Source organism: Myotis nattereri (genome assembly GCF_964212035.1).
Source record: "Myotis nattereri genome assembly, chromosome: 16".
NCBI lineage: Eukaryota > Metazoa > Chordata > Mammalia > Chiroptera > Vespertilionidae > Myotis > Myotis nattereri.
Genome location: NC_138091.1, coordinates 40,683,124 through 40,800,973, shown reverse-complemented (window position 1 = coordinate 40,800,973; position 117,850 = coordinate 40,683,124). Strand labels below are relative to the sequence as shown.

General features: G+C 51.9%; 7 protein-coding genes and 1 pseudogene across 10 annotated transcripts; 4 read left to right on the top strand and 4 right to left on the bottom strand.

Annotated features, from left to right (window-relative positions):
* Positions 1 to 1,697: 1,697 nt before the first annotated feature.
* Positions 1,698 to 23,071, bottom strand: ODAD4 (outer dynein arm docking complex subunit 4). 2 transcript variants are annotated; one of them, XM_081108889.1, is made up of 12 exons: positions 22,832 to 23,033; positions 21,962 to 22,093; positions 21,314 to 21,464; positions 20,557 to 20,618; positions 20,092 to 20,257; positions 18,386 to 18,610; positions 17,998 to 18,205; positions 12,728 to 12,814; positions 10,770 to 10,966; positions 8,111 to 8,211; positions 5,180 to 5,264; positions 1,698 to 2,385 (listed from the first exon to the last, which is right to left on the bottom strand). In XM_081108889.1, the coding sequence occupies exons 1-12, from the start codon at positions 22,943 to 22,945 to the stop codon at positions 1,853 to 1,855; spliced, it is 2,061 nt and encodes a 686-aa protein (XP_080965015.1). In that variant the 5' UTR covers positions 22,946 to 23,033; the 3' UTR covers positions 1,698 to 1,852. The 2 variants fall into 2 exon arrangements, with proteins under 2 accessions (XP_080965015.1, XP_080965016.1); XM_081108890.1 differs by lacking the exons at positions 20,092 to 20,257; positions 20,557 to 20,618 and having other exon boundaries at positions 22,832 to 23,071.
* A 4,081-nt stretch (positions 23,072 to 27,152) lies between these two features.
* On the bottom strand, positions 27,153 to 27,789 carry LOC308532882 (eukaryotic translation initiation factor 4E-like; annotated as a pseudogene). Its single transcript has one exon. The product of its transcript is annotated as a eukaryotic translation initiation factor 4E-like (transcript).
* A 3,702-nt stretch (positions 27,790 to 31,491) lies between these two features.
* ACLY (ATP citrate lyase) lies at positions 31,492 to 70,450 on the top strand. Of its 2 annotated transcripts, XM_081109254.1 has the most exons (29): positions 31,492 to 31,722; positions 35,807 to 35,988; positions 37,663 to 37,785; positions 39,715 to 39,777; positions 40,251 to 40,441; positions 40,871 to 40,950; positions 42,045 to 42,175; positions 42,979 to 43,097; positions 43,852 to 43,988; positions 44,683 to 44,744; positions 46,295 to 46,412; positions 48,238 to 48,392; positions 48,880 to 48,970; positions 50,044 to 50,073; positions 52,780 to 52,921; positions 53,209 to 53,377; positions 55,034 to 55,138; positions 56,194 to 56,390; positions 58,204 to 58,285; positions 58,861 to 58,971; positions 62,036 to 62,163; positions 62,729 to 62,822; positions 65,407 to 65,561; positions 66,665 to 66,815; positions 67,009 to 67,152; positions 67,954 to 68,067; positions 68,444 to 68,526; positions 69,031 to 69,107; positions 69,484 to 70,450. In XM_081109254.1, exons 2-29 carry the CDS (start codon positions 35,830 to 35,832, stop codon positions 69,576 to 69,578), a joined length of 3,306 nt encoding a protein of 1,101 aa, XP_080965380.1. In that variant the 5' UTR covers positions 31,492 to 31,722; positions 35,807 to 35,829; the 3' UTR covers positions 69,579 to 70,450. The 2 variants fall into 2 exon arrangements, with proteins under 2 accessions (XP_080965380.1, XP_080965381.1); XM_081109255.1 differs by lacking the exon at positions 50,044 to 50,073.
* A 1,374-nt stretch (positions 70,451 to 71,824) lies between these two features.
* Positions 71,825 to 83,108, top strand: KLHL11 (kelch like family member 11; the record flags this gene model as incomplete). Its single annotated transcript, XM_081110675.1, has 2 exons — positions 71,825 to 72,369; positions 77,620 to 83,108. The coding sequence occupies 2 exons, from the start codon at positions 71,825 to 71,827 to the stop codon at positions 79,199 to 79,201; spliced, it is 2,127 nt and encodes a 708-aa protein (XP_080966801.1). The 3' UTR covers positions 79,202 to 83,108.
* Positions 83,109 to 83,206: 98 nt separating this feature from the next.
* KLHL10 (kelch like family member 10) lies at positions 83,207 to 88,831 on the bottom strand (the record flags this gene model as incomplete). The annotated part of the gene is made up of 5 exons (XM_081110676.1): positions 83,207 to 83,695; positions 83,897 to 84,046; positions 84,655 to 85,272; positions 86,161 to 86,650; positions 88,638 to 88,831. The coding sequence occupies 5 exons, from the start codon at positions 88,829 to 88,831 to the stop codon at positions 83,321 to 83,323; spliced, it is 1,827 nt and encodes a 608-aa protein (XP_080966802.1). The 3' UTR covers positions 83,207 to 83,320.
* Positions 88,832 to 89,935: 1,104 nt separating this feature from the next.
* On the top strand, positions 89,936 to 99,664 carry NT5C3B (5'-nucleotidase, cytosolic IIIB). Its single transcript, XM_081110142.1, has 9 exons — positions 89,936 to 89,996; positions 90,177 to 90,275; positions 90,899 to 90,968; positions 91,055 to 91,101; positions 94,693 to 94,778; positions 95,739 to 95,828; positions 96,852 to 97,014; positions 98,072 to 98,272; positions 99,145 to 99,664. The coding sequence occupies exons 1-9, from the start codon at positions 89,985 to 89,987 to the stop codon at positions 99,277 to 99,279; spliced, it is 903 nt and encodes a 300-aa protein (XP_080966268.1). The 5' UTR covers positions 89,936 to 89,984; the 3' UTR covers positions 99,280 to 99,664.
* Positions 99,665 to 101,537: 1,873 nt separating this feature from the next.
* FKBP10 (FKBP prolyl isomerase 10) lies at positions 101,538 to 108,783 on the bottom strand. Its single transcript, XM_081108855.1, has 10 exons — positions 108,493 to 108,783; positions 105,935 to 106,080; positions 105,410 to 105,599; positions 105,154 to 105,299; positions 104,581 to 104,770; positions 104,287 to 104,432; positions 103,595 to 103,787; positions 103,146 to 103,288; positions 102,790 to 102,953; positions 101,538 to 102,544 (listed from the first exon to the last, which is right to left on the bottom strand). The coding sequence occupies exons 1-10, from the start codon at positions 108,738 to 108,740 to the stop codon at positions 102,359 to 102,361; spliced, it is 1,752 nt and encodes a 583-aa protein (XP_080964981.1). The 5' UTR covers positions 108,741 to 108,783; the 3' UTR covers positions 101,538 to 102,358.
* Positions 108,784 to 109,835: 1,052 nt separating this feature from the next.
* P3H4 (prolyl 3-hydroxylase family member 4 (inactive)) lies at positions 109,836 to 116,792 on the top strand. Its single transcript, XM_081110047.1, has 8 exons — positions 109,836 to 110,321; positions 110,513 to 110,665; positions 110,776 to 110,947; positions 111,646 to 111,774; positions 113,621 to 113,766; positions 114,410 to 114,493; positions 115,929 to 116,073; positions 116,385 to 116,792. The coding sequence occupies exons 1-8, from the start codon at positions 109,842 to 109,844 to the stop codon at positions 116,405 to 116,407; spliced, it is 1,332 nt and encodes a 443-aa protein (XP_080966173.1). The 5' UTR covers positions 109,836 to 109,841; the 3' UTR covers positions 116,408 to 116,792.
* Positions 116,793 to 117,850: the final 1,058 nt, after the last annotated feature.

Below are 117,850 nucleotides of genomic sequence, written 5' to 3'. Positions count from 1 at the left end.
GGCAGCCAATCAATGATTCTCTCATCATTGATGTTTCTATCTCTCCTTCTACCTTCCTCTCTGAAATCAATAAAGAAATTTGTATTAAAAAAAAAAGTGTTGGACAGAGGTTTGTCCAGCCTTTTTTTTCATTCATTCATTCATTTTTTATGGCCTCTTTTTTCTGGTAGGTGTTAATAATGAAGTCTTTAAAGAGGAAAGCAGTCACCCTTTCCCAGTCCCGCGCCAAGATAAGGATGAGGTGAGGAGCCGAACCCGGTTTGGCTCAGTGGATAGAGCGTCGGCCTGCGGACTGAAGGGTCCCGGGTTTGATTCCGGTCAAAGGCATGTACCTTGGTTGCGGGCATATCCCCAATGGGAGATGTGCAGGAGGCAGCTGATCGATGTTTCTCTCTCATCGATGTTTCTAACTCTATCTCTCTCCCTTCCTCTCTGTAAAAAATCAATAAAATATATTTAAAAAAAAAAAAAGGATGAGGGGAGGGAAGCAGGGTCTCGAAAGTGCCAGGTGGGATTCTGTCTTTATAGAAAAGGTGATATTTTACTCATCATGGGTTGTTGCATTATTTTTTTTACAATATTGCATTAAAATACTGTTTATCTTGCTTACTGAGTTTTTGGCACCCCGTGAAATGTTGCAGCTGAAATGCCTGCCTTGCTTCACCCTAGGCCAGGCCCTGTCCCAGTCTAAATTCACCCAACCCTGTGGGGAATTATTGGAGGCAGAACCAGGATGGCAGTAGCCAAAGGGACAGATGGATAACAGTCATGAAATTTAACTCATCCTCTGAGGCAGCTGCCCAGCCCCCACTTCCTCTGTGAAGAGACTGAAAGCTTGGGTAGATTTTGGAGAGCATCCTGTGTACCAGGTGCTGTGGGACCCACTCATACAATCCCACAGCAACCCCTGAGGCAGGTACCCATTCCACAGAGGAGGAAACAAAGGTACTTAGCACCTCCCCCCGCCCCCCCCCCCCCCAAAATCTTCGGACAGGGCCTGGGGGAGAGGACCAGGCTTCACACCTTGATCACACTCTGGCCCAGGCCTTTTTTGGGAGCCTGACTTACTTGACTGCCAGCGGAGGTAGCACAGGGGGACCAGCCCTTGCTCCTACGCCCAGGTTACTTCCTGTTCTTGGGTAGGAACTGTTTTTCTTCCTCTAGGCTCCTAGAGTGCAATGCCCCTATCAGTACCAGCATTCATTTCATTCTGCTTTCAGGGCTTAGGGGTTTACAAGAGGTCTCCCTCACTGAGTGATGGTTGAGGCTGTCCCATCATTATTTCTTCCCGAAAGCCTCCCACTGTGTGCTGCACAAAGTAGGTACTCAGCAAAATGAGCCAATGGACAGCCGCTGGGCAGACATGCTTCTACTCCCAGGCCTTTCTCCTTCCTCCTCCCTTTAAGCTGTCCTGATTCACAGAGCTCACCTGTTTCTTCACCCCGCTGACACCCTCCTCTTCGCACCTTTCTCTTTCTCCCGCACGGTCTTTGGACAGGCTCTGGGGGAGAGGACCACCCTTCACACCCTGATCACACTCCGGGTCAGGCCTTGTTTGGGGGCGTCTGTGTTTCTCACCCAGTCAAGGTAAGGTCAGAGTTCTGCTTGGGAAGTAGCACCCCACGTCCGGTCATTCATTCTCTAAGTCTGTTCTGAGAATGGGTGGGGGTATGGAGGCAATGAAAGACTCAGGGTTTGTAAGAACAAAAGATATCTATTTAAAGGGACAACAGTATCAGAAAAAGGCAGAGGGGACCTCTTTACAAATCTCCACTCCAAAGTCTAGTTTAATAAGGTCCCCATGACCCTGTGAATCCCAGCCTCCTGATCCTAATGCCTACTAACAGGGGCTTCATTCATCTTCCTTTTCATCTTTTTCCATTTTCTCAGCACTTTCTGTTTCCGTTTCTCCCAGTTCTATTTCCTCCAGGTCTTCCGACTCTCTCCTTTCGGCTTCTGAAAGGCTCTCCTCTTTGTCTTCGGACCTGCTTTTTATTAATTCTGAGGGTTTCTGGTCCAGATCTGAAGGCCTCCTGTAAATTTCTCTGGATTCACTTTTGCTCAATTCCTTGCCTGCTCTTCCTGAACTTTTGCCTGATTCTCCGGACCGTCTCTTCATAACCTCTCTCGAATCTTTCCTCATGGCTCCCAGTTCTCTTCTCAAGGAGATGTTTTTTTCTACTCCTGTCTTCCTATTTTCCTCCTGTCCGCTCGCGGTGAGGGTTGGACTTCCTCCATTAGACAGCTCATCGTCTGTGCCCTTCGCCATGTCATCCTGCTCTATTTCCCAATGCTTCATCATCTTCTCGGATTCGTCTCTCACTCTCCTCACTCTTTCCTTCCCCTTTGCCGCTACTTTTGCTTTATCCAGAGCAACAGCCTCTTCTGGAAAGGAAGAGAGAAAGGTAAGTGTGTGTCCTGCTGGGCCTGTCGTGGCCTGTGCTTTTAAGATAAGCACTCCTTTCCAAAGGGAGAGAAAGGAACTCGTCCATTGCTGAGGACCAGCTCTGTTCCAGGCATGGTGTGAGCCGCACACAGCACACCATTCACTTGTAAGTGCATAGTGTCATGACAGTGCATAATGTGTCATTGATTCGGGTTTGCAGTCAAGGGGCCTGGGATCGATAAAGAGGAATCACACACCATGGTCACCCTGCAAATGAACGGAGGGCCAGGATGTGAACTCGGGACAGCCTGCCCCCACAGCACATTCTCTTTCCCTACAAGAAACAGCGGAGGCGCTGGGAAAGGACGGAAGGGAAGGGGTCTTTTCTCCAGCACTCCCATCCCGCATTTCCCTGTCCCCGGGAAGCATATTTCATCGTTTGTTGGGAGGCTCCCTGTAAAAATAGGCGCAGACTGCTAGCAGCAAGTTCAGCTGGAGAGCTAGTTTACAACCAGAGGGATCCTAGCTCCGCTTTTAACCAGCTACAGAGAAAAGTCACCAGTTTCCTCCTGAGTCGCCCCCACATTCTCTTCCTGGGAGCCCCTCATAGGTGCCTAGTGGCTCTCCGGTCACAGCTGGGAAAAGGCTGCCATTTGGGGGTGAAGACATATGCAATGCTGCCACCTGCTGTTTTGGGAGGGAAATGCCCTGCCCGGCTGCGGCCACTGGCCTCAGGGCCTTCCCGGTGAGTTCCGGAGGACCCCTTCCCCAGCACGTGGCCTGCCAAGGTTGGCAAGGGCAGCGTGAGGGAGGCTGCGTGGAGCATCTGCCTTTTCCCAGTGTGTCCCTTCCCACCTATTGCTCCTGTGGCTCCTGAGAGCAGCTCCAAGGTCATGTAGGGAGGCAGAGCCTCTCTCTGTGGGGATCCAGCTACCACATGGCAGATGCTGAATGATAAAGGGCTGCTCAGGTGCCCGAAAACTCCACACCCAGATTCCCATCACCACGCTTCGGTCAGAGAGGGCTTCCGCCTTGGTGCCTGGAGGCGGCTCTGTCTTCTTGGCTGCACAGAGCTACTGTGATAAGGCGAGGGCACCACAGAAGGGCAGACAGGCTGTCCTGGCACCAGGAACAGTGCAGAACCGTGGTAAAAGCCTAGGTGCTAGAGCAGGGGTGGGCAAACTCTTTGACTCGAGGGCCACAATGGGTTCTTAACCTGGACCGGAGGGCCGGAACCAAAGCATGGATGGAGTGTTTGTGTGAACTAATATAAATTCAAAGTAAACATCATTACATAAAAGGGTACGGTCTTTTTTTTTTTTTTAGTTTTATTCATTTCAAACGGGCCGGATCCGGCCCGCGGGCCGTAGTTTGCCCACGGCTGGGCTAGAGCCAGGCTTCCCAAGACAGAAAACCACTGTGAACGGCAACCCCTCTGCCTCCGTGTCACCCATCAAATCAAGCAAATAGTAATGCTTATTTTATAGTGTTCCTGCAGGACCAGGGAGTCACATCGGAAGCACTGAATGGAGATCAATTTCCGTCCCCCATCCCCTCTGGGGTCCATCCCTAATGACTCAGGTGGGCCTGGGGGCCTGGAGTCCCAGCCACCTCCTCTTCCCTCACTTCCATCCCAGAGCCTCTTAGAGCCAGTAAAGGCCTCTTCACTCCCCGAGGCCTTGGGAGAAAGAATGTGATAAAGCGGGTCTGTCTGAGCATCTGCACCTCATCCTAACCTCTGACCCTACGCTCTGCCCCCTTCTCCCCCGTCTCCCCTCCATCCCCTTCCCTCCCCATGTTGGTCCCAAAAGCAGCTCCTCGATGCAGGGGACCGTGTGGCTCTGAGTCAGACTGCTGTGCCACCCAGGCGGCTCACTCAACTTCATTCCACCTCCATTGCCCCCCAGACAGTTACCTGCCTCCTGGGGTGGTGAGGACTGAATGCGAGGCGTCACCCAGTGCCTGGCACACAGGAAGAGCCCCGAAAGTGTAAGCAGCTGTCATTCTGCCTCTGTCTTTGCTCCTGCTGTTCCCACCAGAAATGCCCTCCCTCTCCCACCCACGCACGCACGCACGTGGAAAAGCCTCGGGCATCATTTGGAGCAATGGTTCTCAACCTTCCGGCCCTTTAAATACAGTTCCTCACGTTGTGACCCAACCATAAAATTATTTTCGTTGCTACTTTCTCACTGTCATGTTGCTACTGTTATGCATCATCATGTACATATCTGATATGCAGGATGGTCTTAGGCGACCCCTGTGAAAGGGTCGTTCGACCGCCAAAGGCGTCGTGACCCACAGGTTGAGAACTGCTGGTTTGGCGCCTGGAACAGACAATTCTTCCCCCTTGGAGACATCCCTGTCTCCCCAGGGAAGTCAGAGCGCTTGGCCGTTCCTCCAGATCATCACTGGCCTGCGGGAGTCCATTCAGGGACAACTCTAACTGGCTTTCCCACTGGGCCCCGGGCTCCTCCAGGGCCGGGCTGAGCCCGTCTCCCCAAATCTCACACCAAACTGGCGTGTGACCAGTGCTCAGCAGATACGTGATGAATTACTGAAGAAACACAGAAGTGGGCTCTCTGGGCAGACAGCGGGCTCAGACCCCGTCCACAGTGGGCTGAATCGCCTCCCTCTCCTGCCCCAGCAAAAGGCTGGGTGCTGGTGGCACTGACGTCAGGATGCCCGTAGACAGTGCTCAGCCCGGACCAGCTACTGAGCGTGCACTGGGGCTGACAGGAGCGAATGCAGGGGGTGGAATTCTGAAGCTGCTGCCTCGGGGCTCCAGGAACTCACCTTTCTCTTTCTTTTCTTTGAATATATCCCTGTAGTTCGTTTTCTTCAGCTCATCGATGATGCCCTTGTTGGCATCGTCCAAAGCCTGTGGGTGGTAGAGGAGCCAGTGAACTCTCATAACCCCTACTTGGCACCTACACTTCCCCTTTCACCCAAGTCCCAACCCCGGGAAGCAGGGCTCTGCACTAACCCTGCCCCCTGCTGTGCTCCCGGCTCCTCTGCCAGCTCCTGCCTGGAGGTTCGTGGATACTCAGGGACTTGGAAATACCCAGGCTACGTGGTACGAGAGACGTGACTCCAGGGCTTAGGCATGTATTTGGGAAGCGTGTGTATCTACCGGTTTCCACCTTTTTACAAGGATTCCTTTGGCTACAGCCAATGTAAAGACACAGTGCAAGTCCCTAAGCCTGCAGCAGGTCAGCAGGCCATGGAGGGAACTCCGACACACTGCGACGTGGGCCTGTGCACATCGTGAGGGCAGACTCTGCCTTCTTCCCCGTGACGTGCACGGGGGGCCGGGGGGAAGCACCAGCAGGCACTCAGAACATCTACTGACCGACCACCAGGCTAGACACTCATCTGCACCCCGGTGCGCCTTCCTGCCTGGAGATGCCAACCCAGGGGGGTCAAAGGTCAGGGGCCTGGTCCTATGCCACTGAGGGCCATGGGGCTGTTTGGCCCCACAGACACTTCTCTCTGCCTCTCAACCTTTCAAAACCCTGCTCAGTCCTCAAGGTGACCTCGAACCCTCCTTGATGGGAAAGCCCCCGCCCCGCCTCCCTGCTGGGCTCTCTCGCTCTGAATCTCCCGGTCCCTACGGCACTGTCACAAACAAGAGGGCTGTGTTTTAACTTTCCTGCTGATGCCAAGCTTCCTGAGGGCCGTGGCTGTCACCTTCGGGCTGAACACCCCAGGCCGACTCATGGTCAGCCAGCACTTCCTGGATTTAATTGCCATGCCACCTGTCTCCCACAACCTGCAGGGTGATCGCGTGGAAGAGGATTCACGGGGGAGGCCATGCGTGTGAGCTGAGGAGCATATGGCTGGGCCTCAGGGATGGGCAGCGCTCCACCTCTGGGGGCCAGGTTCGAAGGCGAGGTGCATGCTCAGTGGCGCGCCGAAGGTGCCCTGGGCCAGGAAGCAGGGCTCAGACTGGCACATGGTGGGGTCTGTTTGGGAGCGACTTCTCCACCGTGTCAGGGAAAATGTGGTTTCACCATGGTCCTCACAAGTTATGGCCTCACCCCCTAAAAATCCGAGTGGGTCAGTGGTTTCCTTGCGGTTCTTAGACCTTCAAGTCCAGGCTGGTTCTTTGCCCCGAATCCTGCTATTGTGGCCCAACTCCTGGATCCAGGCCGGGTGTCCTTTTCTGCCTCCCACAGATGGCTCAGCACCCACAGCCTGGCCACACCCTGCCATCCTGGTCCTTCAAAGCCACCAGGAGGCCCACCTCCAACTGCAGCATTTTAGGGTGTCACTTCCCGTGCCCCGCTCCCTTTCCTGAATCCTTGCTGCACCTCCCGTGTGGTTCCCGCTGCCCCGAGTTATGCAGACGGCCTCTTTCAACCACTGGGCAAGCTCCCCAGACCAGGGGCTGTTTAATTCACTCCAGCCGACGCCTCCTGGGGTCCAAGTACGTCAGTGGTTCTCAACCTTCTGGCCCTTTAAATACAGTTCCTCATATTGTGACCCAACCATAAGATTATTTTCGTTGCTACTTCATAACTGTAATGTTGCTACGGTTATGAATCGTCATGTAAATATCTGATATGCAGGATGGTCTTAGGCGACCCCTGTGAAAGGGTCATTCGACCGCCAAAGGGGTCGTGACCCACAGGTTGAGAACCGCTGAGCTATGTGCTGGTGGTGGCTCTGGAATTTCGCCCTGGGACAGCTGAGGGGCAGCAGTCTGCTCGGCAGCGGGAGGGAGGTGGCCAGCGGACTCAGGCTAAGCTGCCTGTGCATCTGTGAGGTTAGCTGCTGACCCTCCTAAGGTGGTCCACCTGCCTGGGTGGCCTCAGCTGTGTGTCTGCCTCCTGAAGCTGATGGGCCAGGCCAGCACCGCCCAGCAGACATGGCTGCGAGGATGGGACTGCTCGAGGCCTGCACTCTGTGGCCCTACAGCCACGGGCGGCTGTGCAGCATTGAAATGTGGCTAGTGTGACTGAGAAACGGAATTTGAAATGTAACTTTCCAGTCCTGTTCGCGTAAGTGGCCGCAGGTGGCCTGCGGCGGCCTCGGTGAGCAGCGCAGGTGGAGGCAAGCGAGGGAGGCAATCACACTATTTCTTGTGGTCTCCTGGAGGAGGAAGGGGTTTTGTTCTAAAACCAATTTAGGTCTCCACTAGCATTAAATAAAAGAAAATGGAAAATGAGCCCTGGCCGGTTTGGCTCAGTGGATAGAGCGTCGGCCCTCGGACTGAAGGGTCCCAGGTTCCATTCTGGTCAAAGGCACGTCCCTCGGTTGTGGGCTCCATGCTCAGCCCTGGTCAGAGCCCATGTGGGAGGCAGCTGATCAATGTGTGTCTCTCACATCGATGTTTCTCTCTCTGTCTCTCCCCCTCCCTTCCGCTCCCTCAAAAAATCAATGGGAAAATATCCTCGGGTGAGGATCAACAACAACAAAAAGAAAATGAAAAATAAATAGGATAAGAAATTTTAGCATCCAGAGTAAAGGTAAATATGTTTGTAAACCTGCCTTTCCGTTTTTTATTTATTTCAAAAAAAACTATGTGTATGGGTTGCTATAGAAACTGATGGCGGTGGCAGATGTTTGAAGGCAGCGCCCCACCCAGACTGTGCCCTGCAGTTGGTGGTCACCAGTCCTTGCGGGCTGGCCGGGGGAGGGCTGCGGGGCTGAGGCCCGCCCACCCCTGCCCAGGCGCCTGCCCCGCCCTCCCCCCTCCCCGCCCGCCGGTGGGGGGAGGCTCACGCTGATGATGGCGTGCTGCGCCTCGTTGTTGTGGACCAGCTTCGCTCTCTCCAGGGCCTTCTCGAAGTTGTTCACGGCCGACTCGAAGTTCCGCAGCTTCACTGGAGCACAGGGAGGCACAGCACAGGTGGGTGGTGACCTCGGTGCTGCAGGATGCAGCTGCCCTGCAGGGTGGCCCTCCCGCGGGCGCCCCGGCCTGGCGGGCCCCTCCCGGGGGAGCTGGAAGCTTGTGTGAGCTGGAAGCTTGTGTGAGCTGGAGGCAGCCCCAGAGCTGCCCGGGGCCACCCTTCCCCTGGCTTTCTGGGGCCATCTCCCCTCTAAGGACAGGACCTGGGACCCTGAGCCATGGGTCTCAGGCCGTTCGAAGGGGTCAGTGAGGGAAGGGGGCCTGTGCCCACACCATGTGTCTCCAGTACAGGGGCCAACAACGCCATCCTGTCCCATCGTCAGATGGTTCCAAAAAGGAAATCTTTATTTTAAAATAGTCACTCCATTTTGTCAAGAACTTTGCAGATCCCGGCCAGTGTGGCTCAGTGGTTGAGCCTTGACCTATGCACCAAGAGGTCATAGTTCAATCCCAGTCGGGGCACAGGCCCAGGTTGTGGGCTTGATCTCTAGTAGGGGACGTGCAGGAGGCAGCCGATCAATGATTCTCTCTCATCACTGATGTTTCTATCTCTTTCTCCCTCTCCCTTGCTCTCTACAATCAGTTTTTTAAAAATTTTAAAAAAAGGATGGAGACCTATACCTACATTTGTGTTGAGCCATAAATAGGTTTTTCCAAGGCCTGCCACTTTCTCATCACTGTTAGAGACACTTACGAGAAGTTAGTGAGCGGCAGGAAGGGAGAGATCAGTATTTACTGAGCGTTCTCGGTGCTTGCGTGCTTACGTATTCCTTTATCCTTTACGCCAGCCCTACAGGTGATACCATAATTACCCCCATTGACAGAGGCCGGAACGGCGGCACAGGGTGGCACCTGCCGCGCCCTGCCCCCTGGGCTGTGCTGCGTTTGGGGAAACTGAGACCAGCAGTGAGTGGCCTGGTTCTGCAGAGACCCTCGGGCCCAGCAAGTCCTCAAGAGCGGACTCGGGATGACGTCCAGCCTGAGGGGTACGTCCCGCCGCCCCTGCAGCTTACACAGTGCCCTCCTAAGAACAGGAAATGGCTCTAGGAAGAGCCACAGCAATCGTGTCGGCGATTTAGATTTAAAGCTTTCAGTGCTTTTCTCTATGCTTTTAGGAAAGAATCTACGATTCGTAACAAGGCCCATGAGGCCCTGTGGATCTGGCCGCTCACCAGCCTCCTTCCTCCAAGCCTCCCTGGCCCCGGGAGCCCCCACGTACACGGGTCTCCTCCGGCGTATAGGACCAGCGCAGCCCCTGCCCACTTCCTACTCGCTGCTCCTTTGGCGAACTGCTCTGTCCTCAGCTCTTACGGCAGCTGGTGCCTCTCATCCTTCAAGTGGCTGCTTAAAAGTTAACCTCCTCAGACAGGAGGGCAGGGCATTGTTAACGGTTTTGCTCCCTACTGCGCACCGAGAAGGCACCAAGTACGTTTCTGCAGCATGAATAAGTGAATGATTATGCCCCCTGGTCATAGCACTGGCCACATGGCCTCCCCCGCCGAGGTCAGCTATGTACCTGGGGCAGGAGCAGCTCAGCACAGCTTCGCAAAGCCCGGGCTGTGGAGTCAGACAGAACCGGGTTCTAGTCCCAGCTCCATGGCCTGTTAGCTTGTGACCTGGGGCCATTTCTTTTTTAATATTATATTATGAAATACTAGAGGCCCAGTGGCTCAGGGCTTCTGGCTGAGTGGTGCTCCCCGTGGGGCAGCGCACTGACCGCCAGGGGGCAGCTCCTGCGTTGAGCGTCTGCCCCCTGGTGGTCAGTGCGCGTCATAGCGACCGGTCGTTCTACTGTTTGGTCGATATGCATATTAGCCTTTTATTATATAGGATTTCAAATGTACACCACGGTAAAAAGAGTAGTATAACGAACCCCCATCGCGCATCACTCAGCGTCAACAATTACCAAAATATTGCCCGTCTTGTTTCATCTGTTTCTCCATTGCCCCTTCCCCTTGCTGGTTTTTTAAAAACAATTTCCCTGAGATGTAATTCACGTATCATAAAATGCACCCATGTCTAAATATACAGTTCAGTGATTTGTAGTAAATTTATAGAGTTGTGCAATGATCACCACAACCCAGTTTTAAAACATTTCCACTACTCCAAAAAGTTCCCTCGTGTGACCTGGCGCAATCTGCTGAAACAGTGCCTCAGTTTCCCCATCTATAAAATGAGGACAATGATGCCTCCATCACTGGCTTGCACGGTGATTACATCCAAGAATGCAGATGTAAAGAGCGCCAAGCAACACCAGGTGGCGCTGTTTTGATGAGGACACCGTGCTGTGCTGGTCTGCAGCTGAGCTCCAGGGCAGGGCAGCTATCAGGACGCCTAAGCCCTAACTGAACTTAGCCCACAGTAGGCACTAACCCTGGTCAAAAGGGAGGGGGTGGTCCCCACTCTCAGAATGAGAATTCATCTGGGCAGGGGCACGCTGGGATGTGAAGTTTGGCCCCCAGGACTCCCAGCCCAGGCGTGCAGCTCGGCCTGACTGCCGGGGAAGGTAGGGTGTCCTCTCCGAGTCCATACCTTGTGCCTGTGCCACCAGGACACTAGCGTTCAGCTGCCACTCGATGTCCCCCTCTTCCTCGGCGCACTGCTGGGACTTCTCGCCGTAACTCTGGGCCTGCGCGGCCTGGTCCAGCTCCAAGTAGCAGCGGCCAATCTCATGGAACAACCAGGTCTTCTCCAGAGTGGTTTTCGCCAGAGGGATCTTCTCTTCCCACCTGGGGAGGAAGAACCAGGTCAGCTCCTTCCACTCCAGCCCCGCCCTTGGCCACAGGGTGAGCACTGCCCTCCCACCACCCGTTCATTTCCGTAAGGAGTGGTGCTAATAAGCAGTAGCATTTTTTAAAGCTTCCAACACTATTTTGGAACATCTATGGGATCAAATTTGATCCAACAGTTGCAAATATGCTTACAAAATATCATTTGAAATAACATAAAAATAATGTTTAAGAATATTCTTGCCCGGCTGGCGTGGCTCAGCGTTTGAGTATGGACCTACGAACCAGGAGGTCACAGTTCGATTCCCAGTCAGGGCACATGCCAGGGTGTGGGCTCGATCCCCAGTGTGAGGTGTGCAGGAGGCAACGGATCAATGATTCTCATCACTGATGTTTCTGTCTCTCTCTCCCTCTACCTTCCTCTGAAATCAATAACAAATATATATATTTTTAAAAAAATTCTTAAATACATATAAGAAAAAATTCAACACAGAAAAAAACAAACCAGATAAATTTTAAAAAAGTTAAGAGAGGATTAGCAGCCCTAGCTGGGTAGCTCAGTTGGTTAGCGCGTTGTTCCAATATGCCAAGTTTGTGGGTTCGATTCCCATTCAGGGCACATACAAGAATCAACCAATGACTGCATAAATAAGTGGAACAAAAAAATTGATGTTTCTCTCCTTCCTTTCTCTCTCTCTCTCAAATCAATAAAATAAAGAGTAGGATTAGGATTAGATTTAGTACTTGTCTTTGGGTGGTGGGACTGGATAATTTTTTTTCTACTTTTCTGTATTTTCAAAATTAATATTTTAATAATAACCACATACTTTCTATAACACTTTTTATTATAAAAATATGTAAGTGAATTATCATACTCCTCTGTCTTTTGGCACATAGACACCCGGGGCCATTTAGGAAAGCAAATGACGGGTAGCAGAGGTGAACATGTCTATTTCAATCAAGCGACTAGGGCCTGAAGGACATTTCTCTCTGTGCTAAGTGAGTGGACTCACCCAGCCCAGGCTGGTCTCCAGGTCAGGCCCTCCCCCTAAGTTTCCCTGGGGCTGAGTCACCCCACTGGAGTAAGTCACTAGCCCCCAAGGTGGACATCAGAAGTCCAGCAGTTGGACCTCCTGGAGAGTTCAGACTCTGTTGCCATGAGTCACAGAATAGTGTCAGAAGAGGTGCTGGACTCAACTGGCCCATGATAAGGATCACGTGGAATGCTCATTAAAAACAGATCCCTGAGCCCTAGCTGGTTTGGCTCAGTGGATAGAGCATTGGCCTGTAGACTGAAGGGTCCTGGGTTCGATGCTGGTGTCCGGGTTATGGGCTTGATCCCCAGTAGGTGGCATGCAGGAGGCAGCCGATCAATGCTTCTCTCTCATCATTGATGTTTCTCTTCCTCTCCCTTCCTCTCTGAAATCAATATTTTAAGTTTTAATTAAATTTAAAAAAACACACACACAGATCTCTGAGCTCCAAAACTGAACCTGTAATTCACACCCCTAAAAAATACTCGAGGTGATTCTTGTCACTGGGACATTCTGAGAAAATGCTGATTCTAGTCTATTAATTAATTTAATGGATGAGCCCCTGCGTTTACAAAGTGGCTTTCCTGAGGCCGCCTAGCAGAGCCAGGGGCCAAGCTCAGGTCTTCTGATGCCTCCTTTCCTGGCATCCTGGCCCCAGGCAGGGAGTCTGGTGTGAGGGTGGGAGTCCTGGCCCCGAGGTGGGGAGGGGCAGTCCTTGGTCACTCACGTGTCGATGGCTTGCTGGAATTTCCCAACTCTGGCAAAAACCCTGCCAATGTTGTCAAGGGCTCTTGACTTGGCATCAGGAAGGTCACTGCGGGGAAGAATCATGAGAAGTTGTTCACTAGCAATCGGGCATTCGAGGCACGATGGAAACAGAAAGGAAGTCGGAGATGGGCCCTGGCCTCAGGGACACAGCGTCCAGTTTGAAGGACACGCCCAGGCTGGCAGGGCTGGCACGCACGGGGCCTCTCATACCCTGTAGCTGAGAATGAACATTATCGGGACCTTTCTGGGCGGCCACCAGTCAACAGCTAGCAAAGAGGTCCCTTTGATCTAGCAATTCCTCTCTCGGAACTTAGCTCAAGAAGGTAATGTAGCAAGAACGCTCATTAAGGCACTGTTTACAGTAATAAACACTGGATCCCTAGCTGGTTTGGCTCAGTGGATAGAGTGTCGGCCTATGGACGGAAAGGTCCCAGGTTCGATTCCGGTCAAGGGCACATGCCTGGGTTACGGGCTCCATCTCCAATAGGGGGCGTGCAGAGGCAGACAATCAGTGATTCTCTCTCATCACTGATGTTTCTCTCTCTCTCTCTCCCTTCCTCTCTGAAATCAATAAAAATATATTTAATAATAATAATAATAAACATGGGAAACAGTCCTAATGTTATCAGTGGCTTCGCACTGGCAATTTCTGTGTATGAAAAGTCGTCAGATTGGAGGAGTATATGCTATGTCTACCGCCCCCTCCTGGTTAAAAGTAAATATGCAGAGCTGAAGCACGATGCTGTGCTCCCGGCTTTGGCACTGGAGGAAGGGGCCGCGAGCCAAGGGGCCGGGTTCGCCCCCCAGCCTCTGGAGGGAGGGAGGCCCCACCAGCACCTTGACCTTTGCCCACACTGACTTACAACCCCCAGCACTGTCAGAGAAAACTGTTGTTTTAAACCACCAAAAAACTACTAACTAAACAAAAAGTGGGCCTTTCTTTAAAACGTAGAGAGAATATAAGTCTATTAGCAATGATTACCCAAGGGAAATGAGAGCAGGAGGGAAACCTTGAATGTACCCGTAGTATTTAAATGTTTACAGTATTCATGTGTCATCAGGAAAGAGTAAGACAGTTCCATAAAGAAAAAGACAACTGCACCCCCTACATCGATTGTTTACCGTTACCATAGAAACATTCCCATCTCTGTTCAAAACTGCCTCCTTCCTAACAAGTAAAACGGGAAAACCCTCCCCGGGTCCCAGGTCCCTCTCACTCTCTCCCTTCCCACTTCCTCCTCAAGCCCCTGCAACCCGCCTGGCTTCCATGTCTTCCATGAAGCTCTCCTCCTCAGACCCAGCCTCCCCACCATGGCCAGCCTGCCTTTCTCAAATGCAAACCTGGGTCCTGGTCAGTTGGTTCAAGCACCCTCCTGATACGCTAAGGTTGCGGGTTCAATCCCGGGTCAGGGCACATGCAAGAATCAACCCATGAATGCGTAAATGAGTAGAACAACAAAACAATGTTTCTCTCTCTCTCGCTTCCTCACTGTCTAAAATCAATAAATAAAGACATTCCTCTACCCTCAGAGGTACTCACACATATCTGAGGAGTTCCACTGTCGCAATTTTGTGATGGCCTAAGTGCCCACAGAGATGTAGTTCCACAAATGACTGTGCGGGCTGGAATACCATTCAAAGAATGACACCCTTCCCAAGACACATTATTTAAAAAAAAAAAAAATACAGAAGTGAGTTGCTTTGTTAAAAAAAATCCTATGTAATGCATAGACGTACATAAATATGTAGGTAAATACATTAAAAAGAGGCCGGAAGGACACATCTCAATTTGTTCCCAGTGAAGTGAGGAACATGTGGTGTTGGGGGAGGGGAGGGGAGTGAGGGAGAAGGCGGTCAGGGTCTGCTCTCAGCACCACACGGTTGTGCATCAAGAGCAACACTGCAGTCTTGCGTAAAATCAAACTCATGGTCCCTCCGTACCTTCAGGCTAGGGTCCTTCCTCCTCATTGTGGCATCCAGACCTCCCACTCCCCACAGGTCCTGGCCCCAGCCCTGCACACTACCCGCAGTTCCCCAAATCCTCCAACCCTGCCAGGTCCCTCTGTCTGGGGTGCCCTTCTCCCTCCTTCTTGTCTCCCCTTTTTGACACCCCTGTCCTCTCTGAGGCCTCCTTGGCTCCCAGCAGGGCTGCCACCTGCCTCTCTCCTTGGGACCTTGGCCACACTTTGCACCCGCTGCTCTCACAGCACCTCTGAGGTCAGCCTCCCCTTCTAAAGTGGGTGTTCTGTTGTGTGATGAATGAATGAATGAGTTGTAATAAGTCAATGTATTCGTAACAATCCTATATAATAAAAGGCTAATATGCAAATCGACCTAACAGCAGAACAACTGGTCGCTATGACATGTACTTACCACCAGGGGACGCCGCTCAGCCAGAAGCCGGGCTCATGGCTGGCGAGTGCAGTGGCGGCGGCAGGAGCCTCTCCTGCCTCCACGGCAGTCAGACATCCCCTAAGGGCTCCCGGACTGCGGGAGGGCGCAGGCTGAGCTGAGAGAACCCCGCCTGCCACCCCCTCCACTGCCCAGTGCACGATTTTCATGCACGGGGCCTTTAGTAATCTATAATACACTAACAGTAATAGTAATGAGAAAGCATGCAATCAAATCATCTATCGGTATTGGAAGAAAGAAATGAGGGCTGGGGTCACTAAGAAGCTACATAGGCAAGTTGGGATTTGAGCTGCCCCCGGAAGATTGATGGACTTGGGGGGCAGAGAGGGAGGGGCATGGCTGATTAGAGTGAGGGAGCACCTGGGCACACTGAGCTCACTTAAGACTGAACTAACTTTGTTTAAGGAACGCCCTGTTTGTGCAGCCATTTAGCATACACTTCCTGCCCGCCCATTGTGGCAGGTGCTGGGAAGAGACAGGAATGGAAGACAGTCCCAGCCCAGAGTCGCATTGTGCAGACAGGGCGCGGGGAGTGTGGAGAGAACGCAGAGGAGGGGTTACTAAGTCACCGCTGGGGCGCACGGAAGGCTTTCCAGGAGGAAGACTCTTGTTTACATGGTGAAGAGCGGGTAGGAGGGCGTTGATGAAGAAAGGGCTGGCAGAGGAGGAGGCCTGCCTAGGGACTTGCAGGAGGAAGGCTCAAGGTGTTGGCTGGGGAGAGCTGGGTCAGGAGAGACCAGGACGAGCCAGGTAAGGAAGGGCAGCAGAGCCGGGCACTTGAACTTGATCTGATTATTGGGTTTGTTTTGCACAGAAGGAAGGACCAGCTGGGCAGCAGGAAATCCAGGTCAGAGGAAACAGGCAAGAAGCAAGGAGGATCTGGCTGAGCCGTGGAGGGAAACGGAAGGAAAGAGGCAGCGTGGACAGGGCCTGGGCCGCTGAGCGTGAGCAGGGAGGTGTCCGGAGAGCAGCCTGGGCTCCGTCTTGGAAACTGAGTGGCCAAAGGTGACGTCGTCACGGGTAGGGAGCCCTGGAGCACGGGGCTTGGGGGATCAGAAGGGGCTCAGGTTGGGGCATGCTATTTGGGGTTCCTGTGGAAATGCCTTGGAATCCGATGGCTGTGCAGGTCTGGGGCTTGGGAGGGAGTCTGGCCAGAAGCAGAGATTGTGTGTGTCTTTAGGGCCTGGGATAGGGTTGGGTCCAAACGGCTTATTGTCAGTACCTATCATTTCATTCTCACAATCCCTGTGAGTTGGTATTATCAGGCCTTCACTAGAGATGAGGAAACTGAGGTGAGCAACGTAATCAAACCCACACAGCTTCTGCGTGCCAGAGCCAGGAGTTAGGGTCAGGCATGTCTCCAAAGCCGACCCCCCCCCCCCCACACACACACACACCTCTGTGATACGCCTGCTCAGCACGCGCAGGCAGGTGAGAGTGAATTGGGAATGGGCGGCATGCAGGCTCCAGCCAGTGAGGAGGGGAGGGCAGGAGGCGGAGTGAATGTTCAGGAAGTCCATTTGACCCACGTGGAGGACTGACATCAGAGGGCCTTGAGTACCAAGCAAAGGGGTGTGGTTTCTATCTGAGGCCAACGACGGACCAAGGCCTGTTTGTCAGCAAGGGAAGGAGGGCTGAGAGGTGAGAAGCAGAGTCGCTGGGGGCGATGTGTGGGAGCAGCTGGAGGCAGGGAGAGCCCAGGCCCAACCTGTGCGTAGAAACAGGATGATGGGAGGCAGAAAGGGACTCAGAATTGTGGGAGGAGAAAGTCACCAATGACGCCAAAGATTTAACCAGGTGCCCCGAAAGCCATGGTACCCCTGAGGGGCCATCAGGTGTGAAGAGCTGAAGAGCCGGTTACTTTCCCTGTGGCTCCACAGCCATGTCCTGAGGTCTCCGTGTGCGCTCCGCACCCGGCCCTCCCTCCCGCCCTCTCAGGTGGGGCTATTGCTACGTCCACCTGAGGCTGAGCGGTTAGGCGCCTTGTCCAAGGTCCCACAGCTGGGGACACAATGCCGAAGCTCGGGTCGGCCGCACTCCAGAGCCGGGAAACTTGGTCAGTACCATAGTCTGCGAGGCCCTGGTTGGCTCTGAATCCTGCCCCCTTGGTCCAGCCTCCTCTGGCCCACTCTTCCCCTGGCAATACCCTGTGCTCTCCGGCCTCAAGCGCCCGCCCACCTGCCTCAGTGCCTCCCCACAGGCCCCGTGAAGTGCTCCTGAAATACATGGCTCCTAGCACGGGGTCCTGGGCTTTTCCTTCCTCACACTTATCACCACGGTGGTTTGTTAGCGATGTCCCTCCCCGTTCACACCTCCCCTTTCACACCTCCCCTTCACACCTCCCCTTTCACACCTCCCCGTTCACACCTCCCCGTTCACACACCCCCCTTTCACACCTCCCCATTCACACCTCCCCGTTCACACCTCCCCTTTCACTCCCCTGTGTCTGGGCTTTGCTGTGTTCCCAGTGCTAGCAGCCTCTGCAGGCCTGGGGTGGAGGAATGCGTGCTGACGTGGTGTCAGAATGAAAACACCCCTAAGAGCCAGACAGACCACTGGGAGCTTTTTCGAGCTGTGGGCCAGTGCCCTCCCCTCTGTGGCGAAAAGCCAACAGCCTCCTTCGGCCCCTGACCCTCAGTGCTGGGCAGGGGGCTCCTCCCTCCGTGGGCTCCCCCCCACCCCCAAGGCAAGCAGGGCAGGAGATGGGAGTTCAGCCACCAGCAGCCCTAGCAAGAGGCCCAGCTACACAGGCCCAGCCCAGCTCCTCTACGGGCCCCTGGCCTCGGCCCCTGGTCTCCGGCCTCCCCAGGCACTCACTATTCCTTGGCAATCTCCAGGTCTCTTCTGTGGCTCTGCAGGGCTGCTACCATCTGCCCCAGCTCGATCTGGGCATTCCCTATGCAGCTGTACAAGTTCCCAACCAGCTCGTCCTTGTTGGGCACCTCTTCTTTGTTCCATTCCAGCACCTTCTTCAGCACTTTCTCGGCTTTCTGGAGGCTCCCTTCCGCACTGCCGCTGGTCAGCACTGGGAAGGACAGAGGGACGGAGGGTGGAGGCAGGTGGGGACCTCTTGGTGGCTGAGGGGAGAACCCCCCTCCCCCCACCCCCCACGCCGCCCACAGCCCACGGAGGCCAGGGGCGCAGGCGGCCCTGTTGCTCCCTTCCCACCGGACACAGTCCCCGTCCCCCTGAGAACATCACCCACGCATGTCAATGTCCTCCAGGCTCTTGAGGATGTATCGGGCCGTCTGCGAGGGCCGGCGTTTGCGGTTCCGCAGCCATTTCTCTTGCATCAGCTTCCGGTCGCGCTCCCTGGCGTAGATGGGCTTTTGTTGCCTCCAGAAGTTACTGCGGGAGTCCAGGTAGTTGATGCCCGTCATGATGAGGTCCTCCACGGTCTGGCCGTGCTTGGTGGTGCCTTTGATCAGGTCTGAGGAGAACCAACCAGAACAGGCACCTAAGGGAGTCGCCTCCCCTTGGCTCTGGGTCCCTGCTTCAGGGCCCTGTGGGGGGCTCTGCCTGGAGTTGCAGAAACAGTGAGCAAAGCCAGAGCACAGGGTGGCAGAGGGGGTCCCTCTGGGCCCAGATGAGGCCAGAGCCCTTCCCTTGCCGGCTTTCCCACGGTATAGCCTGAGTGCATAGGCCACTTATGGCAAGATAAACTTTCATGAGGAACTAACAGAAGGGGCGGCCGATGGATAGCCCCCGGCCTTCCGGGCTCCCCCATTCCAAGCAGAGGCCGTCTAAATGCACAGCCTGGCCCAGGTGGCCAGCGCCACGTGACTCCCCAGGTGCGAAGTGGGCCAGCGCCAGCTGGGAGCTGGAGGGGTGTGCCCAGGTCCTGCCAGCCACCGCCTGAGCAGAGGTTAGAGCTGGTGGCAGAGCTGCAAGGCCAACTGGAGTAGTCAGGCCCCCCCTCCCTCCACAGAAGCTCCTCTGGGGAGGGAAGCATTGGAGATGACGCCGCCCTGTGACAGGCCTGCAAGGATCCTGCGGCGGCCTTGGAGTCAACTCTGGAGAAAAGCCATTGATTCCAGGCTGATCCCTGCGCAGGCTCCTCAGCCACTGGCCAGACTCCCACCCGCATGTGTAAGTGAGGCATTCGTTTCAAGGCTCCATCCCTGTCCTGTCGCTGCCAGCACAGCGTGTTTGGAAGATCGGTGGACCAGAGGTGAGGAGGCTGGGCTCTGGCAGCAACTCCACCATTAACTTGCTTGTCAACCTGGACAAGTTACTCCCCACTCAGGGTCTCTCTTTCCTTATCTCTAAAAGGAAGGGCGTGGCTCAGTGATTGAGTGGCGACCCATGAACCAGGAGGTTCATAGGGCACATGCCTGGGTGGTGGGCTTGATCCCCAGTGGAGGTGTGCAGAAGGCAGCCGGTCAATAATTCTTTCTCATCATTGATGTTTCTATCTCTCTCCCTCTCCCTCCCTCTCTGAAATCAATAAAAATACATTTCAAAATAAATAAAAGGAAGGGCTGTACCAGATGAGGTGTGGGACATTCTAGTATTAGTGTCCTCAGATTCCCCTTCTGGCACCTCCCCGCTGGAATTCTTTGTCCTTTGTCCTTACTGAAGGCCACGGGGACACCCCCTTCAGGGACACGGTGGTAGAGGAGCCCAAATCTTCAGAGTCCCCTCCCAGGGTAGCACAGGGCTCCAGAGCACTGGTTCTGAAACTGAACTTCCTGGATTCAAATCTGAAAGCTCTGCACCTGCTGACCTAGGCATGACCTTAGGTGACTTGACCTTTCTGCGCCTCAGTTTCCTCATCTGTAAAATGAGCGTAAAACCTGTCCATAGGAACAAGTTGGCTGATATGATAGATTCTGCCTCTGCCTCGCGCATTCAGCATCCACTCCAGATTCCCTTTGCCCCGTTCCCTGTTGCAAACAAAGCGCCTGAGACCTTCATCCAGGAGGAGCTTCTCCAGATACTCCTTATCCACATAGAGCTCGCCCAGCAGCTGGCGGACAGTCTTCTTGCTCTTGACCGAGCCCCTCCGCTTGGACTCTGTCTTGGGGTAGTATGAGACCTGCCTCACGGGATGCGGCTTCTGCAGGGCTTTCATACTCTGGGAAGATAGAGCAGTGCCCGACAGAGCCTCAGCAAGGCGCACAGAGAATCCAGGGGCCCAGAATCTAGGATCCCAAACTCTTCCTCCGGGACCTCCCAGGGGACCGAAACCCATGGAGTGTTTCTGCCCCCAGGATAGCTGGACTATCAGGACCCTGTGGAGCTGGGGCAGACTCCCATGGCTGCTGTGACGGGTAGGAGCTAGTTCCCCGGCAACAGGGTCACCAAGACTTGTGCGCCTCAGGTACGCGTGGCCTCTTCCCTGGCAGGATTGTAGCATCAGAACCAGGGCCTTACCTCAGCCTGCTTGCTTAAGAAGGAGAGGTCTCCTTTGTTCTCCAGCTTAATTGAAGAAGGAGCTGCAAGGACAGAAGCTGGGGCTCAGGTCGACCAGACCCCCAGCATGACCTGTCCCATATTTTCATGTGGAAATGGCTGCCTCGGGCAGGGGGGTGGGGGATGTTGTTGCAAAGCTAGCTCTGAGCCAGCCTGGCAGGCAAATGGTGCATGGTGTTTCGTGCAATACTCTTGTAGGAGGCTAGGCAGCCCCTGCTAGCCCAGGGCCATGGCAGCCAGATTCCCAAACAAATGGATTCCCATGCCATCCATGTCCACACCCTGCCATCTACACTGGCAAGCTCTCACTCTCCTTCCCTCTCCCCCAACACAAGGCCAGCTCTTGGTGCCCAGGTGGTAAGGGAAGAAGCCAGAGACTAGGGAAGACGAGACTCGGGACTCCATGCAACCCTACGATACCAGGCCGAAAACAGGCATATTCATCTGACTTGCGGGAAAGAGCCCTTCTTCTCTGGCATTGAGGATAACCAGACATTGCAGTGCTCAGTATAGTGGGTCGGGGATTGGTCCTCCCGGTGAACGGTTCATGGAACGGTTCCTAATCTTCAACAAAATCAGCAGCAGCCAAATCCAAGCATGGGACTCCCTGTAGGCCTCCTGGTGCTCACCCCCCACCCCCAGGCCCTCAGGCCTTCCTCCAAACCTAAGAACCCTAAGAGCCTTCCTGGAGAAGGGCACAGGTCCCACAGCCACTCACTTCCCACCGAGTTATTGATGGCTTCTTGGGCTTTCTGAATTCCAACTTTGAATTCCCGATCAGGCCGTAGCTTATAGCCTCGATGATAGAACACCAAGGCAAACTCAAAGTCTCCCATGGTGTACAGGGTCTCCGCCTTTTGTAAAATGCCCTGAAATGAGAGGAAGTCAAATCAAGGTGGACAGACAAGGCATCACAGAATTCGGGTGTGGTGGAACAGGAGGGGCTTGGGTTGGGGTCAAGGCTGGGATACCGAGGCAGGGAGCTAGACAAGTGACCGATCAAGAAAGAGAAAATGGCATCAGACTCTAGGCCGGTGATGGCGAACCTATGACGCGTGTCAGAGGTGACTCGCGAACTCACTTTTTTGGTTGATTTTTCTTTGTTAAATGGCATTTGAATATATAAAATAAATATCAAAAATATAAGTCTTTGTTTTACTATGGTTGCAAATATCAAAAAATTTCTGTATGTGACACGGCAGCAGAGTTAAGTTAGGGTTTTTCAAAATGCTGACACACTGAGCTCAAAAGGTTCACCATCACTGCTCTAGGCAGTCTGACTGGTTCTCCTACCACTTCCAACCAGAGGGCACTGCAGACAATGGCAGTGGTGAAAGCAAGTTGGAGTTCTCCACCCCTCAGTCACCTTGCAGAAAGTCGGGTCACCCTGAAGTGAGGCCTCAGCATCCTTCAGGGACTTCTCTAACTCTCCCATCTTCAGGTAGCACCTGGAGCGGGCCACCAGGCAGTTCTTGTCTCCATCCTGAAGGTGAAGAGCCTGAGAAAGGAACCACACAGGCTGACAGGTACCAGGCAGGGCAAGGTAGAAGCCGGATGGGTAACGGCAGCCCAAATCAGGGTGCCTGCTAGCCTAAAACAGCACTCGATCCCCTAAGGGTGCGGTGGAGCAGTCTGTGCTAAGGTTATGTATGATACTGTTAGTTATTCACTGACCATTTTCCACAAGCAACTGAGACTGCACTTCTGCAAGAAGTCTCCCAGCCAATCACCCTGCCAATGACGGGGAATTGGGCCTGCTCTGTAGAAGGAGGCCAATCAATCACGAAACATTTGATTAAAAACGTAGAAGCCAGGCTGGTGTGGCTCAGTGGTTGAGCATCGACCTATGAACCAGGAGGTCATGGATTGATTCCTGGTCAGGGCACATGCCTGGGGTTATGGGCTCGATCCTCAATAGGGGATGTGCTGGAGATAGCCAATCAATGATTCTCTCTCATCATTGATCTCTCTCTCTCTCTCTCTCTCTCTCTCCTCTCTCCTTCCCCTCTGAAATCAATACAAATATTATTTTTTTTAAAAGTAGAAGAGGTCAGAATAGTTATTGAGAATCAGGTAGAACGCAGGTGGGAATTGGTGGAAAATGGCTTAGCAGGGGCTTATCTGTCACTGTGGTGCATCCATCAGGAACAAGTGACCAGAAACGACAGTGTTATCCAGGCATCATCGGGAATCCAGAGCGGGGATGGGCGATGGGTAGGTTCAGAGCGCGACTCACGTTGCTGAAGCTGAGGGCAGCTTTAGAGAACTCCCCGCAGAGGTACAGCCGCTCGCCCTCAGCCATGTAGGAGGGAAAGGTGCTTCGCAAGATGTCAATTTCTTGGTCCGACATGATGACCGAATTCTGAATTCGGGAAAGCTGAACTCGAGAAAGGGAGAAAAGAAGGCGTAGAACCTCTGTTTGGCTTGTGGAAACCCCGTCTCTTAGCAACCGGGATGCAGAGACCTACTTCCGGTCCCTCCCCCTGCTCCTGGGGGCCTCAGGCCCGGGGACCGCCCTGGCCGGAGAGCGCCGCGCCCGGCCCGCTGCGCACAGGCTGGAGGTGTGGCCCCCGCGTGTCCCGTGCGTGCACGGCGGCCCCGCTCGCGTGATCGCTGTGGCACGCTCCGCCGGTTCTCTCCGCGGTTGAATCGTGTCCAGAATTTGTAGCCAGAAAACTAGGGAGAGGATTGCGGCAGGATTCTAAATAGGGATCGGACTCGGGGCGAGGCTGTGTGCCCCGGGAGGGCGCCGTCGGGGAGGAGCTCGGAGTCGCGGCAGTCCTCGGGCAGGCAGGCTCCGTTCCCTAACTGCGTAACCTGCGGCTGCAGGTAAGGGGTCTGCACCTTTCCCCTTCCTGCTGCCTAATGAACGGGGAGATAGTACAACCTTCCAGATGAGAGGGTCTGCGCGAGACAGGGTGGAAAATAACGTTGGGTTCAACCTTCGGTTTAACACATGGATTGAACCCCTGCTAGTGGCAGGCTTGGATCAATGCCTTCCCTGATATTCTCCCTTCGCTCCCTCCGCCCCCCTCCCCCCAAAGTGGACTAGGTTCCAACAGACACCTGGTCTTGACTAGATTATTTTGAAAGGTCAACTCCCAATGCCAAGGAGTTCGTGGCCTATCATCTATCCTAAGGCCGCGTGCAGAAGTGAAGTCTCTGGCATACAGTTGCTTGTGGAAGGTGATCAGTAAATTACAATATCGTTCATCACCTGAGTATAGATTGCTCCTCCCACCCTAAGGGGATTGTTTTTTTTTTGGGACACCAGACATCCTGCTAAGCACAGTATAAGCCTATGGGGAAAGTACTGTTACTATTTGAGATAAGGAAACTGATAAAGCAGTTTGGAAGGGAGAGGGAAAGAGAGATAGAAACATCAATGATGAGAAAGACCCATTGATCAGCTGCCTCCTGCACGGCCCCTACTGGGGGTTGAGCCCACAACCTGGGCATGTGCCCTTGACCGGAATTGAACCCCGGGAACTTTCAGTCCACAGGCCAGGGCTGATAAAGTTGATAACATGTCCAAGATAATTGAACTAGCAAGTGTCAGAGGAAGGATTCAACAACCCCAGGCACTGACTCCAGTTCTGAGGTGCTAACTACAGATTGTACAAAGGCAGGGATCTTGTGTCAAACTTGTATTTCCAGAATTCAGCTGTCTGGCACATAGTAGAACCTAAATAAATAATTGTTAAAGTGCAAATAGTGCCCTAACCGGTTTGGCTCAGTGGATAGAGTGTTAGCCTGTGGACTGAAGGGTCCTGGGTTCAATTCCAATCAAGGGCACGTTCCTTGGTTGCAGGCTCAATCCAACCCCTGGCCCTATTCGGGCTTATGTGGGAGGCAACCAATTGATGTGTCTCTCTCACATAGATGTTTCTCTCTCTGTCTCTACCCCTCTCTCCGCTCTTTAAAAAAAAAAAAAGAAAAAGAAATTTAAAAAAATCATCCTGTCCTAGGTTGTTAAGATGTGCGCATATATGAGTTAAACACACTGCTGAAGTAATCAGCAGCTATTTGGGGGGGAAAAAACCTCCTGCAAAGAGGAAATCGATAGATTCAACACTATCCCAATAAAATCCCAGCAGACATTTTTTGTAGTAATTGACAAGCTGATTCTAAAATTTATGTGGGAATGCAAAGGACCTAGAATAGCCAAAGCAATTTTGAAAAAGGACCAAGAGAGCTTACACTCTCTGTTTTCAAGATTTATTCTAGTCTGGCCTGTGAAGCTGAGTGTCGACCTATGAACCACGGAGGTCATGGTTTCATTCCCTGTCAGGGCACATGCCTGGGTTGTGGGCTCAATCCCCAGTGTGGGGTGTGCAGGAGGCAGCTGATCAATGATTCTCTCTCATCGTTGATGTTTCTGTCTCTCGCTCCCTCTCCCTTGCCCCTCCCAAATCACAGCCCCATCCCTGCACCGCCGAGGCCTCCCCAGGTAACCACCACCCTCTCTCTGGATTACCACCCTGGTCTGAGCCCCCATTATCTCTCTCTTGAATTACTGCAATATCCTTCTAACTGTGTCTCTTCGTTCCACCCTCACCCCCTTCCTTCCCAACAGAGCAGTCAGAATATTCCTTTTGAAATGCCGGTCAGATCTGTTCAGAACCTTGCAGTGGTCCATTTCACTCAGAATAAAAGCTGCTCTCTCCATTATGGGCGCTCCAGCCACCTGGCCTCCTATTGTTCCTTGAAGAGAAAAACAGCAGGCTGCCCCTTTTCTAGGGCCTTTGCTCTGGGTGTTCTCTTAGCCCCAAACGGCCCATAATGGGCCTGGAATGCTCCCTCCCTGCCACTTAACTGACTCACTCCCTTCCTTCTTGATTTGCTCAAATCTCTCCTTTGCAATGAGGCTTACCCTGACCACTCTCTGTAATACTGCAACCCACTTGCCCTCCACCTCGATTTGGGAATTCCTGATGCCCTACTCTTGTTTTCCTTTTTCCATAACACCACTCCTTAATATACTAAATAACTTCTTTACGTATTTTATGGATTGTTTGTTACTGTTTCCCATGATAACATGTAAGCTATACAAGGGCAAGCACTTTTGCTTCCTTCATTCACCACTGTTGCCCCAGTGCCCAGAATAGTACCCGGCACGTTGCAGGACTCAGTAAGTATGCATTTGAATGAGCGAACCACTGTCCAGTTCTTTGAGATAATCATTTCCTTGCTTTTCTTGTAGTTTTAAAAAACGATTTAGGTTTGCTTGTTTTAATGAGGTAAAGGGAATCGTACTATATTCGTTCTTTTATGGCCCACTTTCTTTTTTTAAAAAATATATTTTATTGATTTTTTTACAGACAGGAAGGGAGACGGATAGAGAATTAGAAACATTGATGAGAGAGAAACATCGATCAGCTGCCTCCTGCACACTCCCTACTGGGAATGTGCCCGCAACCAAGGTACATGCCCTTGACCGGAATCGAACCTGGGACCCTTCAGTCCCCAGGCCGACGCTCTATCCAGTGAGCCAAACCAGCCAGGGTGATGTTACATTTTTTTATAATCCACAATTATGTTTAGGAAATCACACAAACATAGGTCACTGAGTTGAATAAAATGCATACATTTGTAGCAAAGCTTTGTAGTTACAAAAAAAACAAAAAAATACCAAAGGATGCCCCAAATTAATGTTTATTCCACCTTTGTGTCATATTCCTGGATCCTTCACCAATATTACATGAGGAAAAAACAAAACAAAAGCAAAACAAGTGAAAAAGTGAAATCAGAATCCCTAATGTCATCAAGTAGGGAAACCAATAAATTAAAATCTAGCAGCCACCAGCAAGAGTACAGCAAAGACAATGCTGTAAGAGGGAACAAGGAAAATTGCTAGAAAAAAATTGCTAGAAAACTGTATGCATCGTACTCCTTCAAACCAGCAAAATATGCTCCTGCATACAATGGAACATAAACAGAATTCTTCTCCTGTCAGTTATAGAATTGCAAGTTCTTATTTTAACATTGTGGATGGGTAAAATATGTTTGCAATAATAATTCTTCTAAGCTATTACAGAGTGGGCCAGAAACACATTAATGGATTCTGGGGATGATGTGTACTGTAATTCTTTGATTGAGTAAGTGGACGTTCTAGCCAAAAAAAAAACACAACAAAGATGAGCACAGAAGTACAAGACAAAAGCGAATGAGACTTCTCTTATATCTTTGCAACATTTAGATGGAAATCAAATTTATTTTATTTTATTTTTTTAAAAATATATTTTATTGATTTTTTACAGAGAGGAAGGGAGAGAGATAGAGAGTTAGAAACATCGATGAGAGAGAAACATCAATCAGCTGCCTCCTGCACTTCCCCCACTGGGGATATGCCCGCAACCCAGGCACATGCCCTTGACCGGAATCGAACCCGGGACCCTTCAGTCCGCAGGCCGACGCTCTATCCACTGAGCCAAACAGGTTTCGGCGGAAATCAAATTTAAATGTAGTCCACTCTGCTTTTGAAGAAGCTTTGGTTCAGCTCTCAAATCTCGATTGCTTGATGCACTCTCCTATGAGAATACTCAGAAGGTATCTTCTTAAACAACAAACCTATTTTTAGTGGTGGAGCCCCTCTTAGTAGCTGTGTCTGCATGGGACTGATAACCAATCACTATTTTTGGAGGAAGTCCTCACCTTTCCTTGTATACCCTCCCTATATGTGTAGCAGCATCCCTGTTTTCACATCCAGTAGTCCGTATTGCTATCTTATCACCCTTAGCTCAAACATTAACAACGGCTCCACATACGTCATCGCCGTAGTCATCAAAAGCTTCTCCAATCAGGCGCAGCAGTGTCTCTAGCCAAAAGCGATCGAGGTCACTTCGTCTCTGCTGTTTGTTCAGTGTAATTAGCCATCGTCCTCCTCGTTTGTTTTTCTCACCTTCCCACATAGGTTTCATACCATCCTTAAAGAGTGAGTGGCCACAGCCAGGCATTGAATTACTAGATAACTGGATATGGTTGTACGGAGCCCAAAAGTCTTCAACAGTATCAAACTCAGAGATCAGCCGAAGGTTTGCTTTTATCATTTAAAAAAAACCAGAGTGCCCACCTGTTCTGTAAAGGATGTTTACTATAGTGTTCTGGGTTAGCAACCTCCTGGTTAAATTTTGTTTTCTTTTCTGTAGGCGGGGGATTAGGAGTAGGGGTGGTTTCCGGTTCCACAGTCGCCATCTTAGATCCTCTGCAGTCTCTTTTGGGTCTGACATTCTATAAATCTGCGATCATGGAGCCCTGAATAAGCAGCACTTGGGGCTGTGTATTCTTTTTTAAAAAAATATATTTCATTGATTCTTTACAGAGAGGAAGGAAGAGGGACAGAGAGCCAGAAACATCAATGAGAGAGAAACGTCGATCCGCTGCCTCCTGCACACCCCCGACTGGGGATGTGCCCGCAACCAAGGTACATGCTCTTGACCGGAATCGAACGTGGGACCCTTCAGTCCGCAGGTGGGGCTGTGCATTCTTGAGGCAGCACCTAAATTATAAGGGGGAGAGGTGAGCGCAACCCATGCTTGGGATGAGGCCTCCAAACATCGGAGGTGAGGCACAGTCCTAAAACCTTACGGTTGGTGTTGGGGTAGAGACGTTGGTCCTAATGGAGGCTGGCAGTGCTGTTCTGTACACCATGCCCTCTGCTTCCGCCTGACCGTGAGACTTCCCAAGCATGGGACATGGCTAACAGAGACAAGAGGCAAAAACAACACCCTCACTCAGAGATGAGGTTAAACCTGCCTCGCACAGTTCAGGGTAAATGATCCTGTTGTGAGAGGAGTTGTGCAAGTTCTGTCTCACAACGGGAAGTGGTAAGTGGCCTTCGTAGGACAAGAGTTCCTAAAAGAGGGGGAATGTCTCAGGAATACGCCTGGTGGGGAGGAGGCAGCGGCCATTGTTAAGGCAGGGTGAGCGCAGAGTTGGGATGACTGTGGGAAGAGGCTGGCCGGGAGCTGGCTGGTCTGGCTGGAAAACATTTCCTGCTCACAGATGCTGGCTCTGGCTGAACCTCCTGGGGAGCGTCCCCAGGTCACCTGGGCCCTTGACTCCAAAGGAAGGTTGGTCAGTCAGTGTTGGGCCAAAAGCGAGTGGGAACCCAGTGGCTTTTCACAGGGTGGACCCTGATGAGCCTCTGATGTAAGCCCCTCTCTCTAGTTGTCACAGGGAGAGAGGTGGGTTTAGAACTGTACACTCAGGTAGGCCCTGCCCTCCCCTACTCTTCCCCTATATATTATTTCTTTCATTTGCATGTTCATTTCAGTGTTTATTCAGTCACTCATACAGTGAGTGCCTAACATGTGCCAAATCCCATGATATGCACTGGGGATGCCAAAAGGAACAAGGCATGCATTCCTGGCTCTTAAGGAGTTCCCAGGCCAGGGGAGAGACCTGCTGGATATGATTTTCTCTCCCTCCTCACCTGCAGCGGTTTTAGTGGACCGGGCAAGAGACCTGGCGGCAAAATGAGGTTGTGGTGGGGAGTATGTGCTAGCATCCATGCCTTTCGCATAGTAGGTGCTCAATGAATATCAGCTAAAATGGATTAAAACCTAAGAGGGAAGCATTAGGCAGGCGAAGGCTTCTGAAACTGAGATAGAATGCCCACAGCTTGGGCACAGGGGTTGTACGTGTATTCTGTGTCCAATGACATGAAACTGTCCTCCGGCCCGTTTTAGAAGATTCAGATAGGAAAAGCAAAAGAGTTTAGAGGTGGTTAAAAATTTTTTTAAAAATATTTTTATTGATTTTTTTTGAGAGAGAGAGGAAGGGAGAGAAACATCGATGAGAGAGAAACTTTGATCGGCTGCCTCCTGCATGCCCCCTTCTGGGGATTGAGCCCATAACTCGGGTATGTCCTTTGACGGAACCAGCAACTTCTTGGTACATGGGTCAACGTTCAACCACTGAGCAACACTGGCCGGGTGAATTTAGAGCCTTTGAGAAGATGAGGCCATATTGATTAATTTGGGGTACAGGAGTCTCTGTGGGGACATGGTGGGGTAATGAGAGAGTCTTTTCTGGGGAGGTTAGGGGGTGGGGTGAGGGGCAGAAGCCTTGAATGGGCCCACTGAGAAAACTGAAACACTTCAGTGATTGATTCATGGACTCTGGCCAACACTGCTCCCCCCTCACTCTCTGGACAGTTACTTTCTCCTTACCCCTGTCTGGGACTAGTCAGATTTGGTCCCAGCAACACCTAGAGGGGGGACTTAATCACTCAGCCAACATTTATTGAGCATTTACTAGGTACCAAGCCCTATTCAAAGTGCTGAAGACACAGCAGTGAAGAAAACAAAAATCCCTATCTTCATGGACATAGGCAAGTATACTTGAAGGAGTAAATTGTTAGAAATGAAAGAGTTGGGGCAAAGGGCGTGCACATTTAAAATGTTATCAATATCGCCAAGTTGGCGTACAAAGAGTTTATTATAGTTTATTTTCCACCTGGATGCCTGTTTCTGAACCAGTCTATCTTTCTAACCAGAGGGATAACTGCTGCACAGGTGACCCTTCCTGACTGCAGTCTTTCCACGAGCTCACATTCGTAGATGTTTTCTTTACCTACAGAGAGGTGGTCCTTCTCTGAGATTTGTGCCATTTGGGAAGATTCTTGGTAGGGGTGGAGCTCACGCAACCCATGCAGGGGTGAGAGAGGCTGTGGGGCCAAGAAAGAGAGGAGGTGAGGAGTTCTTTCAAAAGGAAGGGACCAGGAAGTGATGTCATCAAGGGTCACTTATATCAGGAATGAGCAGCAAGTTTAGCTGCCCCACTCCTGGCTACAACTGGATTAGGGGGAGGAGGGCATAACACAGTTTTTGTCATCATAATGTCACAACATTGCTACAGTGTGAGTGTCACCCAGGTGCTTGGCAGGGGCACAGGCATGCTGACTCTCTGTGCATTGGCCTGACCCCTTAACCTCAGCTGCTCAGCCCATGATTCTCCACCCTGAAGTTAAACAGCTGTTAGGGTCAGGGAGCAGCTGGAAAGACCTACAAGGCGGGAGCAATATTTACTGCTCCAGAATGTCGGAGCAGTAAATATTACGTCCTGGGTTCTAAGAGTGTCTGATTTCAAATATTCTCCCCCACAATCTCACCAGTACCTATCAGATCGGGTGTCCCAGGTTTTTGGTTCGGAAACTATAGTTTGTTTCACAGGTAATGGAGAATAGCGAGGGAGCAGTTCATTCATTCCAGTGTCCCTGCGTGGGCTGGGGGGTGGGGTGGGAGGAGGAGCAGGAGAGTGGCAGGGATGGCCCCAGCTCTGCACTAGAAACTTCCATGAAACCGCGGTGAGCTGAGCAGGTGAGTGCGGTGCATGGCACCCTCCTAGCCTGCCTCACTCGCTCACCCTGTCCCCCGCCTGATCCCATACTGCGAAGTCTGGTAAGTTAGCCTCGGCTCTCAGCCTCGCCCCCAAGGGCTCAACCTAGAGGGTCCGAATGCATTTGGGAAAGCAGTTTGCCACGGCTTGTTAAAAAGCAGGGTTAAACGACTGGGTTCGGTGTGGCCCATTTCAGGCAGCTGGGATGCCGACGTCAGTTTTTCCCATGGGGAGACAGGAAGGAGACTCCAGGTCCTCAAAGCAGCGCTACAGCCAGTTCGGCCAACAAGCGACACCTTTTCCCTCCCCGTCTCCCCCCACTCGACACCCCCATCGGAGTGACGGCCGGCCCAGCCCCTAGGCGATCAGGCCACGGCCCCCAGCCCGGTACGTTCTCCTCCCGGCGTAGCTCGGCCCATCTCCCCACCCGAGACTCCGCCCCTGATCCCTCCCCGGCCCAGCAGGCTCCGGAGAGGCGGCGCAAGGGGGTTGTATGGGAAGGATACCCTGGCGGGACTACAACTCCCAGCAGCCCCTGGGACCCGCCCGCTGGGCGGAGCTCTACAGGGCAGCGAATTGGGAGGAGCCCTGGCGCTCAGGCTAGGGAACGCATGTAACCAATCGCCGGGCGGCTCACGACGTGTGCTGATAGGGGCGGGGAGAAGCCCTCCGGGGCCAGGACAAAAGCCGGATCCCTAGCGGCTGCGGGAGGCTGGCGCGCTCCGGAGAGTGGGCGTTGGGTCCCGGCCTGTGGAGGAAGCGCCCCGCACGGACTTTCGCGGAGAGGTGAGTGGCGGGCGGCTGCTTCCCCGGTAGGGCCCCGACCTGGCCCAGGAGCTTCCTGCCTCCCTCCCTCAACCCGGAACCGCCTCCACAGAGGCCGGCTTGGTGTTCACGCACCCTCCCTGCACCTCCTTGGAAGTTTTTCGGGGGGTTAGCCTTTAGGTTAGACTTCGCCTGAGACCCCGGCTAGCAGTCACGTGCGACTAACCCCCAGCCCTCCCACCTTCCAGTTTCTGGGGGTTTGCACAGGCTTCCGCCGTCCTTGCTTCTTGCCTCTGTGAAATCGCACTTTCTCCATGCTGGCGCCCCTCACCCCCTCCCGGGGCCAGTTACTGAGCTTCCTCAGGCTTTATCGGGCCACCCCTCGCCCCCATCCGCTCCCCCCGCCGGATGCGGGGAACGGGAAGTAGAACGGTGACCTCTGGTCCCACTCGGGCCCCTCGCAAGCCGGGCTCAGGCCCTTCCTCTTAGTGCCGTGGGGTCCACGGAGCCCCGCGCCGAAGCGGAGGGAGCCACCTGGGCGTGCCGCCGCCACGGGCCACGCGGGCTGGGGCTGTCCGGGCCTGGCCGCGCCGCGCCGCGAGGACCTGGCCAGAGAGTGGCGGTGCAGGAAGGACCCTCCTCGCTTCGGAGGTGCCGTCGGGCCAAGCCTCTCAGCGACAGATGGCCGGGGCGCCCGTCTCCCTCCCCACCCTTGGCGCTGACGCCAAGGTTGGCCGGAGCCGGGTCCTCAAGGGGCCGGAGGATGCCGCCGCCGCCGCCCTCCTGTCGGGCCTGGCCAAGGGCCAGCCCCCCGCGCCTGCTGCCCGCTCCAACCTTGGCAGAGACTGTGTGCAGTGCCAAGGAATGATGCATGCCGTTAGGGGGTCCCCCGCAGTCTGCCCGGGAAGCGGGTGTTGGAGAGGATGGTGGGGAGCCGCGCTTAGCCCAGTCACTTTGCTCGGTGTTGCAGCCAGGTCGGTTCCTTGGATTTCTGCAATGCTGGGTGAGGGACGGCTAGCTGGCGGACCCCAGCTGCCCGGACGGGTCATTTTCACCTCTTACAGAGCTTCCGCACTTAGGAGACGTGGATAGGAAGGTCCCTCAGACACCTGGCAGCTGGTGTCTCCACCCCCCTGATGACACGATGTAGGGGGCACTCACAGAACTGCCCTCAAAAAACCCCAACCTCACGGCTGCTCACCTTAAAATGAGTACTTTTGATCTTTCCCGGAGAGAGACACTAAGTAGCGTCCCCAGTGCTTCTGCTCCACTGGCTGTGTCCCAGCTGTGCATTCCTGGCAACAGGCTCCTTTCATCCAGCCTTCCCTGTGGCTGCTTCTGCCTTTGGTGGCGGCTGTAGATGAACTCAGTCCTGGGTCACATCCCCCGTCTGCAGAAAAGACCCCAGTCAGCTCCGTAGGTCCCTCCCGGGGAGTGTGCGTGCGGGTGTGCATATGTGCATGTGTTTGTGTGCGTGTGCGTGTGTGTGTGTGTGTGTGTGTGTGTGTGTGTGTGTGTAATGTGTTTTAGGTTCCCAAATGGTTTGCCCACTTAACTGTCACTAGGTAACAGTTTCTTGGGCCTCACAGTAGACCCCTGAGGTCTTAGCTCTGCCCTGAAACCATCTATCACCAGTTTGACAGCACATTCAGACTAAGATTTTGTGGGGGTGCTCCTCAAACCCAGATTGGTATCCCCTTTAAGTCTCATCGTCACTAGAGCACATGTTAACTGAAGGTCTGGGGCCATCAGATGGTAGTCACAGGCATAGTCACAGGGAGTGCCTTGAAATGATATGCATAATGGGGTATGTGCACATTTTTTTTTTTTTTGGATTTTCTGATGCTCAAATGAGTTTGAGACTTCAAATAGGTTAAGAGCCGCTGCCCTAGAGAGGCTTTAAGACCCGTTGAATGATTAAACTTGCGACTTACCTCCACCCAGTCCACTCCCTGGGTTTGTGAGCCTTGGTGAACATGCAGAGGCGATTCTTTTCCTGCTCTTCCTCTCTTCATTGTCCGTGAGAGGGCTTGCCCCGTCTCAGCCAGAGTGCTCTGGTGGCAGATCTTTTCTATCCTGTATCATCCCCCTCTTGTGTCTTCTCGCATCTTCTTTTGAGGACTTTGTGGAGATGAGCTCTTGGATCTGAGATTTGATCTGGTGCTCAAGAAAATAGTGATTTTTTTTTTTTTCAGCTACAGAGGTCCCTTTTCTCACCCTATCCTTTCCAAAGTTGGGTCTCCATCTGTTTTGGCAGGTGCCAAGTTTGGGGGAGCGTCTGCCAGACTCCTCTGTTGGAGAGGCTTAGCTGAGGGTTTTCCTCCTGGATTTTTGACCACTTGTGCCTGACGTGCGTGCCTCAACTGCTGAGGGTGGTGGAAGCTGCCCTCTCCTTTCTCTGCTTGACCTGCCCTGGGCTGCACTTTGTTTGGGAGGAGAGTGGGGGCCGGTGTACCCATCTGATTTCAGGACCAGTTTTTCTGGTCTGAGTCAAGAAGGTTGGGAAATGGAGCTGGAGTGGGTGGGGGTGGAGGACTGTGGGGCAGTGGGGCTGACTGAGGCATCTCCTTCTGAAACTCATGTTGAGATGGAGCTGGAAGTCATTTCAGGGGGAGGCCAGAAAAGGGAATGTCTTGTTTGAGCCCCTTCCCTGCGATCCCACTTTGGGCCAGACACCAGCCTGAATGCGCCTATTGTGCCCAGCCCTAGACCAGCTGGGAGGCTGAGGGAACCAGCCAAGCCAGGATTAGAACCTGAAGCTCCAGCCTGGCCATTTGGGAGGGAGGTGCAGAGTGGCCCTGGAACACTGGCCTTCCCTGAGCTGGGAATGTGTGTTTAAACCAGCCGCCTCCCTAACTCTGCCCTCCTTTATATGCACTTGCCTTTTCTCCTCTAGCAAATTCAGCAACTTCAGTTCTGGATCTTTGTGGGCGAGACAGGAGTGTCTTTTCATGATCTGGCAAGCTCTTAGCATGATGACTTGGGTTCCTTTCTCTCCCCTGTCCCTCTCCTCAACTCGCTGTTGTCACTACCCAAGGGAGAGAATGGGTGTATCAAAGCAAAGTGGTGGGGCGGGAAATGAAATTGTCACACAGACCCTTTTTTGAGGTGAAGAGGGGACATGGCCTGTTCCTTTTAGAAATGGTCTTCTTTCTTGAGCTGAAGTGTGGGGTTTTCTGGGGACCAGGAGTAAAAGGGCTTGGGTCCCCTACTAATTAGGCTTCTTAGACAAGTTATCGTAACTCCTCTGAGCTTCTGTTCCTCATCTAAGAAACAGGGTTATGAATCTCAATGCAACTCACAGGGCTCACATAGGGTGAGTTTCTATGTACACGTGACTAAGGATGATTTCTGCCTCCTCCCCAAGCCCTGGCTCAGTTAGAAGTGACCAGTTCAGGATGGTCCCCAGGGAGGCTCTGTTTTGCTCTGAATTAGCAGCTGGATGACTCAGTGGACCGGGTGGGTTGCATTGAAGGTCATAGTTCCCCCGCCCTGTGTCTGCTCTGGACTCAGGAGTGGGAGTGTAGTGCCTGGGAGAAATGAGCTTTGAGATTACTCTTCTTTGTTTCTCAGGGGGCTTGTTCTTATCCAAGGCTAAGTAAACCTGACCTGACCTTCAGCTTGCAGATGTGTGTGTGTGAACTGGGTGTGGGGGAGACAAAACCTGTAGGGGGAGTCAGACCAGCATTGCACAAGTTGGCTGCTCTCCCCTCAGGTCATAGAACCAAAGGGTGTGTTTCAGTGTCTGTGCGCCCACCTTGGGTGGGACCAGCACTGAGGTTTGGGTCATGCCACTGATGATGCTGTTCTCCCATCCATCTGCCTTGGTTGTCGGATGAATATTGGCATGGGGGGGCTGGTTTGCCTCGAGGGAGTAGAGATAGGATTGAGGCCAAGGGTCAGCCTTACATTTCTTACCATCTTCCCTCCCCCACCATCTCCTGATCCTCTGCTGCTGTTTGGCAGCCCACCCTCTTGCTGGGTAGCCCTTTTCTCCCTCTGGAGAAGTGCTGCGATCTGGTTGTATTGTTTGGGGGCAGCTGGGTGTGTGACTGCCCTGCTGGAGAAGAGAGTGCTTCCATTTTCTGCCCCTTCTGACCAACAGGTAGAGCAGCTCCCTCTGCAGCCATGTCGGCCAAGGCGATTTCAGAGCAGACGGGCAAAGAACTCCTTTACAAGTACATCTGCACCACCTCGGCTATTCAGAACAGGTTCAAGTATGCCCGCGTCACCCCTGACACAGATTGGGCCCGCCTGCTGCAAGACCACCCCTGGCTGCTCAGCCAGGTGAGTTTGTCCCCATCGGACCCTTCATCCAGGCCGAGTTCAAGAGAAAGCAGCCAGTTTGTTGGAGATGTCCAAGTGGGTCATGAGATGGCAGACTGCCTGCATCAGTGGGCAGCATGCAGTGGGCTGAGAGAGTGGAAGGGAGGAGGGGGAGAGAGAGAAACAACAGACAGACGTTGATGTGAGAGAGACACATCAGTTGATTGCCTCCCCCACACACCCCAACTGGGGCTAGGGATCGAACCTGCAACCCAGGTACATGCCCTTGACCGGAATCCAACCCATGACCCTTTGGTACTCAGCTCGACGCTCTAATCGCTGAGCACACCTTCCAGGGCTGAGCAAGGTTTTGTGTTCAGCTCCCTGCATGTTAAGGTACCCGGGCATGGCATACAGAGCATGGGCTTGGAACTGGACAAACTAATCCAAATGCCAGCCCTCTGTTTATTAACCATGTGGCCTGGAGCAAGCCACTTTACCTCTCTGAGTTTCATGGGCATAACCCTCACCCTGTGAGCTGAAAGGATTAGCAGTAAGGTCTGGAAAGCCTTTAGTGTGCTGCCTGTCACTTGGTAGATGCTCAGTGAGAAGTAAGTAGGTGTGTGGGGGGGGTGGGAATGGGGGATCAGCTTGGCATAGAGGCTCTTTAGATCCCTGTAGGGCGCCCCCCCAACACACATACTCAGTGGAGCATATCATGAATGGCAGGGCCATGAGGAAGTGTGACATGGTACTTTGTGTAGGATGGCTAATGGCCTTGGGTGGGGGTCAGCTTGGCATAGAGGCTCTTCTTTAGACCCCTGTAGCGCACTGTTGGGAAGTGTTGGGAAGCTTAGACTTCGGCAGGGCCCAGAGAGCAGCACTAGGACCAATGGTGGGGGCTTCAGGAATGCACATGTCTTCCCACTGGGAGGCAGCCCAATCGCAAAGGGAGCTGCCTCTGGAGGTAGTGAATTTCCTGGCACTGGGGTGTATGAGCAGTGTCTGGGGGCTCCTTATTGGGCTTGTAGACAGGGATGGAGTTGACCAGATGCCCTCTCAGGTCCTTTGTCACCCCAAAGCCCTGTCTCTCTGTTCTTCCTTTTGGAACACTGGCTGGTCCATTCTCTGAGTGTGGGGAAGATAAAAGCTGGAGGTTAAACCCAAAGCTTATGGTTTATTGAAGCTAAGATACCACACGGGGGCGGGGGGGGGGATCATTTATTTAGTAGGTACTTGGTGAACACCTACTCTATGCCAGGCTCTATCCTGGGCAGGGGTGGTTCTAGATTCCTGGTTGTGAAAAGAAAGATGTAGGCTGTGGGACAGGTGAGGGAAGCGTCCAGGAGTTGACCCTAAAAGAGGGCTGTGATTGGTTTGGGGAGCAGGGTGAATTGTACTTTTTGTCCCCAAACTGTCACCTCTTCTTTTCTTTATTTTAAAATACATTTTTATTGATTTCAGAGAGGGAGAGAAACATCAATGATGAGAGAGAATCATTGATTGGCTGCCTCCTGCACGCCTCCTACTGGGGATCGAGCCCGCAACCTGGGCATGTGTCCTTGACCGGAATTGAACTCAGGACTCTTCACTCCGCAGACTGACGCTTTATCCACTGAGCCAAACCGACTAGGGCTGTCACTTCTACTCTACCTTCTCTTTCCTTGCTCTAAATACAAACTCCTCTCATTCCAGAGCTTGGTGGTCAAGCCAGACCAGCTGATCAAACGGCGTGGCAAGCTGGGCCTAGTTGGGGTCAACCTCACTTTGGATGGGGTCAAGTCCTGGCTGAAGCCACGGCTGGGACAGGAAGCCACAGTGAGTCTGGGTACAGGGTTGGGGTGGCCGTGCTGTGGTGGCAGAAGCGAACATGGTCACTCTATTAACTGTATAGGCCACCCCCACACAGGCAAGATTGCAGCTGGGGAAGGCAGAGTCCTGTGGAGCTGACTCAGTCAGCGGGGCCAGTCTTGGGGCTCATTCCCAGCTCCTGCATCAGGGAATGGCCAGCTGTGCTGCAAAAGTGACCCCAGTACAAGTCGAGAGCCACGTGGAAGTGGTCTTCTCTTTTACTGGCAACCCGAGATGGGACTCTGAGGCCCATTCTGGGAATGCCTTTCTTTTCAATTTCCAGAAAGGTCATGGTAGCTCGTCATGACATGGAAATCCTAAGAGGGTGGGTAAAAAAGTTGAAGAAGAGAGATGCAGAATCATTTAAGCAGAGGTATGACGTGGCCAAGAATCTAGAACACGACAGTTAATAGTGCTGATGAGTAAATTAAATTCTTGGCTTCTCCTGGCTTGGTGTTTAATCTCATCTCTGTAGATGAGAGAGCTAAAGTGAAATATGATTTGGGAAGGCTAACAGATGCTCAGAAATAAAATTGCATTTCTTCTCACTCCCAAAGGGAGCTGGAGAATTGAGGGGAGGGATGTGCTGCAGCTTGGCTTAGACTGGGGGGATTGTGCCGGCCACACCTGGCTTTGTCCCCTTCGGGGTGACTGTGGACCGGGGATGACTTTTCTTCTGTGGCTCCTCGGAAGTAGAATGAAGGTGGTGATGGAGTCGTCCTCCTCTCTGGGGCTTCCTTGAATCAGCTCTTTGCCCTAATTCTGTTCTTGGCCCTGTAGGTAAAGAGGGATCCTTGACGTTGTACATGAGCCGGGGTGAAGGATCTTGACCTTTGTGCTTCCAGGGAAAGGACAGAGGATTGGGGGCTGAGCAGTGTCCCCAGGGAGGTCCTCATGCTCCCTTCTCCTCAGCTGGCTGTGGAGGGCATGTCAGAACGTCTGAGCTGGCAGTAGCTTTGGCCCAGGAGCGGCTCATTACCCCTGATGGATCGCTGTCTGGTCTCTGACTCAGCAGTGATGCACGGCAGGCGGGGGCTTCAGGTCACTCTGGGATGAGGGATGTCTGCCTTGGCTGCCACCAGGGATCCACTCAAACTGATTAGCTCTGCAGGCCTGTTGTCATCAGTCATGAAAGTCTGTGTGGAAAAGTTTTCCCCGTCAAGCTCTTGCTCTCCTCTTCTCCCACCCTCCCGCCCCCATCGTGGTTCCCCGTCCCTGCCTGAGCTCTGAGGTAGCCTTGATTTGTCTGAGCTCTAATTTGTGTGATGGCAGGGAGGGAGGTGACTCCCCATCTCTGTGCTTTTGGGTGTGAGACAATGTTGCAGCTCATTTATCACCCTCCAGAGGAGGCAGAAAAAGAATGCGCAAGGTCAGTACACGTCGAAGTGTGCTGGCACCAGGGCAAGCAGATGGAAGAGGGGATCTCATGAGGACTTCTTTAGCTTAGGGCAGTGATTTTCAACCTTTTTCATCTCAGGGGACACAAACTAATTACTAAAATTCTGCGCCACACCAAAATAGATATATTTTTTGCCGATCCTACACAAAAAAAGGTGTAATTTTGATTAATTCCCACTGGATGGCTATTGTCTTGGCTGTTGTCATTTTTCTGTTTGACAGTCTAAGGGAAAAGAGGTCAGTGCCCCTGACTAAATAGCTAGTTATTGCATGTCTTAAAATTTTTTGCAGCACAGCTGTTGAAAATTGCTAGGTTAGGGGTCTGTGGCCCGATTGCCCTGGTTTCTGGGAAAATCTTTGCCGAGTGTTGTGGTGGTAGTGCTTGGGCTCCACCTCTGAAGGGAAGGTGGGTGGAGGGAGCAGAGGGTGCTTCCTCCTTCTGCCCTCAGGAGGAAGACATGCTGTCCATCTAAGCTTTATCTCCCTCCATCTCTGTAGGTGGGCAAGGCCAGAGGCTTCCTCAAGAACTTCCTGATCGAACCCTTTGTCCCGCACAGTCAGGTATGTGTGAGGTGGCTCCATGCTGCGCCTTCTGCCTCCTGGAGCCTTGAGTTTGTTGACTGTAAAATGATGAAAGGGGAATGAAGCTGCTGGAGGAAAGTCAAAGGGACCAGAGTCTCGGAAGCTGCACTGAGGGCCTGCGGGGCCTACGGAGCAGGGAGTCCAGAGATGAAGGAAAGGGCTCAGTTTGCAGTCAGGAGGAATCAGGGCTGGTGACTTCCAGTGCTGAGATGAGAAAGACTTGAAGGCAGAACCTCCTTCCCCAGATCAAGTCCTGCTGGCTCAGGGTGGACTGTCAGCGAGCCAGGCAGCGGCCTCTTCTCTCCTCTTGTCCCCTGGGCGGGGGTGGGGGGTGGGGGGGGTGGTAAACAGGTCTCCCTTGGTGAGTGTTTTTAGAAATGACACCACAGGGGCTGGGCTCCTTGTCCTCTGGTCAGTGCCCCCACCCACCTGATGCTCTTGTCCCTTGCAAGGCGGAGGAGTTCTACGTCTGCATCTATGCTACCCGACAAGGGGACTACGTCCTGTTCCACCACGAAGGCGGGGTGGACGTGGGCGATGTGGACACCAAAGCCCAGAAACTGCTTGTCGGGGTGGACGAGAAGCTGAATCCTGAGGACATCAAGGAACACCTGTTGGTCCATGCCCCTGAAGACAAGAAAGAGTTGAGTGAGAGGGTCTGCAGGGACGTGGCAGGGGGGAGTAGGGAAGGCTGACAGGCTCTGGGCACGGAGCAGGAAAAGCAGAGTGATCTTCCCTATCTGGGTGGGAGGCGTACACACAGCCCGGTGTCCCCATCCCCCACCCCAGGTCCCAAAGAGGATAGCTGGCTGGCTCAGACTGAAATATGCCGTCAGTGTCCCTCACCTTGCCCCTGTCTGTCTGGTGCCTCCTCCTCTGGCTCCCTGCCTGACAGCTCCTTTCCGCCTCAGTGGCTGAAGAGTGATGTCCAAGGAGTGGGCTTGGCAGAGGACAGCAAGGGGGTTGGCGGGGTGTCAGGATGGCAGGAAGTGGAGCTGTCAGTGGCAGTGGGTGACATTGCTGCTGAGCCTGCTCATTGATGGATTGATTGTTTCTCTCCCTCCCCCTTTAGAATTCTGGCCAGTTTCATCTCTGGCCTCTTCAATTTCTATGAGGATCTGTACTTCACCTACCTCGAGATCAACCCCCTTGGTAACTGGCTCTGTGGGGGTGGGATGGGACATGGGTCAGTGATAGCAGGGCCCCAGTGCCCACAGTAACCCTGGCCTTTACATTTGGAGGCAGTGAAGACAGGTGTGTGTGCACAGAGGGATCTCCAAGCTCACCGAGTGCAGGCTCCTGTGTCCGAGCTCTTAGAGGACCGTGATTATTCCTCCTTAACCAGCTCTAGCTTCTTTCTTGGGCCTTAATTTGTTCTGCAATGGCGAAGTCCTGGTTTTGATCTAAGTGCTCTGTGGCTGTTTCTGCCAGTAGGTTAGGTTAGGCTGTTTGCCTAGGACCAGGGCTACCTCTGCACTGGTCTGACCTTTTAGGCTGTTCTTTCCTCTCTGCGCCCACAGAGCATCCCTCGCCCCCTCCTTCCAGGAGCTGGTCAATCATTGATCCCCAAGACCAGGAAGCCTTGGCCCAAGCCTCTCAGACAGGGAAGGAGGCAGGTGGTGTGATCTGGTTCTGGCCAGGGCTTCTGAGGGCAAAGTCCTGATTCCAGATGCAGCTGGGGATGCAGTCCCTCTAATGGACCAGATGGCTCTGTGCTAACTTAATTAGCTAAATGGCCCTGGGGGAGAGGGAAGATAGATGCCCAGTGAGGTGGCAATAAATGAACCCTGCTGGCTTGGGGCCCAGTGCACCCTCACGCCTTCCCACCCACACCCCCACCGAACAGTGAGGCTTCCTAGCCAGACTGCAAAAACCAAATGTACATACCTAGGGGGTCTTCTGACAGCAACCTATACCTTTAAACGTTTTTTTAAATAGCAAGGCCATGGATGGGTGAATAGTTAAGGCACATTGTGTAGCATTTTATGAAAAATGATTAAAAATTGCCATAGCAACTTTCCTATTATATTACCTATAGGACTACTAGGGTTTGTTTTTTCTTTGATGGGGGGAGGCTGTGTCTCCATAAGAATTATTCTGGTTTCTTGCCGAATGAGGAAGTCATTAGCTTGTGTGGGACCTGGACCCCGTGGGAGTGGTGTGTGGGGAAGTCTGGGGAGGGGTTTGGAGGTTGGTGGTCACCTCTGCCTGGGGCTGGTGTCTGATTGCCTCTGCTTTTCTTGCAGTTGTGACCAAAGATGGCGTCTACGTGCTTGACTTGGCAGCCAAGGTGGATGCCACCGCTGACTACATCTGCAAAGTGAAATGGGGTGATATAGAGTTCCCTCCCCCCTTTGGGCGTGAGGCTTATCCAGAGGTAAGGCTGCTTAGGGGAGGAGATGGAGAGTGATGGGGGCGGGGGAGGGTGACTAATCTCAGATGAGCATTTGTCCCCTAGTGGGCTGTATATTTGGCAGGGAGAGGAAGGTCGAGAGCCATTTAATTTTTTTAAAACTCCAAAGGGGATGGGAGGTGGGAGTCAGCCAAGCCTCTGAATCACAGCCAGAAATCCTTTTAGACTTCTCTCGCAATCAGCCTCCCTGGGCTCTTAGCTTGATTTGTTACTTCTTGATCATTCCAAGTGGCTCCCCCTAATCCTATCAGGAAGGTAGCTCTCTCTGCCACTTGCTGAGAATTTCAATTGCTCCTTTCCACCCCGTTCTTTCTGAAATCCTCACAGCAGAATCGGGCTTGCATGGCATGACGTAACCCAGGCCAATGGAAGAGGCTGGGCTGGCAGAAGGGATGGGGTCTGGGGAGGGGAGAGGGTGGTGTGATGTTGGCTACAGATGCTGGGAGTGGGGGCCATTGTAGAAGCAGTGACATCGCAAGGCTTGGGACTTGGGCAGAGGGTCAAGGACTTGAAGTCGGAGAGGGAGGAAGTGGGAAATTTGCCCTCAGTGGTGACAGTGGCGATGGGTGGTTTTGGTACTTGAAGATGCCATCCTGTTTTGTCCCGGGCACGTAGGGCCCCACACAACCCCTTTTTCCTGACTCTATTAAGGCAAATGAGGACCTCTTCATGTGTCTCCAGGGAAAGGATAGGGGAGGAGTCTGGGGATCTGGGACCTTGGTGAAGGGGATGCCCACAGGGCCCACCTGTTGTTGTCTGATCCCTAGGAAGCTTACATTGCAGACCTGGATGCCAAAAGTGGGGCGAGCCTGAAGCTGACCTTGCTGAACCCCAAAGGGAGGATCTGGACCATGGTGGCTGGAGGTGGTGCCTCTGTCGTGTACAGGTGACTGAGGGGCTACTGAAGGTGCCAGTTGGGTCACATGTTCACAGCCTGGATCGAGCTGCTTCACCTGGGGGGCTCTAGTTCCTTACTGTGGTGCAGAGCAGGAATCACGAGCCTGCCCGAGGGGTCCGTGCACCTTCCTGTTTGCTGCAAAATGAAGTTATTTTGATTAGTTTTAGTTCTTGGAATTAGTGATAGGGATTCCACATGAGGGTACAACAAATACAGAAAATGAACCAGAAAGTGAATGTTGCTGTGTCCCCAAGGTCACCAGGTGAACATACTTTACACTTGGTAGAAATGTTGGGGTCCTAGTTCTCACCCTTTGTGATGATTGCTGGTTTTCCACCTGAAGCCCAGTAGTCAGCTCCTTTCTAGGCCTGTGATCGGCCACACCCCCTCCTGCTTGGCATGGCTTCCCTCTGGCTACAGCAGTTTTCCTTCTCATTGGGCAGCCTGGCAGGGACTTGTGGAATGTGCACTTTTTCTTTGTGTTGGGAGGTGTTCTTTGTTCACTTTATTTACCATCGTCAGTCAGTCCAGGGCCCCACGGTGGCCCAGTGCTGGCAGAGTGCACTGCCTGGGAGAGCCTTGAAGTGTCACTTGTGGGGCTTGAGGGTCCGAGGTCTGAGAGGTCATTTCCATAGTCTGACTTCAGGGCTTTGGGGGCGCCTGCGTGTCCTCCCAGTCACCAGGCTGCCACCCTCTGCTGCTAGAGTTGGAGCCAGCACTGACTTTTGTATCTCCCCGGCAGTGATACCATCTGCGATCTAGGGGGTGTCAACGAGCTGGCAAACTACGGGGAGTACTCGGGCGCCCCCAGTGAGCAGCAGACCTATGACTATGCCAAGACGATCCTCTCCCTCATGACGCGCGAGAAGCACCCCAATGGTGAGACTCACACGCTCCTTCCTTAGGACGGCCCAGTGTGCTACAGGGGGAACAGTTCTGGGCTTAGGAGGCACGGAGATTGTGGTCCTGGTCCTTTGCAACCTGGGGCTACTCATTTACCTTAAGGACCTCAGTTTCCCTGACTGTGCAGTGGGCAGTGATAACATCTATCAGGTGAGGGTCTGTGAGAGGATAAGGAGGTGATGTGTACTTAAAGCGCCATGAGCAGATGCAAGGGAGAAGGTGAGGCGTGCTCTCACTCTGACTGATAGAAGCTGTGCTGAGTGGCCCCTTTAGACATTTGTTACCCGACTGCCATTCCAGCTTCCCTTTACCACCTGTCCCGTGTTGGGGACTACACATACCAGTTACCCTACCCTGAAGCCAGAGAGAGGGAGATTCCCACCAGGTGTATCCAGAAACCAAGTTGGGTGTCTGGATGGCCGTCTAGGAATGACGTGGAGATTCCGTGGGTTTGGGTTAACCACCTGCTTGGTGATGGAGGTGATGGAGAGGGAGCTGATAAGGCTGACAGTCCTCAGGAGACCAGCCTGTTTCCCCCACCTCTGCACTGATACCTCTTAACAGTTGGGAGACCCTCGCTCAGTGGAGGGAACTGTCAGTTGGCTTTCTGATAAGATGCTCAAGTCTACCTTTCTAGCCCTTTTTGACTTCTCTCTTACTCCAAACCCAGGCAAGATCCTCATCATTGGAGGCAGCATCGCGAACTTCACCAATGTGGCTGCCACATTCAAGGTAATCGGCCACAGTGATTGCAGTTTCTGGGGAGCATGGGTTTGGAGGAACCAGGAAAGGGAGGTTCTCACAAGCAAATTTAAGACAGGAGCAAGTTCTCATGACTTACCCAGTCCAGAGGGAGGCTCTTGGTCCAGGGTTCCTTGTGGCGGATGCAGAAGACATGAACAGCTCTGTGTCTGAAGCTGTGTCTCTGGGCAAGCAGCTGACACTCGCTGGGCCATAATTCTCCCATCTGAGGTGTGGGGAGAAGGCAAAATCCTGCCATTCCCCTTTCAGGACCAGTTCTTGAAGAAGTACCGTAGTGGACCCTCATTTTCACTGGTTCACTGAGACTGGGTTCTCTGCAACTCCTTGTCTTTCGTCTCCCAGTCATCGGTCTCCTCTCCAAAAGGCAGAATGAGGGAAGTGTTTTTATGACCTGGGGCTCCTGGTTATCTAGCCAAGGGCCCGGCAGCCTGAGTCCCTGTGCCACAGGTCAGGGCCATGGGCACAGTTTTAAAAGTGACTGGGGGTCAACAAGAATGACAGAGCAACACGTCTCAAGAATCATTCCCTTCAAGGCAGCCACCCGAGGAGGCCATTATTATTCCACGTGGTCGGGTGCTCACTGAAGCTGTTCAAAAGAATGTGCCCCATCGGGTACTTTCATATAGGTTTTGAGAATAATGAATAAATAAATGTCAACCTTGAAAGTCAGCTCTCAGGATGTGGAGGACCAGGCCTCATCAGTCTGCTTAAAACGGGTCCCTGATTCAGCAGACAAATCTGAAACAGATCGGTCTCGACTGCTTTGTTTTAACTTCTGAGCAATCCCATAATAAAGCCAGCACTGGTGATAATTGTGGTTACGCCTGGAGCAGGAATTGTTTGCAAGGCCTTGGGTGACAGAAATTAGACTCCTGACTCAGTATACTAGCCCTCTATCTCGGAGAGACAAAATTGGTACACACCTGTACATTCTCTCTTATTTCCAAAGTTGATACCCATTACAAGGGCTGTTTCCCTAAATATCTTTTTTTTTTTAAATATATTTTATTGATTTTTTACAGAGAGGAAGGGAGAGAGATAGAGAGTTAGAAACATCGATGAGAGAGAAACATCGATCAGCTGCCTCCTGCACATTTCCCACTGGGGATGTGCCTGCAACCAAGGTACATGCCCTTGACCGGAATCGAACCTGGGACCCTTCAGTCCGCAGGCCGACGCTCTATCCACTGAGCCAAACCGGTTTCGGCTCCCTAAATATCTTGAAGAAGCTTTTGTAGGACAATGATTTTTTATTTCTCACCCAAGGATATGTTTAGAGAGAGGAAGGGAGAAAGAGAGAGAGAGAAACATCAAGGATGAGAGAGAATCATTGATTGGCTGCCTCCTGCACACTCCCTACTGGGGATCGAGCCTGCAACCCCAGCATGTGCCCTAACCAGGAATTGAACTGTGATCTCCTGAGTCATGGGTTGACGCCCAACCACTGAGCTACTATACCAGTCGGGCATTATGGCTGTCTTATTTTTAATCACATGTCTGTTTGTCCCTTTGTACTTCAGGGCATCGTGAGAGCGATTCGAGATTACCAGGGCCCCCTAAAGGAGCATGCGGTCACAATCTTTGTCCGAAGAGGTGGCCCCAACTATCAGGAGGGCCTACGCGTGATGGGAGAAGTTGGTAAGATGGGGACCTTTTCTTTCCCTCCCACCCTGAGTGTCAGTGGCCTACTTCCTTGGGATTCCTGAAAGAGTCAGTTGGAAACACTTATGTGCTCTCCCGCTCCCCTCTCTGGACATGCAGCTCGATCTACTTCCACTTTCTGCCCTCTGGCATAGACCTGTTCTAAACTTCAGAATGGGCAGTAAAGCATTTTCTTCTTCTTTTTTTGTTTTTTTGTTAATTTTGTATCCTGCTACATTGCTGAATACCTTTATTTATTTATTTATTGCTTAAAGTATTACAAAGGGTAAGTAAAGCATTTTCATTCAGCTTTTTGTTTAACAAATATTTAGGGGGAACATCTGCTCTGTGCTAAGCACTGCGGTTACAGCCACTGCAGGACGCACGGCAGACAGCCAGGCCCTTGTGCACTTGAGGATGTTGACTGTAATGTCAGGTTGCGCTAAGTGCATGAAGGAAGACAAGCAGGGTGAAGGGGTAGTGTGTGCGGGCAGGGACGGGCAGTTTTATGTGGGGTGATCAGAGAATGCTTGACTGGATAGGTGACCTGGAAAAGAGGAGGGAGCAGGGCAGTGGTGACTCTCAGCAAAGGAAAGAGCAAGTTCCAGGGCCCTGAAGTGGGAGTGTGTCCACGTGTGCAGGCCCAGTGGGGATGGCTGTGGGATGGGGCTGGGTGTTGGAGGCGGAAGGGCAGCAGGAGTAGGCATGTGAGGCTAGTACAGGTCCCAGGAGACCCTTGGCTTTGACCCTGGGTTGGCAGCTGTGGGGAGACTTTGGCCTGAGGAGTGACACAGTTTGACTTAGGTATCCAGCAGCCAGGATAGAAGCAGGGAGAGCTCTTAGGAGGCTGCAGCAGAGTCCAGGACAGTGGTGGCCTGGCTGTGAGGAGTGAGAGGGCAGGGCTCTGGTAACTGGTGGGAAAGGAGAGCTTTGCCCTCACTGAGCTAGAGGAGGAGGGGGTAAAGGCCTACCACTCAGTGTTTTCAGGAAATCTGGGACCACATCTTGTCAGTCATGACTAAAATCAGGTCTCCCTGAGTTGACCTGATTGAACCTGAAACACGGGCGCGTTGGGACCAGCAGCTTTGGACTTGAGTAAAATGTAGCCCTCATTGCCAAGAGCAGTGGTGTGTGGAGCAGGGGTCCATGTGAAGTGCCAGAGGGGTGCCAGACAGAAGGCTTTTGCTCAGTGAGTGATTGGAGAAACGAAATCTTCTCATCTTCCCATTTTTCCAAATCTGGTGTCCATGGCAAACACCAAACCTACCTCAATCAGTTGAAGCAGTGCCAAATCCTCATTGCCCCCCAAAACTGAGTACACAGTGAATGTCACTCAGTCACAGTTGGGACATTAAACAAGTAAACAGTTATTGGAACAAGATGCTGTCAGGGCTCTACATGTGAAGCAGGCAGGGTGGTGTGGAGGAGAGCGGCTTTCAAGGTCATCGGGAGGAGGAGGCACTTGAGCTGAATGACGAGAACAGCTGGGTGAAGGTCTGGGATGAGAGCTCCATGCGGAGGAAGGAGCAGGGCCAGTGTTGAGGAGCAGGGGCCAGGCCAGGGAGGCTGGAGTGTGAGGTCGCGGTGGGTTGGGGTGGGAGAGCAGGGTCCCGGCTGTGAACGGGAGTGCCGACTCCGGTGCTGCTTGTGCTCGCAGGTTCGTGTGCTGATGAGGATCTGACAGCTGGCTTGTGCTGCATACGTGGTCTTGCACAGGAAGTGCTGGGCATCAGGCAGGACCCTATAGGACCTTTGCAGAGTCGTGTGGACTTGGGCCCTTATTTGAAGACTTGAATGATGGACTCTTTTCCCTCCTTCACAGGGAAGACCACTGGGATCCCCATCCACGTGTTTGGCACCGAGACTCACATGACGGCCATTGTGGGCATGGCCTTGGGCCACCGTCCTATCCCCAATCAGCCACCCACAGCTGCCCACACTGCGAACTTCCTTCTCAACGCCAGCGGGAGCACATCGGTAGGTGCCCGCTGGCCTCTACCATAAAGCCTGCCATGCCATTTTAGTCAGCCCCTCACACCCCATCCCATCCGGGACATGGTGCTCCTCCTCTTCCCTAGCCATTTGGGGACATTGGGGAAATGTGGGGGAAGGGGCGGCTGTAGTACTACACGGTTGGTTTCTGGATTTCAGCCAGTTTTTTCTATGCCAGTCAAGGTAGTATAATGGGAAGACCAGGTTTTTTTTTAATCAGACCTGAGTTCAAATCCTGCTGTGGGTGGGACTCCGGCAGTTATACCTGCTCAGAGCCTCGGTTTGCTCACCTGCAGCCTGGAGACAATTCTGATTCCTGTCTCCGAAGGTTGTTAGAATAGTGCTTTGGAAGCAGCTTATAAAGAACTGCTGTGCTTAGTTCTTGTTCCCTGATTCCTCTGGGGCCTTAAGGACCAATGGCTTTCCCCCCCAGCTGCTGCCTGTGACTTACTCCCTCCTTGTCTCACCCCAGACTCCGGCCCCGAGCAGGACTGCATCTTTTTCTGAGTGCAGGGCCGATGAGGTGGCACCTGCAAAGAAGGCCAAGCCCGCTGTGCCACAAGGTAACTCCCAGCAGTTTCGGATCCGCTCTGTCTCCTTCCCTTTCGGGCCTCACTGGACCAGCAGAGGTGCTGGAAGGTGTTTGGGCTTTGCTTGAGAGTGAGCGTGGTGCGTAGGGTGGGAACATATGGGAGGACGCGCTGAGCCTTCCCGGTGGTCTCCCCTGGTGCTGAGGACTCATGCTGCCCCTGGGTCACTTCACTCCCCACTGTTTTCTCTCTTACCCCCTACTCCCTGTGGGCAGGTGTGAGCGGGGCAGGGCGGTTGTGGAGGAGACAGGGTTACAAAAATTCCAGGAGGTGGGTGGGTCTCCCAGACTCTCCTCCCCAGTGGAGAGCAGAGGAGGCTCCTGTATAGCGGTAGCTCCTGCCCACCCCATCATCCTGGGGCTCCTACAGAGACACTCCTTTCCACCATAAGGCCTCCGCTGTCTACCAGCCCATCTATACTTTGCCTCATTTGTCTCCATCCTCTGACTTATCAAAGGTGTGATCCTGGCCAGCCAGCCCTTACAGCTAGCGTTCAGTAACTCGCTTTTGGGCTGGTGTGGCCTGTGCACCCTCTCCTAGTACACACCGGCAGAGAGTGCCTAAGGCATTTTGTGAAATAGTGACACTGGCTCCAGGCACTAGAGTTGGAAGCCACTGTCCTGTCGTTCCCAAACCCACAGCACAGAATGACAGGTCCAACCCAGTCGACCCCATCCATCATCGTGTGCTTTGTAGGGACGAGGGACTGGGGTTCAGAGGCTGGGACCGGGCCAGCTGTCCCTTCAGAGGGCCTGGGGGTGTGGGGGGCAGAGATTCAGTGTTCAGCATACCCTCCAAGCCTTCTGTTCCTCCTCTCCCCTCTGCCCCCTTTGGCCCTTTGCTCTTTCTTGCTTTCGCTCTGCTGATCAGTGCTGTCTTCTCTTTTGCTGGCTTTCCTCCTGTCTGTTGTGGAATAGATGAGAGATGGTGAGGGCGGCAACCCTGCCAGGCTTGTCCATGGGACCCTTACCTATTCCCACCCTCTCCCTCCAAAGCCTCCAGCCATCAGCAGGTCACTCAGTTGCCTTGGTCATTTTCTTTGACAGATTCAGTCCCAAGTCCAAGATCCCTGCAAGGTAGGACGCCCCTGCCCTGCCCAAGTCTGTGTGTGGCTTGTTAGTGGGTCTCACTAACCGTTTGCTGTCTCCCCTGCCCGGGTGGCAGTGTGTGTGGTGTGTTTTATTCCTGCCTCGGTGTGGTCTGCCCCCAACTCCTAGTCTCCGCTCTCTCGCCCTTCCCACTCCTGCTCAGCTCAGGCCCCCGCTCACTGCTCTCCTGGCCATGTGGCCGTCTCTGGCTCAAAACTTGGGCGTGAGGGGCTGGAGAGCCACGCCCACAGCCTTGGAGAATGGAGTGGTGCTGAGGACAGAGTCCTCCTGGGAAGGAGGAAGCTCTCAAACCAAAGGGAAAGTGGCAGAGCCCAGCGGGCGAGGACAGGAGCCATGTCCTCCCCGATTCTCATCCACATCTCCCGATGGTTTCATTTCTTACCTTCGTCTCCTCAGCCTCGCCACTGCTGACTATCCCAGGGCTCCCCATATCAGGGCCAAGCTCAGGTTTCCCTGGGGTTTGGGTGGAGGATGGGATAGAGCAGGAGAGGTCACTGGTTAGCGTAGGCATTCTCTGCATGTCCTCACCCAGAACACACCTGCTCACCTGTTCACAGCATCAGGACTTCCTTTAACTTCTTGACTCTCACAGCCTGGGAGCTTTTACCCTGGAAGGGGAATCTTTTGATGATATTTGACCGCTTTCTTGCTTACGGGAGGGGAAGGAATAACTAGGCAGGGTTGCTTATGTCCCTTCAGAAAGGCCAGCAGTCCCTACAACATCTGGCAAGACCCATTGTTCCCTGACAGGCACAATCTGAGGCTGAGCCTGTGCAGAGAGAATACTCTAGTCTAAGAGCTCTTCTACCCCAGGGGAGGAGTTGATGCTCACTGTCAGTCCCAGCTGTGCTGAGAAGCGGGCGAGGAAGGACAGATTGTACCAGTGAGGGCCCTCCCCTCAGCGGTCTAGAGGAGGAGCCTACTGCGGGCTCTGAACCCCGAGCAGGTTTCCCTCTGGGGTCTCCCTGCTGCTGGTGGGTGAGGATTGCCCCCACCGGCTTTGGCTTCTGTACTCAAGGAGGTGAGCACTCTGTCCGCCCCTTTCATGCTGGAGGTGCAGGGGGTTTGTAGGGAGCCCAGGCTTTGTTCTGATTCCTGTCCCCGCTTGGACAGACAGATGTGTGGATGTGCGCGCGCTCACTCGGTGTGGGCTCCCTCGAGGACGGGAGTGGCAGGGCTCTTGTTCCTCCTACTTGCACAGTTGAGCTGTAATCCCGGCTCTGATGCTAGATGACCTAGGATCTGAGTCATTTGGCATCTCTGGGCTTCAATATCCTGGGATTGAGAAGTGACAGTACTGGATTAGGTGGCTTCCTTTGTTCTGTGATCTCATGTCTCGTCAGAACCCAGTTGGGTCCAGTGACAGTAAATCCCGGGTATTTGCAACAACAGGAGAGCCTGTGTCATGAGAAGCTTATGGCTGTGATGGAAGAGGCGGGCCTGTGGGGATGAGAATTCTGTATGCCTTGGGAAATTGAGCTTTTATTAAAAAAAAAAAAATATATATATATATATATACATATACGTATATATATACACACACACACACACATATACATATATATATTTATTGATTGATTGATTGATTTCAGAGAGGAAGCAAGAGGGAGAGAGAGAAACCTCAGTGATAAGAGAGAATCATTGATTGGCTGTCTCCTGCACGTCCCCTACTAGGGCTCGAGCCCGCAACCTGGGCATGTGCCCTTGATCGGAGTTGAACCTGGGGCCCTTCAGTCTGCAGGCCGACGCTCTATCCACTGAGCCAAACCAGACAGGGCTTAAATTAATTTAACCAGGACTTGAACTTGGTTAGCCAAGTCTGCATTAGTACAGTAGGTTAATTAATGCCAGATGCCACTGTGCTTGGTGCACTGTTTTCCCCTGAGGGCTACTTTCTTAGGACTTCAGGGAAGGGAGGGTGAGGTCACCTGCCTGTAGGGTGGTGAAGGGGCCTTTTCCTCCAAAGCTGAGGAATCCACTTCTGCCAGATATTTTTGTTCCTTTCTTTTGCTCCGCACCCCTTTCCTGCTAGCCGGAGAGCCCATCCAAGAGCATTGTTTTCTGGGCAGGAAAGAGCCACCTAGTCCAGGGAGGAGGGCAGTGTATTGCTCCTGCCTCACCCGTGCCAGAGCCCGGCCGGAACCTCAGAGATAAGGCTGAGCAAACCTCTTCATTGGACCTACACTGACCTAGAATTGTGAGGATTCAAATCCTGACCGAAGGTGGTTTATGTCCAGATTTTGAGGTGATAAGGCTTGTGGAACATCCTGCTTTCACCAAAATTTTCCAGTGACTTTAAAAATAATTTATCAAGTGCCCATTTGCATATGACCAGGAGGCTGATTATATACATGCCTTTCCTGTGAAATTGAGCAGGCCCTGTAGGAATTCTCTGGGGCCCCTTCTTTGCATTGGGAGTCCTTTCTCTGTTGCTGAGCTGTTTACTAGCCAGGCAGATCTTCTGAGCTCTTTACTTTCTGCCACCTCTTTCCAGAAGAAATTGAGGCACCTCTTCCCCAAGTTCTCAGAATTCCATCCTCTTAACCTTCCTTTGTGGTTTTGATCAGCCCCCCTCCCTGGACTTGGCGTGGAGGGGCCTGGCAGGCAGCCCTGCCCCTGGGGTCTCACAGGGGTGTGTGCTCTGGGTGCACTCGCTGTGTTTTTGCCCAGCAGGAAAGAGCGCCACCCTCTTCAGCAGCCATACCAAGGCCATTGTGTGGGGCATGCAGACCAGGGCTGTGCAAGGCATGCTGGACTTTGACTACGTCTGCTCCCGAGACGAGCCCTCGGTGGCCGCCATGGTCTACCCTTTCACGTGAGTCATGCCACGGCAGGAAGGCTGCAGATGGCTGCCAAGTGGGATTTTCTCATCTAATCTCCCTGACTGAGACTGAGCTGGGGGAGCAGCTCAATTATCCCCTTTGCTGGGGAGGCGACGCCCATCCCAGACTGGGGCGAACCAATTCCTGGAGGGTCTTTTCCAGAAGATGGAAACTCTGAGGGCAGAACCCTGCCTTTCCACCTGGGGATGAAGCTCCCCCCGGCGGACCCCCTCCCCAATCCCGACAGGTTGTCCTGACCCCGCCTCTGCCTTTCTCACAGTGGGGACCACAAGCAGAAGTTTTACTGGGGTCACAAGGAGATCCTGATTCCTGTCTTCAAGAACATGGCTGACGCCATGAAGAAACACCCAGAGGTGGACGTGCTGATCAACTTCGCCTCTCTTCGCTCTGCCTATGACAGTAGCATTGAGACCATGAGTTATGCACAGGTAGTCACAGCCCTAGGAGTAGGCGGGGGTTGTAGGGAGAGCTCCTGAGTGGTGCTCATGCTCACTGCCTCCTGGGACAAAGGGCTTAGACTCGGGACTGGCCAGTGTTCTGGCTGAAAGTGGTTGAAGACACTTGATCTTTAGATGGGAGGGTAGTAACCGAGGGCAGGCAGGCTGCTCACTGGGCCAACAAGAAGTTCTGGGTACGGAGAAAATAAATACTTCAAGTCCCGTTTCCCAGAAACACAGCTGCTATGTTTGAGTACACCCTTATCCACACCTTTTCCTGGATTTTACCAAATGGAATAATATTTTACAGACTAATTTTATAATCCGTTTCCTTCAGTTACTCTCCACAGCATAAATATTCATTGGTAGTATCAGTTTTGCTTGTCAAGTCTGGCGATGAGCATTTTGGAGTAACATTTGCACATATCCTTAATTATTTCCCCAGAATAAATAGCTAGACGTCAAACTGCTGCATCAGAATGAGCAGACTGTAAGGCTCTTGGACCATCCTGCCCACGTGCCCTCCGGAAAAGGTGTACTGATGTAAACTCCCATCAGGAGTTTGAGAATTCCTGTTTTTCTGTACCCTTGCCAACACTGAATGTTTGGGTTTTAAAAATATATATTTGACAAATTGATAGGCATCCTATTTAATTTGCAGACCTTTGATTGGCCATTTCTAATCTATGACTTGGCCTCCCTTCTTTTTTTTTCCCCCCTATTGAGGTGTTTGTCTTCTTTGTTACTGATTTGTAAGACCCCCTCCCCGATAGAAAAAAATATTGATTCATCTGCTCATAATTATTTCTGATTCTAGACTGGTTTGGTTCAGTGTGTAACTGGAGAAGATAAACTTGTGTGGATATCTAGATGAAGCAAAAACGAAAGCATACTTGCTAAAAATGAATTGAGTTTTTAGTCTAGATTAGAAGTTGACAAACTGCAGCTGAAGGACCAAACCCAGCCCTCTGCCCGTTCTTGTAAATAAAGTTTTATTGGAACATAGCTATGCTCATTCATTTATATATTATCCATGGCTGTTTTCAGGCAAAGTTTAGTTACTGCAGAGACCACATGATCAGCAAAGTCTAAAATACTATTTGGCCCTTTATAGAACAGTTTGCCAGTCCCTGGATGAGAGTCAGAGATGATTCTCAATCTCTTCTGCCCACCCCCCACTTTCTCTGGCTTTCTTTTCCGACTGTGGAAGCAGCTCCTTTCTGGCACATTCTAGCCCTGACCTGTGGGGACATAGAATCAGGGACTCAAGGGCACAGCAGAGAAAGCCAGAGATAGCTGCTGTATGTGCAGTGGGGAACAGGTGTCTGAGTCTTGTGAATTTTTGGATGGGAGAGAAAAATCTGACTAGCAGATTTTTTGGAAACATTTGTTCCTGCTTGGTTACTGAGTCACTCTGATGTTAACAATGGGGATTAGTTTGGGATGTCCACGCCTCTCTTTTCGGGGGAGGCTTGGTGTGATCAGGTTAGGAACAGAGACTTGTGGAAAGAAGCAGTGCCTGTTATTAATATTACTTTGTCCTTAGAGCCTGGAAGGGGACATGGGAGGTGAGTTCTTGAATGGTTGCTGCCTCTTGGTCCATCTGAGGTGACAAGCTAATGAGGAAGGACTGTTCTCATCCTCTAGATCCGGACCATTGCCATCATAGCTGAAGGCATCCCTGAGGCCCTCACAAGGAAGCTGATCAAGAAGGCGGACCAGAAGGGCGTGACCATCATTGGACCTGCCACAGTGAGCTTCCTCTCCAGAAAGCCTTTTTTTATCCTCACCCGAGGATATTTGTGCCTTTCGTTTCTAGAGAGAATGGAGGGAGGGAGGAGGGGGTCAAAGAGACAGAGAAACATCAGAAACATTGATGTGAGAGAGACACGTCAATTGGTTGCCTCCTGCATGCACCCTGCAATCAAGGTATAAAGTCCATGGTGTCCTTGACTAGGAATTAAACCAATGACCTTTCAGTCTAAGGGCCAAAACTCTAACCACTGAGAAAAATTGGCCAGGCTAAAAAGCCTTTTAAGTTCAAGCTCTTTTAAGAAGTTTTGGGCTCTCAGGAAACTCACTTGTTGACTCTTTGTTTCTTTTCTAAGTTGAAAAGATTTAGGGGGTACCTCTTGAAAGTCAGTCTGTCCATTTCCAGTTAATTTTTTAAAGGCCCACTCTCCATTCCATATCACCGTTACAGTTTCAAGGGACTAATGAAAAGATTCTTGTTTTAAGTGTTTGCCCACTCTCATACAAACATTGCATAGTCTTTGATTATTCCTTTAACTATAAACCAAAGAAAAATCTACCTGGAGGCTTTATTTTTGACCAAAAGCTCTTTATTGAAGGAGTAATTGCTCTGTGAATATTTTTGTTTTTGTTTTTACCTGGTTGTTACGTTAAAATTTATGTGAAGGGAAGACAAAGGGACCTTTTATCTCAGAGGCAGTGGGTGATTTTGAGCAGAGGTACACACCTGTGTTACACACCTTTTTACTGAGCATTGTCGCTCTTGGAGAGCAAAGGAGACGACTTAACCCTGAATATACCTGTCGGTGGTAAGCCACACCTTACAAATAAGGCTTTCTTTCTTTTCTTTTCTTTTTTTTTTTTGCATAATGTCTCGAGATTCTTCTTAAGCAGGAAACCCAATGTGCAGGTGTTAGGTGTCTTGATCATTTCCTCCCCAGCCTGGCCAGACTGGAATGGGCTGGTAGTACTGGGCTTGGTGATGCTTATGAGCTCTCTGGTCGATTAGGAGCTCACCCGTCCCTTCCTCCCTGACTGCTATTTTGCCCCTGCAGGTTGGAGGCATCAAGCCTGGGTGCTTTAAGATTGGGAATACTGGCGGGATGCTGGACAACATCCTGGCCTCCAAGCTGTACCGCCCTGGCAGCGTGGCCTATGTCTCGCGTTCTGGGGGCATGTCCAACGAGCTCAACAATATCATCTCTCGGACCACAGATGGCGTCTATGAGGGCGTGGCCATTGGCGGGGACAGGTGATCAGCTGGGGGACAAGCCCATACTGCTTGCTACTGTTGAATTCCTGGCACATAGCTGTGTTTCTTTCCCTTTTTGGGGTGGGGTGGGGGTGGGGGGATGCTTATTTGTTTTCCCGATTATAGTTGACATTCAATATTTTCTTAGTTTCTGGTGGGAATGATATCTTAAGTCCACTTTTGCCTTAGAACTAACAAGAGCATAAGAATCCGAAAATACAGGGAAAGGTGTTTTAAAAGGCATCAGGGCCTGCAGGTAGTTGTTTATTGTCTGAGGTGGCCATGGGGAGGCAGCAGAGTGCTGTGATTAGCAGGACCGATTTTGAAATCAGACCAAATGGGTTCAAATCCTAGTTTTCCTGTTTACTAAGGGGGCATCCTTGACAGGCTACTTACCCCACCCCCAGACCGCCGTCATCCTTACATATCAATGGGTGAAATAATAGTGCCCACCTCATGGAGTTGGTGGGAGGATTAAATGAGGGCGTGTTTTATAAAGTGGCTAACGGGCTGGCACTTAGTAAGTACTCAGTATGTGTTCATTGTAGCTAATAATAGTGAAAGGGAAAACTATTCCTTTATTCTCTACCGCTACCATTCATATTTCTGGCCACCAACCCAGAAGCTCCAATCCCCTTATCTAGGGATTTTTGTGGCGGCTTCATCATGATTGATGATTATTAATTCAGTTCCCAGCCCCTCTCCCCTCTCTGGAGGATGGGGAGTGGAACTGAAAGTTCCAAGCTTCTGATCGTGGCCTGGTCTTTCTGGTGACTAGCGCTATGCGGGAGCCCCCCAAGAGTTTCTGTCACCCAGGACTTCCAAGGGATTTAGGAGCTTCTGTCACCCCCGTTACTCAGGAAATTAAAAGTTTTTTAGGAGCTCAGAACAAAAGATGCTCCTGTCACTCAGGATATCACAAGGGTCATAGGAGCTGTGTGTCAGGAACTAGGGACGGAACAATGTATATATTTCTTCTTTCACAAATAGTGTCATTACTTTTGTTGGTGGGAACAATAACCAGTAGTACTTACTACCCTCATAAACCTTAGCCATTGCCGATTACCATTGTTACTACTACTATTACTACTGCTGCTCTTTAGCTCAGAACCACAAGCTGTTGGGAGACTGGGTCACCTTGCCGGTCTCCCTGGCTCCCCCACGTCATTTCGGGTGGGACTCCTGGGTGGGGAAGCACTCCTGCCAGTTCCACGGGGTGGGTACACATTTATCCTCAGGGTTGCGGTCAGCTGAAGGCAGGCCTGAGGCTGGAGGGGCTCATCCACGGCTGGCAGGGTGGCTCCCTCTGTGCCTCCAGGCTGCTTAGTGTCTGAGGACTTTGCATTGGGCTTCCCAAGAGGGAGCAATTCAAGAGAGAGCCAGAAAAAGCTATATTTTATAACCCAGCCTTGGGAGTCGATATCATAGGATCACTTTTGCCACATTTTGTTCATTAGAAGCTAATCATGAAATCCAACTCATAGTCAAGAGAAGAGGCATGAGGTTCTTCCACCTTTTAAAAAGAATTTGTGGGCATATTTTAAAACCACCACAGATGCTTTCTAGATATCTCACCACCAAGGGGACCTCTCTGGGCTTATGACCTCCTCTTCCGCCCCTCCCCTCCCCTTTTCTCCTTGTGCTCCATTTACTCCCTCCCCCAACCAACCCCCGTGGCATCTCTGGACCCTCCGTGGGCATCCACACCCACGAAAAACCCACAACGTTCTTGGTACAAGCGTGCTTCCCATACCTGAACACACACCTCCCAACACTGCCTCCTGATCCCATATGCCCTCCATGCTCTCACCAGGTACCCCGGCTCCACATTTATGGATCATGTATTACGTTACCAGGACACTCCAGGAGTCAAAATGATTGTGGTTCTTGGAGAGGTGAGTTAAAGGAAAATCTTTTTAATTTTTTTTATTGTTAAAGTTATGTATGACATCAGTTTTTTAAAAGTGCATGCATTTTGGTTATATATAACTTAAGGTGACAGTCCCTGGTAGTCTCACCCCTTAGACTTTGGGACGTAGGGATTGTCACTGTTATCACTTCTGTGTGGCACAATATGTTTTAGTGCCAATAGAGGAGAAGCTTTGCACTGCTGACCAGGCCTCTACCTGGTGGGCAGTGGATATCTGGAGTAGAGTAAATGTGATTTTTTTTAAGTTTGGGAGAGCCCTGTAACCCCATCCCATTTTCCTGTTGTGCCTCCTATAGGTCTGGTCCTAAATCATCTTACCCACAGGTTAGGAAGGAGGAGTCCCGGGGACTCCCCAGCATACCCGCTGTCCCTTTACAGTTCTTCCCTACCACTCTGTCTTCCAGGCTGTTTGGACCAAGCCCATGTCCCCTCATTTTTTAGACTCTGGCCTCTGCCTGATTTGGGACTGATTTTCCTGCTGCAGCTCAGAATGGGTGCCTCCAACTCACAGGCTTTTTCTTGTTCCCTGTTCCTTGGCAGATAGGGGGCACTGAGGAGTATAAGATCTGCCGGGCCATCAAGGAGGGCCGCCTCACCAAGCCCGTGGTCTGCTGGTGCATCGGGACCTGTGCCACCATGTTCTCCTCTGAGGTATGGCCGGTACAGACCACTCCTGGTGGGGAGTCAGGAAGCCGAAGATGAGGCATTTGAGGTGGACTCTCTGGTCATCTTAGGGGCAGTTAGCTCTTTCAGTCCACCTCAGTCATTATTTGGAGTGGGAGCAGCCTGTGTCTGGAGGAGGTGAGAAGGCTTCATTGAGAAGTCAGCTGAGCAGAAGGGAGGATGGGGAGACGGGACACATTCCTGGTGCAGGGAAGACCACGAGAAGATCTGTGTGGAGAGAGGTCACAGAAGGAAAGGCTTGTTTGGCACGTGTGCATGATGTAATGTATGTGAACATGCCTGGCGGCATATAGTAAGTTCAGCATCTAACAGCAGGTTCTGAGTGTGAGGCCTTGTCCTGTGTTGTGTATATAGCATAAAACCTGGCCTTCGAGGCTTCCTGCAATAGTGATAATCCCTGTGCTTAAACCCTCAGTTCTTCCTACCAGTAAGCCTGCATCACACTAATTTTTTCTCCCTAGAATGCTTGCCTTTCCTCTTCAGATTCCTGCCCACCTCAAAGTGGCCATATCTGTTCACTTGTAAAATGCACTTTTCATTTGAACCACCAGTTCCATTTCTACAACTTTCCCTTATGGATTTGCATGCAAAAATATTTCAAAGTATATGCACAAGGATTCATTGTAACCTTGTCATAGCAGAAAATGGAAACAACTTAAATACTGGCCAGGAGGGCACTGGGTCATCAGGCACAATCATATAATGGAAAGCTGGGCAGGCTGGAGAAGAATGAGGTGGATTTTGATATGTTGATGGAGAAAAAGTTTAAGATTAGTTAAATCAAAAATGGCAGAGTGCAGTAAATATTGATAATATCCATTTTATTAACTGTGTGTGTGTGTGTGTGTGTGATTTAAGGAGATAAAATGGGATTGGTTGGGTGATGGGATCTTTCAGGGATGAGCTCTACTTCCAAAGGCTTTAGAATCAGATCTCGATAGATGTTATGGCATGGGAAAGTCATTTTGCCTCTCTGTACCCTAGTTTGCTGAGCTGTAAAATGGAAATGGTATGGGATTGTTGCATGGCTTAAATAAGAAAATAATTGTGAAGGTCTGGCATGTATAGGTCTTAGCAACTATTCCTTTCCATTCTTCTTCATTTATCCCTTGAAGCAGTTTCTGACTTTCTTTCGTTGTGACCACTTTCTCCTCCACACCCCAACAGCCAAAATAACCCCTTCCTTCTCCTCCATTATTTCTCGTAACCAGCTTGCATTACTCCACCCCACTCTGCTGAGGACACCTCCAGAGGGCAAGCACCTTGCTCTTCTGTTTCTGGCTGGGCACTTATCACCCCATAGGTTGGGCAGGTCCTCAGGAGGTGTTTTGGTTTTGGTTTTGGTTTTTAATGATTTTTTAAAACTTCATGTAAAACTAGAGGCCTGGTACACGAGTTTGTGCACGGGTGGGGCTGGCGTTGGGGGAGAGGCTGTGGGAGGGCTCCAGGGCGTGTCTGGCCCATCTTGCTCAGTCCCGATTGACTGGACTCCAGCAGCAAGCTAACCTACCATTTGGAGCGTCTGCCCCCTGGTGGTCAGTGCACGTCATAGAGCTTTTATAAACTATGAACATGGCAATATAACGTATCTCCCTTTTAACATTTTTGTTTTAGTGTTAAGAAATCTCTGAGTTAAAGAAACTTGTTTAACTTCCTTGAACCCAACCAGCATTTTCTAATTGTATTTGAGTGAAGACTATTTTCTCCTTCCCACTCCATTCACTCATGCAAATTAAGTCCTACAAAGAAGGTATTGGGAACCCGTGTTTTAAGGCATGTGTTGCTAATTGGAGCAGCAGCTGCTAACCTTTTCAACACGTAAGGCACTTTTTATTATATTTAGGGATTAAGCACAGTCAGAGGTCAAATTGCTGGGTTCAAATGCTACCACATACTGCCTGTGTGACCTTGGGCAAGTTGTTTTACCTCTCGGTGCTTCCATTTCCTTTTTTTTTTATATAGGGAATAGTCATAGCTACTGAAAGATCAATGAGTAAAGCTTTTAGAGAAGTGCTGGGATATATAATAAGTGTTTTTTAAACAGGTTAGGTGTGATTACAGTCACCCCCCAACTCTGTTCCTAAGTCAGGGTTTTGTACCAGAGTTTTCACTGGGTTAATTCATTTCCCCCATCGCTTCATCAAAGACATTGGTTTTCTCTTCCTTTTCGCTCACTTCCCACAGTCAGTCAACTCCTATATTTCATTGGATTTATATTTTACCTCGATACATCCTTAGGTGGAAGGCAGCCATTGCTCATTGGCTTCAGGTAATTGTTGCTATGTGGGAATATAAGCCTACGGCACAAAATCTGACTTTCAAAAAAGTTGGGAATTTGTATTTTGACATGAAACCTTTTTTTTTTTTTTTTAACATTGGTACCTATTTTACAAAAAGTGTGTGTGGGATAATCATATCATGTCTATGAGCTCACTTCAACCTCAGGTTGCCAATTTGTAACACTCCTCACCTGTTGCTCAGAACTAATCCCTATCTTCCATTCCCCACCCCACCCCCCCGACCTCTGCCCCAGGGGAAGCCAGGTGAAGGGTCTGGGGCAGGGGTCCTCAAACTTTTTAAACAGGGGGCCAGTTCACTGTCCCTAAGACTGTTGGAGGGCCGGACTATAGTTTAAAAAAAAACTATGAACAAATTCCTATGCACACTGCACATAACTTATTTTGAAGTAAAAAAACAAAACGGGAACAAATACAATATTTGTATTTGCATGTGGCCCGCGCGCTGTAGTTTGAGGACCCCTGGTCTGGGGAGTTGGGCTGCCAGACTTTGTATCCTAGCTCCATTACCTACCAGCTGTGTGATCTTGAGTGTTATTTCCCAAATGTGTTGATGTTTCAGTGTCCTCATCCATAAAATAAGTCCTCCATCATACCTGCTTGGGGTTGAAGGAAGTGATTTCTGAAGAGTGTTCGGTGGGTCCGGCCTGTAATAAGTGCTGTCATTTCCCAGGAGCCTTTGTTCTCTCTCGGGGATTAACGAGCCAGTCACACCACTCTCCTTTGCCTTCTAGGTACAATTTGGCCACGCTGGCGCTTGTGCCAACCAGGCTTCTGAAACTGCAGTGGCCAAGAACCAGGCTTTGAAGGAGGCAGGAGTGTTTGTGCCCCGGAGCTTCGACGAACTTGGAGACCTCATCCAGTAAGTGAACCTGTGCTAGGAGCCTCCTGGGTCAGCAGCCTCTCTAACATGGAGGTGTCTGATATGCCTGGTCTGTCTCAGCAGCTGTGTGGATAGTCCAAAACCCTTTTTTTCGTTGGCTTTTATTTTATTCTGTTTGTAGAAGCAGCAGTTACAGGCCATTCACACTGGTATTAAACAAAACATGTTCACTTTCTTAACCTTCCTACTTGACTGGCCATAAATGAGAGATGAACATAGAAACATTTAGAAAGTGTCACCTCTAATTGATGGATAAAGAGTTATTGATATACTGTTGTCTCTTCCCATTCATCCTTTGACCTCACCTGGCTTCCAGATTCAACTTTTGTAATGCCCCATTCAGAGGTGATAGGGGAGTCTTGGCTAGAGCCTGTTTTCACTTGGGAATCTAACTGGTAAGACCAAGTCGCAGACAGGAAGGGGGGACAGAGAAGGGAAATAAAGAGTTTGGGTTAGATGGAGGAGCATTCTTGGGATGGCTTAGAAAAGCCCAGAAGAAAATCCACGTGGGTGTCTTTTCTCCCGCCCTTTCCCTGCCTCCTAGGTCTGTGTATGACGATCTTGTGGCCAAAGGGGTCATTGTCCCTGCGCAGGAGGTACCTCCCCCGACGGTGCCGATGGACTACTCCTGGGCCAGGGTAGGTGCCATGTGTGTCCCTCACTGTGTGTGCCAGGGAGATTTAGGGGCTGAGGTGTGGGCTTTGGCGTGATTTGCCTTGAATCCTTGGAAGGCAGGCCTGACCTAGTAGAGCAACCACGTGATCACTACTCTGGGCTCTAAACCACACCCGTAGGGGCGGCTTCTCCAAGGGCTCAGGAGAAACCAGTTAGACTCCTGGATTCCACCTCCTCCCTGTGTGCTGGAGCTTGTGGGTAAAACAGTGCAGGGCCGCAGAGGGTGGAGGGCAGTGGGTATCTCCACAGCTGGGTTGCCTGGCCTGGAAACGGGGTTGGGCAGACAGTGTCCCCTAGAGTTGCTTGTGCTTCCTAAGAGGTCTCAGGCTGAAGTAAGGGACGTGGATGAAAAACTAGTCTTCTTGATATTTAGAAATCAATATTTAAAAGACCCAGTTAGAAAAAAAGGGTAGTAAAGGGCCTTTCAACAATAAGAAGTACTCAACTCACTCATTATATAAGGAACCAAAGTAAAAACTGGGATACTACCTTGACCGAGTGGCTCAGTTGGAGCTTTGTCCCGTACACCACAAGGTTTCAGGTTTGATCCTCAATCGTGGCACTTACAGGAGGCACCTGATCGATGTTTCTCACATTGATGTTTCTCTCTCTCCCTTCTTCTCTCTCTAAAATCACTAAAAGAATATTCTAAGGTGAGGATTAAAACCAAACCAAACCGTGGTACTAGTTTTTCCCTATCAGCCCAGCAAAGATAAAAATTCTTTGGTAATACGTTGTGTTTGTATGGGTGTGAGGAAACTGGTGCATTCATTCATTGTTGGTAGGAATGGAAATTGACACAATCTTTCTGATAGGCAGTTGGGTCATATAAATCAAATTTAAAAGTGCTCATACCTTATGGCCCAGCGATTCCATGTCTAGATAACTACTTCAGAGAAATGTTTACATATACAAAGAAATCTGTTCAAGGATATTTTTCTAGTTGATAGTAATCAGTGAAGGCATTGCTAAATGGTGGTATGGTCATATGATGGGCTACTATACTGCAGGTAAGGGAGCAAAGTGGATCTATGTGTGCTGAAGCTCAAGTTCATTGAGCAAACACATTACAGGACAGTGTATCTAATGTGATTATAAAAACTCTGCACACAAAACGGTGTTGCATAGTCTCCATGTGTTTATGCGTGCATGTAAATAAAAGTGGAGAAAGAAAGGCCCAGAAAGATGTCCACTAAACTGACAAACGCTAAGTCAGAAAGCCGAGATGGGGCGAGGTCAAAGGCGACATAACTTGATCTGTTCTGTTTTAAATTTTTATTTTTTTTATTTTTTTATTTTTATTTTTTTTTTGTTCTAAATTTTTAAAAAGAAGATACTCATGTAATTAGAATGTAAATTAAAAGCATTTTTTAATTAAAATTCATGGGGGTAACTGAAGAAATGGGCCTGGACAATGTTGACTTGATAGCCCTGGGTGCCCAAGTCGGGAACTGGGAAATTCAGGAGCTCGGTCCCCGCCCCTGGGTAAAAGGCATCTTGAGGGGATGCCCCGTACCCACAGCCATGTGCCTCATTACATTTTGGCTGGGGTTGGCAGCTGTATGTGAAGTGTTTAAATTTTTTCCCTTTGGATTCATTCTTCCATTTCTTTTTTTTCTTTTTCTCTTTTTTTTAAAGATTGTAACTTTAAAAAAATATATGTTATTGACTTTTAGAGGGAGAGGAAGGGGAGAGATAGAAAGATAGAAACATCAGTGATAGAGAAACGTCATTGATCAGCTGCCTCCTACATTACATGTCCCCAACTGGGGATCGAACAGCAACCCAGACGTGTGCCCTGACAGGGAATCAAACCAGTGACCTCTTGGTTCCTGGGTCATAGCTCAACCACTGAGCCACACCAGCCAGGCCATTCTTCCATTTCTTAGCCAGGCGACTGTTATTGAGCCACTCTAACGTTCATTTCCTCTGTTAAACATGAATGACTTTCTTTTGTGAGGTTAGAGTGAGCCCATGGATGTCAACGGCTTAGGGCAATGCCTGGCCCCACAAATGCTCAGTAAAGAAAAGAATAGAGCTGAGGCTAAGCAGGTGCCATAGTGTGGCACTCCTGTCTTCTTTTCTTTTTACATATATATATTATTGGTTTCAGAGAGGAAGGGAGAGAGAGAGAAACATCAATGATGACAGAGAACCATTGATCAGCTGCCTCCTGCATGCCCCCTACTGGGGATCAGGTCTTCAACATGGGCATGTGCCCCGACTAGGAATCGAACCCTGACTTCCTGGGTTCGATGCTCAACCACTGAGCCACACCCACCGGACGTTTTCTACACTTCGATTCAGTAAAAGAGCTCTTGCATTTCTTGGGAAGAGCTTGTCTGTCAGGCTGGGTGGAGCTGTGCAAGTGGAGCCCCAAGCCCAGGCACAAACCCGACCGGGTGGAAGCTGTTATCGAATACATGGCCACCAGAATTTTAACATATTCCTGGGACACTGGTTCTGAGAGCACAGCCAGTGGTGCAGTCCAGGAAAAATTTCTGTGGTTACCACAGTGCTGCTTGCTTCTGCCCCATCTCTGCTCAGGAGCTGGGCTTGATCCGGAAACCTGCCTCATTCATGACCAGTATCTGCGATGAACGGGGACAGGAGCTCATCTACGCAGGCATGCCCATCACCGAGGTCTTCAAGGAAGAGATGGGCATCGGCGGGGTCCTCGGCCTGCTTTGGTTCCAGAGAAGGTGAGGCATGGAAGGCAGAAGTTGGTAGGGCCCTTCAAACTGGAGTTAATGATTTTCCCCTGACGGGAATGGGGGTGGGCAGCCTTGAGGAATAGTCCAGGGCCAGTCAGGCCATCTTTATGGCCACAAATCAATGATAAGGCTAAATGAAAAAAATACTGACTCCTACGTCTTCCAAGAACAGAAGGGCCAGTCTAAACCATGACTTAATCAGGAATCTTGGATCAGCCCCTTTCCCTTGGGAACATATGAAGACACGGGACAGAGTAATGCAGGCCTCTTGAGAGAGAGGTGAGGGTTAGCAGGGGAGCCCTGGGTGGGTCTGGTGGCAAAGGAGTACAGGGCTGGTAGAGCTGCTGAACACGCGTAAAGTACCTTGTATCATTAGCCTGAATGTGAGGAAAAAATGGTTTTCTCTGCAACTCCCAAGCTTAGACCTCCCCTGGGACTGACAGCTGGGCAAGGGGGCCAGGGAGTCCATGATTCACAGAGCCCTGGCGTGGTGTGGGCCTGGGCAGAAGGCCAGGTTGAAGTCTAGGCTTGTGTCATGCCCTCACCTGCAGAGAGGTGGATCTTGTCCTGCTTTGGGCCCTTCCTGGGAAATGTTCACGGCTGTAACACCTGAGTTACCAGAGCAGGTTTCACTCTGCTCTTGCGTCCCCATGTCTCCAGGCTGCATTCTTAATCACAGTTGGTAGGATGAACACTGGAGGTCTAGGGCTCCTGCGTTGTGAAAGGGACGGGGACCTCACCTCTTCTCTGTCTGGTCCATAGAGGGTAGCCACAAATACAGGTCAAATCCTGTCATAGCAACTCATGCTGAAAACTGACTAAAGAAGAGATTTCACACCCTGGTTGCTAACTATTCAAAACCAGTATTTGTTCTCAGCAGAGTCCAGAGCCTCTCAAGAATCTGGAGGTTTTGCCCTGGAGTTGGTATGATAGTATCAGACCTAGATTGGCAGGTTGCTGCCCTTCTTGAGTTTGAGTGACTTGTTTAGGGAGGTGGGAGGAAGTAGGAGCATGGCCTTGTCAATGTATCTCTTGTTCAGCAGCTCACCACCGTTCTTTTCTTCCCCCATCCCTTTACTCACCCACTCTAGGTTGCCCAAGTACTCCTGCCAGTTCATTGAGATGTGCCTGATGGTGACAGCTGACCATGGCCCAGCGGTGTCTGGGGCTCATAACACCATCATCTGTGCTCGAGCTGGGAAGGACCTGGTCTCCAGCCTCACCTCGGGGCTGCTCACCATTGTGAGTATTGTCTTCCCGGGAGTGCACAGCAGGGACTCTGGGCTTGGCACCGCGCTGCTTGGCTATAGCAGGGTCCTAGAAGCAGCCCTGGAAGGTGAAAGCCTGCGCAGGGGGTGTTCAGGGCATGCCAAATGGTCTGCAAAGTTGAAGGAGAATCACAGCTCAGGGCAACAGGGGCTGGCTTCTCCTACAGGGTGACCGGTTTGGGGGTGCCCTGGATGCAGCAGCCAAGATGTTCAGCAAAGCCTTTGACAGTGGCATTATCCCCATGGAGTTTGTGAACAAGATGAAGAAGGAAGGAAAACTGATCATGGGCATCGGTCACCGAGTGAAGTCGGTAAGTTGTTCTCCTTAAGGGACTGGATGAAAGGGGACAAGAGAGCATCAATTTAGTTGAGAACACGCAGGCTCTTGACTCCAACATGCAAAGCTTTGGACGTGTTGACAGGTGAGAACGTTGTAATACAGGTTGCCTTTAAACAATGTTTATCGTGTTTAGTTGTGGTGTGAAAATATGATGAGCTGGAAACTCATCCTATGAACCTTATAAGAGAAAGGACAGGTCAGGGTAAGGGGACATATCAGCACCTGAGGCTATGCATGCTGCAGTAACACAACTCCCAGAATCACAGTGGCTTGCAACAGCAAGCGTTTCTTATTCACTCTACACCCTCTGTGGGATTCACCCCACCCTCACTGCGGGTTGCCTGCTGCTCTGTTCTCTGTCCTCTACACTGAAGAAGCAGTCCCTATCTGGGAAAAGTCATGGCAGAAGTTCTTAAAGCTTCTGCTTGGTACAGCTCACTGTCACTAGAATTTCCTTGGCCAATGAAAGTCACATGGTTAAGTCTGACTCACTGGGACAGGAAAAGCAAGAATATCAGGGCAAGCCTGATGGGTAGAGGCCAGGGAATAAATATTTTATTTATTTATTTTTAAAATATATTTTTTATTGATTTCAGAGAGGAAGCAAGAGGGTGAGAGGGATCAAAACAATGATGAGAGAGAATCATTGATCGGTTGCCTCCTGCATACCTGGATATGAAATGTAGTGTGCCTACTTGTGACATGAGCACAAACATACTCCTTAGTAGAAGTGTTAGAATGAGTTCCTCTGTAACTTTAAATCACTTTCTAGATAAACAACCCAGACATGCGAGTGCAGATCCTGAAAGATTACGTCAAGCAGCACTTCCCTGCCACCCCCCTGCTCGACTATGCGCTGGAAGTGGAAAAGATTACCACCTCGAAGGTAAAAAAGCAAATGCCCTAATTCTTGAATTACTTGGCAGAATTTCTTGGGTGAATTTCTTGGCAGAAATGAGACAGCCAAGTAATCTTTTGATTGTGTAGCTAAAATTAAACCTGGTTTTCTGAAAAATTTTATTTCTGTTGCATAACTACTAATAAGTTCAACAGACATATACTAAGTGTCAACTAGTGTCAGATCCTTTGCTAGACAATGGGGATCGAACTCGGTGACAGTCTCGTCTAACCAACTGGGATGCTTTGGGAGGAGTTTTTTTTAATGGTGATCGGAATACGTAGTGTAGTAGTAGTAATAGTAGAAAATTACAAGGGAAATATGAGAAATAATGACAAATGCTTTGAATATTTTGCCTTCCCAGAAACCAAATCTTATCCTGAATGTAGATGGCTTCATCGGAGTTGCATTTGTAGACATGCTTAGAAACTGTGGGTCCTTCACTCGGTGAGCTTCGCAGCCCTTTCCTTCTTCACCGTGTTTATTGATTTTTGTTGTTGTTCCCTCCCAACTCTGAAAATAATGCATGTTCATTACAGAGAACTTAGAAAATGTGTAGTAGTGGTGTAAAAAAGAACAAAAATTGCCTCTACTCCCACCACCCAGAGCATCCCTCTTTTCCACTTTGAAATCAAAGAGAACTAGCTTCTCACTCCTGAGCAGAGGTTGTACTGTCTGGGAGGAGGGCCGTCATGTGAGCCATTTTAAAACTACATGTTGAGCCCTGGCCGATGTTGCCCAGTGGGTTAGAGTGTTGTCCTGTACACTGAAAGATTGCGGGTTCGATCCCTCTTCGCAGTGAATACAGCAAGCAGCCAGTTGATGCTTCTGTCTCACATCAGTGTTTCTGTTTCCCTCTCTCCCTTCCTCTCTCTCTACAATGGGTGGAAACATATCCTCATGTGAGGATTAAAGACAAAACAAAAATACTACATGTTGATTGTGTTGCAGGGAAGAAGCTGATGAATACATTGACATTGGAGCCCTCAATGGCATCTTTGTTCTGGGAAGGAGCATGGGCTTCATTGGTGAGCGAGTGGTTACTGTTTTAAGAGGGTTTTAGGTGGGATTGGTTATTTCCCCTGTGGTCCAGCTACACTGCTTAACCCATGTGGTGAGTCTCTAAAAAGAGATGTCACATTGACTTAATCATTGTTCCTAATCCGTCCTTTCTTACCTTCATTTCCCCCTTATCTTTACCTTTGTTCCCTTGTCTTGGAAGTTACTTTGATTGTAAACCAAGCCTGATATCTACCTATGGAATGGGTCTCGATTTACTTCCCCATTTCTTTGTATCTGCCTTTTGTATTAGATGCATTTCCCTTTCTTATCCTTTCTCCTTCACCAAACTGTTAACAAATTCACCAACTCAAAAAAAAAAAAAATGCATTTGCTCCATTTTAGGACACTACCTTGATCAGAAGAGGCTGAAGCAGGGGCTATATCGTCACCCGTGGGATGATATTTCATATGTTCTTCCGGAACACATGAGTATGTAACTGAGCCAGGAATCCTGTTGCAGTGAAGTGAAGACAACTCCTCCCTTGGGAAATAGTGTGCGGACAGCTGGCACTGGAGCTTGCTCTAGGATGGGCCTGGGCTGTAAACCCACTGGTGTACAGGCACGGAAGACCAACACCCCCAGGCTAACACTGTTCAGTCCATACAAAGACGCTTAATATTTTTTTTAAGCATAGAAATAAAAAGCCAATATTTGTGACATTTGCTCTGCTACCTGCTGTAATTATTACATAAAAGCATCTAAGCACTGTCAAGATAGTGTTTTTCCTCATTGTCGGGCTTTCTGATGCTTTCTTTTTTCCATTAGTTAAAAAAAAATTTTCCCCTTGAAGGAAGGGAATGAAACTTTGAAGACCTCAAGATACTATACATTTAAGGCACCCCTAATGTCTTGTGTTTCCATGTCCCCCTTTTCCTGCTTATATAACATAAAAAAACATTGTATTAATCTGATCTTTTTAGAGTCTTTTTGTGTGTTCTGTGTTAAGGGTTTGTTTGGTATCTCACTGAAACGTTCCATATTGCAGACCAAAGTCTGCTTATGTCATGTTGAGACCATTGCATCCTTAGCCATTGTTACAGAATATGTGGAGGAGTACGTTAAAATGTAAAGCTGTAACATACATATGTTTAAAATGGAAACGCAAAGCAAAAAGCTGTGAAATGTCTGTGTCTTATGTTCTCTATATTTATGCAACTGACTTGTCTGTCTGTTACTGAAGTGTGGGTCCAAGGACTCCTCTCCAGCCAGTTTGCATCTGTAATCCACAAGATTCTGGGCAGCTGCCACCTCAGTCTCTTCTCTGTATTATCATAGTTTGGTTTGAATAAACTGTATAGTAACAATGAATGCCTTCCTGCTGTCTCATGTCATCCATACCATTTCATCTGTATTCCTTTGAACTGGACTTTCTAGTAATTTTACTACATGTATTTTTAAAAATGTTAATCTACCTCTTTTTGTTTTTAAAAAGGAATCAATCAAAACACTACTTCCAAAAATGAAACACCCCCCTCATATTTGCACCTCCCTCTTAGTGAATGAGAACCAAAGCTCTACCCATCCAGATACACAAGCCAACAACGTGGGAGCCATCCTTTCCTTCTCTATCTGGTTGACAAGTGCTGTCAATTTATCTTTTTTAAAAATAATTTAGCTTCAGGCATACAACATAATGTTTTGTATTTGTATGCACTGCAAAATAATCACCGCAGTAGTTACCATTCAGTTGACCTTTAGCATCTCTGATGGATCCATATCTAGTGTGCTAACTTGTGCCCCTAGTTCTACTTTTCACCCCTCAACAGTGCATTCTCCATGCAGCCACCAGTAATATTTTTTAAAACATCGAATTTGAAACACTCCTTTGCTTAAAACCCCAAAGTGGCTTTTGGCCATCTTTTTAACAACTGTATAGGGAACAGGATAGCTATGCCGGCCAAGCATGCAGAACACAAGCCTCTCGCTTCATCCTCACGGCAGTCTTCAACGTATGCTAGAAGAGAATGGGTTCCCAGGTAATAACGTGCTCGCCCTCAATCATGAGTTGCATGCCCAACTCACCCGTAAGTTGGAGCTCGGCCTCAAGTTTGTTGTTTTTTTAATTTACTCCCAAGCCATTTTAAATCTTTACATAAAAATCCTGCCCTGGCCGGTGTGGCTCGGTTGGTACATCTTCCCGCATACCAAAAGGTACAGAGGGTTGGTTCAGGGTCAGGGCGCGCACCTAGAGGTTGCAGGGTCCATCCCGGGTGGGAGGTGCCTTGGGGAGGCAACCAATCGGTGTTCTCTCACATCGATGTTTTTTCTCAATTTCTCTGTCCCTCCCTCCCTCCCTCCCTCCCTCCCTCTAAAATCAGTAAGAATATCCCCCAGTGAGGATTTTTTTTTTTAAATCCTGTATGGCCGCCCAAGACACTAACAATGGGTGATGGTCTCGTGTGGCTTTTGTTTTGCAAAATGCCCACGAGGAAGAACTCGCTGCTCAGGAAGGGAAAGGACACCAGCCATTCCCACCGCCGCGCGGGCAGCGGCCGCCCGACCCGAGCGCCGTCCCGCGGAGCCGCCCCGAGGTGGCCGGCGTGGGCGGCGCGCGGCGCGTGCGCAGACCCCGCGGCCCGCGGCGCAGTCTGCGCCCACTATTTATTCCCAGAATCCCTCTGTGTCGCACCAGAACGGCCGGCCCGTTCGGAGACTGCGGCGGCCCGGCGCTGCGGCGTCAAGATGGCGGCTGCGGCAGTGGCGGCGGCGGCCGCAGCAGCCGCAGCAGCATCGCTGCAGGTGCTGGAGATGGAGAGCATGGAAACGGCCGCCGCCGGCTCGGCCGGGCTGGCCGCCGAAGTCAGGGGCAGCGGCACCGTAGAGTTCGGGTCCGGGCCCTGTTTGTCCGCCATGGAGGCGGGCGGGGGCGATCCGGGCCCGGAGGCCGAGGATTTCGAGTGCAGCTCCCACTGCTCCGAGCTGTCGTGGAGGCAGAACGAGCAGCGGCGCCAGGGCCTCTTCTGCGACATTACCCTGTGCTTCGGCGGGGCCGGCGGCCGCGAGTTCCGGGCGCACCGCTCGGTGCTGGCCGCCGCCACCGAGTACTTCACGCCCCTGCTCTCGGGCCAGTTCTCCGAGTCCCGCTCCGGCCGGGTGGAGATGCGCAAGTGGAGCTCCGAGCCCGGGCCGGAGCCCGACACGGTGGAAGCCGTTATCGAATACATGTACACCGGGCGCATCCGTGTCAGCACGGGCAGCGTGCACGAGGTGCTGGAGCTGGCCGACAGGTAGGCGGGGGCGGCGGGAGGGGAGATGCTGGCCTCCGAGGGCCGCCCCCGGCGACGGCGCCGCTGGCGGGCGGGGGGGGAGGGGGTGCGGGGGGGCAGTGCCTGCGGCTGAGCGCCAGTGAGCCCAGAGGAAATGCCCTGTTTGGTACCTGCCGAGGGCCTGCGGTGCGGGGCGGTGCGGGCAGCCTCGGCGCTGGCCACTGAGGATGCAGCCGGCCCGTCCGGCCAGGGCCACTTGCCTTAGGGAGTTCAGATCCCCGGTGGAGGAACAAAGGCGATCAGAAGGAAAGCCCGCTTGTTGTAAGTGCCGTGTTGACATTAAAAAGGGATGAAAGGGAAAAGGGGTGGGGGGTGGGGGGTGGAAGGATTGTGATGGGGTAGAGGAAAGACCTTTCTCGGGAGATGACATTTAAACCGACCCTTAAACAGCAAAGATGGGGGCTTCCTGGCGGATGGCGCAGAGGCCCTCAGGCAAGATCCAGTTTGGCTCAGAGAAGAACTGAAAAAGAAAAACCCAGTGGGGCTGGATATGGTGGGTGAAGGGGAGACGGGTGTGTGAAATGCTGGAATAAGGAGTTTGCATGTTACTGGGTGATGGGAAGCTGGGTAAATAAATGATCCGATTTAAGTATTTTAAAAGATGATTCTGCAGCGGTGGAAAGGGGATTGTAGAGGGCAGGAATGGATGCTCGGAGACTGGTTAGGGGGCAGGTGAACGAAAGCCATTTATAGAGCTGGGAGGAGCCTGTTGGGGCAGCATTATGTTACAGATACATTATTTTAACAACTACCTATCGAGTGCCTAGTATTATGCACCCGTTCAGACACTGGGTTCTAAAGGTGCTGGGAATTCAGCGGTGAACAAAACGGACAAAAGTCCCTTCGTCATTGCACTCACATTGGTAGATGGACAGCAGATACGTGAAATAGATAGCGTGTTGGGTGATGGTTATAGTTACGATGGAAAATAAAACGTGGTGGGGACATACAGAAAGGGCTGATGGAGAGAAGCTATTTTTTTTAAATCGAATAAAGAATCCTTCACAAGACATTTTGCAAAGAACTGAAGGAGGTGAGATGAATCCGTGTTGGTGTAAAGGCCCTGAAGTAGCTTATCTGGATGGTAAAGAATAGCAGGAGGCCATTGTGGCTGGATCAGAGAGATGCCGAATGAGAGGAGCAGGAAAGGCCTCTGGGTGGTGATGGGAATGGATCCAGGTCCCGTAGGGCCTTGTTGGCCCGTGGAAGGACCTGGACTCTTACTCTGAATGAGATGTGAAGGTTTGAGGCCGAGGAATGACGCATTCTGATTTGAAGAATGCTGTGTTAGAAAAGGAGGGGGCAGCAAGGGCAGAAGCAGAGGTTGTTGCCATGGTGGTAGAGACTTGGATTGAGGAGGGAGAAGTAAAGGTAGTAAGTGCTTCAATTCTAGGTATATTTTGAAGATAGAGGAGATGAATTTGCTCATGGATTTGATGTGAGGTGTGAGAGAGAGAGTGCTAGCTTCTGGACTCGAGCAATTGGAAAGATGGAGTTGTTATTTATTAACGTGGAAGACTGCAGGAAAGCAAGGTTGGGAGGAAGATCAGGAGTTTGGTTTGGGTCCAGGAGAAGTCTGAGTAGGCAGGTGGGTATCAGAGCATTGGGAGCTAGAGATTGAGAGGAAATAAGCATACAGATGATAATTGAAGCTATAAGACTGGATGAAATTACTTAGGAAGAGAGTGTAGATAGAAAAGTGAAGGGGCAGGACTGCGTCCTGGGATTCTTCAGAATCTTAAAGAGGAACCAGCAGAGAAGACTAGAAAGAAGGGTGCCAATCATGTCAGCTCTGTCAACCGCAAGTGATCATTGAATTTGGCAATAACAGAGTAGAATGGGAGAGATTAATGTTACAGGACAGGGGAATAATTGCAGGAGCAAAGTCTTTGAAACCAAGAAGCGGATAGAATTCATATTAAAAATGGAAAAGTTGGCCTGGCTGGTTGAGCATCGCCCTATGAACCAGGAGTTCAAGGTTCCATTTCCCAGTCAGGGCACATGCCCGGGTTGTGGGCTCAGTGGACTGTGCAGGAGGCAGCTGATCAATGATTCTCTCATCATTGATGTTTCTATCTCTCTCCCTCTCCCTTCCTCTCTGAAATCAATTTTAAAAAAAGATTTTTTTTTTTTTAATGGAAAAGTTGGACTGGGAGAGCATAGTATAGAGGACAGCTGTAGGCAGTGTGGGTGGTGGGAGGATGAAGTTTCTGCCTGATGGCTTCTCTTTATTCTTAAAGTGTGAGGCGGAGGTCATCCAATAGAGAATGGAGTGGAACAGGGTGGGGCAGTTATAGATCTGAGATGGGGGAAGGGTGATTGCACTCACTCATGCTGTGTTTGCTTTTGTCAGGTGAGCTTGTGTTCTTCAGATTTGTCCCAGCTTTATTGGGGAGTTGGGGATAAGGAGGAGGAGAGAACACCCCAGGCAGTTTACTTAAAGCACTAACTTCTCCATCTGTCAGCCGCTGAGTGACTGCCTTGTGTTAGGCACTCTTCTGAGTATCCTGCAACCATCACATCTAATCTTACCAGCTCTGAGAGAGGATCATTCTCCTAACCCCCCACTCCCACCCCCCATATACTCTGTTGATCCTGCCTAACTTGTAGGGCACTTATAACATAAATAACAGGAAGTGCAGCTTGCAATGCCCATCACATGGCAAATGCCTAGTATATGCTAGCTGTTGTTTTCATAGAGCAGTGTTCTAAACACCGTCCAAGGGAATATGTGTGAGAATTACCTGGAGTGCCTGCCAAAAATAGGAGCTGGGTAGGGTGGTGAGCCTGGGAATCTAGGCACCCAGACATGTTTGAGAGCCATTGGAACTCTTACTACTACATCTTGTCTTTGTTTTATGTCTAAGATGTATGTTCACTGAAGAGGGTGAAGGGAGCTACTCATCTTTATATCATTGTTCGACAGTGTTGTCCGATTGTCATTGGCACCAATTCAACGGCAACAGGAACCCCTGATTTGGGGTGTGGTGAAGAAGGAAACTTTATTCAGTGCAAAACAGCTCAATTGTGATATAGCACAGCTGTGAAAACAGCACGGGCTGTAGAACAGCTCAGTTGTGAGACAGCAGGGCTGTGAAGCAGCCCTGGGGCCAGGCCCCTCTCCCCCTAGATGCTCTGCTCTCCTCTGCTCTGCTTCTCCATGGTCTGCTTTGTGCTGCACTGGGCTGCTGCGTTCTATGCCAGTCCGCTGTGGCCTGCACTGGGCTGCTCCACTCTGCTCCTTTGAGACATCTTTGGTGGTTCAGCTCAGCCAGGGTTACCCAGTTTTTGGTGGGAAAGGAACGTGCACTGTCAGAGCCAGAGGGGAGCTGGCTTATTTGGATAGAATTCCTTGCCGCTAGTGCCTGATTGTCATCATGCAAATGAGGACTCCAAGTCCTCACAGTTTGATTGGTCCAAAATGCACTGTCCTGATTGGTCAGAATAGAGCCACTCAGGTTGGTTGGAGCTGCACAGCTTCCAGTTGGATGGGAAAGCTTCAGTCCTTTTGGTTGAAATTGAATTTCAGGAACACCTCTATTATAAGGGCTAGCTCAGATGGCAGAAACATAGCTGGGTTCTGAGGCAAGTACTTTGGTGCGGTATGTAGACATGGCTGCTAGGCTCTGTTTTTTAAAAATTTGAGCCCAGTTAGCTCCCAAGAGCCCTCTCTCCCTCTCAGGTTTCACAATAGTTGTAATAACCATAATAATAAATGGTTACTGAATTAAATAGGTCTGGACTGATGTAGTCATCCATATATCGTTGAGGTTCTCAGTTCTGGGGACTTAATCTTTCTAACGCTGTGGTCTCAAACTGGCTACCCTTGGGGCTGAATGCTGCCAGGTTTATGAATTTGTCTGAAATGTGGTTTTGTGTGTGTGCTTTTTGTTTTTGTTTTTTTAATTTAAACAAATTTAGGTAGGTAGGCAATTTCTAGCCAGCTACATTCCAAACCATTTTTCTTTTCTTTTTTATTTTGTTAATCCTTACCCAAGGATATTTTTTCCATTGGAAAGGGGGGTGAGGGGACGGGGTGGGGGGAGTAGAGAAAGAAACAGGGATGTGAAACAGATTCATTGATTGGTTGCCTCCCGCACATGCCCTGACTGGGGCCAGGGATCGATCCTGCAGCCCAGTCATGTGCCCTTGACTGGGAATCCAGCCCAAGACCCTTCAGTGTGCAGGCCAACACTCTAACCACTGAGCACACCTGCCAGTGCTCTTCTTTTTTTAACCTGACTGTCCTGTACATGCTTCATTTGTTGACCTGGGAGAATGGTCTGGTGAAGAGGAGGTTTAAACCTCTGAAACTCCACTTCTGATGCTTGAGTAAACAGCCTCCTGGGATCCACAGGTCCTATACCGTGCAGTCAGTGCTTAGGAAAGTCTCTTCACTGAGACCCTGCCTCATTTGAAGAGAGGCTGGGAACTGGCAAGGGATTGGGGTAGGATGGCATAGACAAGTTTAAATTGAGATTTGCCTTTGCAAGGGCAAATTAGAGTGAAAATAGTCCTAGCCCAGCCGTGGGCAAACTACGGCCCGTGGGCCGGATCTGGCCCGTTTGAAATGAATAAAACTAAAAAAAAAAAAAAAAAGACCCTACCCTTTTATGTAATGATGTTTACTTTGAATTTATATTAGTTCACACAAACACTCCATCCATGCTTTTGTTCCGGCCCTCTGGTCCAGTTTAAGAACCCATTGTGGTCCTCGAGTCAAAAAGTTTGCCCAACCCTGTCCTAGGCGGTTTGGCTCAGTGGATAGAGTGTCAGCCTGCGGACTGAAGGGTCCCAAGTTTGAGTCCAGTCAAGAACACATACCTAGGTTGCAGGCTCCACTTCCAGCCCTGGCTGGGGCACATGCAGGAGGCAACCACTCATTGTGCTTCTCTCACATCAATGTTTCTCTCTCTCTCTCTCTCTCTCTCTCTCTCTCTGTCTCTCCACTCTCTCTAAAAATCAATGGAAAAATATTCTCAGGTGAGGCTTAACAACAACAAAAAAAGTGAAAATAAAGTATAGGACTGTTAATAGCTTTTAAGCATACTTTTCAGCATAATCCATTTTAATTTGGGAGGATTTGCTTTTTTTCAGATATTGTGCATTAAGTAAGTTGAAGCTTACCATTTCAATTTGTATAATTCAGATGCTCTCAAAATGCAGCCACATGCACATTTGAAAATTAATCCTTCTTTTTCTTGATTTTAGGTTCCTATTAATTCGCTTAAAAGAATTTTGTGGAGAATTTCTCAAGAAAAAACTTCATCTCTCCAATTGTGTGGCCATTCATAGCTTAGCTCACATGTATACCCTGAGCCAACTTGCTCTGAAAGCTGCCGATATGATACGGAGAAATTTCCACAAAGTAATTCAGGATGAGGAATTTTATACATTACCTTTCCATCTTATTCGAGACTGGCTGTCAGACTTGGAAATTACGGTTGATTCCGAAGAGGTTCTTTTTGAAACAGTTTTGAAGTGGGTTCAGAGAAATGCTGAAGAGAGGGAGAGATACTTTGAAGAACTTTTTAAATTGCTCAGATTGTCACAGATGAAACCTACCTATCTTACTCGGCATGTCAAACCAGAGAGGCTGGTGGCCAATAATGAAGTTTGTGTCAAGTTAGTGGCTGATGCAGTGGAGAGGCATGCTCTGAGAGCTGAGAATATACAGTCTGGTACATTCCAGCATCCTGCTTCTCATGTCTCATTATTGCCTCGCTATGGACAAAACATGGACGTGATCATGGTTATTGGAGGCGTGTCGGAAGGAGGGGACTATTTAAGTGAATGTGTGGGATATTTTGTTGATGAGGACAGATGGGTAAACCTGCCCCACATTCATAATCACCTGGATGGCCATGCAGTCGCAGTAACGGAATCCCACGTGTATGTTGCTGGATCAATGGAACCAGGTTTTGCTAAAACTGTGGAAAGATATAACCCAAATTTTAATATATGGGAACATGTTTGTAGTCTGATGACAAGGAAGCATTCTTTTGGGCTAACGCAAGTCAAAGGGAAGCTCTATAGCATTGGAGGACATGGCAACTTTAGTCCTGGCTTTAAAGATGTTACTGTTTATAATCCTGAGATTGATAAGTGGCACAACTTGGAATCAGCACCAAAGATTCTTCGAGATGTCAAAGCACTAGCCGTTGAAGACCGGTTTGTGTATATCGCTGCCCGCACTCCTGTGGATCGGGACACTGAAGATGGATTAAAGGCCGTAATCACCTGCTACGATACAGAGACTCGACAGTGGCAAGATGTGAAATCTTTGCCACTTATTGACAATTACTGCTTTTTCCAAATGTCTGTGGTCAATTCCAACTTTTATCAGACGGCATCATGTTGTCCCAAGAGTTATTCTTTGGAAAATGAAGAGGCGGTCAGAAAAATCGCCAGCCAAGTTTCCGATGAGATCCTTGAAAGCTTGCCTCCAGAAGTCCTAAGCATTGAAGGAGCAGCCATTTGCTATTACAAAGATGACGTTTTCATTATTGGAGGCTGGAAAAACAGTGATGATATTGACAAGCAGTATCGGAAAGAAGCCTACCGATACTGCGCTGAGCGGAAGAGGTGGATGCTGCTTCCTCCCATGCCGCAGCCTCGCTGTAGAGCCACTGCTTGCCACGTGAGAATCCCATACCGGTACTTGCATGGCACACAGAGATACCCTATGCCTCAGAACTTAATGTGGCAGAAGGACCGGATCCGACAGATGCAAGAAATACATCGGCACGCCTTAAACATGCGGCGAGTGCCAAGCTCTCAGATCGAATGCTAGGTTCTCTAATACGTGAAGCTTAAAACAGTTACACACCTGTTTTGTGAAGCTGAAGATACCAGACTGTTACTTGAAAAAGTGTGTCAATAACTTATTTTCTACCTGAATTGATGATTGCCCCCTATAAAGGAAATATAGTTAAAAACGGAAGACTGGGAAACTCAATTCAATACGTGGTAATTTTTGTTAGCTTGCAGTCTGTTTCTGCCTTTGGTCTCTGTCTTTAGTTTGTGTGTATGTGCTAGCTAAGTAAGATCTTATTAAAGACAAATGGGAAAACCAGGCGTAGTTACTTGGCTGGTTTTCTGCTAAGAAGGTATAACTCCTTTGTCTTAGGACTTAGGTTTTGAACATGCTTTAAGAACCAGTTTTATTTGCACATTTACCTTGATATTCCTTTTCACTTTTTTCCTGAATGGTTGGTTTTGACAAGATCAGAATTTATGCATTGAGCCCTCATTTGCAGAGGTATGTGCAATAGTAGGACTGAAATTTGAAGGAAAAAGCACAATATTTTAGCAAGATGATTTTAGAATTTTTGCTTTGACATTTTGTTTATCTAGAAATGATGTTTTCTTCTAGAAGAGAGGACTGATGAGAAATTTGTAATTGGCTCATGCATTTTTTGGAATATTTTTCATTTCTTTAGCCAACTGTTATTGACTTTAAGCTGTCACTCTGAAATGATAGTAGTTGGCACAAGTATTGATCTTTAGCTGATTGATTGAATACAGAGGATATTATATATGTGAAATTTGTTTCTCTGAGAAGTATTGGTGTAGTCTGAGAAATCAAAGGCATTAAAAAATTTTAAATACTTTTTTCAGGAATTGCAGGCTTATATGAGGATAAGTTCATGAGTGTAAATAATGCTTATGACAATCGACACTCAATGCCTTCAATTTTAAATTTTGCTCTAATGCATATTTCATAGGATCTTCATTCCTTTCTAAAATGTTTTTTTGAAATGAAAAGGGAATAACAATTTAGAGAAATGTTGCTAAAAACAAGCCTTATTTCTCAGCCTCCATTGTTATAATGTCATATCCAGTTGCCCTGGACTTTTTTTTTAAGAAGACTTTATTTGAGCCAAACTGACCACATATGCTTGGAGCAGGACCTCACATGCTCCCCAATTGCCATGAACTTTAATTGGAACTTTGCCTGAGCCTAGAATACCAAATTTAAGGGCATAATTCTGGCTCTTCAAAATTTACCACTGTAGTTATTTTTAATTTATTTTTATTCATTCTTCTGATTCTCTTAACACATTCAAAAGCTTTATACAATTTAGCACTTGGTTTGACTATTTTAGCACTCAGTCACTCCTACTCTTACTGTTTGCAATGTGGGTCCAGTATATTTTTATTGTTTTCTACTATCATAGGCATTCCCAAACACTGTCCTAGAAGTAGAATTCTAAGTGCATTGATTTTTTTCCCTACTGCATTATAGTTAACCTGCTTATTAGTTGTATCAAACACTAAAAAAAGTACAACCTGAAATTTTAGCTTTCAGCTGCAAGATTACTAATGTTTAGCCCTTGGACTCTACTAAGAATTTTCCTGAAATTTCTAAATTGATATCACTACCTACGATGGTTTTTCAGTAAATGTGTTGGAAATCTGCTTGCAAACCATTTCATTTAGACAGGGGTGGGGATCGGAACTGCAAGTCATGTTTCTCTGTGAGGATATAGTATCCCACCCCAGCCGTTTTCTCGGTTTCTATGTATTTGTGGTTAGTTTAATAAAAGCCATTGGATTCTCAGAAATGCTGATACTTAGCCGTGAGAGATCTATGCAAGTAAGGCAGAAAAGCTCAATGCACGAAGTTCTCATTTCTCTGATAGACTGTGCTATCCTTCCTTTTCCTGGCTGTGATGCCAGCTTCTCTCTAGAAGGGTGTGATGCAGGATTGGGGGCCAGCAGGTTTTGTGGGGTTTTTGTCTCAGACTTTTCTGAGAGTCATCAATTTATTTGGAAGGTGTCTCTTTTTCACATGATATGGCAGACCCTATATAACTCAAAGATCTAGGTATAATCTGGTTTTGAAAACTTGATTGAAATTGTTGTTTTTTAACTTAGCAGGCAGCCTAGGCCACGGGTGGAAAGAAGGGGTAAGTCCTTGCTTGCATGATGATGTGTGCAGGTTTTCCTGACGACTGAATTGCTAATTTTCGTATTTGAATTCACATGTGTGATTTTACATCAATAACTTGTGTTTCTGAAATAGCCTAACTAACTTGTTAATCAGGAAAGAAACCAGATTTGCTTAAATCTGTTCCAGGTTGACATTCTGAAATTCCAAACTGGAAATAACTTCCCAGCGTTTTTGGAAAGGTTCTGAGTACAAAGAACCTAAAATGCCTTTTGCGGGGGGAAATGTCCTTTTTGATGAAAACTTAAAGATTGTGTTTGGTAATTTAAACAGATAAAAATACAGCTTTAAAAAGGCAATTAATGTGTATTTAAGCAAATCTTGTTTTGTTGCTTTTGGTATTTTGTGGAAGTAAAAGAGGAATTGATTATACAAAAAGTAACAACTATACATAACTTGGAGTGAATCTACTTCTATCTCAGAATGGATATCTTAACTATACCTACCCTACCATGGTTTAAAAAAAAAATCAGTGGCATATATTAAGAATGTCAGTCATGAGTTTAGTGTTTAAGTATCTCACTTGCAGTTATTTGCATGATTAGTCTTATGTATCTTGGTATCTTGGCTTTTGCTGTGCCAATTCAAAAATATTGTGCTAAAAAAATCTAAACATTCATTGACATCAGTTTTGTTTTGATCAGCTGGTTTTGTGTAGTATTTCTGGGACCAAAAAATTTTAAATACTAACTTTTTAAATATAGAACAGGCTCTTGGAACTGGAAATACAGTGTTTATGGAAGATTTGTGTGCTTTGTATTTTAAATTCTTCACGCTGCTGATAAGCAGTTTCCAATGCACATGTTTTTTCTTCATGTTTCTTGACTAGTGTAGCATGTGGTGTATTTAAATATTCTCTGCTTCATAATTCTAATATGAATACTATATATTGGTAGACAGGTAAGCTAAATTGTGTATTTTAGTTACTTGGCCTAATCAAGCATAACCAAAGGGATTTTTTTGTGTACTTTCTTCAAATTAAGCTTAAATAAAAAGGGTGTATTGGTCACATTTCATGTCTTTTGAAAACATAGAGAATTGTGAAGCATGTTCATCTGCCTACACTAGAAAACTAGGGTGCCTATAGGTTGCTCTTTAACTGTAGAATACTTGAGAAACAATTCAGTCTCCTTTTTAACTGTCAAACATTTTGGCACATTTCATCACTCCAGTTTGTTAATCTCTTGAGAGTAGTCCCTTTTTGTTTTTGTTAATGTTCTGGTCATTGGAAACAAAAAGAACTCATAGTTGAGTGATGTAATACAATAACAACATAATATAGTAGTCATTTTGCTTCAAAGAATTTAGATAGCCAAATAACTGCTATTTGTTGCTTACCTTTGTGGGGCATGTGTCTGCTCTAGACGACCATTCTGCAGCCGTGAAGCACATACAGTAGAGCACTACTCACTCCTCCTGCTGCCGTACGCACTCATGGGAAGGGGTGCTGGCTGGGTGTTTGAAGACCTTAGGGTCCCTGTGCTTAGGGCTCATTGAGTTATTTGTGACATCAGTACTTAGTTCAAGCGATGCACAGTGAGTTTTGGGGGCCAGTAGTATCCAAGCCCCTACACAACTGAACGCGTAATTTTGACTGTCTCCTTACGTCAGAGGAGATGCGGAACGTAAGACACTTTGAGACATTACATTGTATAATAGCTTGTTTTATGTTCCTGAAGCTATCTTGTCCTGTGTTAAAGCTACTAATGGTCTCGACATAAGCTTTAAATAAACGTATTTCATTAGAGCTGGTTTGCATTGTGTAGTTTTTCCTTTTAAGTATGTACTGTTGAAGATAATTGCTTTCTTCCTTGAACCCTTTTGCTCCCTCATTCGTCCAACCCTTGGCTCCCTTATGTTGAACATTTTCCAGTACTCTTACAAGTTTAAACACTGCATTTATTTTAAAAAAGAATTAATTCTTATTGCTTAGACTTTTTATTAGCTAAATGAAGAGGCTCATACAGGTAAGGTACTTGTTGAAGCGGAGTACTTTACTTCATCTCGCAGTGCTAATCCTGTGAAGTTGTCCCTTCTAGCTGCATATTCCCCAACATTGGCCAGCCCTGGTACCACACAGCAGCTCAGAGCACTGCGATATATACTCATGTCATGGGCATCATACCACTCGTCGGTCTTTTCATCATAGCACTCAACATTAAAGGTGGTGGTAAAGCCATTAAAGCCGCCCACCACGAACAAGAGGTCGTCCACCACCTCGATGCCGAAATTGCTACGAGGATTAAACATCGTGGGGATCGTGCGCCAAGTGTTAGCCACTGGGCTGTAGGCTTCTGCACTCCTGAGTCGATTAGCTCCATCAAAGCCGCCTACCTGTGGACAGCAACGGGAGCATGATTTACTGTTAGCCACTGATTCTGTTCACCCAGGAGGCCCTCTAGGGGGGGACTAGTGATTTCATACCTCCCTCCTCCACTGTCTTCCATGGAACAAAACCTTTTCAAAAGCTTACCAGTGGTTGTCTAATAGAAAATGGAGGGGAATCATTTTTGTTGTGGTACACAATAAACTCACCGCATATACGTGTTCTCCATAAGCAATTACGCCTATTCCACTCCTCCTGCTTCTCATGGGTGCTATGACTGTCCACTGATTACTCTCAGTGTTGTACACTTCTGCTGTAAACAGGCATTCATTTCCATTGAACCCACCACATATGTAGACCTGTGTGAAGACAGTTCAAGATTATTAAAGTAGTTACCTCTGGAGTATGAAAAGGTATGTGTATGGTATGTGGGGGGCACTTTTATACCAGTCTGTGTACTCTGAGTTTCTTGTTTTAAGTTGATTTTAGAGCGAGAGGATGGAGGGAGGGAGAGAAGCATCAACCCGCTGCTCCACCCATTCATGCACTCGTTGCTTGACCCTTGTACGTGCCCTGACCAGGGGTCAAGCCCAGAACCCTGGCACGTCGGGACAACGCTACAGCCAGCCGAGCCACTAGCCGGGGCACTCTGAGTTTCTTTTTCCACATGTATATCTATTGCTTTTTATTTATTTTTACTTTTTTTGTGGTTATACGCTCAGAGTTTATTACAGTGAAAGGATACAAATAAAAACTCAGCCAGGGGAAGAGACTCATGGGTCAGAATAAGTAAGATAGTTACAAAGGGTCCCTTAGTCATTTGATGGCGTTTGAACTGCCAAGATACTGCCATTTCTGTTTCCCATCCACCCCCCAAAAGGAAGAGCATTATTCCTGGGCTTGTTTGCTTTCACATCCCGGCCCTCCTCCCTCCCCGCCCCCCCCCCTGCCCCCCCAGGTTTTTTACCTTTCCGTAGAGTGTTGTGGCACTCGCGTCACTCCTCTGTTCATGCATGGGGGCAATGAGTGTCCATTGATTGGTCTCTGGCTCGTAACGTTCAGCAGTGTTGAGACGCACGTAGCCATCAAATCCTCCCATGGCATAGATGAAATTGCTGAGGACGGTCACGCTGACATAGCAACGTCTGGAGTGCATCGGCGCTACCTGGTGCCAAGTTTTCTTGACTGGGTCAAAACGTTTAACACTATTGAAATAGTCGACACTGTCGAACCCCCCAATGATATAGACGTAGCCTTTCAAATAGGCTGCCCCGTGGTAGGCACGGGGACTTTCTTCTTCACAAGTGACATTCACCCATCTGTCTGCCCGAGCATCATATGCCTCAATGGCATTGGTGGGGCTCCCACCACTCCAGCCACCAATTGCAAATAGGATGGCATAGGGTAGGCGGGGCCTGGTGAGTGGGTTGGTGAAGTCGGAATTAGAGGGTCCATTCATGTTTAGGTCATACATGGCCTTTAGGGCATTAATGATGACTGGCTTGCATTCCTCACTGTCTTTGACATAGTCATTCATCTTAACATTGTTCATGAAGTACTCGGCGTGCATTAGGGCCAGGCGAACCTAAGGAGGAAATGCAGCAAGTCATTTAAAGTGAGGTGAGGAGGCCTGGAAAACCCCTTAGCCCCTTGGTTTACAGCCTGCCTTTGAATTGCAGTGGAGCCATATTTTGTTTTGTTTTGAAATTTACAACTTAAACACTTTAAATATCTGTTTTTAAGAGGTGGTATACATTTGGATCCTGAGAATGAGCTAGAAAATGATCAGCAAGCTAGCTCATTCCTTGACCACCAGACTATGCTACTAGACCCCCAAAAAAAGTTGAAGTAATTTTTCTGTGAATGAATATCTGTCTCTGTATGTAAAATAACACAAATTAACATAAATGACTACAACTCCAGTTTCTCTCTTGGGTTTGGGGAAACTCAGAATGGACAAAGGTAAAAAGAAGACTCTGGAATTCTTTTGAAGGCCTTGCCCTCTCCTTCCCCCACAGCCAGGAAGAATTTTGGCCAAAGACTAAAACTGGGGGGTGGAGGGGTGGCAAAATGCCCTGGCTGGTGTGGCTCTGTTGGTTGGGGCATCGTCCCGTACACCAAACAGTGGCTGGTTCGATTCCCGGTCAGGGCATACACCCAGGTTGCAGATTCTATCCCCGGTCATTGTGTGAGCAGGAGGCAACCGACTCTGATGTTTCTCTCCCTTCCTCTCTCTAAAAAAGAAAAATATAATAAAAGAATATAACTGGGATAAAAGGAACTAGCCATGCCAAGGGTAAAGAAAATGGCAAGGTTCCAGAAACTAGTAGGAGATGCCTTCGCTACACATATATGTAAATACAGCCCTGGAATCTGTCACACGTCTGAATATAGCTCTTAGGACAACCCGACTGGGATCAATGAATCAAAAGCGGTCAATTAAGCAGCCTACAAAAAAACAATTAAACTTGACCTTGGGGAGCAAAACTGAAATATGCTGCTTCCTATTTTGGGAGTCATGAGCAATCCATTTTAAAATGGCCTCAAACACAGCGTCTTCTTGTTTGACGTTTAGCTCATCTTTCTCAATGATATCCTTCAGTTCAGTGACGGAGAGCTCCAAGAACTCGGCCGAGACTTTCACCATCTCCTCGAAGTTGTGCAGTATGAACATGTAGGCCTTCTGCCTGAGTTCCGGGCAGTAGTAGTAGTCTGTGAACTTGCAGATGCCGATACAATTATCCAGACACAGCTCTGACTTGAGGAACTCACAGCAACCCCTCACGATGCCCATGATGTTAAATTGGTCCGCAGCAGCCAGCAGCTTCTCCACGTTGTCAGGTGTGATAGGGACGGTCCTGGTATACGCATATTCAATAATTAGTTTCATCATGTCGGGGGAGATGCCAGGAATGTTGTATACCTTCTTTTCAGTGTTGTTCCAGCCACTTGTAAACAAAGCTCTGGAAAAAGGGGAGGAACGAGCCATCACTGAAACATCTCTCTCCAGTTTGCCATGTTCTCCCCACTTTGTGGTGTTGAGAGTTTGGGCACTTTCCAAAGAGTGCAGTGAAAATAAGTGGGCGGGAGGAAGGAGAGGCAGGGCGGGCTGCCTTGTACAGCGGGCGAGAGAACCTTCCCAAGAGCTTTGATTTTGGTCACTCTTATCCTCGGGATAACGATATCCTTTTCCCATTTTGTGGATGGGAAAATTGGGATCTAGAGCTAGGTGTAAGACCCAGGTCTCTTCTGTCTCAACCCCATTGCCCACCAAATGCAAGTAATCTTCAGCACACAGCCATAATCTAACCAATTCTATTGCTACCTCCTTGGTCCAAACCACCACGGTCTCTTGCCTAGATTGGGAGTGACCGCCTACCTGATTGGCTCTTGACACCTCCAGAATTTAGTCTTATCTAAACCACCAGTGTTCCTCTTAAAACCTTCCATTGACTTCCCTCCTTAGAGTGAAATACAAAGTCCTTCGGGGGTGGCTGAAGTGGCATTATTATCCACCGAAGTCCCGTGAGATCTGGGCCAGTCACAGCTCTCTGACGGTAGTTCCTCCCGCCTTCCCCCTCTGTTTCAGCCCTCTTGGCCTTGCCTTCCTTGACTACATCAGAGATGCTTCCACCTTTGGGCTCTACCTGCTGTTCCTTCTGCCTGGAATTCTGCCCAGATCTCTCTCGCTCACTCACTCCTTCATCCCCTTGCAGTCTTTGCTCAAATGTAACTTTGTCAGCAAAGTGATAACCCTATTGAAAATTGCCATCCACGCTACCTACCTTTTTTTTTCTTAGCACTTACAATCTGATATGTAGTTTATTTATTTAATGCCTCTTCCCCCTACCAGAAGGTAAGCTTCATGAGAACAGGAACGTTTACCTCTTTACTCATTGTTTTATTTCCAATACCCACTATAGCGCTGGTCGCAAAACAGGCACTAAATAAATAATTATTGAATAAATAAGTGACTGCTATTCCACTCTGTAGCTAGGGACTGAACAAGACAGAATTCCCGTCCATAATATATTGTGCTTCCTTTTTCTAGGCGGTCTCAGGGACTATGGGCTTAAAGATAAAATTCTTCTCTAGAGCGGGGGTCTGTAAATACAGCCTCCGAGCCAAATTCCACCCACACCTTCTTTTTGTACTGCCCACGAGGTAAGAATGTCGTTTACATTTTTAAATGGGGTAAAAATGAAATTCAAATTTCAGTGTCCTTTCATTTAGTATCGTCTATGGCTGCTTTCCCACTATAGAGGCAGAGTGGAGTAGTTGCATGTGACAAAGACTATATGGCCTGCGAAGCTTAAAGTATGTGTAGCTGGTCTTTTTATAGACCCTGCTGTAGATCACCACGAGAATTTTTAGCAACAGGTGGGACACATTTATCATATCTTGATTGGAATTGATGACTCAGACATTTTCAGCTCATGAACAAAATAGCCCTTCCATTTCCTGGGTTACAATGGTTTGGACACAAACCACACACACACCCCTTTTTTCCCCTGATAAATATTTATGTGGTTCTTCCCCTGCATCCATCCCCCTTCCCACCCCCTCAATCCTTGATAACTTATCACCCTGTTCAAGCTCGTCTCTACGGGATAGGGGGACAGGGGGATAGGGGTGGCTGAAGTGGCATTATTATCTAGGTTTAAGTAGGAAACCCCGTATGGATGCTCAACTTCCCCAAAGGTTGGTTAGAGTGAGAATCAAAGGGGAAGAGCAGCGGGCCCACCAAGAGTTGGTTGAAATCCCGTGGAACATCAGGGGGAAGGGAATCTGGCCCTAGTTGTGCCTCTTCAGATGGCAGAGGAGCCAGGCTCCCGGAGCCCCGTGCGTGGACAGTGTCCCTATAAGACGGTGAGGTGGGAACCATGAAATGAACCACGTCTGAAATGCACCCAATTCCCCCTCAGGCTGAGCCCGGCAGCCCTGCGGTACCTAAAGTAGGAACTGCAGCTACAGAGGATGTTCTTGTGGGCGTTGAACTCAAAGCCATTGACCTTGATGACCACGTCGCAGAGCTTGCCCTCCAGCCTCAGCTCGTTGAAGATCTCACAGGTCATCGCACTCATCTTCCTCTCCATGTGAGGTTGGTGGAAACGTGTGGAGGCCGCCTTGTTCTCCATCTCCATGGCACCCTGGCCCAGCCGAGGGAGGCTGTTCTCCGAGGGTGTCGGGGAGGGTCGTGGGGCCCTTCAGCCGGCTGTCGCTCCTTTTCCCTACTACATCTTCCATGCAGGGGCCATCAGGCAGCCCAAGTTCCAGAATCCTGGCCTGAGTGAGATCACTCTCAGGATTGTGCTCTCAGGTTCTGGAATGCTCTCCAATGGGAAACCAGAGAAGAAGGTCTGGCCCTAGCTGTGCCTCTTCAGATGAGGAGGGACCCGGGCTACGGGAGCCCAGCGCTTCAGCAGTGTCCCCAAACTTGAGCTGGTGGGGTGGGGAACGTGAAATGAGCCAAGACGTCTGAAATGCGCCCAGTTCCCTCTTAGGCTTCGTCGGGCAACCCTATGACGTCTAAAGTCCCTGTCCTTGACTACCACCTACCTAACCCTAACCCTAACCCTGGGGAGGCCCACCCTGGGGTGTGGGGTCTGGGGTGTGGGGGGGTTAGCACCCACCTAACCCCCCCCACCACCACCACACTACCAGCTGACGATCACCCCACACCAGCATCCATGTCCTTGTACCCAGAGCAGGACCATGACCACCAACACCATGTACGAGTTTTTATTAGTTCTGGTTCCTGTTGCCCACTTGGCATCCCTGGGGCATCCATCCACCTGCCTCCTTCCACAGCTCCACGCTGGCCCCCCAGGCACCGCGTTCATGGAAACCAGGCCAGAGGAGGCAGGAGGGAGAGGCAACATTGATGAGCCTGGCATTCCGGCCCAGCTGTCCAGGCCCCTCCTGCGCCCTGGACACGAGACAGACACTCAGCATCTTCCGTGGGGCGCGGGCCAGACACGCACCCGCGGTGGGCTCCTGCCGCCCCCTCCATCCTGCGGCCCTTTCCTCTGCAAACGAAGCCCGAAGCCTCCACGCTTGCAGGGGTTTTGCTCTAGAAAGAGTGGCACCCAGTCACCCCAACCCCTTGGCACCGTCACCCTCCTCCACACAGAGCCCCCAGCAGGGTCTTCCCCGGCGCGGGGCGCAGCGCCCAGGCCCGCCGGCCTCCCGGCCCCGCCCGCTGCGATCCCGGTCCCGGGGCGGGGACGAGCCTGCGCAGTGCGGCGGCGGGGCGGGCGCCCGGCGCGGGGCCGGTGCGGCGGCGGTGCGAGCACCATGGCGGAGGAGGTGAGGCGGGAGGGACCGGCCCGCGAGGCGCGGGCCCCGACCCCCCGGGCGCGCCGAGGCCTCCAGCGGGGCGCCCGGGTCCGCCCCGGCCAGTAGGCGCCCCCAGCCCGGCCGGAGCCCCCGCTCCCCTCGGGCCCCGCGCGGGGCCGGGGTCAGCCGTTCTCTCGGGTCTCGGGACAGGTGAGCCCCCTGATGAAGGCCACGGTGCTGATGCGGCAGCCCGGGCGGGTGCAGGAGATCGTGGGCGCCCTCCGCAGGGGCGGGCGAGACCGCCTACAGGTACCGCCGGGCGAGGTGGGGCTGGCGCGGGGGGCAGGGGGCGCGGCGGGGGGGCGTCCTGCCCGTGTGCCTTCCCGCGCGGTTGCGGCACCTGCAAGCCCTCAGCCCCTAGAAATGACCCGGTTGGTTCGCCTGTTTGGGGAAGAGCCCACCTGCCCTAAAATTCTCTGTAAGGTCGTGCTGCTTCCTCTGATGAGACAGAAGGCACCCATCAGGCCCTGGGGCTCCTTCTCCACACCAGCCCAGCCCAGCGGGCTCCCCCGGACATTGCAGATGTGGAGAGGGTCCTAAAGGAAGGGCCTAGGGCACTGAGATGGGTGCTATTGAAAGAGCCAAAGGGATCGTGATTCTTCAGCACCCCCCGCCCCCCCACCCCCCCCCTCCCCCAGGGTGGGCCTCCCCAGGGTTAGCGCTGGACCGCCTGGGATTAGTCCTTCTCTCCCCTGGTAGCCCGCCCTGACACCCCCGCCCCGCCCTGACCCCCCCCCCCCCCCCCGCCGCCCCCAGGGCTTTGCCCGTAGTCTGGACGCTGAGCCCTGGGACTTTCATCCTCCTCCTCCAGGCTGACGCAGGGCCGCACCAGGAGGAGCCCATCTAGGCATCATCTCTCTTTTGCATTTTAGGTCATTTCTGATTTTGACAGGACCTTGAGCAGGTTTGCCTATAATGGAAAGCCATGCCCTTCTTCCTACAGTAAGTCACGCACTAGCTTGCTTTGTTGGGCTTGACAGGACGGTGGCTCCTAAGGGGCGAGTGAAGGGAGCTTTGTGTTTTTGCAGATATCCTGGATAACAGCAAGATCATCAGTGAGGAGTGCCGGGAGAAGGTGAGCGAAGCATGCCCCTTCGTCACTCCGGATTGCTGTCCCCTGTTACTTCACATGGCTCTAGCTTAGGACCAGAGAGTCCAGAATAGAGACCTTAGAAGAGAAAATTTATTCTTGTTCTTTCGCTCAGGCAGACCTAGTTTTGATACACTGGGATAGCTTTTCCTTGTTGGCCACGACATATTGTTACTGGCAGGGCCAGCCGAGAGTGTGTGGGTTCTTGACTTAGTGCAGGAAAAATTGCACACACGAGTGCAGGTGGATTTTAAGGACGTTTATTAAAGCGGGAACAGTGAAACAAGGAGGGGCTGGGGAAATGAGCCTAGACTGGGCTGCTTGGCTCACAAAGAAGTCAGAGAAAAGGGGGCCTTGGGGAGGTTCAGGGGGTTTGCCCAGGATGAACTGCTGCTGCCCTGGTTGCAAGAAGGGGGAGGGAGGGCGGGAGTGGCAGCCTGAGGGCTCCTGGCACTGGGTCCGTTTATCTCTCTCTTATAGGCAGGAATCTTAGGAAGGGTGTCAGCAGAATATTCATCACTTTTCTGGGTGTGCTCCTTCAGGGTCGGGTCTCCACTGAGGGGTCAGTGTCAGGCAGGGCGCGTGTTCATCATTGCAGCTGGTCCTGGTGTCCGCCCCCCTGGTTTTGCTGCTTTTCAGGGTCTGGAGCTGAAATATAACTGAGGCCTAGATGGTATCCCTAGGGAGGCCACCTTCTGTTTCTGCTGTCAGTTGCTCTTCAGTGTGTTCAGCTGCCTGTTCCCTGTTCCACTTGTCCTGGCTTCCCGGCCTGTCTCAGTATGACAGTTGATAGTTGGCGTATGGACGTGATGCTCACTGTTAGCTAGAGAGTTTGCAAGAGACTTCGATGTTTGTTATTTAACCCCACAACTTCCAGAGGGGACTAGAACCGTTATTGTCTCCACCTAACAGATGAGAAAGCAGGTTTGGAGACTAGAGCAACGTACCCAAGGACACACAGCAGGACACAGAGCTTGGCTTTCCCGTAGATCAGATTCTGTCCCAGATTCTTCCCACTACATTTTGCTCTCTCCTTGGTAATCAGTTTCTTGGTAAGGCACCCGGTGTTGAGAAAGACATCTGAATTAATGTCAGTGTACAGCCACTCCCCTTCCCATAAGATACATACAGATATTCTAAAGCGATCCCTCTGTAGCTCTGGGGTTCATTTTCTTCTGTCCCATGTTCTTCCGGTCAGGGTCCTCTCTGCCAGAGCAGAGCCGTGCTAATGGCACGTTTCTCTGTCGGTGGCTGAGCTCTTTCTGCTGAAGAGCTACGTCATTTCGTTCCCCTGCTGTATGGGATTCACCAAATCGCACACGAAGTAGTCTGTCGGTCTGTCATATCGGTTAGCTCTCCCAGTACTCTGTCAGGATTAAGTAGAGCCAGCCGGTGTGACTCAGCTGGTTGCGCGCCATCCCATGCACCAAGAGGCCACTGGTTTGATTCTGGTCAAGGCACATGCCCAGGTTGTGGGCTTGCTCCCAGGAGGGGTGATGCAGGAGGCAGCTGATCAATGTTTCTCTCTCATTGATGTTTTCCTCTCTCTTTCTCTAAAAAAAAAAAAAAAAAAAAAAAAATCAAAACATATTTTTTAAAGTATATTAACAATTATTGGTTGTTTATCTGAAATTCATGAAAAAACAAAAGCTGGGCAGTGGATTATAGATTGTTCTTATATTTCTTTTTTTAAAAAAATATTAATTTTTTACAGAGAGGAAGGGAGAAGGATAAAGAGTTAGAAACATCTATGAGAGAGAAACATCGATCAGCTGCCTCCTGCACACCCCCTACTGGGGATGTGCCCGCAATCCAGGTACATGCCCTTGACCGGAATCGAACCTGGGACCCTTGAGTCCGTAGGCCGACGCTCTATCCACTGAGCCAAACCGGTTAGGGCTTATTCTTATATTTCTAAAACTTGTCTTTTGGGATGCCACTTTTAGTTTAAGGTAGGTTTTGGCTCCACCATTGGTAGCTTTTAGCAAGTCACTTTTTTCTTAATCTTCACCTTAGGACAGTGATGGCGAACCTATGACATGCGTGTCAGAGGTGACACATGAACTCATTTTTTTGGTTGATTTTTCTTTGTTAAATGGCATTTAAATATATAAAATAAATATAAAAAATATAAGTCTTTGTTTTACTATGGTTGCAAATATCAAAAAATTTCTATATGTGACACGTCACCAGAGTTAAGTTAGGGTTTTTCAAAATGCTGACACGCTGAGCTCAAAAGGTTTGCCATCACTTCCTTAGGACATGCTTAGAGAGAGGAAGGGGGAGAGAGAGATACAGTACATCGATGTGAGAGAAAAACATTTGTTGGTTGCCTTACATATGTGCCCTGACAGAGATACAGATTCTACAGAGAAACTGACCAGGGGTCGAACCCACAGCCCAGGTACGTGCCCTGACTGGTAATCAAACCGGCAACCTTTCGGTGCACAGGATTGCACCCAACCAACTGAGCCACTCTGGCTGGGCTAGCAAGTCACTTTTTTTGGTTCCTTGAATACCTGATTTATCAACTTCCAGGAAGCTGCGTCCACTAGGTTTCATTGTCCTCTCTCGGATAAAGAAGCTGGAGAAAACTAAATTTTTTGGTGTTGATGGGCTCCTGAAAAAATTAATAAAGCAAAGTTTATATATGAAATCTTTTTCTTCTTTTTTTGGTTAATCCTCACCCAAGGATATTTTTTCCCATTGATTTTCAGAGAGAATGGAAGGGAGGGGGAGAGAGAAATATTGATGGGAGGAAGACACATTGGTTGCTTCCAGCACATGCCCTGACCGTGGTCGGGGATCCAGCCTGCAACCAAGGCACCTGCTCTTGACCAGAATCGAACCCATGACCCTTCAATCTACGGGCCGACACTCCAACCACTGAGCAAAACCAACGAGGGCAGCGGTTGCCAACCAGTGGCCCGTGCGGTCCAAAAGGTTGACTGCTGTGCTAGGGCATTTATTTAGTTATTATTTTTTAAATATATTTTTATTGATTCCAGAGAGACAGGGAGAGGGAGAGAGATAGAAACATCAGTGATGAGGGAGAATCATTGGCTGCATCCTGCACACCCCATACTGGGGATTGAACCTGCAACCCAGGCATGTGCCCTTGAACGGAATTGAACCCGGGACCCTTCACTCTGCAGGCTGAAACTCTATCCACTGAGCCAGATCTGTCAGGACAGGAGCTTTCTGTCTTGGTCAGTGTGCGATCTTTGCATTTAAATATATATGTACACACACACACATATACACACACACATATATATACACACACACTTTTTTTTCATTATTGATTTCAGAGAGGAAGGGAGAGGGAGAGAGAGAAACATCAATGAGAGAGAATCATGGATCAGCTGCCTCCTACATGCCCCCTACTGGGGATTGAGCCCGCAACCTGGGCATGTGCCCCAACCAGGAATCAAACCGTGACCTCCTGGTTCATAGATCACAGATCAACCACTGAGCCACGCCCACGGGCTGATTTTTCTTCTTGTGCTGAATGGTAGGACTTGGCTGGGGAAAACCTGAGGAACTAATGGCTTTTCTCTTCCTCTGGGTGCCCAGCTGAAAGCGCTCCTTCACCAGTATTACCCAATTGAGATTGACCCACGCCGGACCGCCCAAGAGAAGTCACCTCATATGGTGGAGTGGTGAGTGGTGGTGAAAGCCCCTGGTCCTTGCGGGGGTCTGGTCCAGGCGGGGGCCTGGTTTTCCTGAGCTCTGATGAGATGACAGACTTCCTTACCTTACTGGACGCTTAACTGAATGCCACAGGCCCAACTAGTAGAACAAATTGTCCAGACACACCTGGAGCTGCCTGTGACTGCTCCTTTGTGGTGGCCCGTCAAACGTCCTCGAGAGAGTTAGAAGCCCCTTGGTGTCGGGGAGTAAGTGCTCTGGGGAGATAACCTTCCTATAGAAACCAGTACCACTGGACAGGGCCCCAGTTCTCCAAGGGGCTCCCGGAGGAAGGGGTTCAGAAGAGCTTTGACTTCAGCAGTTAACTCACCTGCCTCTTGTTCCTCACTTATGTTGCTAATTGATTCTAGAGCGAGGGGACGGGGGAGAGAGTGAGGACATGGATTGGTTATCTTTATTTTTTAAATGTTTTTATTGATTTTTTAATAGGGAGGAAGGGAGAGGGAGAGGGAGAGAGAAACGTCAATGAGAGAGACACATCTGTCAGCTGCCTCCTGCACACCTCCTACTGGGGATGGAGCCTACAATCCAGGCATGTGCCCCGACTGGGAATCAAACCCAGAACCTCTTGGTCCATGGACGATGCTCAATCTACTGAGCCACGCCAGCCAGGCTCCATTGGTTATTTTCTGTACATACCCTGACCGGGGCTCGAACCCGCAACCTAGGTATGTGCCCTGACCGGGAAACGAAACTGCAGCCGTTAGGTATCCAGGGTGAAGCTCCAGCCAACGGAGCCACGGGGGCCAGGCTCCCTCCTTTAGGGACTGCCAGGGTTCTCCAGGAAATGGTTCTGTGGAAACGGATGAGGCCACCTCCATTGTCAGTCCTTCCAGAGGGGACTCGGCCCTGAAAAGGGAAAAGTCGTTTTACTGATCTGAATTGGGGGTTTGTGGGGTGTTTGTTTCTAGGTGGACCAAAGCACACGATCTCCTGTGTCAGCAGAAGATTCAGAAGTCGCAGATAGCCCAGGTGGTCAGAGAGTCCAATGCAATGCTTAGGTAAGCTGCGTGCTCTGGGGAACATTTGAAACTGGTTTGCTCACAAAAGGAGGCTGGGGGGGGGCGGGGCGGGGGAGAGGAGTTAGATGCTGGGAGAGTTAGAAGAGACCTGGCGCCATGAAGTGGGGAAGGTTTTGCTTTCCCTCTCTGGCTATGGCTAAACAACTTCCTACCCTTGGGTACTGCCTAGGAAGCAGCCTGCTGGTGGTGTATGTATTGTTCTGAGCTTTGATGAGATGACAGACTTCCTTACCTTACTGGATGCTTAACTGAATGCCACAGGCCCATTTTTTAAATTTTATTTTTACTTATTTACTTTTTAAATATATGTTTATTATTTCAGAGAGGAAGGGAGAGGGAGAGAGAGATAGAAACATTAATGATGACAGAATCATTGATCGGCTGCCTCTTACACGCCCCACACTGGGAATCGAGTCCACACCTGGGCATGTGTCCTGACCGGGAATCTAACCGGCAACCTTTCCAAGCATGGGACGATGCCCGATCAGCTGAGCCACACAACCAGGGCCGTGCCATTTTATATAAGGGACTTGAGCAGCCTTGGATGTTGGTATCCATGGGGGTCTTAGAACCAATCCCCCCAAAGTTTTGGGGGCATCACAAGTTGTACGTGGATTTTCTGTTGCACAGGGGTCAGCCCCTCTTACCCCTGTGTTATTCAGGGTTCAATTGTAGTACAGAAACAAAAACAAAAAAATATGAGCCTGTTCATATGACGTTCAGGGACAGGCAAAGCTAATCGGTGATATGCAGTCAAAATAGGGAAGGATGGTGTTGACTGGGAGGAACACGAGGGAACATTGATCGATCTGGTTGGTAATTACATGGGTGTATACATAGGTCAATATTAATTGAGCTGAACCCTTTAGTGCACGTTAACCACTTTATGTATTTTATACCTCAATTGAAAAATTTTTTAATCTAAAAATATATAACCCAAATAGAAAATACAGAGCAGTAACAGAGGCATTGCCCTTTCAGAATCCCTTCATCTCTTTCCAGGGAGGGATACAAGGCGTTCTTCAACACCCTCTACCAAAATAACATCCCCCTCTTCATCTTTTCTGCGGGCATTGGTGATATCCTGGAGGAAATTATCCGGCAGATGAAAGTGTTTCACCCCAACATCCATGTTGTGTCTAACTACATGGATTTTGACGAAGATGTGAGCCAAATCTCTTTTGGGCTGGGAATGGACATGGGGTGGGAACCACCAGCCAGGGCACTTCACCCTGAACAGTAACCCCAGCCTGGGAGGAGAGGGAGCGGAAGGCGTCCTGGCTTCTGTGTCCTCGGGCAGCATTTATCTGTTTATTTAAGCCTCTAAAGACCCTTACTTTTATTTTTTTTTATTTTTTTTAAATTAAATATTTATTGTTCAGATTATTACATTTGTTCCTCTCCCCCCCCCCCCCCCATAGCTCACCTCCTCCCAGTTCCCACCCCACCCTCCGTCCTCATCCATAGGTGCACGATTTTTGTCCAGTCTCTTCCCGCATCCCCCTCCCCAAGCATAGTCAGTCCACTCCCTTTCTATGTCCCTGATTCTTCTGAAGGACCTGCTCTTTGGTGTTTGGCCAACAGCTCTCTGCCCTGGGGTCAGCCAGGCCCCTTATCACTGTCACGGTCACGCGCCCTCCTGGCTACTCCAGGGCTTGGACTTCAGCTTGTTCTTCTAGGGCCCGAGGTGGGCTGCTCCGATTCACCCTTGTTCTAACTTTTCCCCTTAAAACCAGCGGCCAGGATCTCCATGCCTTTGAACTGTGGTTAGGACGTGGCCCGCAGCGAAGGCTTGGCACAGGCGTGGCCTGAACAGTGCTTGTGTCACAGGCTTCATGCTTCCCCCGGAGTAGGTGACCAGCAATATTCGACGGCTCCTGACCGTTTAAAAGTTTAAACCGGGGATTATAAATGTTATAACCTGCGGCTTGATGGGCTATACGACCTCTGTGGCAACTACCCCGCTCCGCTGTGTGGAAAAGCAGCCACAGAAAGATGTAAACCAACGGGCATGGCTGTGTGCTAGTAAAACTTCATTTATGAAAATAGGCCAAGTTTGACCCCCAGGCTCTACATTGCCGACTCCTAGCTTAGACTACAGTGAGGTTTTGGTGTTTCTGTGGCTTTCAGAATTCCCTTGTCGCTGTGACAGAGGCCGTGGTGAACTGGCGCTGGCCGGGTCCCCGTAGCCCTCCTGTCGGTCTCTCTTCTTGGTCCTTTAGGGTTTCCTACAGGGATTCAAGGGCCAGCTCATACACACGTACAACAAGAACAGCTCCGTGTGCAAGGACTCCAGTTACTTCCAGCAGCTGCAGGGCAAAACCAACGTCGTCCTGCTGGGGGACACCATGGGGGACCTCACCATGGCCGACGGGGTCCCGGGTGTGGAGAACATTCTGAAGATCGGCTTCCTGAATGACAAGGTGGGTCGAGGCCAGGGCGTCCTCCTGCATGGCCGGCTTCCCCTTCCGTTCCCGTGAACGTGCTTATGGAGCCGAGCACCTTCTGTGCTGCTCACCGCACTCGGTATTGGAGGCACAGGGGTAAGACACAGGCATGTTCAGGAGAAGATTCCGAATCGCGTAGGGAAACGAGATGGCCAGCGATGAACGAGTTCAGAGGCAGGGTAACGCCAGGATTCACTGGAGCCCCCACTGGCTGAGTGCTCACCATGTGCAGGGACAGGAACCCATTCAGTCCTTACAGCAGCCTTTGAGGTAGTGACTGTTAGACCATTCTGCAGGTGAGGAAACAGGCGAGGAGGGTATGTAACTGGCCCAGGTGACAGTTGAGGAAGTGGCAGGGCTGCTTGCCGTCCTCCTAAATCATACCTGTCAGGCATCATGGCGACGGCAGATGTCCGGGTTTTAGGATGTGGGTTCCCAGTGTAGAGAAGAAAGATACTAGAACAGAGGCCGACGGGTGAAAACAGGACGGCCGTCCAGGGCCACAGCGTGGTTTTGGATGGAAGGCCCCTAGTCCTTACCCTCAGCCAGCACGTGCCTGAGTTCCCCGCGTGCTGGAGCCTGTGGAAATCCAATCCACGTAGATTAGAGGTAACACCTGGCTTTTAAATTTTAATCCTTGTTACTGCCCTCTTGACCCCAGAGTTTATTGTGGCCGCCTGTGCCCATTGCCATCTGTGTCTCCAAAAGGCAGGCCCTGTGACCTTGAACTCCTCTAGGGGGTCTGTGGCTTGAACGCACGCCTCCCCCAACTCCAGGTGCCTGAGAGGCAGCGGCGGTGGGCAGAAGGCGGGGCGTTTCAGGGACCCTCCGTCTCCCCTCCCCGGCAGGTGGAGGAGCAGCGGGAGCGCTACATGGCCTCCTATGACATTGTGCTGGAGAAGGACGAGACGCTGGACGTGGTCAACGGGCTGCTGCAGCACATCCTGCACCAGGGGGACTGGGTGGAGATGCAGGGCTCCTGAGTGCGCAGGCGCGGCCTGTCTGCAGGCGGAGACACGGAGGGGGCCTCCGTGGGGGCTGCTCTGCGGTGAGCCTGTGTGTACAGAGGGCAGCTCAGGACGTCCACAAGCTGCTGGGTCCTCGCCCTTCCCTCCCCTTTCCCTGGCACATTCCTGTGAGTCCTCCAAGGCCGGAGGGAGGCCCTGGCAGGTGGGAGGCAGCTAAAGCCACTTCCAGCAGCTTCAGGGCAAAACCAGCCTGAATCGGACCTGCAGGCTGTTTGCATTCCAGGGGTCATTTGGTCCAGGATTTGTTTTTTGGTGTTTTTTCAAAAATGTTTAACATGGGATGCTGTTCTTCAAACAAATCGAATGTGTAAAGTAGATAAAAATAAAAGGAGAAACCAGAGCTGTTCTGATTTCGGGGTTGGGGGGGCAGAGCCTGTACCCTTAGGTCCTGGAGGTGCAGGAGCCTTCCAGAAGCCGCTAGGGCTCCACAGAACACGATTTGGAAACCACTGAATGAGCCCCGAAGAGCCTCTGAGCACAGCCTGAATGTGTCTGTGGGGGTCAGGGTGTGTTTCTGACCTGGAGTGGTTTGACTTTATTCTGATGCAGCTGTTAAACTGGACATTCAGTTGGGTTTGGCCAAGCCTGTGTGCAGAGCCCCTTTAGAAGTCCCCACAGGGATCCGTTCGGGTGTCGATTTTCCCTGATCACCTTGATTCCTTCCTTCCTCCTCTTGGGGGTCCAGGGCCACTAAAATGGATGATGTAAGCGGGGCGGGGGGCGGGGGCGGGGGGGGAGTTGGGACCAGGGACCTGAAGGGAGAAGCTGTTCTGTGGCAGAGTAACTCGAAGTGGTTTATGTTCTGTCGTCTTGTATTGTTGGGTGTTCTTCCAAGGTTTTTTCCCTTCTCCCCTCCCTGTTGACTTGGTCAAGAGCTAGCTGAGCCCGGCCAGCATGGCTCAGTGGTTGAGCATCAACCTATGAACCGGGAGGTTATGGTTCAAGTCTGGTCAGGCCTGGCTTGCGGCTCCATCCCCAGTAGGAGGGCATGTCGGAGGCAGCCAGTCAGATTCTCTCTCATCATCAATGTTTCTATCTCTCCCTCTTCCTTCCTCTCTGAAGTCAATAAAAATATTTTTTAAAAAGGAACTAATTGAATTCTCTCTGGGGTACCTTTTGAAGAAAATGTAGACCAACCACCTTAGCTGGTGTTTTCTTAGCCTGTTCTCAGAGAAATTCGGTCCCTCGCCCTTCCCGTGGGTGCCTGGCTGTTGGAAACACGTTTACCTGTCGATCTGAAGGGAAGGTCTTGGGACTGTGGGCGAATCCTGCTGTGGTACCTTGTGTGCGCCATTAAACCTCAGTGACCCAGCAGGTCCAGTTTGCAGGTGGCCAAGAAAGGGCCAGTAACTTGCCCATTCCCCGTAGGGAGGGGCTAGAGCGAGGGTAGGGTGTTCCTGGCCAGAGCTGGGCCTGCATCCTGCTGCCCGCACGTGGGCCCCGTTAGGTTTGGGGGAGGAGAGGTTCTCGGCTAAGGCTGAGTCCGTAGCCAGGGCAGACCCTGAGGTGCCTCCGGATGCTCTCGGACAGGGAGTGGCCGTGGGGAGAGGTCACGCCTCAGGGGATCCTGGGCCAGAAATCTGCTCGTGGGGCAGTTCAGTGACCAGTCCATCATTTTCTCTCCCGAGCACCCCCTCCGACCCGTCCTGGCATGCTCTGGGTCCTCTCCATTACAGGGCAGGTGAGGGCAGATGGCCTGGCTGGTGGCTGACGCCAACTCCTCCCCTAAAACCCCGGCGATTTGAACTCGGGTACTGTCCTGTGACAAGAGGGAGGGTGGGGCAGGTGGCAATGGCCCGCAGCCAGGAGCAGGGAGAGGTGGGAACATCAGTTTTGAAAATGACCCGTGTGAGGGCGGGATCCAGCCTATGCGATGTAATCTCTCAGCTTTGTGTGTTGTGTTTGAGGCCAGAGACCTCGTCTTTCCATTCACTTGGGACAGTTAAGAGACAGGGATCATCTGTCCGCACTGCCCTTGCAGGCCCCTCTCTGTGGTCACCCACTCCCTGCCCTCCCCCTGGCAGACTGGGGCTCCCTTTCCAGGAGCAGGGCCAAAGGATTGGGTCTCAGGGAGGCAGGCAGCTCTGGAGGGAGGAGATGGAGACGCCGGGACAGCCTTGAGCTCACAGGCATGGAGACGGCCTGCTTTGTTCCCCTCTCCCCTCAATCCTCGGGTCTGAGAGCCTCCCCCAGTGAAAGCCCACTTCCTGAGGCCTCTGGTTTGGTCTTTTATTCGTCACAAAGGAGGAAGATCCGACACCAGTTCGGCAATGAGTGCAGAGCTCTGCCACTCCCCTCACCGTCCCCAACGGGCCTTTCTAAGTTCATCTCTGCTCCAAACCAAGGATTTCACTCAGTAGCTCTGAGACCCATCTAAGTAGGTGTCCTCTCCCCGCCCTTTCATTCCGATGTCCTCCTCAGCCCCTCAGCCTTCTTCAGGGATGAAAGGTGACAGCCCAGCCCTGACCTGCAGCTCCCCGAGGGGACCCCAGCAGCAGTGGGGGCGGGCAGGTGCTGGGGACCTGGGTGTGGTAGGGCTGCTCTCCTGAGCCCCCCCTTCCTTTGGAGTCAGCTGTGGCTGTGGGAGGAAGATGGGGTTCTGCCGGCCCTGGTCCGTGCCCCTGGGAGCTGCCATGATGGGGAAGGGGGCGGGCCTGGGGATGGTGAGGGAAGGTACAGAGCGGAGTGTGGGGAAACAGGAATGATTCGCTCGGCCATGCTCCGTGGTGACATGGAGGTGTGGGTTGGGGGCCAGCAATGGCCCCATCCAGCCCCAGCCTCCACCAGCCCCCAGACTGGCTTTGTAACTCAAGGAACTGGCGTGGGGTTGGAGGAGAGAAACCGAGAGGAGATCTGTGCTGTGGGCTTTGCGCTCAGGCTGGTGGGAAGACCAGACGGTCTCCTCTGCCCACTTTGGAGATGCTCAGACCTCTTCCCAGCAGGGGGGGGCCAGGGGTGACTGTTGGAAGTCAACCCTCTGCCCACTGTCCCCAGAAGTGGGCGCTGGTGTGGGGCCCGGGCCCAGGCTCTGCGCTCAGAGCTCCTCGTGAACCCGCTCCTGGTCCTCGTCCGTCTTCAGCTTGAGCTCGTCGCTGGTGATCTTGCCGTCCTGGTTGCGGTCCTGGTTCTGGAACATGTCCCCTATGGTTTTCTCTGCGTCCTGCCCCGGCATGAGGCGTCCTTTGCCCTCACTGACTTGAGCCTTGATGAAGGTGGAGAACTGGGGGAGAGGAGAGCCGGGGAGGGGGAGCGTGAGCCTCATGCCTGAGCAGCCTTGGGGGGCCTTGGCAAGGGCCCCCAGGGAGGCCAGCCAGTGAGGACGGGGGAGAAGAGCTGGGGCAGGGACAAGGGACCTACAGCACGGGCCCGGACAGGAGGGTGGACATGTGCCTTGTTCTTGCTAGAGGCCGCCACGCGAGGTGAGAGTGTGGGAACGGGTACTGTAAGGGTTGCATCCTCACCCACCTCCTCTGGGGGGACCTCGCCATCTTTGTTGAGGTCCAGGTCTTCAAACAGGTTGGCGGGAGGGTCCTGGTGCCACACAAACAGGTAGCCTTCGGGCAGCCCCTCCTCCCGGGAGATCAGCTCCACCTCAAACAGCAGCACAGCACTGCCAGGGACCCCCCGGGCTGGCGGTGGGAGAATGAAGGAGACCGGTCAGGCCTGGTCCGGGCCTGGTCCGGGCCTGGCTTTGCGGCCTGCCCAGTGTGTTCCCAGCTCCAGGCCTGTGACCCCTCTTGGAGGCTGGAGAGTGGGACGGGGTGTTCACAGAACCAGCCGAAAGGGGCAAACGGGTGGGTCAGACCGGACCTGCCCCTCACCTCCACTCTCCCCGTGTGCCAGGTGCGGGGGGACCACGAGCTGCCGCCTCTCCCCCACACACATGCCCCGCAGGCCTGTGTCCAGTCCTTCGATCACCTTGTTGGCCCCCAGAGTTGCCTCCTGGGGGGCCCCGTAGTCATGCCTGGGGAGGAGCAGATGCCCAGGTCAGTGCCCTTCCCCTTCCCACAGCTCACACCTCACGGGTGCCCACCCCACGCAGCTGAGTGCAGGGCCCAGGCTCGGATGGGACACCCTTCTCGTCTTGCCACGGCCCCTACCATGTGGCCTCGGGGCTCAGCTCCCCTACCGCAAGCTTCACCCTCCCTTCCCCTTCCTGCTCCTTCCGCTCCCCAGAGACTGGAACTGATGGAGAAGGGGGTGCTACATGGAGGTCTCCCCTCACCTGGGCCCACCCACCTGCCTGCCCCCGGCCCCGCCCCAGACCCACGAGGAGAAGAGCTTGGTGCCGTCCAGCAGAGAGCAGTTGTAGTGGTAGCGAACGAAGTCCCCGGACTTGCTGGTCTCGTTGCAGGCCTCGGGGGGCCGGGACAGGGTCCTGATTTCCACTGGGTCCTCGGGGTTATGGAAGTCGATGACGTGGACGTCAAATATCAGCACAGCGGAGCCAGGGATCTTGTCTCCTGGGACCAGAATGGGGCGCGGGTCAGCTTGGCGTCCAGGAGGGGCCCCCCAGGGTCTCCATGAAACTGCCCTGGGGTTTCACATGAGAAGGGGATGGGGTGTTTGTCCACGTAATCAGGTCTCCTAGGGGGCAGGGAGGGAGGGACCTGCCGGTTAGAAAGCCCTTTATACCGCAAAACCTCCGAGGGACTCACCTGGCTGATCAAGGGGGTTAGTCCCATCTTACAGGTGAGGGCGCTGGCCTTCCAGCAAAGCTGGGTCTCAAATCCAGGTCTCTGCTTCCCAGGGCTAGGATGTCTCTGTTTTTCCATAAGCACCCCCTCCCCAAACTCAGGAGCACGTTCCCAGGAGGAAAGAGAAGTGGGGGGACTGCCCTGGAGGGAAGGATGGAGTCCGTGTGGCAGGAACTGTGGGGGTGACCGGTTTTGTGATGAGAGGGCAGAGCAGGGGAAGGTCACTGAGGGGTTCAGGGGAGGAGCTGAGCTACAACAGGCCTACCAGTCCCGTTCTCCCCGTAGGCGAGGTGGGGAGGGATGGTGATCCTCCGGCGCTCGCCCATGCAGGCGCCCTGCAGGCCCTGGTCCATCCCCGGGATGATGTAGCCCTGCCCCACGTAGGTATTGTACGTGTGGTTGCGGGAGTAGCTGCAGGACAAGGTGGGGAGGCCAGCAAGGGAGTCAGAGGGGCCCCTGCCCTTGCTGATAGCTCAGAGCCACCCCGGGCTGCTGAGGTGACCCCAGCTTCTTGCCTCCCGCCCAGCCCCACCCTCCCTCCTCAGGCCGCGCCCCTGACCTGGAATCGAAGAGGGTGCCATCCATCAGCGAGCCGTTGTAGTGGTAGCGCATGAAGTCCCCGGCCGCGGCTCTCCGGACACAGCCCGGCGGGAGCTCCAGCGTCTCCAGCTGGACCGTGTCCTTCGGGTTGTGGACGTCGATAAGTAGGACGTGGAAGACCAGGGAGGCCTGCGGGGGGATCACAGTCCCTGGGGACGGGATAGGCTTCAACCATACAGGTGGGGAGCAAACCCGCTCCTTCTTGACCCAGGAAGGCCCCTGGGAGAACCCTGCAAAAGGGTGCTCACCCTGCTCTCCGGGGCCTTCCCTGGCCCTCAGCCTCCCTGTTCCTGCTCCCCCTGAGAGGCCAGAGCTGGGTGTGCCCCCGGGCCACCCACCAGCCCGTCCAGGACCTTTGAGTCAGAATACAGCTCCCCTTCTCAACGAGATGATCACCAGGGGCCTGATTTCATTCCCACTCGCCTCCTTGGCTGGGTGCCCTGGTGCAGCACACGCCCTGAACCACTGTGTGTGGCAGCCGCCGCCGCCGCCGCCGCCGCCGGAGAATCCCCGAGTCCTCGCCCGCCCTTACCGTAGCCCTTCTCGCCATAGGCCAGGAACGGCGGGATGATGATCTTCCTTCTCTCTCCAGGACACATGCTCAGCAGCCCCTGGTCCATGCCCTTGATCAGCCAGCCAGAGCCGACGTAGGTGTCGTAAGTGCCGCCCCTGCTGTAGCTGCAGAGAATGAGGTAGGGGTGATGCCGCTGGAGGAGGGAGAACATAGACCCTGGGCTCCCCCCACCGGAGCCACGGTCCCCAGCGCCCGGGGCCCCGCCAGCCCGTACCTGCTGTCGAAGGCGGTGCCGTCCAGCAGTGTGCCGTTGTAGTGGTAGCGGACAAAGTCGCTGTCCTGGACCATGCGGGGGCAGTGGGGCGGGCGCAGCAAGGTGCTCACCTGCACGGTGTCCTCCTTGTTCCACAGATCCAGCAGGACCACGTCGAAGTAGAGGGTGGCATCCGGGGGGATGAGCCCGGCTGTGAGGGCAGGCCGCAGGGGCGCATGTTTGGTGCAGCCCAGGGTGGGGGTGGCCGTGGGGGTCTGAGCATCCTGCTGGGCCCCCTCCCTCCACACCTCTAGTTCCCCTTCTTCCTAGTCAAGCTGCGATCCTACCAGCCGTTACTGCCCTTCCTCCCACCCCAGAGGCAGCAAACAAACTCAAGTCCCAGACCTGCCCCTCTTCATACTGGGTAGGCAGCTGACCGTGGGCAGGGCCCTCTCTCTCTCTAAGCTTCAGGTTTTGGGCCCCGAGGCCCTTGATTCTGCCTCCAGGTCTCCTCCATCCCCACGCCTGTGCCCCAGCCCTTCTCACCCACACCGATGCTGCCATAGCCCAGGTGGGGGGGCACGATGAGGCGTCTCCGCTCGTTGACACACATGCCCATGAGGCCTCGGTCCATGCCGGTGATGAGACGTCCCACACCCACCACGATGGCCACCAAAGTGCTGCGGTCATAGCTGGGGGACGGAGGGGATACAGTGGATTCAGGTGTGCAAGGTGAGGGTGCACACAGCCAGATGTTTCCCTCTGCCCACGGTCACATACATGCCCAGGTGCACACACACACGCACACACATGCACAATCCCCCTCTACACACAGGTGTAGATCAACATGCTCCTCACCCCCCTCTGGGGTCAGCCATGACCCCCAATGTAAGAGGCGGGGCAGTTACAAAAAGGAAGTCCCCACAGAGCCTAGGGGCTCCTTATACTCCTGGGAGAGGGTTGGGTGCGAGCTGTCTGCTGCTCTCTGCTGGCAGCAAAGGCGTGCTCAGCACTTCAGGGAAGTGAAGAGGAACATTTATGGAGCCGTTAGGATGTGCTGGCGACATGCTTGGCCGTGATCTGATTTAATTCTTTCCCCGTGAGGAAGGCGTTATTGTTTTCATTTTTCTTCTGAGACTAAGTCACTCACTCAAGGTCACGGCTAATATGTGGTATGTGCGACGCCACTCTCCCCCCCCCCCCATTTGTGCCCCTGCACCAGGGACTCGCCAAGGAGGAAAGGAAGGGGAAGCAGGCTGGTGGGGGGTAGGGGTTGGTTTTCAGTTCTGAAAGAGCCTACTCTCAAACTGCCGTGGCTTTTATTTATTTTAGTTACTGTTTTTTCATTTTATGTTTTCAGAAGTTAAGGGCGGCTGGGAGATTGACCAAAGGGGGCCACGGGTTGTGAAAGTTTTCCAGGCTCAGCCTGGTTCCCAGAGTCCCCACCAGGGAAGTCGTCCCCCAAAGCCCCCCCCCCCAAAGCCCCCTCCACCCCTCGACTCCGCCCCTGGAGGCGGTCAGGGGCTGTACTCCCGGCTACTGCCTACCCCTCACTTTGCCTACTGAGCTGGTTTTGTGACCGGCCTGCTTCCCACACAGGCTGTTGTGAGGGCCCGAGCACCAGTCAGCACTGTCAGGGCATCTGGTCCCCCCAGAGTCGAGGCTAATGAGTATTGGACCCTCTCGGACTCCCAGGCACTGTGTCAAGTCTATTTTCATTCATCGTCTTGTTTGAGTCCTATCATCAGTCTCAGGAAGCAGGGACTCGGTTTTTTCAGATTGTTTGTGATCTCTATTTTTCAGATAAAGAAGGTAAAGCTTTAAGAGGCACCATTTCTTGTCCACGGTCACAGCCTGGCTTTGAAACCAGGGTCTTGGACTCTGGAGTTTGTGTTCTTACCCAGTACACTGCCTGCCCCCAAAGCCATGGCCACCGGTTTCCCGGGGGATGAGTTGTGTGTTTTGGGGAAGGGTCGAAGAAGAACTGACTTCGTGGGGTGCGGTGGGGGGTTGTGTGTGTGTCACTGAGACCTCCGGTTTAACCAAGGCTGACATGTAGCCCTGCCCTGCCCCCACCAACAGAAGTGGATTAGCGCCCTGGCCGGTTTGGCTCAGTGGATAGAGCATCGATCGGCAGGGGCCGAGGGTTCAATTCCGGTCAAGAGCATGCACCTCGGTTGCAGGTTGTTGGGGCCCCACCCTGGTTGGGAGGCAGCCAATTGGTGTGTCTCTCTCATGTCATGTTTCTCTCTGTCTCTCTGCCTCCCTTCCATTCTCTCTAGAAATCAATGGAAAAAATATTCTTGGGTGAGAGGGGAAACGTGGACTTGCCAGAGCAGACCAAAGGCCTGCCTCTCTCCTTGCCAGAGCAGAAGCCGGCCTCTCAAACTCCAAGGCTGGCAAGATGGGCGGCAGCCCTGGCCTGGTGGCACTAACTAACTAAGATGGAGGAGGTGGGGGTGCAGGTAGACCTGGAGAGGGAAGTATAACAATTCTCCCAGGAGCCAGGACAGCAGGTCTGACACGTGGACAGACATGGTCCCTACACGCCCAGATTCATCCAATCTTATTATAATGCTGGCTGCTGACAGCCACCCCCTCCAAAGGAAGTTCTACTCCCTCTTCTCTAACCACAAAGGCACTGAAACCGGGGAAGGAAGCGTTGAAGGGAGTCAGGATGGGTGGGAATGTAGGGGTCCCAGGCTGCTCACATGCATCAGGGACCAGGCTCTTCCCCCCAACACTGTAGACTAGAACAGCCCCCTCCTCATGTCCCTAAATAAAGGGCTGGTGAATAGAGCAGTTCACCTTGATTATCAAGCACTTAGGGGGGTTTGGGGAGCGTGTGTGAACGCAGTTGGGGTCCTTGGAGAGGCAAAGGTTTGAAATTGAGAGCAGAAGATACATCCCTGGGGAGATGGATGTCTGGGAGACCACCCCCACCCCCGCCCAAGACGCTGTGTTTGGGTTTAGGGGGTCAGGGAATGAGTACCAGAAGGCAGACACAGCTTACAAGGGCACCAAGGGAAGGAACCCAGGAGCTAAGGGCGCCCGCCCCGCTGGCGGGGGAGGAGTGGTGAGTCTGGGGCCAGCCAACCCGTTACCTGGAGTCAAACTTCTTGCCATCCTCAAAAGTGCCGTTGTAGTGGTAGCGCACGAAATCCCCCCTCTGCACCTCGCGGGGACAGGCCCTGGGGATGTGGTACCTCTCGATGACCACGTCTTCCAGGGGCCCCCCGGCCGGGCTGGCGCGGCCCAGCCCCCTCCCCACGGCCTGCACCAGCAGCAGCAACATCTGCAGGAGCGGGGCTCGCAGGAGGGTGTGGCTGCGGGACCCCGCGCCACGGAACATGGTGCCTGGAGCGGGGATGGCCGGCAGTGAGGCCGAACAAGAGAGGAGCCGCCACCAGCCTCCGCTCCCGAGTTGGCTCCCCCCCTTCCTGTCTTCACTCCCCACCCCCGCCCTGGCGGGTCCACGTGGAATGGGGGCTGGGGAGGCTGAGCTGGCGGGCGGGGTCGGGGTGGAATCGGAGGAGGGGGCCCGGCCGAGAGCGGGGGAGACCGGGCCTGCACCACAAAGAGCTCCAGGCGCCCCCCTCGCCCCCGCCCGAGGCGGAGAGGCCCAGCCGGGAGGGAGGCTCCAGAAAGATGAGAAGTGGGAGCTGACTCCAAACCCAAAAAAGAAAAAGTTCACTGTCTTTCCCCCTGGAGCCCCCGGGGTCCTAAAGCCGGACCCAGGCATCCCTTGCTGCTTTCGCTGGCACCCCCAAATCAGAAGCCTCTTCGGGAGGCTGGGGAGGCTAGAACATCTGAGGGTGTCTCCGCTCCCCCATCCCTCCTGTCCCAGGACGAGGAGCTACTTCGCTCTGCAAAACCCGGGCTGCCGGGGCGTTCGGAGTGGACGGAGGTCCGGCCGGAGGCGGTGGAGTGGAGGGTGTGCAGGGCAAAGTCGGGTGTGACCTGCCCACCGCGGGCTGGGGGGACCCTGGGAGCGACCCCTTCAGGACTGGGGGTGGGGCGAGTGCCAAAGGGGTGCTGTGATGGACGGAAAACCAGGTCCTGGGGCTTGGGCAGCACAGAGGGAGGGGGCACGTACCTCCATTTCACGACCTTAAGGTGGGGGGGGGGCAGCGTGGAGGGGAGCTTTCTGGGCTCCCCATCCTTAAGGGAAGCGCCCCCCCATCTGTCGAGGGAAAGCTACTAAGGACAGGGGACCGGGCTACGTAGGGGACTCAGGACACCCTTGCGCCCACCGAACAGAGGGGAGACGCAGCCCTCGCCCCTCCGGGGTCCTGACCGAGGCCATTCCCCTCCCGGCAGCCGCGGGGCCCGGCGCTAAGACCCAGCGGGCACGCCGGCCCGGCCCCTCCCCAGCCCCACCCGCCCGCCCGCGGGCCCGGCCCGGACACCAGCTGCGCCCGGAGAGCCGCGGGCCGGCCGGCGCGGTGCGGGGATGGGGCGGGCGGCCTGGGCGCTGCTGTGGCTGCTGCTGGGCCGCTCCGGGGCGCAGTACGAGAAGTACAGCTTCCGGGGCTTCCCGCCCGAGGACCTGATGCCGCTGGCCGCCGCCTACGGGCACGCGCTGGAGCAGTACGAGGGCGAGGGCTGGCGCGAGAGCGCGCGCTACCTGGAGGCGGCGCTGCGGCTGCACCGGCTGCTGCGGGACAGCGAGGCCTTCTGCCACGCCAACTGCAGCGGGCCCGCGCCGCCCGCCGCCGCCGCCCCCGGGCCCCCGCCCGGCCCCGCCGGGGGTCCCGGCGACGAGTGGGCCCGCGAGCTGCGGCTCTTCGGCCGCGTCCTGGAGCGCGCCGCCTGCCTGCGGCGCTGCAAGCGGACGCTGCCCGCCTTCCAGGTGCCCTACCCGCCGCGCCAGCTGCTGCGCGACTTCCAGAGCCGGCTGCCCTACCAGTACCTGCACTACGCGCAGTTCAAGGTGGGCTCCCCGCCCCCCAGGCCCCCGCCCGCCCGCCCGCCCCCGGGCGCTGCTCGGTCCCGTCGCCGGCAGCCGGCGTCGGGTTTCCCGTCGGTTGCGGCGGAGCAGCTGCTGACATGGATCCCGCAGCCTCTCGTGCGCTCGGGGCGGCGGGCTCGGGCCCTGCTGACCCACCCGACCCCACCCCACAGGCGAACCGGCTGGAGAAGGCGCTGGCGGCGGCCTACACCTTCCTCCAGAAGAACCCCAAGCACGAGCTGACCACCAAGTATCTCAGCTACTACCGGGGGATGCTGGATGCGGCCGAGGAGCCCCTCACCGACCTGGAGGCGCAGCCCTACGAGGTGGGCGGAGGGGGAGGGCTGGCCCTGAAGCTCCTCGCCAACCCCCCCATAGGACTTGGGGAGGAGGGGAGTGTGTGGCCCCCCCTGACCCTCCCCTCGCTCCTCCCCAGGCCGTGTTCCTCCGGGCGGTGAAGCTCTACAACAGCGGGGACTTCCGCAGCAGCACCGAGGACATGGAGCGGGCCCTGGCCGAGTACCTGGCTACCTTTGCGCGGTGTCTGGCTGGCTGCGAGGGGGCCCACGAGCAGGTGGACTTCAAGGACTTCTACCCTGCCATAGCAGGTACCCCTACCCAGATCCATGGGCGTCCTTCCCAGCCGCCACTGGGCCCAGAACAACTCAGACCCCTGAACACATTCATGGAGCCCCTACTCCGTGCTGGGGAGGTGGTCAGTGTTATGTCCTGTCCCTGGGAGTGTGGAGTGCGCAGCCAGCTGAGAGGCGGACAGGGTAACTAACGGATCCCCTGCCGCTGGGTGCCGAAGGGCTGCAGTCTGGAGCGCCCAAGGTGCTGGGCGCTGGTGGAGAGAGGCGGTGACATCCCAGGAGGGTCTGGGATGGGGGTCACAGGCTTTCCAGGTAGAGGTCAATGCAGGTGCAAAGGTGCCCCCGCTGAGATGGGAAACAGCCCCGCACGGATGTCCCAAAAGCAGTTTGTGGCCAGAAATTACACCGAGTCTGAAGTCCCTAACTGCAGGGGTCCCCCAGGGCTGCCCTGAGCTTTTTAATCTGGGCGTCAGGACCGCTTCCACACCTCACCTGCCACCTCCCAGAGCCAAGCTGTGGGCGGCGAGTCCGCCCTGGCCACAGTCCTCTGCCTCAGCATTGCTTATCCCAGCCGCCACCTCTCACGTGGCTGCAACAGGCTCTGCAGGCAGAGCTGGGGCTGGCGTCCTCTCCATCACCCCCTCCGGGGAACGGAGCTGTTCAGCACACCACCAGCTTCTCACCTCTGCTTCCCCCCCCACCCCACCACCCAGATATTTTTGCAGAATCTCTGCAGTGCAAGGTGGACTGTGAGGCCAACTTGACCCCCAACGTGGGTGGCTACTTCGTGGAGAAATTCGTGGCCACCATGTATCACTACCTGCAGTTTGCCTACTACAAGTGTGAGCCTCCTGTGGGCTTGGGGTGGGGTGGGGAGCGGAGAGCACTGCTGGGAGCATCACAGAGTCCGGGGAGCTATTCCTCAGAATTCAGGCCCCTGGGCTATTGGGAGGGCGTGGGGGTGGGGGTGGGTGGGGCAGGTGAAAGGCTGGAGGAAGAGAACAGAGAGCAGCCTCAGGGTAAATGACTAGCTAGCCCACAGCTGCACAGCACTTGACAGTTTACAAAGCCCTGCCAGGTCTGTTTATCTCACTTTATCCTCTCACCAACCCCCTGCAGATGGCATCGCTGGACCCATTTTTCAGATGAGGGCACTGAGGTTTACATAGAGGGCAAGGGGTCATTGGTCACTTACCTAATAAAAAGTAGCACCAGAGCCCTGGCCAGCGTGGCTCAGATGGTTGGGCGTCATCCCATGTGCCAAAAGGTTGCTGGTTCAATTCCAGGTCAGGGCACATGCCCGGTTTCGGGCTTGATCCCCCGTATGGGGTGTGTGATTGATGTTTTGCTCTCACACAGATATTTCTCTCTCTCTCACTCCCACTTCCTTCCTCTGTCGCTAAAAGTAATATAAAATAACTTTTAAATCTTTTAAAAAAAGAAGTAGCCCCAGGACTTAAGGCCTTCCTCATTTGAGGGAGATCCTGGCCCCAAGGGGCTGCGATGGACAATCTCTAGGGTTCCTGTAATGCAGAGATGCCAAGATTCAGACAGAAGCTGGAGTTGGAGTGGAGGGTCTGTGGACCAAGGGGCCAGGAGAGCGCTAGCCGGTTTGACTCAGTGGATAGAGCCTCGGCCTGTGGACGGAACGATCCCAGGTTTGATTCCAGTCAGGGGCACATGCCCAGGTTGCCGGCTCAATCCCCAGTAGGGGGCTTGCAGGAGGCAGCCACTCAATGGTTCTCTCTCATCATTGATGTTTCTATCTATCTCTGCCTCTCCCTAATATATTTTTATTGATTTCAGAGAGTCAGGGAGAGGGAGAGAGAGATAGAAACATCAATGATAAGAGAGAATCATTGATCAGCTGTCTCCTGCATGCCCCCCACTGGGGATTGAGCCAGCAACCCAGGCATGTGCCCTTGACTGGAATCGGACCCTGGACCATTCAGTCCGCAGGCCGACGCTCTAGCCCAGCCGTGGGCAAACTACGGCCCGCGGGCTGGATCCTGCCGTTTGAAATGAATAAAACTAAAAAAAAAAAAAAAAAAGACCATACCCTTTTATGTAATGATATTTACTTTGAATTTATATTAATTCACACAAACACTCCATCCATGCTTTTGTTCCGGCCCTCCGGTCCAGTTTAAGAACCCACTGTGGCCTCGAGTCAAAAAGTTTGCCCACCCCTGCTCTATCCACAGAGCCAAACCAGCTAGGGCTCTCCCTCCCTTTTTGAAATCAATAAAACTCTACTTACACACACACACACACAGAAGCCAAGAGGCCCTTCATGGGTCCAGTTGGCTAAGAGGTTGAGGGCCACCTCTGGCCTCTAATTCCCCTCCGACATCATTCTCCAGCCGGGTGAGCTTGACAGTTTACTTGACCGCTCTGTGCCTTGAATTTCTTATCTGTAAAATGGGAATGACAATAGCGCTGAGTCTTAAATGAGGGCCTGGCACACATCAAGTGCCCAGTACATCCCAGGTGCATTATCGTTGGGTGGGGTGAGATGCCCAAAGGTATTCTGGAAGACAGCTGGGGAGGCAGAGGTGCTGGACTGAAGAGGGAGATAGGAGTGGGTGAGGTGGGGTCATCCCTAAAGATGGGTGGGTGAGGGGAGGGAGGGTCACCCCTAAAGGCGGGGCAGTGCCAGGCTCCTCCTCACCCCTCCTCTGTCTGCAGTGAACGACGTACGCCAGGCTGCCCGCAGCGCCGCCAGCTACATGCTCTTCGACCCGGAGGACAGCGTCATGCAGCAGAACCTGGTGTATTACCGCTTCCACCGGGCTCGCTGGGGCCTGGAGGAGGAGGACTTCCAGCCCCGGGAGGTGGGCATTGCCTTCCGAGCCACTCTTGGGACCATGTGATTTGATAAAAAAAATCCGGCTTCCTCAGAAGGCAGGATGGAAAGTGAAAAAATATGGGTTGTGGCTGGGGTCCTGGGTTCAAACTCAGCCCCATCGGCTTTGTGATCCTGGGAACACCGCTCACCCTTTCTCAATCTGTTGCCTCACCTGCAAAATGGGGCTGGGACGACCTCCCTTACCAGCACCGCAGGTGAGGTGGGAGGTATGAAAATACCTGTTGGTTCCTGCCTGCTCCCTTCCCCACCCTCATCATCCTCACCGCTGGCCTTGGCCTTCTTCCCCAGGGACCTCCCAACCTGGACCAACTGAGCAGCTCCTTAGGAGTCGGGGGCAACCCTGGCACAGATGGGGCACCTGGTGCGGGTGTCCATTTCCTTGTCAGTGGCAGACACTGCGAATCAGTTGAGGCGCTCTCCCACAGAACCCTCAGGATCCGTAACCCAGCACTCCAAGCAGCGCCCCTTTTTTGATCAGCATGTGAGCTGACACCTGTCCAGGCTCCTTGAGCTGGAAAAGGGCCAGGGGGCCCAAATCCTCGGAGCTCTGGCTCCTCCTCTTCTGGCAGCAGGGTCCAGCTCACCTCACTTTCCTTCCCTCCCACCAGGAGGCCATGCTCTACCACAACCAGACGGCGGAGCTGCGGGAGCTGCTGGAGTTCTCGCACATGTACCTGCAGTCAGATGATGAGGTAAGTGGCCCCCTGCCCCCCAGGGCTGGGTGATGATGGAGACCCCTTGGCCACTTTGCCAAAGCTCAGCCCCAGCTCCCGGCAGCCAGCTGTTGTGAAGCAGGATTCTCCTGCCCTTCTCCCCCCACTCCATGTCCTCCTGCCCCCTTCTCTGTGTGTCTCAGTCGTGCTTCTCCTGGGCCCAGCTCAGGTGGCGCCTCCTCCAGGAAGCCAGGCTGCATGCCCTGGCTCTGTCTTCCAGGCTTGCATTGCCGACTCTGACCCTCCCGGCCTCCCTGGACCTGGACTTATTTGCAGTCCTGGTCCAGCTCACCGCCAGCCCCCTCTCCAGCCAGTCTCCTAGAGGGCTGTGATCCAAGATGGGGGACCAGGTTACTCCCAGCTCCCCCAGGTTACTCTGCTCTCCGGGGAAAGCAGAGCTGGCGCCCAGAAACTGAGTTTGAATGAACCAGTGAACGAAGGAAGGAATGCAGGACACCAGGAAGGAAGGACCGAAGCGTGTTAGGTTGATTCTGAGTGAGGGTTTGAGGGTGAATGCTCTCAGGTGTCCCTGCTCAGGGCTTCTGTATCCACTCCCTCCTTTGTTCAAGTGCCATCCATGCTCCCTCATGGAACATGGGGGCCGGGTCTACACTCTTAGTAGCCAGGTTGGCGCTGGCCAGACTTGGTCCACACTTCCCAAGTGGGCCCCCTCCAGGAAAGTCTTGGGGAGCCCTGAAACTCTCATTGCTTCATCCATCGAGTGGGGAGGATCATGCCCACCTCACCCCGTGTGGTGAGAATGAAACGAGATCAAGTGTGTAAAGCGCTCAGTACAGAGCTGGCATGCATGTAGTCGGTGCTCAGCAGGTGGCAGCCGTTTTGATTGCTGCTGTGTGTTGTGTGCTGTTGGCCAGATACCGGGTTGCGGCCTGGGCTACATTGATGAGAGGCACAGTCCCTTTCCCCAGCAACAGGGGGAGGCACAACACCCCTCTCCCTGCGGGAGAGGTCAGCAGGGGGCACCGGAGGACTCCTGACCCAGCCAGGGTCATCGCAAGGGCTGCAACTGGAGCTGATGCCTGGTGTTGGGGGGATGAACAAGGGCAGTGCAGGCAGAGGGGAGGAAAGGCGTTCCTGGCTGGGAATGGCATGAGCAGGCGGCGTGCACGGGCTACCAGCACGCTCGGGGTATTTATACATACATAACAAGTGGCTGCAGAGAGGGCGAAGCTCCTGCTAACACGGAATCTCTGCTGGTGGAGCCCCATGCACCAGTTTCGGGAGGGGGCAGCTGGGGATAGGACGTTAGGAGAAATCCTCATGTCATTCCTGTGTGAGATCTTGAGACAGGGATGGGGTGGGAGGGCCCCTGGGCCAGGATTGGAACTGGCCCAGGTTTGTGCCTTCTGTGATCTGGTTTGTCCCCTGACCCTGGACCCTGGGGCTTCTCTAGATGGAGCTGGAGGAGACAGAACCGCCCTTGGAGCCCGAGGACCACCAATCCGATGCGGAGTTTGAGGGGGAGGGCGACTACGAGGAGGGCATCTATGCTGACTGGTGGCAGGAGCTGGACGCCAAGGGTGATGAGGCTGAGGCTGGTCAGTGACTTGAGCCATGACGGGGGGTGGGGATGCAGCTGGGGGTGGAGGTTGGGGACAGAGGGATCCAGGCACTGGGCTACAGAGGCGGGGGACTTATATGTGTGTTGGATGCTGGGACCCCCTCCTCTGGGGGCTTCCTGTGTGTTGGCAACCTCTGTAGGGGGTGGTATCCTTCCTGGGATCAGGGGTCAGCCGAGACCTGTTCCTGGGGAGTCTCTCCTGCCTGCCCCACCTCCCGGTAGAATAGCAGCCAGACACCTGTTGGGAGGGGTGGGGCTCACCCCAGCGCTCTCTCCTTTTCTTTGCAGAGCCGGAGCCTGAGCTAGCATGAGAAGAGGGCCACCCCCGCACCTCACAAGAACTTGGGAAGCCTGGGCCCAGTGGGACCACCCTCACCAGCCTGGGCAGCAGCAAGACTATTTATTAAAAATGTAAAATGGACATAGCTGGCCAGGCCCCATCCTGTCCCACCCGAGAGCGTTGCCCCGGGCCCCCTGCCTCCTCGCTGGTCTCGACCACAGGATGGCGGTGCTGCAGCTGCTCCTCCCCCTGCTCCTCCCCTGGAGGAGGAGATGCCCGCTTCTCCCAGTCGGGGCCTCAGCCTGAATTTCAGAGGTAGCAGAGGGGTGGCTGGCATCACGGAGAGCACTGGACCAGGAGTCCAGCGGTGCCTGGCACTGGCCACGGTGCTCAATAAATGTTTCTTCTTGAATGAATTTCAAGGCCTGGCCCTAGCCGGTTTGGCTCAGTGGATAGAGCGTCGACCTGTTGAACAAAGGGTTCTGGGTTCGAGTCCGATCAGGGGCAGGTACCTTGCTTGCAGGCTCCGGCTCCTCCCCGGCCCAGGCCCTGGTCAGGCTCGTGCAGGAGGCAACCAATCGATGTGTCTCTCTCACACTGATGTTTTTCTCTGCCTTTCCCTCTCCTCTCCTCTCCTTCTCTCCCGCCCGCCCCCCCCCCCCCAAAAAAAAAAATCAATGGAAAAATATCCTCAGGTGAGGATTAACAACAGCAACACGAAAAAGAATGACAAGACCTGGGGTCCATTCTCCCAAGGGCTGAGTGGTGAGGGTGCAGGTCCTTCTCTCCTGGCCTCTGCGCCCACCTCCCCTCATCTGGTCTCCCCTCATCCGTAAATGCGGAGGGAGGCGGGTGAGGGGGCACAGTCTGGCCTCTGCGGACTGAGAGCAGCTGCTGTCATGGCAATCCACCGCCAGGGGGCGTGAGGACGCAGTTCCCGCCCCAAGGCCTGGGAGGACGGTGGCTTCGGATTTCTAAGATGGGATGTCCAGTATTTTCCGAGTTCAGCATGGCTTCCCTGGGGATATGTGGTGAGTGAGGGGAAGGGGCCAAGGACATTTACTTCCGGTTTTCACTTTTCAGGCATTGACCCAGGTTCCTTGGGGTCAGGGTGAGCATGCCCTGCCCGCTCTGCCCGCTCTCCATGAGCTGGGGCCCATCTCAGTGGCCAGAGGAGCGCGGTTACCATCTGCAGTGAGACTTGGTGGTGGCGGTGGCGTCTTGCCCCATCTTGCATTGGCTCTGGGGGGTACAGGGTCCGGAGATGTGGGGGTGAGAGCCGTGTCTGGTGGCTATCACCCAGCCCTGTGACTCACCAGTGTCCCCTCCAGGTTTCACAACAGGAAAGTGGGGGCACTGTGGGGGGCGGTCTCTGGGAAGGACCATGGGCCAGGGCCTGCCAGGTGACAGTGCTGCCCACTCCCCACGTTTCTGGCCTCTGAGGGGTAGGGTGTGGAGGAGCCTTCTCTCACTA

Bases quoted from the DNA above. Each gene is read 5' to 3' on its own strand.
- ODAD4 (XM_081108889.1), bottom strand. From the start codon at position 22,945: ATGTCGGACCAAGAAATTGACATCTTGCGAAGCACCTTTCCCTCCTAC. The intron at 18,611-20,091 runs GTCTCAGGCGCT...GGTTCTCCTCAG, and splicing joins GAAGCTCCTCCTGGATGAAG to ACCTGATCAAAGGCACCACC. The intron at 8,212-10,769 runs GTATGGACTCGG...CCTGTGCTCCAG, and splicing joins CCTGGTGGCACAGGCACAAG to TGAAGCTGCGGAACTTCGAG.
- ACLY (XM_081109254.1), top strand. From the start codon at position 35,830: ATGTCGGCCAAGGCGATTTCAGAGCAGACGGGCAAAGAACTCCTTTAC. The intron at 35,989-37,662 runs GTGAGTTTGTCC...CTCTCATTCCAG, and splicing joins ACCCCTGGCTGCTCAGCCAG to AGCTTGGTGGTCAAGCCAGA. The intron at 46,413-48,237 runs GTAAGATGGGGA...CCTCCTTCACAG, and splicing joins ACGCGTGATGGGAGAAGTTG to GGAAGACCACTGGGATCCCC.
- NT5C3B (XM_081110142.1), top strand. The intron at 94,779-95,738 runs GTGAGTGGTGGT...GTTTGTTTCTAG, and splicing joins TCACCTCATATGGTGGAGTG to GTGGACCAAAGCACACGATC. The intron at 98,273-99,144 runs GTGGGTCGAGGC...CCTCCCCGGCAG, and splicing joins TCGGCTTCCTGAATGACAAG to GTGGAGGAGCAGCGGGAGCG.
- FKBP10 (XM_081108855.1), bottom strand. From the start codon at position 108,740: ATGTTCCGTGGCGCGGGGTCCCGCAGCCACACCCTCCTGCGAGCCCCG. The intron at 103,788-104,286 runs GTAGGCCTGTTG...TTCTGGTCCCAG, and splicing joins CTACGGGGAGAACGGGACTG to GAGACAAGATCCCTGGCTCC. The intron at 102,545-102,789 runs GTGGGTGAGGAT...CCTCTCCCCCAG, and splicing joins GCGAGGTCCCCCCAGAGGAG to TTCTCCACCTTCATCAAGGC.
- P3H4 (XM_081110047.1), top strand. From the start codon at position 109,842: ATGGGGCGGGCGGCCTGGGCGCTGCTGTGGCTGCTGCTGGGCCGCTCC. The intron at 110,666-110,775 runs GTGGGCGGAGGG...GCTCCTCCCCAG, and splicing joins TGGAGGCGCAGCCCTACGAG to GCCGTGTTCCTCCGGGCGGT. The intron at 111,775-113,620 runs GTGAGCCTCCTG...CTCTGTCTGCAG, and splicing joins GCAGTTTGCCTACTACAAGT to TGAACGACGTACGCCAGGCT.